The sequence below is a fragment of the Heteronotia binoei genome, chromosome 2 (genome assembly GCF_032191835.1).
Source record: "Heteronotia binoei isolate CCM8104 ecotype False Entrance Well chromosome 2, APGP_CSIRO_Hbin_v1, whole genome shotgun sequence".
Lineage (NCBI taxonomy): Eukaryota > Metazoa > Chordata > Lepidosauria > Squamata > Gekkonidae > Heteronotia > Heteronotia binoei.
This window is the reverse complement of record NC_083224.1, coordinates 73,134,754-73,278,932: the sequence shown is the minus strand read 5'-3', so window position 1 is coordinate 73,278,932 and position 144,179 is coordinate 73,134,754. Positions and strand designations below refer to the sequence as shown.

Sequence of the window (144,179 nt, the reverse complement as noted above, 5' to 3'; positions counted from 1 at the left end):
TGGGGCAGTTTGGAGAAAATTTTAGGGATGCAGTTTATCTCATTTCTGAAGAGGTGAAAGGGATGGATGTTTCACATTCCTTTAAAGTCCAGTATGTACTTCAAACGCTGGATGGACCATAGCTCTATTCTATTTTCCTTCAGTTGGCAAGATGAAGCTTAGTTGACATGCAGGTGGGTAAAGGTACAATACCTCTCAGTAAAGGAATGGCATAAATAAATGCACATGGGATTGAAATGTGCGCAGGACTGAAAGTATAGTATATGCTGGTGACAAGTTTCTTCCATTGTGATGGCATGAAGGATGAGATCTGTGCCTATAGAAGATGGAATGACTGAACATGGTAACTGAAAGATGTAATCCTAAACAAATAAACTTTTGAATTATGCATATGTAAGATCTAAGTAAATAAGTTCTGCTATGAACAAGATGGAATCTACATGATAGAGGGATGGTATCTATGCAGTGTCAGCTTATAACAAAAATGCTATGCAACTAAATAATTAGTTGCACGCAATGAAAAATCAATGAGACTTACTGCTTAATATAAGAGCCACACCCAGAGTTCCATTCTGACTTGCATTTTTACTTCCTTTAGTGCCAGAAATAAATTGGAATTGAAAAATCATTTTCACTTTCTCGAAGTATAAATACAAAAAAGCAATCTAGTCTGTTTCTGAGCTGACATTATAAGGATGACTATTTCATGCTAATAGTTTTGAAACTAATTGGGCCATCAATCTTTTTTCCATCCTCCTGCCCACAATAACATACAAAAAAACTGCCTATAATCCCCATGAGCCAGTTTTAAAAACATTTTATAAACATGTTTTAATGTCACTGTCACATGTGAAATTTAATGTGTAGGGTTGCCAATCCCCAGGTTGGGGCAGGAAACCCCTGGTTTGGAGGCCCTTCCACTGCTTCAGGACTATCAGAAAGTTGGGGGGGGGGGGGTTGAATGTCTACTGGGCACTCCATTATACCCTATGGAGACTGGTTCCATTAGGGTATAATGGAGACTTGATCCACAGGTATCTGGGAGGGGACTGTTTTTTGAGGTAGAGGTATCAAATTTTCAGCATAGTATCTGATGCCTCTCCTCAACACTCTCCCTCCAAGTTTCAAAAAGATTGGACCAGGGGTCCAATTCTATGAGCCCCAAAAGGTGCCCCCATCCTCCATTATTTCCAATGAAGGGAAGAGATTTTAAAGGAGATCTGTCCCTTTAAATGTGATGGCCAGAACTCCCTTTGGAATTCAATCATGCTTGTCACAATCTTCCCTGGGGAGGGGAAGATACGACGGTGGGACGAGGCAGAATTACAAGGGAAGGAGATCGAGACATAATAGTGCTCGACCCCCTTCCAGCCTCCGTCCCATCCCGACGGTGACAAGTAGTAAGGCCAGGCTGAACTACTCGCCTCCGTCACTGGTGTTATGCAACGCCAGGTCCATTAATAATAAGACCGCTGTCCTGCGAGAGTTTCTGGCCGAGCAGGACATGGACCTGGCTTGCGTGACCGAGACCTGGGTGCATGAGGGGGAGACGGTAGCTCTCTCCCAGACCGTTCCCCCGGGATACTCGGTCTTCCACCAGTCACGGACTAGCGGGCGGGGGGGAGGGGTGGCGCTTCTCATACGAGAGGCTTACTCCTTTAGGGCTCTTCCGGCCCCAGAGATTCCAGGCATAGAATGTGTTGGCCTGATGTGGGATGTTGGGGAGGGGTTGGCGATCTGGCTGGTGTACCGACCGCCTAACGCACCAGCCAGCGCCTTACCGTCCCTGGTGGAGGCCGCAGCGGGCTGGGCGTTGGAGCACCCAAGGCTTTTGGTCTTGGGTGACTTCAATGTCCATGCTGACGACGCGGCCTCCAGCCAGGCGACGGACCTGATGTCAGCCATGGTGACACTAGGACTCTCCCAGGTTATTACAACGCCCACTCATCAGGCGGGACACATGTTGGACCTGGTCTTTGCGGCTGATATTGCAATGGAAGCAGTGCCATGGTCAGATCACTTTGCCCTTAAGGCTCGTATGGGGGTGTCACCCAAAACCTGTTTAGGCGGAGAGCGAATTTTAGCTCACCCGCGGAGCCTGATGGACCCGGAACGGTTCCTAACGGCTCTTTGGGACACCTGGCCTACTGGCGACTCCCTGGATGATCTGGTAGAGTCCTGGAATGATGGGCTCTCCAGGGCCATTGAGGAGGTCACACCCAAGTGCCCTCTGCGTCCCCGCTCAAAGCCGTCGCCCTGGTTCAACCAGGAGCTGCGGCAACAAAAGCGGGGACTCAGACGACTGGAGAGGCAATGGCGGCGTACTCGAGACGAAGTGACCCGAGCATCTTATAGAGAGAATTTGAAGGCCTATGAGATGGCAATCAAAGCCGCAAAGAAAGCATTCTTTGCGGCTAAGATTGCGTCCGCAACTTCGCGCCCGGCACAATTGTTCGATATAATTAGAGGACTTACAACGCTGCCGCAAGGCAGACTAAATTCTATTGAATTGGAAATAGGCTGTGAGGCTTTTGTGAAATTTTTTGTGGACAAAATCGCGTCACTCCGCCCCGACCCCCCTGCCAATTTTGAGACAGTTAGCGAAATCGAGGCCCCGAGCCTGTCTTCGGATTATACGCTGGATGGCTTCAACCCCCTCAGCCTGGAGGAAGTTGACAGGATTCTCTCACCTGCTCGCCCAACTACTTGTAAATTGGACCCATGCCCTACCTGGCTTATTAAATCCTGCCAGGGTGACCTTAGATATCCTATACGGGATATCATAAACAGATCCCTGATGGAAGGGCATTTTCCAACGCCGCTCAAAGAGGCAGTGGTCCGTCCCCTCTTAAAGAAACCATCTTTAGATCCGGCCCAATTGGCACACTATCGGCCGGTCTCAAATTTGCCCTTTTTGGGCAAACTTATTGAGAGGGCAGTGGCGATGCAGCTACAGACTTTCCTGGAGGATGCTTCCGTCCTTGACCCATTTCAGTCCGGCTTTCGCCTGGGACATGGGACGGAGACGGTGCTGGTCGCCCTAGTAGATGACCTTCAACGGCATCTGGACCGGGGCGGCTTGGCGGTGCTGATGCTGTTAGACCTGTCGGCAGCGTTCGACACGGTTGACCATCGGCTACTGAAGGGCCGCCTCGCCGACGCAGGGATTCAGGGGTTGGCCTTACAGTGGCTCTCCTCTTTCCTGGAAGGTCGGGGACAAAGGGTCGCAGTTGGGGGGGAGCTGTCCCAGAGGTGCACACTCGACTGTGGTGTACCCCAAGGGGCGGTCCTCTCCCCGATGTAGCGGCGGACAGGGTCAGGAGCTTGGGGGTGCTATTGGAGCCGTCCTTAAAGATGGAGGCTCAGATAGCAGCCGCTGCCAAGTCCGCGTTTTTTCACCTTAGGCGGGCAAGGCAGTTGGCCCCCTTCCTGGAGTGCGACGACCTAGCAACAGAGATCCATGCTACGGTCACCTCGAGGTTGGACTACTGTAATGCCCTCTACATGGGGCTGCCCCTGTCACGAACTCGGAAATTGCAGCTGGTGCAGAATGCCACGGCCCGGCTGTTACTGGGTCTCCCAAAGTGGGGACACATTCAGCCGGGTCTTCGGACCCTGCACTGGCTTCCAGTGATATACCGAGTCCGGTACAAGGTGCTGGTTATCACCTTTAAAGCCCTATATTGCTTGGGACCTGTCTACCTGAAGGACCGTCTTTCCCCGCATGTTCCCCAGAGAGTACTGAGGTCGGGAACACAAAATCTCCTTACTGTCCCTGGGCCGAAAGAAGCCCGCTTGAAATCCACCAGAGAAAGGGCTTTCTTTGTTATGGCCCCTACATGGTGGAATCAGTTGCCGGAAGAGGTGAGGGCCCTGCAGGACCTTGTTCAGTTCCAGAGGGCCTGTAAGACGACCCTCTTCCGGCTAGCCTATACCTAGCTTGAGAACTTAATGCAACTTGCCAGATTTCTTTTATATATATTTCGAATATTTATTAATATTTATGGTTTTATCTGTTTTAAATGTTTATTCCCTTATATGTTTAAATATTGCTTAATTTTATGTTGGATCTATTGTTGGAAGCCACCCTGAGCCACCCGTGGGAAGGGCGGGATATAAATTCTAAATAAATAAATAAAATAAAACAATCTTGCTCCTGGCTCCACCCCCAAAGTCCCCAGATATTTCCTTAGTTGGACCTGGAACCCTATGTGTAGGAAATTAAATGACTAGTTCATCATATGGCAGGATGCAAGTCACTATGTTCTCATCCAAAATTAAAGCAAGCAGAGGTGAGTTGAATGAGTTTAAAAAATGTGATCCATTGCTGCAAAGTGAAGCAAAATGGCATGTGAGCTGACTCTTAGTCTATAACTAGCACTCAGTTTTGTACCAAACATCTGTCAAATATTCTTACTTATGTTCCTACAGTTCAGAATGATTTAGAAACCAGCAAAATTCTAAACATCCAGTAAGGGAGTGCACACTGCTAGAAATTGGGACCTAATACAAAGAAGCCAGACAAGGTAATTGAGTTTGGCAGGAGATCCATATTTCTGTCATTCTGCACTCATTCAAATGATCGACATTCTGCACCATTCAGATGGTAATGGGAGTCTCCTATCTAAAAACCAAATCCTAAATCTGTTAGTCATATGAGAAGATTAAAGTGTGCCTTCATTCTTACATCCATGCCTCCTGTGCAAAACATGTAAGTAAATGCAGAAACTGGGTGTTTTGCATATATTAAAGTGTGCCTTCATTATTACATCTGTGCTTCCTGTGCAAGACATGTAAGTAAATGCAGAAACTGGGTGTTTTGCATACATTTTCTATGGATTTCAGCAGTTTAACTTAGTTTTTAATGATAAAAAATATTGCAATAGAATCCTAATTTTCTAACAATTTTGAACTAGGATTTAGGAACAAGGAATTCGTAAGGACTTCAACCTTTGCATTATGCAAGTGTTCATATAGCTTTTACAACAGAATCATTTTGAGTACTAATAGTTTGCAAATTAGGTCCCCAGATCCTTTGGGATGTGTATTCCATAATGTAGTTGTCTAACTAGTTGTGCCTGAAGTGACACAATGCAGGGAGAGAGGGATGACACAGACTATTTTGCTGGGAAGAATCAGCCACTACTTTGTTGATTACAGGTTCCTCTGATCTCAGTGCAGCACAGGCTGGGGACTATGGATGCGACTGACAGTACAACTGCTGCCAGCACCTTCCCCAACCTGCCTATTGGGGTAACTGAGGGAAGAGGGCTTGTATTAGAAATTGCTATTCCTATCTGTTCCTATTGCAACATCTATTAGTAGGGTGATAAAGTGGGCTGAATCCAAAAGATTACTTTTTGCCATCATAACTCATTTCTGCCATCAGAAAGGGGAGATTATTTTTGCCAACTGTCCTCATGAGCCGGAGTCAGAGCTCCTCAAAATTGTGCTCCCAGGATATGGAACCTGCAGAAACAAGTTGGGGTCAAAGTGGGAATCTGGAGTAGGAGAAACTGACAAACATCTTCCATTGCCCCCCAAGTCGGAATGAAGAATCGGACACAAGATCTTGGTATAACTAAGGGCCACTTTATTAAGTATTATAATAAAAATGGCAAAGGCAACTAGAACTGCAGCCTGGTCAGGGCCAGGGGTCTCAGCAGACCGCTCCCCTGCCATTAGCGGGCAAGAGACTCAGCCCCCAGCCGGAGCTGTGTGGCACAGTTCCCACCAGGCCGGCCCAACAAGGAGGCATGCCCCAGAGAGCCCAACCACCAGATGCACATCTCAATGGAAGGCACCCTCTAGTCAAGTCTCCAGGACGATCTGTATTCACCCACCCTGAGTCATGAAAACCGAAAGGTTGATCTTGCCAGACCCCTAACTCCCCAAAAGGGGGATGCTTTCCGGTCCTCCCCTAGCCGCATAGTGCCATAAGCCCAGTAAAAACCTGCCAAACTAAAGTGACCTCCCCATAGCCAAATCCACAATCCTCTGATCTGCTATGTAGGGTAGGCAAAAAAACACCCCAGCAAATAGCCAATCAGCTGGGGAGTAAAAAATTCCTACCCGGCCCCCCAACTATGAGGCGACCAGTACTTGCCTACATAACAAACAGGGTGGGCGGGAGGGCCGAGCTCCAAAGGGGGACTGAAATTAGGGGGTGGAGGGTCCAACTGTTACTATGGCCAAGCCCCGTCCCCTCCAAAGTATGCCCAAATGGGCCGTAAAAGTCCTCCCTTACTCTCCAGGGAGGCAAATTGAGTTCCTGCAGCCTAGCAGTGATGCTGCCAGCTGTGAGGAACTGATTCCACCAGCATAACAAATGCCAGCAGTCAGTCTTCTAAGTACATTACGTTTTTACATCAGATGTTATGGTCAATATTAGCACTTCCTATGAGCCAGTCTTCCCCCACTTAATAAACATGTTCTTGTAAAAAATAAATTAATAAACTAAAAGCCATAATATGTGAACATATTACAAAATTTATTGCTCATTTTTTTTTAAAAAAAACATATACTTTTCATTTTTAAAAGCTGTATGAATTTAGCATACAACTGTCATTTGTTCAAACAAGCAGATACAACAAATCAACACCAGTTTCAATGTTTAGTTTATCATTTGGAACCTACATTCTAGGTGAATTGTCAAGCACTTTGGGCTTTCAGAAAAAAAATACATTTTCCAATTCATGGTTCACCTAGTCAGATGCTGGTGGTGGTTTCAGTGTACTCTCCAAAATGAATTAGCAGCCTCAATTATTTAACTCCAGAATCAAAATTCACATGCTGATCTAATTAACATACTAGGCATACAACTACTGTCATGATTAAATGCCCTATACCCAGAGCTCATGTCTTGCTTTAGTAATATTAACCTATATCTTTACATTTTCCTCTTCAAGTTTAACATCTACTTCTTACATACAAATAGTCATAACTTAATATACTATATACAACACATATACAGAGAGATTTTGATCAATTGTCTATGTGAGATAAAGGTTAATCTAAATAGAGTTGCTCACTTCCAACAAAACAAACAAAGCACTTTTTATTAATTTTAAAATTTAACCAGAATTTTAATTAAACCGTTAAATGTAATTTTATTCAATTTTGTATAATCAATGTATGAATCATGTTGTTAGCCACCCTGAGCCTGCTCCAGCGGGGATGGCGGGATACAAATAAAAGTTGTTGTTGTTGAATGAGATGTTTGTTCTCATGCTGTCAGCTGAAACTAGCACAGGTTAACCCACTGTGCATACTTACTTGCTAGTCCAAATCTTGCTACAGATTGTCCAATTTTAATTAAGTTCTGGAAAGCAACAAGCATACTGTCTGAAAACACAATTTTTGCATTATATTAGTCCTTTGTCTTAATCTTTCAACAGGCCTAGTTTTTTCAGAGCCTCCTTTCGGTCCTCATCTGTGGCCCCCTTAGGTGTGATTTTTACACTGACACATGGGGGCCTGGGAAGCTTGGCAGGAATTTGAAGTGGGTAAGATCTTCGCTTATCACTTTTTTCTATCTCATAATTCTGCATTCTGTTCTCCTTCAGATCAGTAAAGTCATTCCCCATGCCAAGGGAAGCTGTACGTGGCCGACTATTCCTGAGAAAACTTGGAGATATTTTGTCCAAAAACGATGTTTTGCCAACTGAGCTGCTGTTCTTAATATTTTTATCCTCACTGCCAGAAGAGACATAGCTGCTCAAGCCCACTCCTGATCGTTCCAGTGTGTTGGATTTAAAGCTTGCCTGTTTGATACCTGGAATGTTGATCTCCATAGGGCAGAAGCCTTTCCCTCCAACTTGGCTATGCTGCTGCTCAGGTTTCTTATTCACAGCAATATTATCAACATTTACATTCTCCCTGCTGCTAGCCCTTGAAGTTTCTCTGGATTTTGGGAGAGCAGAATTTTTGGCCCCGTGATCATCTGGATCTTTATCTTGCGGGAGACCTAGTTTCTCAAGAGCCTCTCGCCTGGCTCTATCCTGCTCTTTCTGAAGAGAATGCATCTTTTCTGTGGAAAAGTCACCTGTTGCTGCTCTGGGTCTGCCATTTGATGGAGAAAGCACTTTTAATTTGGAACTGGACTCCACAGTGAGTGACAAACCATTGTTTTTGCTGGTTTTGAGGATAATGTTTGGGGGCAGCTTCCTGGGCTTTGGGGCAGTGGGAGGACCCTGCTTGAGGCTAGAATCCAGGGGAGATTCCTCCACCATCGGTTTTTTATAATTGTCTTGGGCACTTTCAGTTATCTTCTTGTTAGGCGGAGGAGACAGAGGTTTTAGAACAGTATGTTTTCCAAGTGCCAGACCCACCTTCTGTGATGAAAACTGCTGTTGGGTAGCTCTAGCCTCATAACCCTCAATTATGTCAATATTTCTCTTAACCTCAGAGTGACAAGGTGTCCCTTTTTCAAGATCCTTGCAGGAATCCTTATTAAGAAGTGCTGGCTCCTGCCCTGTTGTGAAATGGCTTCTCCACTGATCTTGAAATGGCTCAGGAGGTGGAATGACTACGGACTCCAAATCAGGGGTCTTTATATAGGTACTAATACTGGGTTGGTCATTTGGCATGTCCACAGTCCCAAGTTTATGTGACCTCCATGAATTCATGTGCAACTGAGGAAGCGTTTTTGGATCATTAGTATTAGAGCCTGCCATCTCTGTGAGGGAATGTTTGTTTGTTTGGGGGTCCTTTCTTACACCAACATTCCTTGGAAGGCTGTGGTAGCCTGGACATGTAACAGAAACAAAACCAGAAACACCTTTTTTGCTCCTCTGTTCATTTTTTTGATGTTTTCCAAGATTTTCATGGTCCAGTTCTGTAACATTGAAAAGGAAAGGGGAAATAATAATGAGTAACATTCCTTTTCAGGGTGCCTTTTCAAAAACTCTAAACACTGTAGGGGAAAGAAGGTGGTTCTACCTAAGAGGGAAAAATTCAGCAAATGGAATGGGGCTGTAGCATTTTTCTGTGGTGAAAGCACCACAAATAAACAGCACTGCGTGGAAAAATTTGGGAGGCAATCACAAAGCAGAAGAGATGACTTCCAACAGGGTGACAGCAAGAAAATGATAATATTCTTTCATCCTGCCATTCCACTTCAGATGACAGATGAAAACAGTACTATACCTGAAGCTATTTTACTTAATGGCAACTATTTTACCTGAAAGCATCCCCATGTGGCAAACTCAAGTGTTTGTAACTTTTTACAAATTGTAAAATGTTTGTAGCAACTTTTTCCATGTTCAAACAAAATACTCAGTGCACCAAAGTGACATTACAAGATTCCTGGTTGGTAAATTAACTTGAAAAAAACATTAAGAGAATTCAACTTGTGGAAGTAATCTGGAAACCCCACCCTAGCTTTATTATAAGGATATATTTTTGTAAGGAAGGATATCATTTTTTAAAATTGGCTTTTGAAGCTCAAGCATGTTAAAGAAACCTTACAGTCAGTAACATTATATTTGTTATAATAATAATAAAAAATCTTTGAGCTACTGGAAAAGTGGCCTACAAATATGATCAATAAATACAAAATGAAGTTAGGAAAAGTTTAGAATTTGCTGCTACCTTAATTTACTTTTCAGCTGAAATGTTCTGTTACAGAAAAGTTTACCTTTGGGATTGTCTCTCTGAGGCCATGTCCGTGGATGCTTGGAAGGCACAGCAATCTCAGCCTCATCAGTAGAAAGCCCACTGTCTGCTTCAGCATCTAGTGAATCTAGTGTTTCTTCAAGGAACATAAGACATTCTTTCTCTTCCACAGATAGATAGTCATAACCACTGTCACTCTATATGAAAAATAAAAATCTGTTCAGTGTTACTCAAAGAAACATAAAAGATTGATATTAATTGGATTCAATTAATGGATTCAATCTCCACCCCCCCCTCAAGTTTTCCTATGGAAACAAAATAGAAAGTATAGTACAGCGATAAATTAATTATAAGTGCTTCCCTGTGGCATTAACATAGAAATGAGAGTTAATCTTTATTACCAAAATCAAGAAAACTTCTACTAACTTCCTCTTGTCAAACAGACCATGAATTTGCAGGGTAGCTACTGTTGTTAGAGACATGCATTTTAAACAGTATCACAAGATTTTTGGTTTAAAGCACTTGTAAGTTCATTTGCAATGTGCTTTTGTAAAGGCACTTCCAGTTGGCAGCTGGAGATCTCCTGGAATTACCATTGATTAACCTAGAGAAAATGGTCACTTTGGAAGGTGGACTCTATGCCACTGAACCCCCTCCTCCCAAATTCCTGCCCTACTCAGGCTCCACCCCTAAAAACTTCAGGTATTTCACAACCCAGAACTGGCAACCCTAGACATACATCAGGTCTTTGTTATTTTCCAAGGTGAAGATTTGCTGCAGAGAGCAGAATGCAAGGTTAAGATCATGTCAGACATATAGGGACTACTCAGTATTTCCATATTAATTATATGACCAGGTTTCCTTTCATGTGCAACAGAAAGAATTCAGAACTGTAATTTGTAGGAAATGTATGCGTAGTAATTGCAACTAAAACAAGAAATAGTTCACCTTTCTTGTGTGTGTGTGTGTGTCTATAAACATATATATGTGTATGTATACACACACACATATACATCTGTGTGTGTATCAAAAAGCCATTGTGGGCAGATGAGAAAGATACTCTTCCACATACTTAAGGGACAGAAATCCATCCCATTCGAAAAGTTACAAATTGAGAAAATGAAACCTTGCAGGAATGCATTGTGCATAAGGCATTCTTGAGAAACAAAGTCATTAAATCTTCTCAAATACACAGTCTGAAGATCTGTTTTATATACAGTTTGAAAAATCACATGTCTAGTTTCACCGGTGGTGGTCAAGACATGTGGAAGAACAGGCTATGTCTGTGAAAAGCTGAAGGATAAAACAGATTCTTTGAAAGTATCAGTGTTGGGGCCATAAAGGTTGAAAAGTATATATATCAACTTTATTCTGGATATAGGATCTTGAGAGACAGTTGCTGTATGGTACATGGCTTTCTCTGCAATGACCTTGACCTTGTGGAACTAAATGCTTATCAGCCTTCACACCTCAGACAAGTACATTCAGAAATACCGCTCCTCCCCAAAGTTATTCCTTTGCTTTTGACCAAGTTTTTGCTGATGTTTAAATTGTTATTTTTTAGGTTTTCAGTAGTTTGTCTTGCTGGTTTATGTTGCAAACCATCTTGATTCTTCACAGAAAGTAGAACAAAAGTAACTTTACCATTTCAGATTGACTGGAGTCGTTGCTGATCATACTGTCACAGCTGTCTGCACTGCCAACAACTGCTGCAGGATCTGGGTCAGTTGTCCCTACCCACAAGTCCTTCTTAGGCATATCACAAGTCAAACAAGATATCTGCAAATATGACCCAAGAGTTCTGGAGAAGAAAGAAAAACAAGACACAACAACTTATTTATACACCTGCCTTTCTTCTGTCTGCTCAAAATTTCAAAACATGATCCGAAAAAAGAACAAGTTATCCTATAAAAATACTACAAATTGCTATATTTAAGTACCATCCAATAATTTTAGCAAATATTTATTTAAAACATTTATTCTATATGTCATAGGTAACAGTACAGCATTGTATTTATATTCTACAATAGCATATTAATATTAAGCAGTCCTGAAATTCACAAGCTTATTGTGTCTACCAGAACAAATACATTATCAATTTTGTATAGAATTTAATAGTTAGCTTCTTTCAGTGTGTGAAATTTGTTTTACCAGTTAGTACTTGCCAAACACCTGTTCCTTCAATATGTAAAGAATATCCTTCATCAATGTACTGACTTTATTTATATTATGACAAACTTAAAGAATTTCAAAAACACTGGGCTGTTAAGAGCCACCATGGAGCTCCAAAATTATCTCAGGGCCCACCCTCCTAAACAACATATCAAGACCCAACCTAAACAACATATCAAAATAAATCACATTACTTACTGATATCATGAATAGATTGTTTATCTCTATGTGTACCATACATTTTTTGCCCATCACATCCCTATATTTATGCCTCTTCTTTCCTCCAAGGAACTCAAGGTAGCATACATGGTGTATTTCTCTACCACCCCTCTGTTATCCTCAAAATAATGCTGCAAAGTAGGTTATGGAGAGAGATAGTTACTATCCTAGGGGCACATTTCCTCTTCCCTCCTCCCCAGTAAAGGAGTCATTGACTTTATAGCTACACATTAGTAGCACCTTGCCCAGCTCCTTGAATTTCATATCCTGCCCTCCCTACTCTTGAGCCTTGCACAGTCATGTCAGAACTACACTTTACAATTGTCCCACATTGGCTGTATGAGGTGGATAGTATTTACAATGTATGTGTGAAACAAGGACGGTGAAAGACTATTTACAAACTTCCTGTTTGCTCACCAGCATCACAGATCCTTCCATCATTTTCAAGCACCAGTGTGACAAAATTAGCTTCTTTTTTTGGTATTCTGCCAATTATAACTTCTTCTTGCCGTTTTTGTTCCTAACTAGACCAGCTGTAGGGAACCATACTTTGGTGTGTCAAAAGAGACCCAATGAGGCCATACCAGCAGCCTCTGATCTAAATTTTCCTTTACACCACTTCTTGTCATGTTCAATATCTAGTATTTGTATCAGCAACAAATACAAATGGGGGGAAAGGTGGCTTTGAGTGATCACAGATAAGTATAAGTTTAGTATATGAAGGAACAATAGTCCCATCACTGCCAACTGCAAAAGTTACTAAGCAACATACCAGTGCTCCATCACAATGTAGACCATGAACCAAGGCTTAACGCAGACATAAACATAAAAACAAACCACCTTGGATCAAACCCAGTACTCATCTCTGCCAATATCTAATTTCTTAAACTATCCAGACAAAAGTTTCTGTGAATCCACAAGCTGAGGCTGAAGGCAAGAGTCCTTTCCCACTGTTGTGCCCCCACCACCAGTTTATTCAGTGGCATATTGCCTGTGAACATAGGGGAAAGTTCTGTTTATATGTCATAGGTAATGCCTGTTGATAGACCTATTCCCCAGGAATCTGTCTAATCCCTTTTAGAAAACCACTTAAGCCAGTGGTAATCACCACATCCGGTGGCACTCAGCTCTAGAAAACTTACTGTGTTGAGTGAAGGTATTTCCTTATATTTATCCTGAATTATTGCCCATCACTTCCATTGACTGATAATGCATAGGTTTCCTGTATTTCTCCAAGTTTATGATGTCATCTTACAATAGGTATACATAATCATCAAAGATCACTAAAAAGAATAAACTCTCAAGACCATCTTGCAATCATTACCTCTTATGAGCCACTAACATAGGAAAAGCACAGATAGTTAAAGAATTCAAGGCTGTCCTCTATAGCAGGGGTGGCCAACAGTAGCTCTCCAGATGACATGATGCGGGGTGACATGATAGAGGTTTACAAGATAATGCATGGGATGAAAGTAGAGAAAGAAGTACTTTTCTCCCTTTCTCACAATACAAGAACTCGTGGGCATACGGTGAAATTGCTGAGCAGACAGGTTAAAATGGATAAAAGGAAGTACTTCTTCACCCAAAGGTTGATTAACATGTGGAATTCACTGCCACAGGAGGTGGTGGCGGCCACAAGCATAGACAGCTTCAAGAGGGGGTTAGATAAAAATATGGAGCAGAGGTCCATCAGTGGCTATTAGCCACAGTGTGTGTGTATGTGTGTGTGTGTGTGTGTATATATATATATATACACACACATACACACACACACACACACATACAGTGTGTATAAATATATATAAATTTTTTTTGGCCACTGTGTGACACAGAGTGTTGGACTGGATGGGCCATTGGCCTGATCTAACATGGCTTCACTTATGTTCTTATGTTCAGATATTTTTTGCCTACAACTTTCATCAGCCTCAGCCAGCATGGCCAATGGCTGGAGCTGATGGGAATTGTAGTCAAAAACATCTGGAGAGCTACCATTGGCCACCCCAGATCTATAGGAAACATGTGCATACTTGCTTAGCAAAGAGGCCAGGGTGTGGATTTGTGTGTATACCTGACACATGCCTCACATTCTTTTTTTTTAAACTGAGGACAGATATCACAGTATTGGTAGGAATAGATGGCTTCTTTTTATGGAGAGCCCAACCAGACAGCTTCTTTGTGTTGGGTTCATGTTATGGTACAGACAAGTGATTGTGAGACATGTCCTGGGGAGAAGTAGGCAAATACTTTCCCTCCCTACCCCCCTTTGCTTCGCACTTTTCTTCCACATGGGGACTCAAAGTGGCTTATGTAGGATTCCCAGGAGGTCTCCCATCCAGGCACTGACTAGATCCGGACATGCTCAGCTTCATCAGGGCTCCTGCTTCATGTACCTTCCAAGCATACTGTGAGATAAGCAGAAGTCAAGCACACTAGAAAGTTCTGAAATACACTGAGAGACTGTGAGCTGCTATTTTTCCTGCTGGGAAAAACAGATTTGTTGCCCTTAAAGAGCAAACAGCAGTGGAAGTGGAGACAGGGATCAGAAACAGTGCAGGAGAAGAGAACGAATGGCTCTCTCACACAAGTGATTTGTTCACAGTTCTACCATAGGGGTTCATCCAGACTTTTTAATTTTAGACATGTGCAGAGAATACTAGACAAACTACAGGAAGCTGAGATTCAGCCTACAGTCTCTACTCAGCTTTGAAAACTAGAAATAGGTGTGGGAGAAAGACATTTTCAAGGGATAATCAGCAGGCGCATGAAGGTTTAACTATCCTTCTCATTCACCAGTCCTCTGCAGTAAGTGACCCAATTTACTCTCACTACCTCTGCAAACAAAAGTTTGGCAATACATTTGCTAAAACAATTTCAGCTCCATTCTGACTTGAGCTAACTTGCACAGCAAGGATACAGACAACCACAGAAAAACAACAGGCACTTTCAAATAGTCTAGTGTTACCATTTTGTATGTCACATTCTCCATAATTTGAGAATCAGAAAATGCTGCAATCTTGTGTGCAGATCTCATTGTTACATTTGGGAGAGAAAAAACCCCTGGCATGTGGGAGGAGGAGGATGAAACCCATAGCAGAGAAGGAGGGGGAACAGACTCTGATGGTGCAGCAGACACCTCTTGGGAAACAGAGCTAAATTACATAATGTAAGTGCAATAAATCATTGACATATTAAAAGTCAGGCACCTGTCTTCTGTTCTCTTTTTGCATATGCAATTTTCCCCCTTCCACTGCTTTGCTGTAAGTATCACTTTAGTATTACATCTACATTAGACCCAACTATGGTTAAAAGAACTATGACCTGCAAATCCACTTTAAGCCCCTCCCAGAAGATAGGCATAAGCTTCAGTCCTGAAGCATTCTTCATTCAAAAAAGAAAAAAAAAAGCCCCCCCTTGAGTTTTGCAAATTTTTAGGCAGTCTTTCCAGGGTCAGCCATCTTCAGATCCAAGACATCGCATGGTTTTGGGGGCATCATATAGTTTGTAGTGAAGCAACTAAGCCCAGGATTATGCTGCAAAACTAACAGCAGAGGCAAGGAGAACATATCCTTTGGTCTCTTCCTACCACTCCCTCTCAAAGCTGTGCTTCCTACATTAGACCAAGATTCCTTGTAAGGATGCAGCCACAAGCTCTGTAACCAGTAAGACATGTTTCCAGTTCCTCTCCTTTGCTCTGCCTCTGTACAGTCATGCGGCACAAGATGGGAGCCTACTCCCTCTTTATAAACTCAGCAGTCCTGAATAGCTGCTTTGCAAATGAAGTCATTTTATTTGTAGCTAGGTGCTACAGTAACTATTTTAAAAAATAGATGTACAAGTATGTCATCACTCCAGTAAGCAATACTGCTCAATGAGGAAACAGCTTTTGTTACAAACTGTAATGCATTTCACAAGCCCTCTTACTGGCCATCTCACCTCCTCTCACCAGGGCCTGAGAAGTACCTAAAAGGATAGGTCCTATGCAGGCTTTAAAGTGAGAGGTTAATCTGCATTGTGTAAGAAACTGGCTGCATTCAGTTGTTAAGATCCACTAGAATTGTTCACCACAAGCTATTGCTGAAAGCAACTAATCCCAGTTCCTCAGGTGAGAGTCAAGAAGGTGACCAGGCTGAGATGCATGGCTTTTATTACAGAACTCAGCACATGTGGTAGAAAATTAGGATAAGATGGTGGCTAACAAGTAGCTATCAAGGTAGCCAGCATGGACAAAGGCAAGTTGAGAAGATTCAGATGCTTTAGAGCCATGTGCTTTGTGGCCAAAGTAGCCTGGAGTATCTGCATGTGACAAGAAGAGTTGGTTCAATAATCAGTACAAGAAGACCTTGTGTGCCATGGTACCAAAGGTATTTAGTGAGTTAAACAAAAAGTATCTCCCCACCAAGACTCTGAAATAGTCCATTTTCATGTCAGCAGAAGATCCAGTGCATATAGAAGGCATAGACTCAGGATTAGGGATGGGCACTGAATGTGAAAATGGTGGTTCATCTCATTTTGTTTGATTTCTGACCAAGTTTGTGGTTCATTGGTTTGGGAGGTGTTAAACTCACCGGGAGCCTTCAGCAGGCTCTCCTCCACCCACCCTCCAAGTTTGGCAAAGATTGGATTTGGAATGTCTGGGTTATAGCCCCCTCCCAAGCAGGTGCCCCCAGGAAAGCTCAACTTCAGCTCTCACCGACAACTCTTCATGCTGCAGAATGGGAGCTCTGTGATTGGTTCCCAGAGCTGCCAGTCAAGCAATGGGTATTTCTAGGGCTCTCAGAAGTCCACCCCAGCACTGTCTAACAGTTGTCAGGCTGTCTGGGAAAATGAACTGCAAAGACAAAACAAATGAAACACCTTGGTCAGAAGCAGTTCAAAATGATCCATGAATCAGCCTGATTAGTGGTTCAGTTCATATAGGGCTGCCAATCCCCTGGTCTGGGAGGTTCCCAACCCACCGGCCCACATTGGGTCAGCAGGGGGAACCTCCCCTGACGTTGCTGGCGCAATGATGTCACCCGGAAGTGATGTCATCTTGCTGGCAATGTTGCATGGTAGTCACTCTAGGCGTTTCTGGGAAAACTCTATGGTTTTCCCGGACACTTCTAGCCATTTGGGAAGAAAATTCTATGGTACAATAGGTTTTCCAAGAAACACCTAGAGTGGCTGCCATGCAACATTGCCAGCAAGATGACATCACTTCCGGGTGACATCACTTCCAGCTGATGTCATCACACCATACGCGCAAAGAGAGTTCCAACCAGAGGCCGCGAGGGACTTGGCAACCCTAGGTTCATGCCTACTCAGAATTGTTCATTATCTAAGCAACCATGCACTAAAGTTAAACAATTGTGCTCTAATGTCTCCTGCCTGCATCCCCTTCCTTGCACTGCACTGTCTTCTAAACCTTTGTAATCCACTTTTGTGCATTGTTAATGGATGGTCATGCCTTAAACAGCTTTCTGTTTGCATTGTTTTCTAATTCTATTGCCTGTTTATTGGATGTCTGATCAGATTTTTTTAAAGGAGTTTGTAATCTGCCTTGAATCTCAACAAGAATGGTGAACTACAAATGAAGTCTATAAATAGATATCAACATGGCCCAGAATAGCTGCATATTTAAGGCTGCTGGTTTCTAGGGGGAGAGGGTACCCAATTCTATATGAGATATCCTTAAAAATACAAACTCCTCCACACATAATTTCCTAGTCTTTTCTTTCCAGTGAAAGACCTCACTAAAGGCTTAAGACTAGAAGACATAAGGCTTTGCATGTGGTGGCCATGAACCTAGTCTTAATAAAATCAGACTTCTAGGTTCAGTTTCAGTCAGTTTATATGCATCCTGTACCCATTACAACAAGATTATGAATAGGATTTAGAATAGTTAAAACAAGTAAGCTACTAATAATTACACAGTTATTTGTTGCACGTGCTTCAAGGCCCTTCCCTCAAACAGCCGTTCTATTGCAGAGATATTTTCCCCTAGGCATTCATTAGTTTGTTATTGGGAAATATTTCTCCCACCAACCATCATGTTTGTCACAAAACTGAGTTATGTACAGAATGCATTTGTGAGATTCATTGGCTCTCAAATCCTTAGCTGAATGATGAGCAACATTAGTTCCAGTATATCACACCATGTTGTGATGCCCTGTTTTAAATGTTCCCTGAAGGTTTTTGTAAGTTTCAGCAGCTGGTGTCTTGAAAAAAGGAAACTCGATCACTTTCGCTTCTATGCTACTCTTTTCTGACGTATTCCTTGTTGGTTGGATCCAAAATGGATTAGAAGAATCAGTATTTAGTAATTTAATGATTTTTATAAACATGTACTTCAGATCCCACCATGACATTACTCAGGCCCCCCTATCTCCCAGGAACAGCATTTCAGGGATATTAGCAAACTGCAGCAGAAGGGAGATGCAGAAATAGAAAATTTAGGCTACAGCAAACCCACTTCATCCTGTGCTGGAGCATACATCTGATGCGTATATTTTTTATTTAGTAGGTGGTGGTCAGTATAAGTACCTGGCAAACGAAATTTTATGTTAGCTTTTAAAGTTAACGTTTGCTTGTACCAAAGAATCAATTAAATATAAGCAATATCAGGAGGGAAGCCCGCCCACATGGTTTTTACTATTTCACTGAAATTATTTATCACAATGTATTTATCTTATCTGTATTTTCACTTGGACTTTTTTTGTGATGGTATTCATCAGTACATCTTTTGGGTGGGGGCCCTCCAGGGCCAGGGCCAGGATTTTTGGCACCCTAGGCATGGCGAGGGAGGGCAGGCTCTGAGCACCTCTGTCTGGAACCAGTCAGGGTCAGTTTGTGTGGGTGATCACTATACATTTTTTCTGTTACCTCCATCCAGTACTTCAGGCACACACACTGAAATCCTGTCAGAAATAAACTAGGCACCAAACAATTTCAAATTTAAACCCAAAAGATGTGTTTATTGGAATACAAAAGGTAAGGACGGGAGTAAAATAATATTAATTGGTTTTATATAGACAAATCAGTTGGCAGGCAGATGTTTAACAAAACCAGACAATCTCTGAACACCAGAGATTGGACAGGCTGAATTAATATAAAAATATTGGGAGAAGATTTGTAAAGCTAACTAGAATCTTAACAGGCAGGCAGAGTTTTAAAATATATAAAAACTATAAACAGGCAGGCAGTGCTTACTTAGGACTAGGAACACTCTTGTGCAGAGATGAATTATACTCCTAAACTTGGGTTTCCCAACCTCCAAAATAAAAAAGGGTCACACACTCTTTGCCATTCATACTGAGGACTTCTGACTTGTGCCAGATAAATCCCCTCACAGACACTCCTTCACTAGCAGACAGGACTCACACCTACTACCAAGCCCCTAAATCCTGTGTCTCAATCCCACCCAGCTAGTTTCCTTGTCTGTATCCTGGGATTTCTTCTCAGCCACAAGAATCTAGTCCCAGTTTCTGTGTGTTGGTGTTCTTAATTAAACAGGAGTCTGCCTTGATGTGCTGAGAGGACTCCTCAGCAGAGTTTTCTGTTCTGCTTCCAGGCAGAGTTTCCCCACAATACCTCTCTCACTCTCTCAGACAAAACTCCAAAACCCAGCTCTGCCTTACAAGGAACTCAGCCTACAGGTTTTCTCATTTCCTTCCCAGTTGATTTTCAGAACTGTTTTCCTCAGTCCCCAGACTGAACTAACACCAGAGCTATCACCCAGCTCTGAACTGCTACAGTACTCCAGCAGAACTAACACTGAGAGGCATATTTTTGCTCACTCTGCAAGCATTCTTGAAATTGATACATTTGGTAACCTTAGCCAATCAATGCAAGCTGTGCAGACCCAGGAAGGCTGAGGGGGTGAGGGTGTGCAGTGTGTGTGCTCAGAGGAACTTGAAGCCTTCTTTTCCTTGCCATGGAAACTGAATGCATGCACTGCCCTCACTCAGCCTTCCCAGGCAGCAGCAAGGGCAAGCATGGCAGGGCAGTACAGCAAGGGAGAACAGTTTTCGAGTGCCTCCAAGTGCACATGCTGTCCCACCACCCCACTTAGCTTTCATGGGTCTGCACAGCCTTGCTTCCCAGGAAGGCTGAGCGGGGGTAGCGGGGTAGCAAATGCGCTCAAAGGTGCTCAGAGGCACTTGGAGCCTGTCCTCCCTTGCCACAGAAGCCTCCAAGTGCACCTGCTACTGTGCCACCCCCACTCAGCTCCCGTTGCCCACAGTGCTCCTAGCAGGCCACCAGGCTGAATGGCGAGGTGGAGGAGGGCAGTGGCAAGGGCAAGCACAGTGTTGGCAGGGAAGGGGCATCAGAAGTGGTGGGGCATGTGCTGGGAGGGGGTGCCTGCCACCCACCTCTGTGGCCAGGTGGCACCTTAGGTGTCTGCTTACCTGGCCTACTGGGTCACGCCAGCCCTGGGGCTCTCCCAAGTCCTGATGCAGGAATTCTTGGACACAACCTTATATATGAATACTAGAACCTTTTTATTTTTACAAACGAAGCAAAAATGGTATTAACTCCTGGATTAGCCCATACTTCCTGGGAAGATATTTTGCTGCTATGCTGTATTTTGAAGCATATAGAGGAAATAGTTACAACTAACAAGGCAATGAATGAAAAAAGGAAGGAATGGAGAACAATTTTTTTTTTCTTGTAACTAGTGGTTATAATGCAATAAAACTGCCCTTCTTTCTAGCACGCATATATCCTAATATATTTTAAAGACATTGCATGTGTGATACGAACTTGTACAGACAGAAAGCACCCCCCCACACACACACACACACAGCTGTACTCGTGTATTATATCACACTTTGTTCCAGAGTGGCCTTTGATCTTCCAGAGAAGATTTTTTGGGGTACATGGGACTTTAGTGAGAAGAAGGCAGGAATGTGCTATTGCAGAGTCCTAGGTGAGGTTATCTGGATCAAAATAATAATTTGTTAATCCTAAATGTAAACTATAAGTCTCTCTTCTAGAATTTAGAAGAACAAACATGCATCCAGAAAGACGTGAAGGTTTAGGACACTATACCTGGATTCAATAGCCCATGTAAGGTAGCAACACAACTTGCCAGAGACTATCCATTATTGATCAAGCACACATTACAATTACAAATACCTAAACAACAAGAAGAAGACTGCAGATTTATACCCCACCCTTCTCTCTGAATCAACTCCTGTAAGTGGAGGAGTGGGGAATCAAACCCAGTTCTCCCAGATAAGAGTTTGCACACTTAACCACTATGCCAAACTGGCATAGGACATTACAGAACTCAGAGCCCAAATGTTCTAAGGGATAGAGCTTAGGATGTAACAAAGATGTAGTTATTTATAACTCAAAAAATCTGAAACATTAAATATTAACTAACATTTTAAAACCAACAATTCAGCGATACTGGATGTGTACATATGACACAGCAGTAAAATATGTTCTTTTCTTAAGGAAGTAAAATTAGGGGTGTACCCAACACTCACAGTGGAATCTTATGCAGAGTTACTCTAGTCTAAACCATCTGTTTCATTTGGCTTAAACTGGAATAACTCTACACGATTGTATAGTTAAGTGATCAACCATGCATACATGAGCCAGTGGAAGGAGACGGTATTGACAATCCTCACTCTGTGACCTTCAGTTACATGGGAGTCTTTTAATCCTCTATGAAATGTCAAATCTGTCTAAGCCAATTTATTTTAAAATCCTAATGGGTAGGGAAGGGTCATTAGACACAGGACGATAAGAACTATTTAAGTGAACCAGTGCCAGAGTAGAGCCAGGAATTAAAGATTAACATACACACAGAGAGCCTACAGAGCACAAGTTGTACTGCTGTTTTTTGTTTATTTGTTTTTGGTCTTTTAAATTTTTTTTCAGAGACAAGAGATGAGATTGCTTGCTTTACAACTGCCTTCATAATGGTGCTGCATTCTGTAGGATATTGGCTTGTCAGTAAAGGGACATTATAAAGGGCTTGTTCACTATACTGACCAATGGAATTCAGTGCCCATTTCCAAGGGGAGACATGTTACTTTACTAACAAATTTAAAGGTGCATTTTTCACTCCACAAAGAATAGAGCCATCCTTACAACAATCATTAATCACACCCATAACCAATTCCTAAAGAATCAGACTAAGTATGCCACGGGAAGGAGAAAGTCTCTCCCCCTCCCCCCCCATTTTCATTTCTGCACTATCCATATCACTGAAAGTAAACATACACATTAACGGCTAGATTTACAAGTACCAGTACCTCCCTTCAGTGAAAAATAAAACTTAAAACGAGGAATAAAGCCTTGCCTCTCTTAGAATATAACACTTTCCCAAAATTTCTAACAGACTGGTATGAATTCTGACCCACCAAGCTGAACATCATGGACCAACACTTTGATAATCTTTCTGGGACAGGAGGACTGTCAAACATCCAGCAGGCTGCAATAATAATAATAATAATAATAAAATGATGATATTGGATTTATATCCTGCCCTATACGCTGAATCTCAGTCTCAGAGAGGTCACAATCTCCTTTACCTTCCCCCCCACCCCCCCCACACACATACACAACAGACACCCTGTGAGGTAAGTGGGGTTTAGAGAGCTCTTACAGCAGCTGCCCTTTCAAGTACAACTTCTACGAAAGCTATGGCTGACCCAAGGCCATTCCAGCAGGTGCAAGTGGAGGAGTGGGGAATCAAACCCAGTTCTCCCAGATAAAAGGCAGTGCACTTAACCACTACACCAAACAGATGGTGAACTATATTTAACTTTGTGTATCATAAACCATACAGGCCTTTTATCACAACATCCCTGCTCATGGGTATAGGATCAGTAAGATACTTTGGCTGCCAAATTTGGATCATATACAACCAGTTACAACCAGACCAACTATATTGTCATTTTTCGCACTGCTAGACCCTTGCCCAGAAGAAATTTCAGATTTCAGCATTAATTCAGACAGTCATCCTATGCTCATGTCCTTGCTAGATGGTGAGGGGTCTGGAGACCAAGTCCTGTGAAGAAAGGTTGAAGGAGCTGGGGATGTTTAGTCTGGAGAGGAGGCGGCTGAGAGGTGATATGATCATCTTCAAGTATTTGAAGGGCTGTCATATCAAGGATGGTATGGAATTGTTTTCTGTTGCCCCAGAAGGTAGGACCAGAACCAGTGGGTTGAAATTAAATCAGAAGAGTTTCCAGCTTAACATTAGGAAGAACTTCTTGACAGTTAGAATGGTTCTTCAGTGGAACAGGCTTCCTCAGGAGGTGGTGGGCTCTCCTTCCTTGGAGGTTTTTAAACAGAGGCTAGATGGCCATCTGACAGCAATCTGGTGAATTTAGGGGGAGGTGTTTGTGAATTTCCTGCATTGTGCAGGGGGCTGGACTAGATGACCCTGGAGGTTCCTTCCAACTCTATGATTCCATGATTCTAGTATGCTTACCAGTTTGGATTATTATTACTACAAATAAAGTTGTCAGACCTTTGGGAACACTGATTAAATCAATCTGCTTGTACTGGAAACCAAATGAGCAAATCGCACTGACAGAAGTGTCTGTCATCTGTACTGGAAGAAAAGCTGCACACATATACACATGCATGTACACATGAATTTGCCTTATACTGAATCAGTTCTTTGGTCCCTCAGATTCAGTGTCATGTATCCAGGCTGGCAGTGGCTCCCCCAGATCTCAGGCAGAAGCCTTTCACATCACGTAACCATCTAGATCTGATCCTTAACTGAAGATGTCAGGGATTGAACCTGGGACCTTCTGCATGACATGGAGATGCTCTACCACTGAGCCACAGCCCCTGATATGCTACTGAAATAGTGCATGTGATACCACTGGAATTTAGCCGGTCATAGTTAGAAGATAACTACTAGAAGTATGCTACTTGTCTGTGCAAATTCAATTTTTTACAGTAATCATTTCATATCCTTTTATTGTCAGGAAATGACTAGTAATTTATTTTGTATGGGTTCTCCCCACCAATACATACACTCAAATGTATTCTAATGCAGTTTAGTGGACCAATATCTGATCAAGGACCTCCATGCAATTTAAATCAGTGTCCCTGCGTAAGAACTGTAATTTTAAAAATAATAAAGCTCTGCGGCATGCCTTCCTATATTTTTATAATAAGCAATTCTAATAAATGGAAAGAGTGCTAGCAATTGTATAACAAGAAAACAACTCCTTTAATGCACCTCTATGAGGAAAGTCATCACTTCGACCCATTCGCCAACTCCTACATATTGTTTTGCTCAAAACACAGAAGGTGCTGAATGTACACAGCATACCCCCAAACCTCTAGCCACTTCTACTTGAACAAAACAGCCACATCTAATTATTGTCAATTACAGCTAAGGATCTCCACAATCTGAGCTGCACAGGATCAGATTACAGCACATACACACTTAGCTTGTTTAGCTGCACTTAACTTACAACACAGACCTCCTGTCCACACTAACACAAAGTAAAATATTTCCTTTCAAAGCCTGTATAGAAAATGGATCAGAATGCCACGTGCTTCTGCATCCTTCAACTGCCTTTTGTACCCATAACTGAAAACAAAAAGATATTGTCACCTTTTCAGGCTATCCTTCCTTCCTACTAAAGAGAAAATACAGTTACTCAATATTTTCTGAATAGTGAATATGAAAAGAGCAAACATTTCCACTTACCACTAAAGAATCAATTTAAGAGGCTTTGGTAAAGAAACATCTACAACCCATATGGCTTATTTTCACCAGGAAGCACAAACCTTTCTGTAATCCTCTAACAGCCCAAAGATTTCAACAGGAATAGCACCAAGCAACATATTGACTACCCACAAAAGTATACAAGCTGCTTCTTCCAAAACCAACTACCTATCACCTATTTGCACCACTGTGCAAGACCACTCCTTATCGTAAGCAAACATAGTTTGGTTAGAATTTAACTCACCTTACAGAGGAAATAAAAACCAGCTCCAAATACTCTGCTATACACTAGCACCCACCAGACAAGTTGCACCTCTTGCTTTGCTCTCTTCATGACCTCCCACTGACTTACCTAGACAGGTAAATTCCTCCTCTACCTGTCATCACTCCACCCTACTGCTGACTCCCAACCAATCACACATCCTCTTCCAAACTCCCCATTCCAGCTGTTCTGAAAAGAAGGGGGAGGAGAGATTTAAAAGGCTCTTGGCGAATTACATTTTTCAGTTCTAAACCTTGGCAGCCAGAAGTAAAGCGAAAGAAGTGATTTTTTTTAAAAAAAATCTGTATTTTGTTAGATAAACTCTTTAGTCATTAGAACAAGATAGTTGTATACCCATTGAATTTTGTGAGGAATAGAGAAGGAGTTTCTGTCTTCCGTTTGTCTTTAGAAATTAGCATAAAAGTCATTAAATAGCAAGGAAACACAGTAATCAGTTGGGGGAGGGGGGATCCTATAAGAACATAACCTCCCAAGAAGCAGAGTGAGTGCATCATGTTTTGAAGAACTTTGAAGAACTGATCATTGGACCTTTGCAGTTGCTGTCATGGACCCATTATGCACAGACATCTTACTACAGATTTTCAGAGCAGTAAGCCTTTAATCTTGACTTTGAATTCTGAGCCCGCCTTATACATCATTCTTCTTCTTCTGGTGTACTTATTCTGCAGATATAATTTTTAAAATGCACTTTTCTAAATTGGGGTGGAATGTCACTTGTGATGTGTGGGGGATGACATCCAAAGGTTTTTTTTTTTAATTTACACAATTGCCCTATTGCAGCTACACAGTAGCATCCAGCAAGCACCTTCCATTTGAATCCTCATGGTTCAGATTTTGTGCATGCATTTTAGCATTAGTTCATTGAAAGACAGGGAACATAAAGAAAACTGGCAAAGGTGCGGGGAAACCAATGTTAAAACTGACCAGACTTTTTTTTTTAAACTGACAAGAGGTGTGAGGCTCTGTTTTCCATATTGCCAAGCATTAGGGGATTCTCTGCTGTGTTATTAGCCACTGTAAAAAATGAGAGTCACACTATCTCATAATATGGGGAAACATGCTGAGGTAACAGAATGCATGGTAGAAACCATTAACACTGGCATTGCAAGTTGTGATAGGCATTGCAAGCTGTGTGTCTGCACTCCACACACACCTGTACAAAGTCAGATTCAACTCCACCATGCTTTGCGCAGGGCTACAATTTGTATGATTGAAAAAAATGGGGGAGGGTATTTTTGCCAGTGCCCTAGTGCAGCTGCACAGTAAAGCTAATTTCCTCCCCTTCCTTTCAAATTTGTGTGATTTTCTCTTTGTGATTCTCTAATTTGATCCTGCACACTGGTTGTGATTTTGGCAGTTTTTTCGAGCCTGTCCTGTGTAGATTGCAAATAGAAGGGGAAGACATGGAAGTAGTGACAGACTTCACATTTCTGGGATCCAAAATCACTGCAGATGGTGACTGTAACCATAAAATTAAAAGACGTTTGCTCCTTGGGAAGACAGTTATGGCAAACCTGGGCAGTATAATAAAAAGTAGAGATATCACCCTGCCATCAAAAGTCCGTATAGTCAAAGTGATGGTATTCCCAGTAGTAATGTATGGCTGTGAGACCTGAACCATAAGGAAGGCCAAGCGCAGAAGAAGAGATGCTTTTGAGATGTGGTGCTGGAGAAGAATCTTGTGAGTCCCTTGGACTGCAAGATCAAATCAGTCAGCCCTAAGGGAAATCAACCCAGACTGTTCCCTGGAAGGTCAGTTGCTGAAGCCGAAGCTCAAATACATTGGCTACCAAATGAGAAGGGAGCATTCACTGGAGAAGATCCTGATGCTGGGAAAGACAGAAGGCAAAAGAAGAAGGAGGCAGCCAAAGATGAGATGGCAGGTCAGCGTTACAGATGTAACAAATATGAATTTGAGCAGACTTCGGAGGATGGTAGAAGACAGGAGGGCCTGGCGTGACTTTGTCCATGGGGTCACAAAGAGTCGGACTCAACTGTGTAACTGAACAACAAAAAAAGAAGGCCCATGTGGCTCAGCCACCATTTTAATGTTAGGCTTCTGGAGACTGACAAAATGCCCCCCACCAGGCCTCAGATTCAGCAGGAGCTCACAGGAGCACAGCTCCTAAACCTTTCTGACAGTTCCCCCTCTTCCTCCCCACCTACCATGTCCACTGAATAGTAGATGCAGCTGCATAACAATCCCTGGATTAGGAGAGTGGGAAGCCAGCCAACCACCAGAGGCTTTGCCACACCCCCAGCAACCCTTATTAAACCGTGGAGAAACCCATGCCACCCTTTCTCCATTTCTTATGTGATTTTGGGCAGTGAGTTGCTTTCTGGCCTTTTGACTGGGGGCGGGGGCAGGAGAGCAGGTAAGCAAGGCCTGCTTGGGCTGGCTGGATCTCTAGCCAGCCCAAGCAGGTCTCACACCCCTGGGGCTCTTCTTTCTTGCATTGGGTTGCTTTTGGCTGGGGGGGGGGGCTGTATATCCTAATGAGTTATGCTAATGAGCTCCACCACCTATTTTTCTACAATATGACCCCTGCCCCCCACACACACTTTGTTCACTAAAGCATAAAAGGGGGGAATGTTTTCAAAGCTTTAGGCTTCCCATCCCAGTATCTCTCTTTACATCTCATGTCAATTTTATTCTGCACTGATGTTCTCCCCTTTATTTTATTTGCATGCAGTACTGAAACCCTTTCCCTGCACACACACTGGAAATGCTGCCATTTGCCTCCTCTCCAGTTCCCCTTTCAAGTCAATGCTAGCAGGGAACTAACCTTGCACAGCTCCTTTTAAACTTTCACCCATCATTTAAAAAAAAATTATTCAGTAATTCAAGACTGGCTATCACTAGATACATATAGCTAGCATCATGCCACTTACTTAAAAAATTAAAAATCTGTTCACCAATGAAAGGGGGCGGATGGCAGAAGGTGCAGAGTGGGTGGAATGACCTCAATGTGGGCAGGGGTGAGACCGAAGGGTGGCAAAAGGGTGAAGGAAATCCAAGGGAATCTGTACACTTTTGAATTACTTTTGGCTTAGAAGTGAAACAAGGGGGAAAATTGGTACAAAAGCATTCTCAGAAAATCCAGGGAAACAGCAACCAAAGAGTGAACTGAGCTCTGAAGGGAGGAAAATCAATGCAGAATGACAAAGAAAATGCAATTGACATACACGATGAAAGCAAAGGGAAACACCCATGCATTAGAGTGTGGTTAGAACTGCTCCCTTTCTGCCATCCCAGCTGCTTGGATAAAGATACCTCTCCAGTAAGAGCCAAGCTCTCTGATACTAAGAAGATTTGATCCCCTCCACCCCCCTCCCCCGTTATTGTGCATGCAGCTTTCTGTCTTTCATGAGACCTGAAAAGATCACAGGAGGCTATTGTTTTAAATCTCATAGCAGCCATAAATGCTATAGAAGAAGACAAGTTACTCTCTTGGCCTTGATCCCCCATCTGAATATGGAGATGCTCAGGGCTTTTTTTTTGTAGAAAAAGCCCAGCAGAAAATCATTTGCAAATTAGGTCACACCCCCTGATGGATAAAAGGAAGTACTTCTTCACCCAAAGGGTGATTAACACATGGAATTCACTGCCACAGGAGGTGGTGGCAGCTATAAGCATAGACAGCTTCATGAGGGGATTGGATAAGGATATGGAGCAGAGGTCCATCAGTGGCTATTAGCCACAGCTTATTGTTGGAACTCTGTCTGGGGCAGTGATGCTCTGTATTCTTGTGCTTGGGGGGGGCACAGTGGAAGGGCTTCTGGCCCCACTGATGGACCTCTAGATGGCACTTGGCGGGGGGGGGGGTGTTGGCCACTGTGTGACACAGAGTGTTGAACTGGATGGGTCATTGGCCTGATCCAACATGGCTTCTCTTATGTTCTTACTGTTACATTATGAATGAACTATTTCAAACAATGAAAGGTAAAATGCAAAGTTTTATCTCTTTTATATATTTATACCCCACTTTTCTCCTCTATGGGGACTCAAGGGATTTTGCAACCTCATTTTTCCTACCTCCATATTATCCTCACCCCAGCAACCTTGTGAGCTAGATTAGGCTGATGGACAGTGTGCTAAAGTTACCCAGGAAACTTCCATGGCAGTGGGGATTCAAATCTGGGTCTTTCACATCCTGCTCCAACACTCAACCCCCTACCTATGCCAGCTGTCTTGTAAGTAGTTCTTAACATACTTATGAATGGTCATTCTTCCCCTTTACAATCAGGAAAATAATTAAGGGATAGAGTAGTAGCTGTCCTTTGTGAGCAGCCTGCAGAACTGGAAACATAGCTGAAGTGTGGCTGCCAGCTTTGAAGCAGGGAGCAGACAAAAGACAGTACAGAATTTTGTCTGACTTCTGCACTGTTGGGTAATGTGAAGACTTACTAAATTCAATGGCATGCCCATACAAGTAAGCATAAAACCAATGCCTTATTTTTATTTCTCTGGTGTGACCTAGTGAAATGATAGAACATGTACATGTAAATGAGTTGCTGTCATCAAGGATATTACTAGGATACCATAGAGCCTGATAGGTTGACATTACAGGCATGCTAAATAATGGTAAATAAATTCCTTTCCTTCAGGAGACAAACCATCTTCAGCAGAATCCCCATGCAGAACAAAGGACTCTATGGCATGTACTAACACACATTCTTACAGATTCTAAGAATCATCAGCAAGTCTTGATCCCAAGTAAATGTACATTGGATTCTACATTGTAAGACTTACCTGTCACCACACACAAACCAACAACACACCTTTAAATGCCTTCACTGGTGCATTGCAAGGGCAGATCAGCAGTGTTCAGCCAGGGAACCCCATGTGTTCCTCTCTGTCAGGAATACTAACAGATGATGGGACAGATTCTTATGATTCAATTTAATTCCTGAGTGCAAGCAATTAGGGGTGTGCATTTGGTTCAGCTGAACCAAATGCAACCCCAAAAACAGCTGATTTAGCTGTATGCTGGCAGTACAGAGCTGGATCAGATTCTCTGATCTGATTCAGCTGCCAAATACAGCAGCCATGAATAGCCACTGAAATTTGGCAGCTATTCAGCTCCATTATACCCTACAGGCCATTAGTCAACGGCAAAGTAGGGTATAATTAATTGTGGCTGCAGGGAGGGAGTTTGGGGTAGATGCTCCAAATTTGCAGGGCAGCTGCAGGAGCCTCTTCTCCACAGATTGATCAAGTTTCAAAAAGATTGGACCAGGGAGTCCAATTCTAGGAGCACCCAAAGAGGGTGCCTTATTCCACCATTGTTCCTTATGGGCCACTGACATCAATGGCAAAAACATAGGGTATGTAATGGGTGCTGGGGAGGAGGGGGTTTGAGGGAGAGGCACCAAATTTGCATTGTAGCTGCAGGAGCCTCTCCCCCAAGGAACCCCCAATTTCTTAACAAATTGACCAAGGGTTCCCATCCTATGGGACCCCAAAGTGGTGCCCTCCTTCCCCATTGTCTCCTATAATGGGAAAAACTTGCAAACACAGGCAGACAGTCATATTCTCCTAGAGAATCTCAGAAGTGGAAAGTCAACTGTGATGAGGATGCTTGTTTACAAGGAGCATAACAGTGCTATGTATCCAGCAGAACAAGTGCCACTGTGGCAGTGCCAATGTGACACACAAGTCCTTAGTTCAAATCTGAAAATCTCTCTGAATAACAAAGATAGGGGGGTGCTTTCTGCAAGGACTGCAGCACAGAAATAGTGCATTGAATGCACTGGTACTAAGCAGCAGAACCCTGTGCCAACCTAAGAGTGACCAGCCCAGTGGCACAACTCTACCAACTACTGCCCAGCTGCTGGACCCAGTGCCCTTGTGGCCTGGATATACCAAAAGATGGACACTAGTCTGAAATCAAAATTCACAAAGCTTAGCAACCTGTTTTATAGCAGGATCATTTCAAAACAGACTGGAACAAGTGATTGCTGAAGCACAATAATTACAAAACTCAGAGCAATGAAATCCCCAGGGCCCAACAGAGATATTGGATTCTCATCTTATACAAGCTAAGTCACTAGTTCTTGCTTATACATGGAACTTTAACTTTGTTGATCTTAAAGGGGTCACTGGCTCTCACACCTGTTTTTAACTCCTTTATTATCTGAATGACGTTGCCTCCACTTTTGCTGCCAGTTTTGTGATGAGTGCAATGATTGTAATTCAGCAATCTCCTGTTCCAGTTTCTTTCTGAAATCATGTTGCAGTAAAACAGGTTGCTCAGCTTTGTGAATCTTGATTTCAGATTTTTGTCCATTCATCTTTTGGTATACCCAGGCCACAAAAGTATATACATCCCTATTAATAACATGCCTGAGAACTAAGTTTGAGACCAGTGGCACTTTTAAAACCAACAGAGCCTGAATTCTGAGAAAAATTAAGAGCTGAGCAAGTTATTATATCCACTGAGATAGGAAGCCAGTATCTCTATTAAGTCCTGGGGGTTCCTGTGTCTTGAGTATTTCTGCAGTGACTGCGGTCTCTCAACTTCGTTATGATAGATAGGAATGCTTTTTTCTTTGGGTGTGTGCCATGTCAGAACCAAGAACTAGAATAAGTATGGTACAGTGACACATTCCTAAGCTACTTGCTTTTAAAAGAAGACTAGAGGTGATATTTATGCAACTAATTGCCCCACAAATTAAGATTTCCCTTGAGCAGCCCTGACTTCTCAGAATCTTCTTTTTGAAATCCAAGTGTCTTGTCCTGGTTTCCAAAATTTTCTTTCTTACAGTGCAGTGTTACAGGATTCCTCACAGGTATTTCTTCTGTAGGGCTGTGGTTCAACATGAGGAAAGTCCATGCCCCATCTGTGCTGCTTGGCACTAGTGTGTTCAATGTGCTGGTTCTGTGCTGCAGTCCCTACAGAAAGCCCCATCCCAATTTTTTAATCTGAGAGATTCTCTATTTGAACTAAGGTCCTATTGAACTAAGGCACTACAATTGCCACAGTAGCACTTGTTTTTCTGGGCAACTATGTTCCTTGCAAGCTAGCACCTTTTGAAACTTGGGAGATAATAATAATAATAATAATAATAATAATAATAATAATAATAATAATAATAATAATAATAATAATAATAATAATTATTATTATTATTATTATTATTTTATTTATATCCCGCCCTCCCCGCCGAGGCAGGCTCAGGGCAGCTAACAAGACATGGTGTGTACCATGATTATAATACAATTCATATGATAAAATACAGTTAATAAATACAGTTAAAACAGTTACATAAAATTTAAAAACCACAATAAATTAGAGGTGCTACATTTCAGTGAGATATATATCCAGATGGCTAGATGTCACTTTCAAGGTTCCTTATAGGCTTGTTGAAAGAGGGTAGTTTTGCAAGCCCTGCGGAACTGGTTAAAGTCCCGCAGGGCTCGCACTTCCTCTGGTAGCTGATTCCACCAGTGGGGAGCCATTATTGAGAAGGCCTGCTCCCTCGTTACTTTCAGTTTGGCCTCCTTTGGTCCATGGATTTTTAGGAGACTTTGGGAGCTGGATCTCAGTGCTCTCTGGGGAACATATGGAGAGAGGCGGTCCCTAAGGTAGGCAGGTCCTCGGCCATATAGGGCTTTAAAGGTAATAACCAGCACCTTGTAGCGAACTCGGAATACAATTGGAAGCCAGTGCAGCTCTCTCAGCCCAGGCCGCACGTGTTCCCACCGAGGTAGTCCCACTAGCAGCCTGGCCGCCGCATTCTGCACTAGCTGCAATTTCCGAGTTAGGCACAAGGGCAGCCCCATATAGAGGGCATTACAGTAGTCTAATCTCGAGGTGACCGTTGCATGGATCACTGTTGCCAGATCGCTACATTCTAGGAAGGGGGCCAGCTGCCTCGCCCTTCTAAGATGGAAGAAGGCGGATTTAGCAGTGGCTGCTATCTGTGCCTCCATTGTCAGGGAGGGCTCCAGTAGCACTCCCAGGCTCTTGACCCTGCGCACTGGTATCAGTGACGCACCATCAAAGACAGGTAGGGAGATCTCCCCCCCTAGCTCGCCGCGACCCACACAAAGGACCTCTGTCTTCACTGGGTTCAGCTTCAGCCCACTCAGCTTAATCCAGTCTGCCACGGCTTGCAGCGCCCGGTCCAAATTTATAGGGGTGTCGGCGGTCCGGCCGCCCATCAATAGATAGAGCTGAGTGTCATCAGCGTACTGATGGCAACCCAGCCCATGTCTCTGGGCAATCTGGGCAAGGGGGCGCATAAAGATATTAAACAGCATCAGGGAGAGAACTGCCCCTTGAGGCACCCCACAGTTAGGTAGGTGTCTCTGGGACATCTCTCCTCCAACCGCCACCCTTTGTCCCCGGCCTTCAAGGAAGGAGGAAAGCCACTGTAAGGCTAGCCCCCGAATTCTTGCGTCGGCGAGTTCTGTGGGAGAGAGGCTCCTGCAGCTGCCCTGCAAATTTGGAGCTTTTACATCAACCCCCCTCCCCCCAGCTGCAATTAATTATACCCTATTTTGCCATTGATTTCAATGCCCCATAGGGAATAATGGTGGGATGGGGGCAACCGCTTTGGTTCCCCTAGAAACTTGGAGGAGTTGTGGAGAAGAGGCTCCTGCAGCTGCCCTGCAAATCTGGAACTTCTACCTCAAACTCATCCCACCCCCCCGTCACAATTCACTATACCCTGTTTTGCCATAGACTTCAATGCCCTGGTATAATGAGGCTGTATATTCAGGAATAGTCAAATATCTCCCAAATCTACCAAATCTGCTATTGGGAGATATCCTCCCCCAAAATTTTAAAGCCTCAAATACCCCCAAATCTGAATTTTGCATGCCCCTAAAGTAATATCAGTGCCACAATGTCATTAACATAAGGGCAGAAGAAATGCCCTGTGGATCAAACCCATCCATCTGTTCTTCTATCTCACACTTCCAGTGGGTTCCAGGGGGACTCTGGAAACCATGAGGGCTAAGAAGCTGAAGGTTAATCCTGGCGGGGGGGGGGGGGAGAGACTTGTGGTGCTACTGGCTGGTGGAAGGACTGATCAAGGAACTATGGTGTCTCCTGTTCTGGATGGGGCTGCACTCCCCCTAAAGGAGCAGGTCTGTAGCTTAGAGGTGCTGCTGGACCCAAACTTTTTGCTGGATAAGCGATGGTGGAAGCAGTCAGTGGCACTTTTTACCAGTTTTGGCTGGTCAGCCAGCTGAAGCTTTTCTAGTCACTATGTGCATGCCCTGAAAACATCTAGATTAGACTACTATGATATTATTTACCCTTGAAGAATATTTGGAAACCACAACAGGTACATACATTCTTTTGAGCTATAAATTGAAGGCTGTCCCAAGGGCAAAAGGGCAACATGAATCTACATGGTTCTATAAAAAGGAATTACCAAATCATTTGTTGTTTGATCTAGAAACAAAATCTATAATTTTGAGACTCTCTCAAAAGTAAAATTGTCCAAACATTTTCCTGACAACTAGTATTAAGTATACCAAACCCTCATGAAGCAGGGTTTCAGAACCTTCAGTTAGAACCAGGTGTTTTGTAGGGAATAAGCCCCTCCAAGGCAATCCATCTAATGTGAAAATGAATTGCCCAAGCAGGGATTATTTGATATGCAGTGGTAATATGTCCAGTGGGAAAAGTAGTACTTACTCTGCTATTAATCTTTGCCCAAGCCCTGAACTGATTCATAGCAATAAGAAATCAGCTTATATGTATTCTTGAATCAGCTCTCAAACTCCTGACAAATTTTCAGTATCTACAACTTTTCAGAATTTTGTCCCAGCTGGTTTCTCAAACTATATCCCATGTGTCTAACCTGAAAAAGGAATCACATACAATGTTATTATGACCTTACAAGAGGATATATATAATAGGCTGGATTCAGATCAACATTTGTAACTACATAAGGATTTTTGCCTGCAAAATATGGTCTTCCCTTCTCCATCCCTGGCAGCTTGAAATGCCCCTTGAATCCCTATTCCTAGGCAAGCCATTTCAGGCTGCCATGAATGAATAGAGGCAAGAAATTTCACTTGGGGAGAAATCCTTGCACTCACAGACATACTGGTCTGGATCCAAGCTATTGTATTCTGACTGTAGTCAACCCATATAAATGTATCCACTTTTGTTTACAGAAGCAGAATAGATAGCAGCAAACCAATTTAATTGCAGTAACAATGCCAGAATACTTGTGGCTTAAAGTGGAAGTGATGGCACGAACCAACAGATCTTAGAAATGTCAGCAAATTAACTAAATCAAGGAGTTTCACTTTCAGGGAAAGCTAATATTTCAGTTCAAAATCCGTGCATTTTGATCAAGCCTAATGTAGCATTCTGTGGCTACATAGCTATTAGCCATGATTTTTCATGGAAGCCCCATTCTCTGAGATAACATACTTTCAAAGTCCCAGATGCCAGGAAGGAACCAGCATATTGCTTTCATGCCTTGTCTTGATCTTCTAGAGACATGCAGTTAGTTGCTGCTGCAGACCGAATGCTGGACTAAATAGGTTGTTGGCCTCAAATTCCAGGGTATAGGTTTAGTTTGAGAGCACCAAGCTACTTCATATATAGGACAATATGCTGCCAGGATTTTCAGATGAAATAGTTCTTTTCTCCTGCCCTCACAGATACTTCACAAGCATTAGCAAACACCACCTTAATCTGGCATTTTGTTATTCTGCATAGTTTGTTGGTGACATGTTCAAAAGAGAAACCTATGGCTTTGACATAAACATCTTCCTAGCTACTAATTAGCTTCTTGTAGAATGTGGCTTGAAATATATTTGTCAGATTTACTGCCATAGGCAAAGAACAGAATTTGTTTCACTGCTCACTGCTTTGGAGATCTGAAGCAGCTGGTTCTTTCCCTTTCAATAAGCAAATAATGTTTATGAACAAGCTTGCCCCTGGGCAATACTAACATGATCCCAAAACTGAGCACACACAGAACCTCTAGTCAAACAGATCTTTCAATAAACTCTAGAGTTAAGAACAAAAAAAACCCTTCCATTTTTTATTTAGTAGTTTTATTAAACATATACTTTGAGCAATTTTGGATGAATTTGACAAATGTGGCAAATGAAACTTGCAAGCACCCATGAAAGAACTTTAAGACACAGCAGTTGCCCAGATCTTGTTACTCATCAGCATCTTTGGGAGTGGCTGTGGTCAGTAGAAAGGCCTCTGCTTTGGATGTAGAAGATCCCAGATTCAAATCCCAGCATCTCCAGTTCATAGGCATAAACTATGCGGGGGCTGGGGGGCTGGAGCCAACACAGTACTTGGGGCTTCAAAGGCATGAATGGGGTGATAAAGGCTATGTCAGTTGACTCAATGCACAGCAGCCAAGAAGGTCAGAGCGCCTGCTCCGGCTGCAACGCCACTGAGGATGTTCTCCGCAGCTGAGAACGAAACGACTGGAAGAAAAACTTTCTCCAGTAGAACACGGCACTTGAGCCCGAAAGATTCTACAAACCCTAATTACCAGATACTTAGAAAGTTATACAAGCAAACTGATCTAGATGGAAAAAATTAAATATTTCATGGCTAAGAATAATCTCTGCAATCAAGGTGAATGTACTGCCAAAACTATTTTTATTTCAAATGCTGCCTATACATATAGAAGAAAGAATACTCAAAGAGTGGTAGAGACAGATAAACAAATGTATTTGAAATGCTAAGAAACCAAGAGTAAGCACTAAAATATTGCAAGATAAGAAAAAAGAGGAGGATTAGCAATTCCAAATATAAAATTATATTACCAAGTGGCAAGTCTGGATTATGGATTGGATAAAAACCCAAGACAAAGAACACTAATACTTGAATCAGTGAATTTGGAAGAAGGCTAAACAGATCTGGAAAAAGGCTAAATGTATGGATTAAGAAATCAATCAAAACAATTATAACACAAGAAAGAAGACATATAATTAGAGATGGAATTTTGAGAATATGGTTTACATGCCCAAATTTGCTTTCAAACCCTGTGGCGCAGAGTGGTAAAGCTACATATAATTAGAGATGGAGTTTTGAGAATATGGTTTACATGCCCAAATTTGCTTTCAAACCCCGTGGCGCAGAGTGGTAAAGCTGCAGTACTGCAGTCGGAGCTCCCTGCTCACGACCTGAGTTCGATCCTGGCAGAAGCTAGGTTCAGGTAGCCAGCTCGAGGTTGACTCAGCCTTCCATCCTTCCAAGGTTGGTAAAATGAGTACCCAGCTTGCTGGGGGGGAAAGTGTAGATGACTGGAGAAGGCAATGGCAAATCACCCCATAAAAAGTCTGCCGTGAAAACGTTGTGAAAGTAACATCACTCCAGAGTCGGAAATGACTGGTGCTTGGACAGGGGACTACCTTTACCTTTTTTTCAAACTCTCCATTTATGTCCCCAATAGAAGCCTATCATGATAAATACTCAAGAAATAAAAATTATTTCTTGGGCCTTCTCGGTGGCCAGAATTGTGGAATACTCTCCCAGAGGCCATAAGGGCCCTGCGGGATCTTTCCACTTTCCGCAGGGCCTGTAAGACCGAACTGTTTTGATAGGCCTTTGAGATCTAACCTAATTTGGGAGAGAGCTGCCACTCTACACCATTACAGGGTACCATGATCACCATTTACATTTATATTTATGTTAAATTATATCATAGTGATACAGCACCAAAAATGCAATGGAATGTTTAATGTTTAAGTGTTTTAAATAATTTTAAATTGTAGTTTTATTGGTTAAATTGTAAAAATGTATGTTAGCCGCCCTGAGTCCGCTTGCGGAGAGGGTGGGATAGAAAATTTAAAGTACTAAATAAATAATAATAAATATGGTAACATGATAAATAAATATTCAATGGTTGCTATATTATCAATCAGTTTCAGGATTAAAGAAGATCATTAACATAGAAGACAGAGCTTTAAGAGATGCGACTTTGTTAGAACAGTTGATTACAAAACAGAAAATGATTTACTACAATGGATATACAAGATGTCACTCCAGCTAGAAACAGAAGAACAAGTGAAAAAAATGTATGAACAAATGGATGCAGATTTTTAGACAGCAGATGTTCATGGATCAATGAGCACACTTATGGGGAAAAGAAATCAATTTTACAGCCAGACAGGTATTAAGAGAAAATTGGTACAAAATGCTTTTTAGATAGTATATAACCTCAAAGGACATTGAGACAGCAGACAAAAACTACAAAGGAAAATGCTGGAAATGCCAACACATATGGAACCTTGTTTCATATGTGGTGGACTTGTAAAAAGGAGAGAGAGAGAGAGAGAGAGATCCTTTATAAAATAAAAGCCCTTTTGCATCCAAAGGGTACTCTACTTTTCTAAGTTCTCATGGTGCCAGTACTTTCTGCACCACTATTGTTGAGGATTCAGTATTTTGATATACATAATAGAACAGAAAGTGATAATTTGCCCCTTGTTCTATCCATTTCTGCTTTTTAAAAACCTTCTCTTATGTTATTGCATTGCTTGACCAAGGTCAGGCAAATGCCACCTGACATGGTGTGTTAACCTAGAAAACAAAATTAACATCTTTCTTAACTCTCCTCAACTTATGGATTTGAAAAATTCTATGAATTCCCCAGGGTCAGATACCTATTTTTGATAATATTATTTCTTTACTTAATCCCTATTTGACTACAGACAGCTAAACAAAACCAGGGCACTCTAGAAAATCTTGGTTTGATCAAGAATGTAGAGTTATGAGGCGCTTCTTATGCACTTTACAAAGCAGAGTCAGAGTTTCTAAGTCTGAAACCTCAATCCAGTTCCTATCCCAGTTTCGTTCTGCATATAAGCAATAAGTGGGGGAAAATTGTCTGCTATAAATCCCAATGGGAAAAGCGAAATCTTTCCATCTTACAAAAAAAATGATAAGGGGTTTTGGAAACTAATATCTACGGGTATGCAATCTCGTGACCCAAACTCTTGACGCTTCCATTTCTTCAAATGAGTGGGTTCACCATTTTCCCACTCTTTATAATTACACTCGAATCATCCTATGAACATCTTGCTATACCTCTGGAGACTCTTCCCACTTGGGCTCCAGTCTCTGCTTCAGAATGCCAACAGTTGATTGATTTCTTACCCATGGGTAAAACTCCAGGGGAAGACATGGTACCCCCAGAAGTATTTAAGTCAAATCCACAGTGGTGGTTCCGTTATTTCCAGACTTCTCTCAGAAATTGACCTCACCTGTACTCTTCCCTTTAATTGGAAACGAAGTATTACAATCCCCATTTATAAACAAGGTAACAGGCAAGATCCTGCAAACCACTGTCCGATCAGTCTTCTAGATATCTCTTCTACACTATATACACAGCATCTATTACTTAATTTGAAAGATTGGGCTGAATCAATAAATCTTTTCCATCCGGAACAAGCAGGCTTCCTAAGGGTCATAATACTATTGATCATTGCCTGACCTGAAGGCCTTGGTCCATAAATATTCCAATAATGGCAAAAGTCACCTTTATGTTGTCTTTGTTGACCTCACCTCAGCCTTTGATTCCATAGAGTGATCAAGACTCTGGTCTAAACTTGCCAAAACAAATATCAACAGAAGACTTCTTAGAACCTTGAGGGAACTACACACTAATCTTTCAGTCTGGGTAAGAGTTGATCCATTCAGCTGTCTCATGGACCCCATTCCTTTGAGAAAGGGGGTCAAACAAGGATGTTTGTTAGCTCCATCTTTGTTTAATTTCTATATTAATTACCTTGTTCAGGTTATGAATTCTAAGGACTTTTTTTCTCCCTCACTAGCTGGCTGGAAAATCCCTGCTCTGCTGTATGTAGATGACATGGCAATTATGTCATTCACCCAGGTAGGATTTAGAAGGATGTTAGTTAGGCTGGCGGATTACTGTGACAGAGAGGAACTGAAAATTAATTACAGCAAAACAAAAATTGTAGTTTTTGGTAATAACAGCCCAAAACACAGTTGGAACATTAACAGCCATGAGATACATCAATGCTCCTTTTAAAAATATCTAGGCATAGTTTTTCAGAGGTCCCAGTCCTGGCAAGCCCATCTTAATGCCACTCTTCTAACTGTACATCATACTATGGAAGTCATTTTAAATTTTTTCTTCTCAAAGGGTGGTCAATTAATACCCCCAGCCCTAAAGGTGGTACCACAGCTTCTGTATGCAGTAGAAATCTGGGGGTGGATTAGCTGGAGAAAATATTTATCCAGCTAGAAGCTATTCAGAATACCTTTTAAAGGAAAATTTTGGGACTTTCCCAAGGTACCCCTGCTCCGCACTTGAGACTAGAAGTCAGTTTACCCTCAATCACCTCTAGAGTCCATTTGAGGCTATTAAAATACAATAAGAAGCTTAGCAGTTTACCAGATCACCACCTGGTAAAACATTGTTTTCAGCGTTTCAGCAATATGACTGTGTGGTCCAAACTTCTTTCTTCCATTTTAGAAATATACTCTTTGCCCTCTCTAAAGTTGGTAATGGGCTGGGACTCGGATAAACTGTGGGACTGGATTTTCAGAAAGGATGCCTTTCGTGACATCAATCTGACCCATCAATCTAAATTCTCAGTCTGGTATCCCAACTTCAACAAAATATATTTTACAAGAAACACGATAAATCCCAGTTGTTATTTAGTCCTATAGGTTCTAATGTTTTCAAATAAAAGATCCATTGCATTTCTTTTTGTAGAAGTAATTTAACCGCGTCTACCTGCTGAATATCCGAAATTATCAATTTCTCTAAAATAAAAAATCTTAATGATTCTGGTGGATGTTTTAGCCTGTTGTAGTGGTTGACAAGAGGAGCATCAGGGAGAGAATTCTTCAATCTCGATTTGCGTTCTATCACATGTGTTTTCACCTTTCTCATGGTACTCCCGACATACATGAGGGGTGGTGAACATGGACCGTGTAAATGGCCCTTTTGATAGAACATGTCATATGTTGTTTTAGTACATAGAAGAATGGAAAATAAACTCACTGAATATGCAGTAATGGCAAAATTAACAATTTATCTAAAAATAGATCAATCACAAAGTTTGAGGAGAGATGGAGTGTATATTATGAAAACAGGAGACAAATTTAGAATGAGATGTAGTTCAAAAAATTGTATACAAATGTATTGAAATGTAGAAGCAGCAGGGACCAAAGCAGGAGCTCTCCAGATGACAGACATAGGCTCCCTTGGAGGTGAGGGAGAGTGAATGCCTTCACTTGGGTGGGTGGGAAGACAGCAGGGAAGTGACCTCAGCAGGGCATAATGACACAGAGTCCACCCTGCAAAGCAGCCATTTTCTTCAGGGAAGCTGATCTCTGCCATCTGGAGAGCAGTTATAATTCTGATTGATCTCCAGACCTCACCTGAAGATTGGCAACAGTGGTTCCCCAGGAGGAAATGGCTGTCTGAGAGGTCCCATCACTCCTCAAACTCACCCTCTCCAGCTCCACCCTCAAATCTCCAGGAATTTCCCATCCTGGAGTTGGCAACTGCTAAGTCACACTGGCTGTTGTAGGGAGGCAGCCATTCCTAGTTAAGTCATGTGGCATCAAGTCACCCAGAGGGTGCTGCCAGGTCTAGGGTAGCCAACCCCCAGCTGGAGCCTGAAGATTTCCTGGAATCACAACTGAAGTCCAGACAACAGATCTCGCTCCCCATCTTGGAGAAAAGAACTGCTTTGGATGGGTGGACTGTCTCCCATTCTATTGACCTGAGGCTTCCCCCTTAACTGACAGAATCTGATTGTCTAGCAACAACCTATGGCTAGGGACAAGGCTGAGGGTAGGAGAGAGAGAGGGAGTGACAGAAAAGATGGCAGTCATGCCTCTGAAGAAATGCTCCAAGCAGGGCTAGGCCTTGCTGCCTAGTTGCAGGGCTTTTTTTGAGGAGCAATGCACAGGGACACAGTTCCGTCTGGCTTGGTGTCAGGGGTGTGTGGCCTAATATGCAAATGAGCTCCTGCTGGGCTTTTTCTACAACAAAAAAGCCCTGTATGAAACAGTGGTGATATCAGGGGATGTGGGGTAATATGCAAATGAATTCCTACTGAGATTTTTCTAAAAAAAAAACCTCTGCCTGGTTGCATTATGCCAGCAGCGGCTCCCTGGCTATTTCTGCAGCTTTTGGAAGCTGCATGTGCTGGGAAGCTGTCTGTGTGGGCCGTTGATGGGGGGCAGAGGTCTTTTGCAGACAATGCCTTTCTTGAGGCCAGTTGACTGAGAGGACACAGAGATGAGTTAGAGATGTGGCTGTCTCTGAGGTAACACTGTTTGGGTAGTTTGTTCAACATTCCCAGGGCTACAGTAGGCAAGGCAGGGCAGGGGAGTCAGTCAATGGGAGGCCAGAGATGCTGACTGAGCCGTGATGAGCCATTGGTTTGTGGAGTGCACCCCTAAGCCAATGGGAGAGCTCTATTTGGCCAAAACCATTACACGTGTGTGTGTGTGTGTGTGTGTTTGTGTGTGTGTGAAGTGGATCTGCTTTCAAGCCTGAGGGAAATAGCTCCTAGAAAAGAGGAATGCGATCAATATCCAGTCAGAGGGAAATAGCTCCTAGAAGAGAGTTTATTTAGTTTAAACCCCTATTAAGTGGTTTAGAAACAAAACTGGAATTCGTTTGAATGCTTCTGCCTTCATCAGCTTTAATGTCTTAGATACCAAGAAGTTTATGCTTGTTTATGTAAGTAGAGATTGCCAAGAAATCTCTCCCCTCAAGTTTTAAAGACCTGATTGAATAACCAAAAGAGTAACTTGTTTGTGACAAATTATTTGGCATTTATTTTTATACAAAAGTACCTCAGTCATATTGCCTGTTCACCTCACAAGTGCTATTCCTGACCATTTCCCCTCAAGTCAGCTTTTACCAATATACATTCAAATGACTGAGTAGGACAGCCAGAGGGAAACAAAGAAAAGGATAAAGGAGCTGTGCAGCCAAAAAGATTAGGGGAACCTCTGTGAAGGAGTGTGAAATCATCATAGTAGGCAACCTGGACCACCTTCAAGCAGACTCAGAGTTAGATCTATTTAATAATTAAACCAAGGAAAATTATAACCTGAAAAGCGACATACACATACATACAATGTCCATCCATCAATGTCCATCCATCATTGTTTGCCAAATGGTCCATGCAATGAGCTTATTTAATAGCAACGTTTATACTCAGTTGTAAATAATGATCTTCAATATTTCTTCATTATTATTTCAATACTCTCTTCTATTAGTTTTGATGAATTTGGTTTACTAATTCCAACTCATCCCTAAAACTGCATTTATGAGTTTTAAATCCCCAAACAGGAACAGGACTGCAGCTGATATTGAGGTTTCTGATGCAGCACAGCTTGCAAAAGCCATTTAAGGGGATCTCTTTAAATGGTTTTTGGTAGCTGTGCTACTACCACAGCATGACTTGCAAGTGAACTCAGAAGGTGTTTAAATGCCTTCGTTTGGAGTTCATTTGCTGAGTTGTGCTGCTGAAATTTTGGTTCATACCCATCCCTAGAGTTAGATAGATAACATCTAAAGATAGTTTCCCACTCTTATTTTTCCCTCCTCTTTGCATTTGGTGCTTAACAGAGTAGTATTACAACAAACTGGTTTGGGGTAATAACTAATTACTATGTATTGCATTAATAAATCCCATATCCCCTCTCACACCTGTATTAACAAAGGCACAATGAGACAACTGTGAATAGTAAGGGAATGTTCATACTTTTGGCTAGTTGGATCCATCTTACCCAATTCTCCTTATTAATTACTATGTATTGCTTTAATAAATCCCATATCCCCACCCCCCAAATAGGCTTTTTTGTAAGCCAAATCGACCCCAACTTCCCATTTTTGCTAGCAGAAAAATTTGTTTGATTCAATCCAGTTTTTATTTTTTACATTTCCCAACACTTTCTCCCCTTTCCACTTCACTGAAGTAAGGCTGCAATTTGGCAAACAAATGTCACAGGCTTAGCATTCCATTCTTTTTAAATAATTAACTAAAAAGTACCTTGACTGCGGGAGGAGAACCCAAACATTAAATCTAACCTAACCATTACTTTTGTGTTTGAAGTAGGTTACTTCCAAGTAAAGCAAATTAAATAATATTGAACACTTGAAACAGCTTATCTTGGGCAAGATACCTTTTGAACTGATGCAAGGGTAGGCTACTAAAAATGGGTAGATTCCAGAGGGGTGGCCATGTAAACTATTGCATCCAGGGCCGAATCGACATATTTTTGAGGGAGCACAAAACCAAAAAATGGCGCCCCCCACTCAAAAAATGAAGGGACCCGTGGGCTATCTGACACATACACTCCATTTAAACACCCCATCGGGTGTTTGCATGGGGAGGGGAAGCCTCAGCAGGGCTGGCCTAGAGCGTTTTGAGCCCTAGCCATAACTTTGTCTGCCCCTCTGCAGCGCCATATCAGAGAAGGGGTTTAAAGTTTAAATTCCCTTCTCTAGAGTTGTGCAGCAGTGGTGAAAGGATAGAATCATAGAATCTTAGAGTTGGAACGGACCTCCAGGGTCATCTAGTCCAACTCCCTGCACAATGCAGGAAATTCACAAATATCTTCCCCTAAATTCACAGGATCTTCACCTGAACAGTAAGAGAAAAACCCAGGTTGGTTTTCCCTTCTCAATATGGCATGCATTTCTTTCCAGGGATCTGACACTGTTTGCATTTCTTTAAGTGCATAAACTGTTTGGGACCTGCAGCAAAGAAGGCCACAGTCCCAAGCATATATACTTGATACTAAATGCTGAGCTATGTGGAAGTTACTTCTGAGTAAAGGTTCAGGACTCTCAGCTGCAATTTTAGGTCCCCTCTCCTCTAGTCTCATTAAATTCAGTGGGACCTTCTTACAAGCCAGTATAAAATTTAGAGAGCTTCTCACCTTGAAAAAGGAGAACTGGTAATAATATTCATAGCCTTGTTCCTGTATAGGGTGCTGTACAGACTAACATAAGGCAAGTCTCTGCCCCAACCGAGGAGGTTACAGCTTGCATTTTGGCAAAGAGGGAGAAAGGGGGAAGAACTAAGGATTGCAAGGGTCAAGTAAGCAAAAATGCAAAGTGTTTGCAACTGGATACTCTAAAAACTGGGTCTGGGTAAAAGTCGGATCTACACGGATCTTCATGAATTCATATGATTTTTACACTGAAATGAAATCAAACCACTATTTTGTAGATCCTGTCTTAGATATAGGCAGGACCACAGAAATCACGTCTCCACGGATTCATGGTGCCTCACCAGTGCAAAAACAGGGTTCCAAAGCACGGATCCTCATGAATCCATATGATTTTTATGGTGAAATGAAATCAAACAACCATCAAGGTGTAGATCCTGTCTTAGACTATAGGCAGCACCAGAAAAATCATTCCTCCACGAATCTGTGGTGCCACAACAGTGGAAAAACATGTTTCCAAACCACGGATCCTCATGATTTTTGCTCTGGATCCCTCCAAGCTCACCATCAGTTCTTATATCATGTTTGTGTGCAGAGTTTGCACCACAGAAATCATGGATCCATGGCTTCTTACTCTAAACCTAACCCTAGAGCAAAAACTTGGTTTTGAACCACAGATTCTCATGGATCCCCATGATTTTTGCTTTGGACCCCCCGAAGCTCACCATCAATTCTTATATCATATGTCCATGGGCATTGTTTGCACCACAGAAATTGGGATCCACGGTTTCTGGGGTGAAAACTCTGCCCATGGAGATATGTGATTAGATAGTGAACTTGGGGGGATCCAAAGCAAAAATCATGAGTATCCATGAGGATCCGTGGTTCAAAACCAAGTTTTTGGTCCATGGTGCTGCCACGAAGCCGTGGATCCATGATTTCTGTGGTGCAAACTCTGCTCATGGACATATGTGATTGGATGGTGAGCTTGGGGGGATCAAAAGCAAAGGTCATGAGGATCTGTGGTTCAAAACCAAGTTTTTGGTCCATGGTTCTGCCACGAAGCCGTGGATCTACAATTTCTGGGGTGCAAACTCTGCCCATGGACAAGATATAAGAATTGATGGTGAGCTTGGGGGGATTCTAAGCAAAAATCATGAGGATTCATGAGGATCCGTGGTTTGGAAACATGTTTTTCCACTGTTGTGGCACCACAGATTCATGGTGGTATGATTTTTCTGGTGCTGCCTATAGTCTAAGACAGGATCTACAGCATGATGGTTGTTTGATTTCATTTCACCATAAAAATCATATGAATTCATGAAGATCCGTGTAGATCCAATTTTTACCTTTTCCCCTAAAAACTTACTCCAATGCAAGTCAATCACTGACTTCTTTGAGACTCTCCTACCAGCATGTCCATGATCTTCCCTTTGGGCTTGTTGGCTCTAAGTCTGGAAAGGGTGGAGGTACAGGGGGTGGGGGTCTTGGAGAGAGCAAGCGGGTCTTGTTTATGGAAGAATCCCAGAGGTGGAATAGAGAAAGCGACTCTTCTTTTTATTCTCTGTTTCGGTAGCAGCAAATGGTCAGCCTGGATTTTTTCCTCACCTGCTTTACTTTGATGAGCCGCAGGAATGAACTGCAATTGTCAAACTGCTGGCAAAGGGCTTTTTCATGCAGAGCAGAGGCTGTTTTTTTTGGGGGGGGGGCAAAATGAAAGCACTTCTGAAGGGCGGAGGAGATAGCCCATGAGATTCTTCCCTCCATCCCTCCCATCTCAACACACACAACTGGTTACGCTGTCGGGGAGGTGTGTACAACCAGGCACCAGTGGGAGGGGCTGGGGTGGCGAGGAGGGGGAGAGAAGAAAAGCAGCCGGGAGGGAGTGATTATTGCATTCCTGTATCGCTGCGGGTGAGGCAAGGGAAGGGATTCCAGCAGGCCGGGTGGCGGTGCAAAAGAAGCCGATCTTTCTCCCCCCCTTCCTGGGAGGGAAAAGTGCCCAATTTGGCACCCTCCCTCTGGCAGTGCCGGGAGCAAAACACTCCCTCTGCCCCCCCCCCCCCAATCCAGCCCTGGTTGCAGCAAATATAAATAGGATTGAAAGGACAGGAAGATTGTATTCCAGAAATTAGGAAGGAACAATCCTAAACAGTTCTGTTCAGAATGCATTCCATTTTAGGCAAAGGAAGTTACTCCTAGGTGTTTGTAGGTTTACATTCATATTTATCCACTAGAATAGCAAACAGCATTTGGAAGAGGCTTATCTGGGTAATAATTACTCTATTTTAACCAAGCTTTTAGGTATTGGCAGATATGACCATTTTCCTTCTGGCAAAATGCCAGCACTTATTAGAGAGAGGTATTGTGTACTATGACCAGTATTCCCTCTAAGCTGAGTTAGTGTGAGCTAGCTCACAGTTTTTTAGCCTCCAGCTCACACATTTTTGACTTAGCTCAGGAAAAATGGCCCCACAACAAAATTACTATGCACTAGCTCACAACTTTAATGCCAGTAGCTCACAAAGTTGAATTTTTGCTCACAAGACTCCATAGCTTAGAGGGAACATTGACTACAACTGCACTTTTCTATCTTAAATCCTTTCCAAAGCAGTGTGATGTTTAAAGCATAGAGGATATACTAGGAGCTGAAAGACTGTTTTAAAGTATAGCTAAGCCAGGAGTTCACCAAGCAGTCTCAGCCAGGACATTATCTTATCATCATGGTGATTACATTGTCCTGCCTTACATGTTGGCTATTTAATATGTATTCCATATGCACATACTATAGAACACTAAGTACTATTAGAAATATAAAAAACATTTCCATGCATAATTTAACCCAATTTTCTTCCTTCTGTAAAACAAGATAAAGTGAGCTGCTCAAGTAAGCTTCCCATTCCCCAGGTCCCAGCAGGGGACCCCATGGTTTTACAGGTTTCCCCCCACCCCCAGCCAGCGGGGGAAGCCCCACCCCCACAGCCACCATGTAGCTCTAGATCTTGGGCAGGTTTAGAAACCTACAAACAGGTCTGTTTCAAAATGTGCATGTGTCTGTGTGTCTTTAAAGTCGAGCAGGAAGTGCTTCATGGGAAGGGTCAGCAACACAGTCCCTTGGTTTGTTTTGCTTTCATTTAGAGCGTGTGTGTGTGTGTGTCATCATCCATGGCAACACTAGGCCTCTCCCAATATGTTACAACTACTACCCATTGGGCCGGGCACATGCTGGATTTGATCTTCACGGTGGGAGTTACAGTGGATCGAATTACTGCCTCAGCAGTGCCATGGTTGGACCACTATGCCTGTATGGTCATGTCACCACAACCCTGTTTAGGCGGCAAGCATATTTTGGCTCGCCCACAGAGTCAGATGGACCCATGCAGTTTCAGATGGCACTGCAGGATCCTTGACCCCCTGGTGACTCATTAGATGGCTTAGCAGATGTGTGGCACCAACAACCCTCCACAGCCGTCAATGAGATCGCCCCCGGGTGCCCTCTTCATCACCGTGCTCAGCTGGCACCGTGGTACACCCCAGAATTGCGGCTGATGAGACAGCGACTAAGATGGCTAGAGAGGAGTTGGCGGGGTACTTGTGACAAAGTCACAAGAACATCTTATAGGCTGTTAATGAAGATCTATGAGATGGCAATCAAAGCTGCAAAGAAGGCTTATTTCACAGTCCAGATTGCGTCTGCGAATTCTCGCCCGGCTCAGTTATTTAGTACTATTCGGTCACTTACTAACCTGCCACAGAGCAAGCCAAATAATAGGGAATTGGAAATAGGCTGCGAGGCTTTTGCTGAGTATTTCACAGATAAGGTCTTGACACACTGCCGGGACCTCCTCGCCAATTTAGATACAGTATGTGAACTCGAGGCCATGAGCCCATCATCTGTTCTGACGCTGGACCATTTTGCTCCACTCAGTCTGAGGGAAGTCCTCTGTTCTGTGCATCCGACTACTTGTGATCTTGACCCATGTCCTGGTTGATAAGTGCGTGCTGGATGGAACTATTGGTGCCACTTCAACAGATCATTAACAGGTCCTTGACGGAAAGGACCTTTCCTATGCCCCTCAAGGAAGCAGTGGTTTGCCCACTTAAAAAACCATCATTATACCCGGTCGAACTGGCCAACTATCGACCGGTCTCGAACTTGCCCTTTTTGGGCAACGTTATTGAGAGAGCAGTGGCAGCACAACTACAATTTTTGAATGACACTTCTGCGTTAGACTCATTTCAGTCCGGCTTTTGCCCGGGCCATGGGACGGAGACAGTATTGGTCGCCCTCTTGGATGATCTCCTAAGACATCTGGATCAAGGTGGATCAGCAATGCTGTTATTAGATCTGTCAGCTGCCTTCGATACAGTCAACCACCAGCTGCTGTTGCACTGCCTTGCCGATATGGGGATCCAGGGGTCTGCCCTCCAATGGCTTACCTCTTTTCTCCAAGGTCGGGGACAGAGGGTGGAAGTAGGGGAGAAATCATCTCAGAGACACCTACTAGTGTGTGGAGTGCCTCAGAGGGCGGTTCTCTCCTCGACATTATTTAACATCTACATGCGCCCCCTTGCCCAGATTGTCCGGAGTTAGGGGCTGGGATGTCACCAATATGCGAATGACACCCAGCTGTATCTCCTGATGGGCGGCTGGGCGTGTCCCAGAAAATCTGGACCGGGCATTACAAGCTGTTGTGAAATGGCTCAGAGTCAATTGAAGATCATTGTCCTTTGTGAAAATCCAAAATGGATTGGAAAACATTTTTATACACTCAAAGGAGTTTGTCACTATTGCCTGGAATTGGTTGCCTGGGAGAGGCAAACCTCCCCCCCCCCAAAAAAAAAAAAAAAATCCAGGGAGGCTGAGCCCCCGAGCTGCCCCCAATGCAATTTATGCCTATGTTAGCAGGCCCAAGTCAAACTGCTTTAAAGCCCTATACACAACTTGGGACCTGTGGAAACATCTTCTCCTATATGAATACCTCAGCAATCAGGTAATCTTCTAAAACCTTTCTCCAGGTGCCCTGTGATCTGAGATTAGGTGGGTTGCAATCTTCAACGGCCTTCTCAGTCATGGCACCAAAGCTATGTGACCTTTTCCCAAAGCTATTTGTCTTTTCCCTTCTGTTTCTGCCTTCACCCATCAGGTGCTGTTTCCTTCCTTCCTCCAAATAAACCCCAGTAGATGATAACCAGAACCAAGCTTGTTAATCTTTTAATTTGTTAAAAACATTTTCACTATTTTGCATGCCAACTCACTGACCCTCCCTATATGTAGTACTGTTCATTGCATTCCATTTCATTATCTGACAAAGTGTGTTTGACACACAAAAGCTCATACCCTGAATAAAACATTGTTGGTCTTAAAGGAGCTACTGGACTCGAATTTGTTCTTTTGCTTCAGACCAACATGACTACCCTCCTTTTTGTTTTGCATGGAGTTCCCTTAATAATCCCCTCCTTCCTGCCCTATGTTTTAACTATTGTTTTATGTGTTTTTACATATGTATTTTAGTTATGTTTTTATGTTAAGATATGTTAACTGAAACCCATACACCTTTGCCTAACAGCAGGGAAATTAGCAAAAAAAAGAATTTGTCTCAGCAAGGATATACCTTTCTTTAGATGAAGCCCTTCTTAGATGCTAAGACTTTGCCTAAAGTTCAACTGGAACACATAAGAAGGACATTTTCTGAGGTGGTATCCTCACTACAGAATATCAGGCCGTTTATGATCTAAGTTGCAGGGAAATGCTAATTCTTTTTTTTCTTGGATGAAACATCCGCCCTGGACCCATTCCAATCCGGTTTCTGCCCGGGCCATGGGACGAAGACAGTACTAGTCACCCTCACAGATGACCTAAGAAGACATCTGGACCAAGGTGGGTCGGCGCTGCAGATTCTCCTCAACCTGTCAGCAGCGTTTGACATGGTCAACTATGATCTATTGACTTACCACCTCGCCACCACTGGAATACGGGAGGTAGCCTTGCAATGGTTTTCCGACGGGGACAAAAGGGGATGCTGGGTGAGCAGACCTCCCTGCGACACCACTTATATGTGGAGTGCCACAGAGAGCTATTCTCTCCCTATTATTTAACATCTATATGTGCCCCCTTGCCCACATTGCCCGAGGTTTTGGGCTGGGTTGTCACCAGTATGCTGATGACACCCAGCTCTATCTGTTGATGGATGGCAGACCGGCTTCTGCCCTTGAACATCTGATGGAGGTGTTAGAGGCCATAGTGGGATGGTTACAGCAGAGCCAACTGAAGTTAAATCCAACTAATTCAGAGGTCCTGTGCCTGAGTCGATGGGGGGTGGGTTTGTGCTCCCAGCCTTGGACAGCACTTTTTCAGCGCCAACCCAACAGGTGAAGAGTTTGGGAGTAATCCTGGATGCCTCACTTTCTATGGAGGCCCAGGTCACGGCAGCTGCTGGGTCTGCCTTCTTCTATCTATGGCAGATCAGGCAGCTAGCACCATATCTTTCCCCCCAAGACCTGGCCACATTGACCCATGCAATGGTCACTTCCAGACTAGATTACTGTAACTCGCCCTATGCTGGCTTGCCCTTGAAACTGATCCAGAAACTGCAGCAAATGCAGCAGCTCGCCTGACTGCATCACCTGCACAGGTGAGCATATAGCCGGTGCTCCGCAGCCTGCACTGGCTACCTATAGAGTACCGGATTTGCTTCAAAGTGTTAGTTTTGACTTCTGTCAGCAGCAGGAGCAGCAGCAAGCCTTTAATGACATAAAACAGATTTAGTTTTGACTTTCAAAACTATGCAGCCTGGGACCAACATACCTGCAGGACTGTAACTTCCCGTATATGCCACGGAGGTCACTTTGTTCGGCCTCTCAAGATAGGCTGACTGTCCCCGCCCCAAGAGATGCCCATCTTGCCTCTACCAGAGCCAGGTCTTTTTTGGTCCTGGCCCCAACCTGGTGGAATCAGGTCTCTATGGAGATCCGGGCCCTACCTGGCTGGTTAGCCTTTTGTAGAGCCTGTAAAACGGAGCTGTTCTGCCAGGTTTTCGGGTGAGGTGGTGGGCATCTATCCATTAGATTGGCCTCTCCTACTGTACTATCCTAGTGTGCTGATTCGCTGAATTGTCTTGCTACACCATCTTATTATATGGTCCTGCTGAATCATTCTGTTGGACTGAACATTGCAATCATCTTTTATTGTCATATTGTTGTGATTTTATTATTTATGGTGTACGCTGCTCTGAGCCCCTATGGGGAATGGGAGGAATATAAATAAATAATAATTCCAACAATCATTTGCAGTCAGTGGCAGAATTATCAGTTGTAATTCTGAATGGCATTGCTGGTATTGGTTTGAAGTGTATCAGCACACCCTGATTTTCCCTACTTTCTCCCTCATCCCAGCATTCTCTTGAGATCTCTGAAAAGCTGATGATAGAGGCTGAAGCATGGACAAATAGGCACATGGCTCAAGGGGCTGCAGATAGATGCTTTTATTGACACTGAAACAAGGTGAGGTCAACTGCACCTCCTCCCTGCAGTTGCATCCCTGCCCCCCCCCCCCCGAAGGTGGGCCTCAAAACTATTTGTTCATGTACATTTCACAATTTTCAGAAATAACTTTGGGGGGGAAATCAGGAATATACTCATCAGCAAGTGACTTTTCATAAGCATTTTATATGTTTACTAATTTAAATTAACTTTTATTTTACACTTTTATTTATAAGTTCCCCAAGGGCTCTGTTGAGCCATGCAGTGACATAGTATTTTAAAAATAAGATTATCCCCAAAATAAGAAACCTATTTTTTGAGAAACAGGGATTTAATTGCCTCTTTTCTGTTTCTCAAAAACTTCAATGCAATGTGAATGCTGAGACGCCCTCTGGTGGTAGCTAGAAAAAATATTCTGCATACTAAGAAAGATTGCTAACAGAAGAATGCATTTGAACATGAACCCACATACAGACTAGAAAGCAAAAGTTAATGACTTAATTTTGATAAAGCAGAGAAGCACAAACTTGATTAGTATGGTGTTATGCTGGAAATGTAAATCTGATTCAAGTAAGGAAAAGGAAGGAAAGGTCCCCTGTGCAAGCACCAGTTGTTTCTGACTCTGGGGTGATGTTGCTTTCACAACGTTTTCACAGCAGACTTTTTATGGGGTGGTTTACCATTGCCTTCCCCAGTCATATACACTTTCCCCCCTGCAAGCTGGGTACTCATTTTACCGTTTTTGGAAGGATGGAAGGCTGAGTCAACCTCGAGCCGGCTACCTGAAAACCCAGCTTCCACTGGGGATCAAACTCAGGTCATGAGCAGAGCTTAGGACTGCAGCTTTAACACTCTGCACCACAGGGCTCTCTAGTTTCAAGTAAAGTAAGTATCAAAACTTCTTACAACATAAAAGGAAAGAGGTTAAAAATATTTTGATGTACAAACAAATCAGTATTCAGTTTGGCTCCAAACTCTGTGCTTGTTTTCAAACTTTAGGTGTTAACTATTTGAAGTTTGAAAGCTAGCACGGAATGCCTACTACAGCTTTTATCAGACAACACTGCACATGAGGCACCCAACTTCAGGTGCCCTTGCCATCTGAGGTTAGATGGGAGGCAGCCCCCAAAAACTCCTTCTCAATTGTGGCAGCAAAACTACGGAACTCCTTCCTCAGGCATAGGTCTGTCCCTTTCTATCTCTGTCTTCTGCAAGTGAGTAATGAATTTTATTTGGTTTTCCCTCAATGGCCTCTCCTTCCTGCCTTATGTCTTTATTGCTGTGTCTGTTTTTATACATGTATGTTATTTTTGCTTTTAAATTGGTTTGATGATGATTCTTTTATAATGTTCAGCTTTTACTTGTTAGCTACCTTGGTTTGATGATTTTTTGAAATAATGTTCAGCTTTTAATTGCTAGCTACCTTGGTGACCTTAATCCAGCAGCAAGGCAGAATATAAGAACTGTAAATAAACTAATAAACGCAATATTTACCTTCAAATATAGTTTTGCATAAGTGCAGAGTATTATTTAGAATAAGTGGGAAGCTGCAAAGACTTACAGGGGGTATCTCATTTACCCCTCCTCCACTATTCCCTCTTTCCCTTCCCATAGCCTCTCCTCTTTCCCTGCTTCCTTCTTTCTTTCCCACTGTGATGGGCAATACATGGTTAATGCTGTAATGGGATTTGGGTCTGAGAACCTTGAGTGACAGGGAATTAAATGGAATTCTTCAGTTGAGAGTGTCAGTTTGGAGTTGGGGGCTGAGAATTTACAAGGAGAAAGCGAAGCCAACTGAGAGGATCAAGAAGGATTCTGAATCAGGGAAGTGTGATGAGTAGCCCACTTCTCTAAAGACTGAGATAAATAGCTCCTAGAAGATGGAGGTGATTCTTAGCAGGTGTATAAGGAAGGAAGCTGGAAGTTGTGTGAATGTTGCTGCCTTCACCAACTTTAATGTCTGTGAGACCAAGAAGCTTAGGTTTGTTTATAGGAGCAGAGACTGCCAAGAAAGAGCTCTCCTCAAGTTTTAAAAACCTGTCTGAATAACAGAAAGAGCTCCTTGTTTGCAACAAATAATCTGGTGTTTATTTCTATACAAAGTTACCTCATTCCTGTTGCCTGATTATCTCTTAAGTTCTAAACCTGCTTCCTACCTGACCATTTCCCCCACAAAGTGAAATAAAACTTACCGTATTTTTCGGAACATAAGACGCACTTCCCCCCCAAAAAAAGTGGGGGGGAAGTGCGTGTGTCTTATGGTCCGAATACTAAAAGATGAGGGGGGGAGGGGCCTGCAGCCCCCGGGAGACAAGCTGCGAGATCGCTCCCTCCGCTCCCATCGCCAACCCAGCACTTCGCAGGGAGCGATCTCGCCGCTTCTCTCCCAGCCAGGCATGCTTTCCCCGTGCTTGCGTGCCTGGCTGGGAGAGAAGCGGCAGGATCGCTCCCTTCAGAGTGCTGGGTTGGGGGTGGGGGTGAAGGGAGCGATCTCGCCGCTTCTCTCCCAGCCAGGCAGGCAAACGCGGGGAAAGCATGCCTGGCTGGGAGAGAAGGGGCAGGATCGCTCCCTTCAGCATGCTGGGGTGGGGGTGAAGGGAGTGATCCTGCCCCTTCTCTCCCAGCCAGGCATTCTTTCCCCGTGCTTGGGTGCTTGGCTGGGAGAGAAGCAGCGAGATCGCTCCCTCCACCCCCACCCCAGCACGCTGAAGGGAGTGATCCTGCCCCTTCTGTCCCAGCCAGGCATTCTTTCCCCGTGCTTGGGTGCTTGGCTGGGAGAGAAGCGGCGAGATCGCTCCCTCCACCCCCACCCCCACCCCAGCACGCTGAAAGGAGTGATCCTGCCCCTTCTCTCCCAGCCAGGCATGTTTTCCCCATGCTTGCCTGCCTGGCTGGGAGACAAGCAGCGAGATCGCTCCCTCCGAGGAAGGGAGGGGGAAGCCCCACTACAAGCTGTAGCCAGGCAGAGAGGAATCACCCCCCCCTCTGCAAAGGCAGCACTTCGCCAAGCGCTGCGTTTGGGGGGGGGGCTTCCTCTGTCCCTGTCTGTGTGGCTTCAGCTTGTGCTGATAGCAAGGGCTGGGTTTGGAGGCAGCCAAGCCTCGGATCCCAGCCCTTGCTATCAGCAGAAGCTGAAGCCAGGTAAAGAGGAAGCCCCCCCCCCTCTGCAAACGCAGCGCCTGGCAAAGCACTGGGTTTACAGAGGGGGGGCTTTCTCTGTGCCTGTCTGCCAGGCTTCAGCTGCTGCTTCTAGCAAGGGCTGGGATCGGAGGCAGGATTGAGAGGGGGAAGGTGCCCAGATCTGGGTGCACAGCTTCAAAAAAATTTTCCGTTTTCCTCCTCTAAAAACTAGATGCGTCTTATCGTCCGGTGCGTCTAATCGTCCGAAAAATATGGTAGTTTTGATTTACCATCAGCCTCTAGTGTGCCATTATAAAACAAGGACAAAAGAAGGATTTTAGTCTCTCCATTCAGTTCCCTAGGCTGGGTCAGCATTTACCTATATACATTCAAACAACTGGGTGGAGAGCCAGAGAAAAACTAAGAGAAAGGGCTGCTCAGCTAAGAACAGGTTGGGCAGGTTCATGCAACCACATCTGTGCCAGATCCTTGTCGCTACTGGCTTATAAAAGCTAGGGACAGATAACCAACTAGGCCAGGGAAGTCATCAATGCCTCTTTGTGAGGGGTAGTGGTCCCATCCTGCCTTAAAGAGGCAGTGGCTAGACCACTTCTGAAGAAAGCCTCCCCTGATGGAAAAAAATTGTATAGGCTAGTAGCAAATATTCCTTTCCTAGGCAAGATTTTAGAGGTGGTGGTTGCCAATCAACTCCAGGCAATCTTGAATGAAACTGATTATCTGAATCCATTTCAATCGGGGTCCAAGCCTGATTTTGGCATGGAAACAATCTTGGTTGGCTGTATGATGACCTATGCCAGGAGCGGAACAAGGGGAGTGTGACCCTGTTGATACTGCTGGACCTCTCATTGTCTTTGATACCATCGATCATGGTATCCTTTGGGAGTGACTGGCTGAGATGGGAATGGGACTGGAGATACTACATTGCAATGGTTCTGCCTGGGGAAAATTGTTCAGCGCTGTGGATTCACCAGCATGGAGTTCCTCGGGTCAGTTCTGTCCCCCATACTATTCAACAACTACATAAAACTGCTGAGAGAGGTCATCCAGTTTTGAAGTGTGCTGCCATCAGTATACTGATGACATGCAGCTCTATTTCTCCTTTTCATCTGAGGTGAGGCTGTGAATGTGCTAAATTGGTGTCTGGCTACAATAATGGATTGCATGAAGGCTAACAAACAAACTCAATCCAGGCAAGACTGAGGTACTATTGGTGGGTAATTCCTTTTACTGAATAGAGAGGTTGCACTCCTTCTGAAGGAGCAGGTTCACAGCTTGGGAGTGTTCCTTGTTCCATCTCTGTCACTTGAAGCTCAGGTGGCATCAGTGGCTCAGAGTGCTTTCTACCAGCTTTGGCTGGTGGCCCATTTGCATCCTATCTGGACAGGTTTCAGTAGTCTTTTTCAGTAATTTATGCTCTAGTAATCTCTAAATTAGATTACTGCACTGCACTCTACATGGAGCTACCCTTGAAGATGGTTCAGAAACTGTAGCTGGTGCAGAATGTGGCAGCTAGATTAATAACTGAGACTGGAGAGCTGAATACATAAGACCCGTTCTGGCCCACCTGCATTAAGTGTCTATATGTCTCTGGTCCCAATTCAATGTGCTGGTCTTAACCAATAAAAACCTCTGGGGCCCTCTCCAGGTGCCAATTTAAGAGACTTAAAAGGGTGGCAACTAGTTTTTTGTGCTGGCCCCCTATCTTTGGAACAACCTTGCTGCTGTGGCCCACCTGTCACCATATTTGAATCTTTTCAGCTCCAGGTTAAGACAGCCTTCTTTGCAGAGATCTTTAGAGAGCTTCCTGGTTATGCAGGGGCCCAATATTAGTCAGGTACTGGTTTTTCCATTTTGGGTTACGCCTTTTTTGGGTCTGGTCTGTTTAAAATTAATTTTTAACTCTTAATGTTTTATCTATTGTATTTTATTGTTTCCACACTTCTATAAAACCCAGAAAACTTTGGGTATGGGTGGTATAGAAATGAAATAACATAAAGGGAAATCCTGTGAGGGAGGACAAAATCATCATACCCACCAACATCCAATCTACCATTATCTGCCTCTATCTTCAGCTTTTCCTCCCCACTGGCAGCCTCTACCTAAGAAAACTATGGCACATCTGTGTGGTGCCAGCCACTGGGCCAGGCCCACTTACATGGTAGGAAACACTCAAGGACTTGTGGGAGGTACCTGTCTCCTGTAATCCTTCCCCCTTACCTGCCTCCATTCACTTTACCTTCTCGTAATCCCACAATAATGTCCCCTTTCCCTGCCTCAGTATTTCCTTTTCCGCTATCCACCACCCTTCCTTTTATATTCCTCCCATCTTCAGCTATATTTTTATTTATTTCATTTATTCCCCATGGAGACCAAAACAGTTTATATTATTCTCCTTTTTATACACACAATAACCTTGGGAGGAAGGTTTGACTGAAAGTAGGTGATTGGTATAAAATCATCGAGTGAGCTTCCACAGCAAAATGGGGATTCAAGCCTGGGTCTTCCAGACCCTACTCTGCAACCCTAACTGCTACAGCACACTGACTTTCATAGAGTGGTTTCTGTTGAGCAGTAGCCAGGTCTAGTTGAGTCATGCAAGTCACCTAGAGGTTGTTTCCAGGTCTAGGGTTGCCTATATCCAGATGGGGTCAAGACAGTGTGCGATTGCAATAAAAAAGGCCAATGCCAAATTATTAGGAAGGGAATTGAAAACAAATCAGCCAGTATCATAATGCCCCTGTATAAATCAATGGTGCGGTCTCATTTGGAATATTGTGTGCAATTCTGGTCACCGCACCTCAAAAAGGATATTATGGCATTGGAAAAAGTGGAGAAAAGGGCATCTAGAATGATTAAAGGTTTGGAACACTTTCCTATGAAGAAAGGTTAAAACGCTTGGGGCTCTTTAGCTTGGAGAAATGTTGACTGCAGGGTGACATGATAAGAGGTTTACAAGATTATGCATGGGATGGAGAAAGTAGTACTTTTCTCCCTTTCTCACAATACAAGAACTCATGGGCATTCAATGAAATTGCTGAGCAGTTGGGTTAGAACGGATAAAAGGAAGTTCTTCACCCAAAGGGTGATCAACATGTGGAATTCACTGCCACAGGAGGTGGCGGCAGCTACAAGCATAGACAGCTTCAAGAAGGGATTGGATAAAAATATGGAGCAGAGGTGCATCAGTGGCTATTAGCCACAGTATATTATTGGAACTGTCTGGGGCAGTGATGCTCTGTATTCTTGGGGCTTGGGGGAAGGGGCAAAGTGGAAGGGCTTCTAGCCCCACTTGTGAACCTCCTGATGGCACTTGGGTTTGGGGTTTTTGGGGCCAGTGTGACACAAAGTGCTAGACTGGATGGGCCATTGGCCTGATCCAACATGGCTTCTCTTATGTTCTTATGGGGCCTGGACATCTTCCAGAATTACAACTGAACTCAATGCCTCCCAGAAAATTCCTGCTTTGGTGATTGGACAATATCACATTACATCTGGCTAAGGCCTATCTCCTCCCCAAATCCTGCCTTTTTCACTCCAAAAAATTTTCAGGAATTTCCTAACATGGAGCTTGCAACCCTAACCAGCCCTGGCCCCAATGAGTCCTTCCCTCAAAGGCCAAATCAATGCTGGAAAAGACTCTGCCCCTGCCCCTCCCCCTACCTGTTACTGACAGAACCAAGCCTGGAATTCTATGGTAGCCTAACAACAGCCACTGAGGGAATTCACTGTTTAAAGCTACATGTTTGTTTAGATTTCTGCTGAAAGTTTCATGTTTGACTTAAAGATTTCTAGTTTCCTGCAAACATGGGACATTTTCAGGTTTGTAGATAGATGTTTTGGAGATTTGCTGACTTTACAATTAGAATATACAAACAAGAATCTGCAAGGATTTCTGGGAGACATTTCATTTCCCCCCTCCCCTATTTTCTTTTCCTTCCTTGAGAGTCCTAATTGCCTCCTTTCCTCCCTACCCAACCTACATCTACCTGCCCCTTTGTCTTCAGGTTTTTCTCTCACCCCCAGCAGTCTTTACCTTGGAAAACTATGGCCAGTTGTATGGTGCTGGCCACTGGGCCAGGCCCCTTTGCATGGTATGGAACCCTCCAGGACTTATGGGGGGACAGCTCACTATTTCTTCACTCCTCCTGGCAGCCCCAAGTCTCTCCTTTCCTTGCCTTATTCTCACCCACTCACCACTCTACCTGTTATCTTTCATCTTCCACCATATTTATTTACTCTTTATTTATAATCCACCTACCTCCACACTGGAGACCAAAGCAGTTTATTCTCCTCTCCTTTTTATCCTTATAACCCTGTGAAGTAGATCAGGCTGAAAGTATGTGAATGGTCCCAAATCACCCAGTGAGCTTCCACAACCAGACGAGTATTCAAAGTTGTGTCTCCCAGATCCTACTGTAAAGTTATGAACACTACACCACACTGGCCTTTATGGGGTGCTTGTTACTGAACAGTAATAAGTACCTAGGCCTAACTGAATCATGCAAGTTGGGCAGTATCAAGTCAACCAGTGGCTGCTGCCAGCCAAGCCTGGCCCTGATGAGCTGTCTCTTGAAGGCCAAAACAGCCCTGGAAAGGACTCTGGACCCTCCCCCTACCTTTTACTCATAGAAACCAAGTCTTGGAATCCATTTATCAAAGCTACAGGCGAGGAGGAGAAGACTGCAGATTTATACCCTGCCCTTCTCTCTGCATCATATATTCAGAGCAGCTTACAACCTCCTATATCTTCTCCCCCCCCCCCAACAGACACCCTGTGAGGTGGGTGGGGCTGAGAGGGCTCACAGCAGCTGCCCTTTCAAGGACAACTCCTGAGATAGCTATTCAGCAGCTGTACGTGGAGTGGGGAATCAAACCCGGTTCTCCCAGATAAGAGTCCGCATACTTAACCACTACACCAAACTAAACCATATTGCATGTTTGCAATATTTTAACAGTCTGATAAATGACATCTCTTGTTCTGAATGATTGCATCAAAATCCAAGGTCAATGTCAGTGTTGCAGCAATCTTTAGTACGCTGTTGAATGTATCTGTAAATTGCAAACCTACTTCTGATTTACTGACATTCATTACAGAAATCTCATGGTCAATGCACAGTTCAAAGTGTTTGCCTTTGCCCTTTATATAGTTTATATCTCCACTACCTGGCATTACATTTTATGACACACATGGCCCAGCCCAACAAGGTCTCATTTATGTCTGATCTGGCCCTCACAACAAATTAGTTTTAACACCACTGGTCTAGGAAATGTTTGATTCACAAGCTCTTAAAGTGTTATTTGAGATATTCATTTCATACAGGACTGTGCAAAAGGCCACATACTTAAGATGTTTCATTCTTTTGAAGACAGTGTCAGTGAAAACTGCCAGATCCACAAGTTTCTACTTTTAACCTTAACATTATAGATTTGCACTGTGATCATTCATTCTTTATTGAGGTAGGTTCTCAAAATCTACTCAAATGTTCATAGTGAACACTGCAGTTTTACATACATCAGATGAAAGTAACATTACTCAAAACTGGATTTGTAAAAATGAGAGTGAAAAATAGTTGTCATTCCTACACTGATCTAGGGGGGAGAGGAGAATCAACTTTTCTATTTAAAGAAATCACTGGATGTATGTATACCAGAACCAATTACAGCCAAATTATTTGACTTGCATTGTAGTACTACTCCAAACAACCAGCCCCACCTTTTAAAAATGAAAGCTAATCAACTGTAAGGATGTTTACCTTCAGAGAAGTTATTTTATGTAATATATGAAAACCAGATATTGGCATATCTGTGCCTATTCTTAGGTCACTTTCAAACATGTTTATCTTCTGTGTATTTTTCCAAACCACAAACATTTCCAATGTTTCTTTTGATATCTTTTGGCTGATTCCCCAAATTGTCCCCTTGAATGGCATTACCTTTACAAACATGCTCTTGGCAGATCTTCCAGCAACAAATTAGCATCAAGGTGATGCTTCCTCTTCACAGGCTAAGCTGGGACCTCCAAAGTGAATTCCTTCAGGGCTCTCTCTCCCCTTTCTCCTTGTAAGTGCTATCTGAATCCCTGACCCTACTTAACTTTAGATGAATCAGAAGCAGCAACAAGAAACAAGTGTTTGGTAGTAGAGTTGGTGTTAGGTACAAAGCATACGGATCTAGCTACCTTTTAACAACATTGCAGAAAAAAGATTTTGTACTATGAGAAAATGATACAAGGCACATAAACTGTGCCTCTCCCACGATTTTTAAAAAAATCCTAAGCTAGTTGAGACTGACATAGGCCCAGCTGTGCCGGATACTCTTCTGAATTGTGCATAAACTATTTAGTCACAACAGTTAAATGTGCACTTGTAATTCTTATTTAAATAGAGATGGAGGGAAGGCATGCGTGTTCCTTACAAGCAATTTAAACATTTAGAGCTAATCTGATGAAAACCATCCAAATTCTGAGTAGTGTGAAATCAATGTAGCTCTAGTATATTTATAACAGACCAAACAAAATTCATATAGTACACAACTAAGTAAGGGAAGTCAACTATCCTAATGGTAATTAGTGCTGAGGATGGATGATCTGGACTATCAGTAGCTATTAGCTAAGAAAGCTAAAATAGTGCCAGGCATCACTTTCATGTCTCAAACACAAACTTCCAGATACTTAGAGAGGCTGCTGCTAGAAACAGAATATTTGAATATATGCAACACAACAGTTCTTAGACTGTTTTTTTCTCCTTAATTGTACAGAGCCGTTATGGATAGTCAGGGTGGGGGGGGGGCAGTGCATCACCACAGAAAATGTCAATGCTTTCTGCAAAATCAACTTGTTGTACTGGAAAAATGAAGGTGTTTTGTCTGAAAGCTCTATTCTTATAATTAAAACATGTAATGAACAATGTACTTAATATCCCACTTCTTATAATTAGTACATTGCTAACTGTTGTTCAATTAAAATCTACTAGAAAAGCAACAGTACACAGACTTTGAGATATATTTCAAAAAATAAAATGTTTTACAGAACACATGTCAACCTATAGCACCTTTGCTGAAATAGCATACAAACAGCTAGTTAGCACATCACTTTTCAAGAAAGGCTGTTTTACCTGTTTCTCAAGCAGGCAAATTATGAAATAGTCCAAGTCAACCAGTGAAAACATAGGAAGAAGAAATCCAAAGAAAATAGGTCTTTCTACATCATGTCAATACTGAACACACAAAAGAAATCATTAAGTTGCCTTGTATTAAGTTACACCACTGGTCCATTAAGATCTGTACAGTCTACTCAGACTGAGCAGATTGACAGGGCCCCAGACAGAGGTCTTTAATATCACTTCCTACTTGAAGATTTTAATGGGAATTGCCAGGGTTTGAACTGGCAACCTTCTGCATGCAAAGCTATTGCTCTGCTACTGAGACACGGCCACCCCAGTCAGTATCACAGGCTTACAATTCATCTTCAGCATATTAATTTGCTGGTCTTACCAATTTTAATGGAACCTATTTTCAAGCAAGTGGTCTTAGATTGACTATTTAATATATTCACCTTTAGTAGACAGTGCAAGCACATGTGTACACTTATGAACTGCACCACAGCTGTCTTTGAGTAATAAACTAGGCCAGTGATACTCAGAGGATTGGGAACCACCTGTGGTTCTTTTCAGTATTGTTCCCCACTGGGGAGCCACCCGTGACTCTTTTCAGTATTGCTCGCCACTGCTCCATGTTCCAGGAAAATGGGCAAGGTGGGACTTGTGGTTGCCAGGTGGCTTGCACTTTGGAACAACCACTACTGGAAGAACTGATGACAAGTAGACTGCAAGCCTGCCTGAGTTTGGGACTCAATGGAAGGGCCTATCCTGCCCACCAATCCCCACCCTTCTGCACAACCTCTGTACTCTCAATCTAAGTAACCAGGCAATTGCTGGAAGGAGAGCAAGCTGGCTGCAGATAAGGGTATGTAAAATCACCACCATCGTAATGACTAACATTCAGAAAAAGAGCAAAATGGCCACAGTTTTTCCATGCCTAGTTTCCTCTCTTCTGCACACCCTGGCAATCTTAACTCTCACACCTGAACTGCTGTGACTTATGCTGAGGAGAGAGCAAGAAGACAGAGAGGGAAGCCTCACTACAGATACACAAGGGCTGGCCTGGTTAATGTTCATCAATGGCAAACAAAGAGACAACCCAACACGCATAAAGAAACTCTGGTCATTAAAGAGGCTACAGTTATATTAATGCATGTGCGTTTGGTGAGGAGGCATACAAGGCATGTAGTAGTTGTAGCTCTTTTGATTGATGGTAATTGCAAATATGGCTCTCTGCAAGTTGCAGAGTACCAGTGTAATATGCTATTAAAAGCTTGCAGAAAACCACAAATAAAGTAAGTTGAAAAAATCAGGTGTAACGCTTGAGTTGGCTTGAATTTAAACTGGTTGGCGATATTACTTGGTCTGTTTTATTTGGTTTACTATCCATTTCTATTTATTTAAGTCACAATCCAGTAAAATAGATATACCTGGCTTTTTTCCTACTAGCCAGGAAAATGTGCACCTAGGCAGCATAGTGCTATCACCAAGCACCTTCCTGAAACATAGCCCAGTTGTTGTACTGGATTAAGGCTATGGGCAAAATACCTTAGGTCTTAGCCTAAAGGGAGCTTCAGCTAAGAACCTAAACTCTACTATGAAAAAATAATCAAGTACACTTTTTGCTACTGAAACATCTTATATAATTTAAAATGCATATTATAGCAATTCATCTACTATATTTCTCTTACACCACTGCCATTACAGGTAGCATGAAATACCCTTCCCCTGCAATAAGACACTGATAAAATCATATAATACCCCTCTCTTGCCTGCCATGTTCCTGTCTTGCAGCATCTCAAAATATTCTAGATGATTTCAGGTAATTTCCCAGCCTTTTATTTTTAAGCAATCTGAGTAAAGATACATCACTGGTGCACCCCTGTGGGAACTTTGTGTATAATTTAATAGCAAATAATTTAGTAGCACATTCTCCCTCCCCCTTAATGAGTCACTTCCTGACTTGTACAATCCTAACATTTGCTCTATCTTTAAGTGACCTATCAGTAGCACCATTTTACAGCTGCCTACCCAGAGAACTGAAACATAAGCAAGAACCAACAGCTTTCTGCTTTGCCATACCAGGTATATTTGTAAACATGTACAAATGTATGGAAAAAATGTTGGGTGAAGAACAGTGTTCCCTCTGAGTTAGCATGAGCTAGCTCACAGATTTTTAACCTCCAGCTCACACCTTTTTGTCTTAGCTCAGGAAAAATGACCCTGGAGTATAATAATTTATGCAGTCCCTCATAAATTTAATGCCAGTAGCTCACAACGTAGAATTTTTGCTCACAAGATTCTGCATCTTAGAGGGAACATTGGTGAAGAATTAAAATGCATTTCAGATAGTACATGTGTACCTACACAGGCAACTCCCAAAATCACAGGGTGGTTAAAAAACAACTGTAAAGCCAACTCCTTGATTGCTCAGCTATCAACAGATCTAGCAATGTGATATAAGCTCATTAAAATTGTCTTTTATACATGCACAGCAACACGAGAGGCTCAAAAGCTCTCCAAGAGTCACATGTGAGCTTAGTCCTGGCTGTAATTAAGTACTATCAACCGCTATGGAACTTGTTATGACTAAGTTGCACCATTGCTTGCAGTAGAACATCAAACTAACTATAACCAAAACAAAGACAATTATACCACAAAGAGGCACAACAGCTATAGCTCATCAATGGAGAAGTTAACTTAGAAATCATTCCAAGGAATGAATTAAAATGTGGTTTTGTACAGCAGCATGCACCATTATTTTTTAGCTCAGCTGTTGTGCTTACTGTAATAGTTTTGGGACTGGTTACAGAGACCACGGTGACCAGAAATTCTTATGTGATATTATTTTTACCTTTTTAAGATATTGGTTCTACTTATTTAATGTGCATAAAAGCATTTTAAAACTCAATGTGGCAACAATACCATTTTCTACACTTTTCCAAGGTTTCTCTATTCTCAACTCGCATCACATTTTTAAAAGATAATTTAAGTTAACTTGTGTCCAAGATACAATGCCATTTTTCTGAATAAAAATCTCTGCTATATTACTTAATACTGAGATTATTTTGTTCATTCAGTCATTCAATTTATAACCCTCCCTGCCCTGTATAACAGGGCTCAGAGAGGGTAACAACATTCATAAAACAATCCACATGGTGCTCCTCATCCTGCAAAGGGAAAATAAGTATCTTTGAATCAATCTGTTAAGGAGGAGGAGAAAGGGGAAAAGAAAGGAAAAGTGGGGGGGCAATCTAGAATGGAAACCATTGCTGCTCTCAACCACAGGCCTGACAGAACAGCTCTATTTTGTAGGCCCTGCAGAACTGTATCAAATCTCACAGGGCCCATCTCTCATCTGATAGTGTTCTACTAGGTCAGCAAAAGCCCTGGTTCTGATTGAGGACAGCCGGATATTTTTCAGGCCAAGGATCATTGGAGCATTTGGGGGATGGACCAGGAGAGGTGGTCCCAAAGTTATGCTGGTCCAAGACCATTTAGGGATTTAAAGATTAGTACTAAAACCTTTAACCTGATTCAGTATTCAACCTGGAGCCAGGGTAACTGATGGGAGTGCCGGCCCTGACTGTGGTTAAGTCAGGGCAAGACAGAAAGGGGACCAATTGCTTAACTTGACGCAGATGAAAGAACGCCAGTCAAGCTATATTTGTGGCCTGGGCCTCCACTGAAAGGGAGACACCCAGAATCACACCTGGACTTCTGATGGTCAACACTGGTGTTAAAGGCACACTGTTAAGAGCTAGGGAACTTATTTTGGAGCACCCCAATCCTGACTCTCCCTGGTCCAGCCACAGAACCTCCATCTTAGATGGATTTAATTTCAGATGACTGTTTTAACCAACCAACCACAGCCTCCAAACCTTCAGACAGGATGTCTGGGGTGGTATTCAACTGGCCTCCCCTCAGCAGATACAGCTGGGTGTCATCCGCATACTAGTGACACCCTAGCCCAAAGCTCCATACAGCTGAGTGAAGGGATACATATACATGCTAAATGCCACTGGGGAGAAGACTGACCCTTGGAGAACACCACATACCAGAGGGTATCATGGTAAAGCCCTCTCCCCTAGCGCCACCCTCTGTTCCCGACATTGAAGAAATGAGATAAACTGTTTCAAGGCTGTCCCTTGGATCCCCACATTGGCAAGACTGTGGATCAACAGACTGGTGACAAACACTGCTGTTAGAAAAACAAACTATTTAACTCTTCAGTAGAATGGAACTTACTGATATAGGCAGCATTCAAGTGATTAAAGGCTACAGTCTGGCATAACACAGATACTTAAACTTAAAAATTTTAAAAATAGTATTTTATAATAAACATTGATAAATTAACTAGTTAAATGCCTCAGCAGTTAAAATGCTATGCCAGTCAAGTACACAATGAAAGAACAGTGTAACACTAGCCATTGACAGGTTACTAATACAGTTTTGAAATGTAATACAGACTACCATCATGACTTTTGTCTGCAACTTCCAGACAGCTGAAATTAACCTTACTGACAGTAAAATATAAAATCAGAACTCTCTCTACCACCACCCAACCCCCCCCCCCCCAAAAAAAAGCACATGCACATCTGAGAACCATCTTTTTGGAACTGCACTTATTCCATGCACAATCAGCTAGTAGTAGCCAGGATCTGGTATGCCTACACTTACTCCTAAGACAGAGTATATGAATGTTAACTAGAATTTTCCCCTCTGTTCAGCACCAACTGGCAAGAAAAATCTCCAACACTTTATACATTGAATTACATATATAGGCTATCTAAAAGTATTTAAATTTATATTGCTGGAATATGTTACCATTTCAGTAACTTTTTAAAACATGTCATTAATGCTCAAAAGTTTCATTGTAGCTGCTGCAGATGCATTAAATACTTGTGAAACTATTCACATTTCACTCCCTAAGAATGACAAGGCCTCCCTGTTAAGTCTTTTTATCAACAAAACCATTATTTTCTATAGTGTACTCTTATTCAGTGAATAAAACAGACAAATTCTGGGATAACATTAAGAGGCAGTAACTGTGGGGCTAATCTGTTTTTAGATATATAACCACATAAAACTCTGCATAAATAACAGCAGACAAATAATCTTGCCAGATTATGAATAGAGACTACCGTAACTATGCAGTAGATCAAAACCTCAGTAGATGAGCTGAGAACTTTATTCCATCAGTGATTCTTAAATTCTATACACAAGTCTAGCCACAGTTGTGTGTATTAACCAAGATATGTCACAAAAGAATTCTTGTACCTGCTAGTTATCAAGAACTGATGCAGCAGTTGATAAACAGCTGTCTAGTTCTTAGTCATAAACACTCTGCTCAACTGGAAGGATGTGACACCATTCTATACGCACTTGTAAACTCACTAATCACAGCAAACCTGTGAGCATCATTCATAATTAAGTTAATAGTGCCTTCAAGCTTTAAATGAATTCTTGATTAAATACAGCTTATGTAAAACCTGGATGCTTGTTCTTGTTCAGTGAGGTAGTAGGTAAAACCACCCTCACAAAAAAATTCACACCTCTCCAAAGTTGGTATGTCCCGTTTCCTTGGCATGTTCTCTGGCTTCCACTTGCCCAGTCAATCCTTTCTGACATACCATACATCTCAGTGTAAACCGGTTTACATCAGTGAACTGCCTCTTTCTTCTGGCTTCATCTGCTAGCTCCAAAGCCTGAGCAAGGACAATATCATCCGATGCAGAAAAAATTGTCTGGGGAGGAATGTCTGAGTTGGGGATTCTGCGCTCAAGTGGATCATAGTGAATACCATCATAAATTAGAAGAACCCGTTTAGCATAGCCAGCATCTTCCCCAAAGCGATCAATTCTGACTGTCTGAGTGTCCACTACACAAATTTCACATTGATAGAACTTTGACAAAATAGAAACCTCAATTGCACCTCCCCATGTATCGTCTCTTCTGATCCAATCACAGTATTCTTGGTTAGTCTTTCCTAGTATTGCCTCACTATAGGATTCTGGATCACTTGCTACGATTTGGGCTATAAGATTTCTCATTTCTGGGGCACATGCTGGGTCATAAACACCACCTTCTACCACATAGTATATGCCGGTGAAGAGGCATGAATTATCTGCAGGAACAACTCTCCGGGCAAGCACGGGTAGAGTGTCCCTGACTGAATTAGGAGCAGTCCGTTTTGTAACTATGGATGACTCAGTCCTGAGGTTGCTTGCATCTTCTTCAACTATTAGAGTATCACCTGTCAAGAAAAATATAACAAGAGTTGATTAAACAGTTTATTGATTAAACACAACTCTAGTAGAAATCTCAGCCAAGATTAGACCCCCCGCAACAATACTACATTGCATGATTTCCTGAGATTACCAAATTAATTATGAAACACTCTGAGTGTGCAGGTAAGCTATGATTAAAATGCTAATATACACATAGAATAGTTGAAATTTAGAGCTGACTGATCAGTATGAAATACTGGTTGGTAAAAAAAACAAGATATGTGCACAGTTCTAGAAATAACCACATTATAATTAACATATCCAGATTTTTCTCTTGGGAAGCCATAAGCAAATTTATATGTAAACTTTAAAATCTATTATGGGCATTTATTCAATCTGTTCTATACTAGCATAGGCAAAAGAAAACAGCCAAAACTCAAGAGTCTGTTTTCACTTTAAGAACATCACATTCACTATTATAGAAGGGACATACAAACTTCTCAAAAATGTGCCGACAATGACTCCCCTATCCACCCCACCCCCCAGTTGTACCATTAAATTAAAGGGTGGTAACAAAACCTCCGCCAAGACTCAATTTTAGCCAATTACAGAGTGTCAAAATATTACATCATTGCTTTAAGGCTTCCTGTCCTAACCCAGAACAGATGTTAATATCTGTATTGCTACCGTCTTAAAAAAAGCTTGCAAAAATCATTCAGTTACAGTAATGTGCGTACATAACTTTCATGGGCTGGATGGGCTACTTCTCCAGCAGCATTGGGAAGTGAGGGCTATTACCTTCCCCACTTGTACTTGGTACATATTTTTATTTTATTTACAGCCCACATTTCTTGAGATTCAAGGCATCAATGCACTCACACAACGTAAGACATCCAATGAACAATGCAACAGGACTAGGAATAGAAGATGAGGCAGACAGCAAACTACCATCAGACCAAGTTTTTGTGTACTGGTCTGCTTGGCCATGAAGACCCTCAATTACATGAACTTTTGAGGATTACTTGAAACAGTTAAGAATTAAGGATAGCTCTTAACAGAAATGTAAGACATAAGATTTTAAAATAAACACTGATCTCCTACTGCTCCTCACAGCAGTCAAGTCACAGTGCTATCATCAAACAGGGTTACCTTTCCAAACCCACTAACTTCAATGCATTCAGATAGGCAGCTCAGGATAGCACTAGCAGACCCCACAACAGAAAGTGTTTCAGTCGCCTCCCCTTTCTATATAGAGCGATCATCTACTTTAGCCCCAAGTGTTAACTAAGATGTAAACTCTTTTCAGTGTTTCACCCAAGAGCACGAAATAACTAAGAGCGAAACGTCGCTCAAAACGTTTTCAGATTATTCCCAACGCCGTATCTACCTCAGATGATAGCACGCGAAAGACACGTATAACATGAGGGGATAATCCTCAATTACAGACGCACAGCAACAGAGCCACAGGTTTCACACTGATAGGCCTAGACTCGGCCCTCTTCTCCTCAGGGAGAAGCTGAGATTATCCCAAACCTAGGCCTAAAATGTGCGGACCAGACCCGCTTCGTACCCGAATGAATGCCAAGCTCTCCGAGGCGCCGCTCTCCGTCGCTGAGGTCGAGCCCACGCGGGGGGAATCCAAGCAGCAGCCGCTGGGCCTGAACCGGCACCCCGGTGAGAGCGGCGAGCGCTGCCTGGAGTTCGCGCAAGCAGGAATGCGCCGTGAGCCCGGGCAGCGGGTACGAACCGCTCCTGGCCTTGCAGCGCAGCCTTAACATCCTGCCGCCCTCCCGCCGATTTACAGAGTTCTCCCGGCGGCGGCTGCCGGGTTTCAGACCCCCACAGCAAAATGGCTGCGATTATATGCAACCCAGCAACCCTCTCGTCCCTGTCTTTAGGGCTTCCTATTGGTCACTTCGACCGGAGCAGCAAAGCATGCTCTTCCAGACCATCCAATCACCTTAGTGGGCGGTCCCAAACATCCGCCGCAACAGCATTGGACTGAATTCTATTGTACCTTCTTGGTTACTTTTGACGCCATTTTTCTATCCCCTGCGTAGAAAGGGTGGCAGCTGCCCGGATTAGAAAAAGACAGAACGTCAAGACTGTGATTACACAACAGCATCTTCTTACCCTCCCCCCCCCCCCCAAAGACGGCAGAAGTTCGTGTCCTACTTCATAACATTTTGTTTGAAAAGCTAACCTTCAACGTTAACAAACTCCCCTTCCAATATAAATACAGAATTTATTTACGGGAGGAAGAAATGGCTCAGGATGGTTTACGATAGTCCTACGGGTCATGCCATTATTTCACCCTGCAGGTTGGAAAGAAAAGCCCATTTTATGATTTCTTGGGATCGAATGGAAGCTCAGATTAAAACAAGACTCTGAAACTATCGTCTTCTCGGCCGTTTTGAATTCCAATACTTACCGTATGTTCATAGACATTGTTACATCCTTGTAAACCTCACTGACCAGTGGATTTACAGAAGCGTAAAGATTTCAGAATATCTCCACAAGTATACCACACTCTCTTTAAAAGGCAGCACACAAAAAATCCAAAACAATAGGTCAAGCAGTGGCTACTGGTTCAAGAACATTATCTTGTCAAGCGGAAGAGTCTATGTGAGCATTTCTAAAATATAGCTCCTGCCACAGAGACCACAACATTTCGCATTCTTTCTTTTTGCATCCCGTAATTATGAATTTGAACGATGGACTCTGTAGGAATTTGGCGGCCAAGAACTTGGGAGGGGGGGGGGCTATGAATTTCCAGCAGAAGAGAGCCCATTGCACACACCCGAACGAGACAGCGAGCTCTAAATCATGTCGGTGGAGGGCGCCGACGTTCTAGGGGACGGTCGGGACCTATTAATTATAGACTGAAATTAAAATGTAACTATACGTAAGCAGGTACACAAGATGAATCACATTGACTGCCAATATTTTGCAATACAAAATCATCACAGCCCTGAAGAGGAAGCACGACAACACAGACAGCTAACATCATCCAAGAATAAAAACAGTAATCTGATTAAACATGTTAAATTATACCACTTTTTACTTTACAAATGCTGATTTTTGTTTTGAAGGAGACAAAAACTTTCACTGATGGGGCCCCGTAGGGATGGATATAGGTGCCGGCATAGACTCCAATTTTAAACGCATTTGGTGACATCTAGGTTAACTCGCCTATTCAAAGCTCTCATCCCCTCTTCCTCTCCCAAAAAATAAAAGAGAAAGCCCAGTTGCAAACATGCGAATGGCGCCCTGTTCACTTACATTCAAACGCGTTGCGTTGTTACCCACCTCACAACGAAAACCTCAAGCAACCTAGAAGCCGCACAAGAAGAACTGTTATCTTTATCCCGCCTCCCTTCCGCTCCTTACGCTTGCGCGGGAAATGAACAGTTGAGTTGGCGCGCTGTGACGTCTCCCCCCCTTTTCTCTTTCGTCACTATTTTGTAATTGGAGCTGCAGATGGGTGGGGCGTGTTACAGCTGACTTGCATGTTAGACCGGTAATCAGTTGGATGTTGGGGTAATTGCGACACAAATGCATTGCATTTTTCTTCTCCACCAGCCCTGTAAACAAATTTTGGCCCGCGTTTGTATTTCTGCTATTTTCCAATCCACACTGTATTGCCTGGACTCCACAAATATTCCCACGCGTCGGGTGCTAATACATACCCAGGAAGAGGCTTGCATGTATGATATATTTGAAGGGCGTGCGTGATAACGCCGCCCCCCCCCCCGCCTCCTGGTGGATGTGGGGTCCTGTCTCCTGCCGATTGCGTCCTTGGGAAAGTCAGTGGCAAAAGGGCTTTTGATGTTCCTGCTTTTCAGCTCCGCTTCCGATACCTGCAGTTCCTCCTTTCTGCGTCTCTGCGCGTCACTTAAGTTCGCGTTGCCTGTGTGCATCCGCTGCCCCATTTGCCCTTTGCACCGCCTCTACATAGCGACATCTTGCGAGAACAATCCTTCTCTTCCCACTCAGCACCGGGAGGTGTTACCTGGATACCTGCTCTAGGGGTCTGGCTGCACTGCAGCGCTGCCGCTCCTGCGGGCTGGAGGGGCTCCTGCGCGAGAGATATTTACATCTGGGAGCTGCTGGATCGGCCCCGGTCCAAAGCAAGTTGTTTGCTGCCCGGGTCGCGGGCTGCCTGAACTTTGGAGGTGAGTGTGTTGAAAAAGGAAAGAGAAGGGTCGTTTTGTGATCTGGGGCGCTCGGATGCTGGACCGTAAAATGACTCCTAACGAAAATGTCTTCTTTTTCCGCTCGGATCACTGGTATGTGTGAGCCATTCGGGGTTGGCCACCGGCGTCCCCCCTAGAAGCTCCTTAGCAATTAAGATGGTGTGTAAATAGTAGAGAAGAATACTACTGATAAATGCAGTGTCTCCTATCCCTTTCCTGGTGGAGAGAGGTTACCACTTTCCCTTCTTCCTGCCGTTTGTTCATCTTTTGCAAATAATATTACCAGTTTCTCTCATGACCTTGACTAGCAACTTCTGTGTCACTTCCATTTCTCAAACCCCCCCCCCTCCCACACACGCACACACACACACACACACACACACCAGTTTCTGCTGGAAGGAACATCACAGACGGATTGCTTTGGCTAGTATTTCTTTCTGTCTTAGCATTTCAGAATGCTCCTTGTTGTTCCACATTTTTCTAGAAGAGGCCTGGAGATCCTGAGTGGAGGAGGTGTGTGTGTGCCTTGCAGCAATGTCAGGGGATGCAGGTCAAATCCCAGAACAGGTAAAGGGTAACAGTTGCAGTCAGGAAAACAAGTCATCAAGTCTTCGAGTCTCAGAAAAAAAGTGCTGTAAGTATTTGCAGTTATTTAATAAGCAAATGTTTCATGGTGAGCAAAGCTTCTCTTCGGTATGTACATAAATGTGAAAGCTAGACAGTCCAGTGTATGTTCAGATCATTCTCTGAAACACAGGGGTAATAATGATCCCAGGGTATAGCTATTGATTCTTTAAGGTTACAATAAGGGATATATCTCATGGAACTTCCCTCCAGTACTTTCTCTCCCATTCTGCATAGAACCATCACCCACCTAGCTCAAGTGGTGGTAATAGCCCCTACTCCTAATTCCTCCTCTTAGCTTTCTACCCTCACTAATGCCACTGCAGCTCCTGTCCTCTGCCACTGGGCCCACTGCAACTTCTCTCCCTCAAATCATCTTTGTTGGGGCTGTCACAACCCCAGCCCCCCCCCCCCGGACCCAGTTCAGCTTCCAGCCTCTGGTGCCATTCTGCTGCAGCTTCTCTCCCCTGCCCTTTTCTGAGGTTCTGACAACCTACTCACCATCTCTGCAACCTGTACTAGGCTTGGCACACCTCCCAGACTCCACCACCATGCCTGCTGATGTTCCTTCCATCCTCCCCCCCCCCCTCCACACACACTGTTGTTGCCAACAATGATGCTTGGATGAGGAGGGGGTAAATGCATTGTCTGCAGATGTGCAGACAATGCTTTTGTTTGGGTGGGATATAAACTCCCCAATGTATTTTTTAACATTTTCAGATTTTTTTTACAAACCTAGGGGGTCCCCCAAGGTTGTAGAGAAATCTGTTTTAGAAACATAGGGCTGGAAGATACCTCAAGGATCATCTAGTCCAACCCTCTGAACAATGCAATAAATTCACAGCTACCTTGCTCTATGCTCCTATAAGTGTAGCTTTGTTCTGCAGATTTAGATATCTACAAATTGGGCACACACATGGGAAATAGTAAATAAATATTTGAGGGGGGTTGGAGATGTTTTATAAGGGTGCATAGTAACCCCAAAATGGCAGCCAAGATTTCACAACATAATCTTATGAGATTTCAGCTGCCATTTTAGATAGTCCAAGAAACTGGGAAGGAAAGGGCCAAGGGGGGAAGGCCACATATACAAGGAGTCAAGTTGCACCTTTAAGACCAACCAAGTTTTATTCAGAATGTAAGCTTTCGTGTGTTCTCTAAGCACACTTCATCAGATGAGGGGATCAAGTATTGTGGGCTGAAGTACAAGCAGTTTGTTGATTAAGTATACAGACTGATCACATGGTAAACCAGTGTGGCTTAGCCATTTGGTATGGATAGCCATAAAAGGTAATAAAGTCCTCTGCCAATTGGTGTTTCTGTAAATCTAGGTAAATCACAAAAGGACGTGTATTTCCTAGTTGTAGTCCACCTAATATCAACAATAATCTATACATTATACACTATACATTATAAACATCATTCTAGTCTGCCATTAGAAAACATACAAGAATACATAAAATGAAAATGGGTTAAGTATATGTAATGAGATAAATAGCCAATATCCCTTATTTGAGTATGTCAGTATAAAACATTATTCTGATACACTATTATAAAAGATAAATACATTGGAATACTGTGGATGTATAACTGTACTCACTGAGAGTGGGTTTAGCATATGTAATGAATACACACAGCAATACAAAAAACAACTGAACAAGATTACAAAAGAATTACCACTGAGCATTCAGGAACAGATCCTGTCAGACACATCACAGGAACCTCGACCAGGTACTTTTTATCTTCTACCCAAAATACATAAACCAGGCAACCTGGGACGTCCCATTGTGTCGGGGATAGGCATTATCACTGAGGGGGTATCTGGATATATGGACTCTATTCTAAGACTCTATGCCACCAGTTCCCCTAGTTATGTTCATGACACTACAGATTTTCTGAGGAAAATACAATCTTTGAACAACCTTCCAGAGAACACTATCTTAGCCACCATGGATGTGGAATCTTTGTATACTAGCATCCCACACCGAGATGGATTACAAGCTGTAAGTAATATAATCTCTGATAAAAATATAGCTGACTTTGCCACCAAACTGTGCCATTTTGTTCTCACCCATAACTACCTCAGATTTGGCAGTGAACTTTTCCTACAGATCAATGGTACAGCCATGGGCACCCGCATGGCCCCACAATATGCTAGCATCTTTATGGCTGACTTGGAACAGCACTTCCTAGACTCCCATCCACTCATACCTACCTTTTACGTTCGTTACATTGATGACATTTTATGGTCTGGACACATGGTAAAGAAGCCCTGGACGCATTCCACCAGACTTTCAGTGACTTTCATCCTACCACCACCTGACAATGAACCATGCAAGTCCATGCAAGAAATACATTTTCTGGTCACCACTGTAAAAATAAACAAAAAATAAACAATAAACATTGACACCACTTTATACCAGAAACCTACTGACTGACAAAGATACAGTATGTCACAGAAGTGAGTACACCCCCTCACATTTTGTAAATATTTAAGTATATCTTTTCATGTGACAACACTGAAGAAATGACACTTGGCTACAATGTAAAGTAGCAAGTCTACAGCTTGTATAACAGTGCAAATGTGCTGTCCCCTCAGAATTATGCAACACACAGTCATTAATGTCTAAACTGCTGACAACAAAAGTGAGTACACCCCTAAGTGATAATGTCCAAATGGGGCCCAAAGTGTCAATATTTTGTGTGGCCACCATAATTTGCCTTAACCCTCTTGGGCATAGAGTTCACCAGAGCTTCACAGGTTGCCACTGGAGTCCTCTTCCATTCCCCCATGACGACGTCACGTGGCTGGTGGATGTTAGAGACCTTGTGCACCTCCACCTTCTGTTTCAGGATGCCCCACAGATGCTCAATAGGGTTTAGGTCTGGAGACATGCTTGATCAGTCCATCACCTTTACCCTCAGCTTCTTTAGCAAGGCAGTGGCCGTTTTGGAGGTGTGTTTGTGATCATTATCATGTTGGAATACTGCCCTGCGGCCCAGTCTTCGAAGGGAGGGGATCATGCTCTGCTTCAGTATGTCACAGTAAATGTTGGCATTCATGGTTAAATAATTATACAACTCATGGCCCAGTTGCTAACAGGCCATGGGCTGGTACTGGTCCACAGCCAGGGGGCTGGAGACCTTTGGCCTATTCTATTAATGAACAGGTCACTGATTATGGGAAATGCACACCATGTCCTTATAAGCAGATATCTCACAACGAAGATAGTGGAAGACAGAGAGAATTTTGGCCCACATTTTATTCTTTTTCTGCCTAGTTACAGAAACTACTAATTTTGTCTTTGCTTTTCTTACACAGCATGGGCTTCTTATATGACCAACTCTCCTACTCTAATTGTAATGATTGGCCTTCCTGCAAGAGGCAAAACCTATGTTTCTAAGAAATTAACTCGCTACCTCAACTGGATTGGAGTGCCCACAAAAGGTTTTGGCATGGCTTTTTAAAATCTGTTGGTTGGGACAGTAACAATGATTGTGTGTGGTTGGGGGATGGGAGAGGGTACATATTTGTGAGTGGTGAAGGAACTTTCTGTACAGAAGCTCAGGTTAATCCACTGCTGACTAGAAGCTATTCTTTTGACTTTCTTCCAAAGTGTAATTTGGAATCATGAAGCATAGTGTCATAGCATTCCTTACTGTTATCAGCATCAGTATCAGCCAAGGAAAAAGTTTTTAAAGTGAAATTTAGGAAACAAAATTTCATCTTTCTGCTTTGTGTCAAATTGAAGCAAGTCTCAGACAATGTGAATCCCAAAGCATTTATGTTGTTAGAATCAGTGGGCTGCTATATTTTTCAAGAGTGCATAGTTTATCATTATACCTCATTTCCCTTTGGAAACTAACAATAACAACCAATAACGTACCTCATTTTTAAGCTTATAAAAGTCATAGTATTTAGAGGAATTTTGTGTGATGATACTATTGGTGCTAAAATGCTTTATAAATGAGCTGAACCCCATCATTTTATTTGCCTTAGTATCCTCTCCTTAAAGAAGCTTCGAAAAGAGGATGACAGATGAACTGAATATGTACTTTCCTCTCCCTGAACTGCACTATTTTGTTTGTTTTACCTACTTCAGTATCTCATGAACTATTGTGAGTCCTACTGATTGTAATAGAGCTGTATTGGTTATAAATGCAACCTTGATTTCTAGACCGAGCCGCAATGTGTGGATGCAGTCCTGGTAAAGTGTGTTTAAGCACAAATGAATTCCAAAGACAGTTTAAGTATGTTCTTAACTTGCATCCACTGACACAAAGAAGACTTACAATGCTTACCTGTTCCTGGGTCATTCACTTTTGGGTAGGTCATGAATACATCTGAAGCTGAGAGAGGTAGCATATCCAAGGACACAGAATGAATTTGAGGTTTGAACCCAGGATTCTAATTCTAAATTCAAGTCAACAAAATTGGCATGTCTAGTAAATTAATAAGCAAGGATTAGCTTGAGATTTTGTGACAGATATAAAGGAGTCAATAGTTATATAGCAATAGTTATATATTATAGTCATAAAAAATATACTGGCAAAATTTATGTTACAGCTCCAAGGGTTGCTGTATGTCTTAGTGAAATGAGATTTCAGTGTTGGTGAACAACCAAAATTTCCCATGACATTATTGATGTGTAAATTAATTGTCATCATCTAAATGAAACAAAGCAGGTGTGAAAAATCTCCTCTTAGTTCTTTTTTGGTTTAAGTTTGCTTATGGGATGTTGCCAGATTAATTTTTCTTATTTGCATTTTGAAGTGTTTAATTTAGGAGTTTATCGTCGTGAAGCAGTTAAATCATACCAGTCCTATGATTTCTTCAGACATGATAATCAAGAAGCCATGAGGATTCGAAAGTGAGTAAATGTCAATGTACCACAAAATGCAGTCATTGCTAAGTAGTCTGATACCTGTGTTGCTAGTTTTCAGAATGCACTAGAATCAACGCAAAACAAGATGCAACTTAATTTCTATGCCTTTGAAAATAGACAAAGGGGGTCTTAGACAAATAGACAAAGGGGGTCATTATCAAAATGCATTGAGGGAGAAACAATTAAATGAAAAGGAAGCAGCATCAGAAATGACCAGAAAGTGCAAATAGAGACTGTAGTAAACTTCATATAAGAAGGGCTTTTTTGTAGAAAAAGCCCAGCAGGAACTTATTTGCATATTAGGCCACACCCCTGACGCCAAGCCTGCCAGAACTGTGTTCCTGCTCAAAAAAAAGCACTGCATATAAGAAATGTTACGAAATAGGCTGAGGCAGACTGCTGAGAGATTCAAGTTGCTAGGGAGTTGAAAGAATGCTGGAAAGTGAGTGAAGTGAAGGAGAGTGGCAGTTGGAAAATGGCCTCTTGTGTAGTTGGTGGAGACAGATGCCACAGGTGAAAGCAAGCCCATTAAAGAAGCTGTGGATGGACTAAGCAAAAACCAGGCACAGCAGTACAGCTTGAATGGTGGACTGCAGAGCTGGAAACTGCCACTTTGTGAGCTGAGAGGCTAATAATTTGATTGATTGATTGAATTTTTGACTGCCCTTCCCAGTAGCTGGGAGTGCAAGGCAAGGAAGATGTCAGACTGCATCAGAAGATGGCCATTTGGAGAAGTTGAGTAGGAGTGTAAGCAGCTAATTAACTGAAATCAGACTGAAAAATTTAGCAGTGTCAGAACCACCAGTGTGAAGTGAGGGCACATTAAGAGTGATTTACTCCATTTTGTGTATTGGCATGAGTGAGGATTCAGATTTCCAGAGGAACCTATTATTTTAGTGTATTGTTTTGTTAGTGAATACATTGTTACAAATACTGAATTGTTAGTTAGGATTTGTCTATCCAGTCATCTTTATTTAGGGATACTAAAGTTGGTTTTTGTTGTTTAAAAGACACTGTATGTCCACAAGGCTTCTAAGATTCTACAAGCCAACACTGACCAGACTTGAATATCCATATACAAGGACTTCTAAAAATAAGAGAAATCTTAAACTAATGCTGCATAATTTGACAAATATTATCTTCAAGGACAATGTTTTCATATTCTCCTAATTTTTAAAAAACTGTTTCCTCACAGTTATAGTTCATGCCAGAGGTCTAATGCATTTTGCTTTAGTATTCTTCCTTTAGGCCAATTAATTGGTCAAAGAGTGTCAACTGATCTCTGATTATTTGAATCTGGTCAAATATTCCACAAAGCCAAAAATGTCACTACATATGTGGCAGGTTACTTTTAAAATTTCTTCATTTTTTTTAAACATTATTTTAATAACATGTTTTAGTTTACAGCAAAGAACACTGTAATGCATCACATCACAGAATGGAGCCGTAGTGAGAACATAATTAACAACTTAAAAACGCAAGGAAAAAGCAAAAGCGAATCATAATATATGTTTCCAAGGAGCAGTCATACAATTATACTGAAGATCATCCAGTGCCAATGCATTCTATTGACAGATTCCGCTGTAGGAATGTACAAAGAGCTGTCCCAAGGTTGTGTCAAGAGATGAGCTCCAGTTAATCAAACTCATTTATTGAGAGCTCACACTTTTTTGTATTCAGACCAGAGGAAAGAAAGAAGCCCAGAACATATTCGAAATATAGCAAATCATGATAAAAATGATTTTTTTGGAGAACATGTTTGGTAAGATATTCCACTATTTGGAACCAAAACACAGTAAATTTTTCTTGAGTATGTTCTGTCAGAGCATCAGCACACTATAAGTAGAGATTTTATTTAGTAGGAAGTAATCCTACAGTCGGGTTCAAACATTTACTGAAGTCAGAGCCTTGTCTTTCCAGTATGCAACAACCTCTAACAATCATAGTTCTGCCAGCAGGAGTTGTCCTGTCTTTTAAATTTCTTGATAATGCCTCATGTTACCTGTAAAAAAAATTTCTTAATAGGTTTTTTTCCTTTGCATTATTTTTTTCTTAAATTGTGTAACTACAGGATAAACCTGATGCTCCAGGATAAAAACTGAAGAGTTTTCCTGTGGAATCATTGCAGCATATAGAAACATCATGCAATAAGTTAGAACTCTTTTTATAAAGTAGTATTTTCCTGTTTTACAGTAGCAGCTAACTCATTTGTTTTTGTAATTAACACAAGTATCAAACCTACTGATAATTACTTTTGCTGTTACACTAAAGAGAGAGATTTGGATAGACAGGAATATAGTTTTGAAACATCCCACTGATTGACTGGTTTAGATCGTTTGGCTTATCATTATTTTTATGACTCTTCAACAAATTTTTCTCTTGCAGACAATGTGCTTTGGTGGCCCTTGAAGATGTGAAAGCTTATTTTACAGAGGACTGTGGCCAGATAGCTGTAAGTGCACTCTTTCATTCAACTTTAAGGCAAAAGTACTAAGTGCATTAATGTGGATATGAGTGAATGTGGAGGTTTTTTCCCTCTCCACAAGTATCTTTCCTTATAATTTGTGTAGGGAAGACAGGAAACTTAATGGGGGAAAAACAGCTTCATTAACTGTTTTCTCATAACAATATATACAATTTGATCATTTTTATTGCTTTCAACATACCTACTGCTTTCTAATATTAACCAGTACAAATCTTTAACAGTGCAGTCCTAAACAGAGTTATCTATGGACTGTTCCCAAGTGTGCTCTTCAGGGCTTTTTTTGAGCAGGAATGCACAGAAACGCAGTTCCGGCAGGCTTGGCACTAGGGGGTGTGGCCTAACATGGAAATGAGTTTCTGCTGGGCTTTTTCCTAAAAAAATCCTGCATGGAAAATTGGTGATGTCAGGGGTATGGCCTAATATGCAAATGAGTTCCTGCTGGGCTTTTTCTACAAAAAAAGCCCTGGTGCTCTTCATCTGTGGATATCGAAATCTGCAGATCAGGGCCACACAGAAAGAAAACTTTCTCAAGTGGGGAGGTTTCTAATTGCTTCTCCTCCACCACCAGCTTGAGAAAGACTGACTGGCTGAGAGTGAGAGGGGAGGCAGCAAAAGCAGAATTGGATGTGGAATTGTGGAGGATTCCTTGCTGCCACTCGTCCATTTCCAATGCTCGTTTCCCTGTAGTATGAATTGCTAATTATCTGGAGGAAGTTTTAAAAGAACATCTGAGCCTGCAATTGCAAAGCCTTTCAAGCAAGAGAGAAGGATCATTCTCATTCTAATCTCTGTAGCTGGAAGCCTAGCCTGGGTGACTTGGTACCACCTGACTTGCATAACTCAACTGCCCAGGCTGCCTTCTACTGTTCTACAGCAGCCACCCTATGAAAGCCAGTTTGGTTTAGCAACATCAGAGTAAGGTCTAGTAGACCCAGGTTTGAATCCCCATGTAGAAGCTCACTGGGTGATTTAGAGCCAGTTACATTCTTTTAGCTAACCTTCCTCACAGGATAAAAGAGAATAATGTAAGCTGTTGTGGTCCCCACTATGGTGAAAAGTGGGGCATAGAGGAAGTAAATAAAAAAATAAATATAGCTACATATGGGAGGCAGATAACAAGAAGGCTGGTGAATGGCTGAGAAAACAAAAATGAGATGGGGTAAGGTGAGAGGATATGGGGTTGTCAGGAAGAGGGAAAGGAAAAGTGTGGGGAGGAGGATAAAAGGAAAGTGAGGTTCCACCCCACAGGTCCCTGAGGATTCTCTACCATGGAATGGGGCTAGCAGTGGCTCTTGGACCGCATGTTTGACACCCCCAACTTAAAGTGCCTTTCTTTTAAAACCTGAGAATTAGTTGTTTAGATTTAACATAGAAATTATGGCAAACAAAGGAATATCAGAAACCTAGAGTTAACTCTGGAAATTTCAATGTATACTATTTGGTACTATACAATTCTGTTTTCTTCTTTTTATTTAGGTCTTTGATGCAACCAACACAACACGAGAGAGGCGAGATATGATATTAACTTTTGCAAAAGAAAATTCCTTCAAGGTGACTACTTCCTTTCAAATGTGGATTCAGGCTTGTGGCATGAACCTAGTTGCCCAGTTACCTAAACAGGCTAGTCTTTATCCACCTAGTAATGGAGAGAATTTAAAAGCAAAATAATTCTTATACAGAAAATAAAAGTGGACTCAGAGTACTGCATCCTTTGTCTAAGTTTTATTTAAAAGGATAGCAGGCAAGGAACAAGGATGGCTAAAACAAAGCATTTTCCATGGCATCTTTTTCAGGCTCTCTGCTTGTCACATTGTAGGCCATCCTTATTATAAGCAAAAGTCAGTGAACATCCTCATTGCATCCTGTCAGTGTTTAGACTATGAGTCTGGCAGGATTTGCCATCAGCTGTTCCAACAGAGTAAGGTTAATTCTTGAGTGGGCATTCTGACTTCAGGCACTACACAGATATCTGCTCTTGAAAAATGTGTGCAGAGTTCACCAACCTAAGTTAAACAATAAAGCAGTGAATGTTCTGCATAAGACGCTTCCATAGAACAAGTACCTTAGGTATGCTGTGCTGGTTTATATTTAGTTAGGAAGGTTTATTATTATTCAGGTAGGAAGATTTTAAAGGTCTAGCTGAATCTGCAAATACAAAGCCCAACTGGTTTATTTGAGATACAGAGATGATGAATGTAAGCACCATTTATGCTGCCTCAAAGGTTCTGTTTTACTAGGTATTTTTCTTTGATTTTTTTCCAGGTATTTTTTGTGGAATCTGTTTGTGATGATCCAGAAGTCATTGCTGCAAATATATTGGTAGGTATTGTACATCTTTCAAAGGTTGGCCTCCTATTTTCTCCAGTAGCACAATCACAACTGTTTTGAGATGGCACTGTGGCTCTGTATTAGAGCATCTGGGTTGCACACAGATAGTCCCGGGGTTAATCCCTGGCCTGCCCATTTACAAAGTTTGGTAGCAGATGATGTGAAAGACCTCTGACTGAGACTCATGAGACCTGTTACCAGTATTACCAGAGTAAGCAATACTGACCTTGATAGAACAGTGGTCTGATTCTATATAAGAGCTTCATGTTATCATGTGAAATGACTTTATCAATATTACTGAATGTTAATGGTGTTTAAAAGCAGCTCGCATACTTATTCAGAAGTTGTGTTCAATGTTACCTGGGTATTACTTCAGGAAAAAAATAAAGTATAGAAGATGCCCAAATAAGTCATGGCAAACAGGATTTGCAAAGTGTAGACCTCCTCTTAGCATTCAGTCAATAATTTATTATGGTCATAGACCAGCAGAATAAAACATACATTAACAGAGTGGTTATAAAAATACATATGTAATTTTCCATTGAAATATATCTGGAAAATATGTATCAAGGAAACAGCACTGTGCCTTGCTAGACTCTGGCAGCTGCACAGAATCTGACCACTCTATCTGAGGTTTCAAATTCTTAGCATTAAATCAGAGCTTTCCAGATAAAAACTTATTTGAGGTTTTGTATTATTTTGGATTATTATTATTTTGTATCTTTGCATTATTAAGCTGCATCTTTTGCCAGAGGCTGAGCACATTTCAGAGAGCTCAGAGAGAGTGGATAAGAAGTGCTATAAGGGTGAGGTTTGGCTTTCTAAACAGCTGGGGAAGTTGCTGAGAATTTCTGAGTTTGGGTGACTGTGTGATTGCTAGGGAACTGCTGTTTGGTTTGAGTGGGCTGAAGGTGATTGCTGCTAATTGATTAGGAGTGGCTGTGTTCCTGGGGCAGGCTGAGGCCCCACCCTCTTTGCATTATTAAGCTGCACCTTTTGCCAGAGGCATGAGCCTTTGCCGTGAGCTGAAGGGTGTGAGCTAAAGGGATCTTGGCATGTGGCTCTTAACCTGGGGGCTGTGTAGGGACCAGGAACCCAGATCCCTATTTTCCTTGTGTTCCCAATAAGGTAAGTAGACCCTTCGGAAGGAGAGCCACATAAAAAAACAGGATTTAAAAGGGGACTGTATATTTTTTTAAAAAGCTATCATGATGGTAGAATGCCAGCAGGGGGGTTGGGGCTTTCCAGTGTTTTGCACTGAGTGTCACATGTATGACTATCTGCCCACAGGACAGAAGTCTTGAGTGTGTACTCGATGCAAGGAGCTCCTGGTCCTCAGGGAACGAGTTCGTACCCTTGAGGCCAAGGTGACTGACCTGGAGAAGAAGAGACAGGCACTCAGAGAAGACTCTCAGGGATGGACTTCCAGGGTTGGAAAATGGTGAGCTGAGTTGCTTTCCCTAATGGGGGCAGGCTGGCACTTCTGTTCAGGGTAGTAAAAGGCAAATTAATGCCTTCTGCCTACATTTCTCAGCTAGAGAATTGTCCAAGATATGCACAGATACTTTGAGGAGATTTACCTTGGCTGAAAGGGAGTCCCGGTTGGGGGGGGCTCCTTTGAGGCTTTGAGGGATCTCCAAAGAGAAGTTGCATATTCAGCGTCTGCAGAAGTTTCCATAGTCATCAATTTGGCATAAGCTCAACAGGATCCAAACCTTCTTTTACAATTTTAAACATCTAATCTACAAAGGACTGGTGTTGATTTGGTTAAACTACGGAAAAAAGGTACTGATTCCTATCTCTTCATTCTGGGACTAATTAAAGTTAAACAAAACAAAAGTGAAAGGTGGGAGTTGGAAATACTGAAAGCCTGAAAGGAGAAGAAGATAAGGGGCTAAATTTGAACTTTGTAAACTTAAAAGACAGTATTAAAAGAAAGGAATTTATTGTTCAGTCTATCTGTGGTTGAGGAGGCAGCCCCATTGTTACAGATCTGCAGCGTTCAGCCCCATTGTTACAGATCTGCAGCCTCATTGTTACAGATCTGCAACACAGGAAATACGTCAGATATCATGAGATTTCTCTACCAGTGAAACGAGATTTGAAGGCAAAAAAAGCAGGAAGTATTGGAGGAAGAAGAAAAAAGTCAACGAAGTAAACAGCCTACTCTAGGATTATAATACCAGAGAGAAACATCGGTGGCCATTGTTGTTGGGAGGACTAAGTTTTAACATCGTTTTTAAAGTGACTGGGACATTAAAAATTTGTGGAGTTAACAGATTTGGTAATTAAAAAAATTACTACTATTGGATAGTAGATAAGAAGACTTGAACTGGTAAAAGGGAAAAAAGAAATTTTTTTTAAAGCGAAGCAAAAGTTGTGACCGCCATTTTGGGAGAAATAAAAGCTTTAAACATTAATATCTGAGCCTCCCAGGCTCAGAGGAGAGCGAAATTGGGTGTATTGGAAAGGGCAAGCTTCACTTTATCAAACCTAATGGTTCAAATTTAATTTGGTGAGATCAAAATTTTTGATCTTTTTTTACATGTCAGACCCGAAACAAACTCTTGCTAGGTCTGCTTCAATAGAGAAAATGCAAGCCCAATTAGATGCAATGGAAGCTAAGAAAATGAAGGGGGTGAAAGAAATGATAACTGCCTCTAAAAAAGAAATAAGAAAGGATATCGAGGACTCAAAAAAAGAATTAAAAGAAATAGAATCTCAGAAATGACACTGTGGTAATAACAAAAAAAGTACAAGAAGTGGAAGAGAGAGTGAAAACACATGACTCCACCTTGTTAAAATTACAAGAAAAAGTGACAATTCATGACTTCAAACTGATGGAAACTCAGATCCATCTGAGAGGTGTACCTGAAGATGAAGAATCAGACCTGAAAGAATCCATAATAAAAATAATTGCAGAATTTTTGGAGGAAGATCCTGAAGGGAATAGAAATATGTGTGACTATATGTATAGAGTAAATTCACTCTATGCAAAAAAGAACAATCTGCCAAGAGATGTGGTCATAAGATTTATGACAAAAGAAATGGTGGGAAAGATCATGAATAAAAACTTTGAAAAGTCATTGATAGTGGGAGTCAGTAGAGTAAGAATTATGAAAGAACTGCCAAGACAAGTGCTAACTGATAGAAAGGCATATAAAAAAATGACAGAAAAATTACGTGACAATGGAATGAGGTATAGATGGATAATACCTGAAGGTTTGAGCTTTGAACTTCAAGGGAAAAGGATTATAATCACAAATACACAGGAACTGCGTAGATTTTATGAAGAAAATAAACAATTTGCACCATAATGGATTACAAATTGATATCTTGGAATGTAAATGGACTAAATTCACCACAAAAAAGAAAGGCAATGTTTCATTGGATTAAAAAAACAAAATTGTAATATAGTATGTTTACAAGAAGTGCATATTAGACAAAAGGATTATAAATTTCTGTGGAATAAACAATTGGGACTAGAATTTTTTACATTGGCTGAACAGAAGAAGAGAGGAGTAGTCTTTTTTATTAAACAAGAATTAGACCCGAAATTGGTATTTAAAGATAAAGATGGAAAGTATGTAGTGGTAGAAATTACTTTGAATGCCAAAAAAAGTTGTTGTTGGGACTTTATGCTCCAAATGGTGCTAAAGACATTTTCTTTAAAAATATTACATATCTTGATGAAGTGACCTATGAGCAAATTTTATTGATGGGGGACTTTAATGGAACAATTCAGAACACGGTAGATAGATCTGGGAAGAAAAAAAATGATAAAGGGAAATTGCCAGTCTTTTTTTGAATTGGTTAAACAGGAGAGTTTGGAAGATATATGGAGAAAGTTTAATCCTGAAGTACGGGACTATACCTTCTTTTCAGCTGGACATAGCTCTTTCTCTAGAATTGACATGTTGTGGGGGTATTAAAGATTTGGGACTTATAACAAAGAAAATAGAGATATTACCTAAAATAAGAGCTGATCATAACCCAATAACGTGGATTACAAAACTGTCAAAAAAGTCAAGAATGAGATTAAATGAAGATTTACTACAAAATAAAGAAAATAGTGACATCTCTAGAAAATGAAACCAAAGCGTACTTCCAGGTAAATGATAGAGAAGATATAGAATTTCAGATGCTATGGGATGCCTACAAGGCAGTAATGAGAGGATTACTAATAACATTGAATAATAAAGACAAGAGAGCAAAAGATAAACAGATGTTGGACATTCAAAATGAAATTAAGAAAAAAGGTGAATTAAGGAAAAGGCCAGGGAAAAAGAAAATTATAAGGGAGATTACAATATTGCAAGCACAAATGAGACATCTGTTAAAGAATTGGAATGGAATTTGAAGAAATTAGAGCAGAAATCGTTCGAGGGAGTGAATAAACGTGGAAAATATTTGGCCTGGCAATTGAAGAAAAAGAGAGAAAGGAAAATTATTAATAAAATTGTGGCTGATGGAAGAGAGATGGTAGATCAAGAAGGAATAAAGAGAGAATTTTTTAAATATTATGCTAAACTATTTAAAGATGTTAAAGTAAAGAAGGAAAAGATGGAAGCGTATTTGCAGAAGATTAAAATAGCACCCTTAACTGATTATATGGAAAAAGTTTTGAATGATCCAATTGAAAAAACAGAAATTGAAGTAGCGATTAATGCAATGAAAATTGGAAAGGCTCCTAGACCAGATGGATTTACAGCAAAAAATTTTAAAACGTTTAAAGAAGAATTAATTCCGAAACTTCAAAAATTAATGAATGTGATAAGAATAAATGGGAAATACCAAATACATGGAAGGAAGCAGTAATTTCGTTGATTCCAAAGGAAGATAGAGATGTCATTAATGTAAAGAATTATAGACCAATCTCATTATTAAACAATGATTATAAGATATACACAAGAATCTTAGCAGAACGGCTTAAACAATATCTAAAAAACTTTATAAAGGAAGACCAAGCGGGTATTCTCCCTAAAAGGCAAATAAGAGACAATATTAGAACTGTTGTAAATATTGTAGAATACTATGAAAGACATCCAGAGAAGGAAGTTGCATTATTCTTTGCAGACTCAGAGAAAACTTTTGATAATTTGATTTGGGACTTTATGTTTGCAGTAATGGAGAAGATAAAGTTGGGAAACTTTATAAGAATGATAAAAGCAATTTATACTGAACAACGTGCAAGGTTATATATAAATGCAGATCTTACAGAAGAAATGACAATCAGCAAAGGTACAAGGCAAGGTTGTTCATTTTCACCATTGTTGTTTATAATGACTCTTGAAATCTTATTGCTGCAAATACAAGATGATGGAGAAATGGAAGGAACGAGAATTAAAGGATTTTCCTATACGTATAGAGCATTTGCAGATGATATAATGTTTATAAATGAAAATCCTATGCAAGTAACACCTTTGTTGTTAGCCAAAATACAAGATTTTGGAGAATTGGCAGGACTTTATGTTAATAAAGAAAAGTCAAAAATTTTGTGTAAAAATTGTCGAAGGCTGTCCGGGGGCGCCATGCTACTCACTGCCACACATCATGGTAGTTCCATCCCCCGTCATCCCACGTCATGGTAGTTCCATCCCCCCATTGCTCGCCTCCATCCCTGAAAGGGCACCAGGGGGCGGGCCGCTGCTCCGCTGTCCGTGGGCAGACACGTCAGTGCCCGTCCCTTTAAGACAGTCCTCAACGGCAATGCTGGCCTGTGCAGCTGTGGGTGATGGACAGCAAGCCGTGCAGGGGTGCTGCAGCCCATTTCTGATGGGGGTGTTGGCTGCTTCCCCCCGTGCTGAGGGGGGGCTGTGTGGTGGTTCCCCCCTTCTGGCAACACTTCCCACCGCTGACTTGGCACACCTTCCCAGGTTCTTGGAATCATTGTCGATGTTTTCCAAGTGGTGATCCAACAGAGAGGCCTCCGTTTCTTCTGAGTCTGCCTCCCCCCCCCCCCCGCAGACAGGTGTTGCCGCCTTCCTCTGGGAGTGGAGTCCTTTGCCCCACCGTACTTTGCAGTCACCAGCTGCGATGTTCCCCTTGGCTGCAGCACAATAAAAACCACACATGTTGCTCAACCTCTTCTCTGTTGCCTGGCTTCTTCAGCACATTCCCGTCTGCCCCGCTGGCCCCCCACCCCTCCCTTGGTGGGCTCCCTAGGGGATGTGAATGAGGGCGAGCTCAGTTACCTTTGGGGGGGGGGAACAGGGAGGGGGAACCAAAGTGGCTCCCCTAGGGAATGTTGCTCAAGGGACCCCAAGGGTCCGCTTTCCATCCTGACTTCAGGTGGGGGTGTTAGTCTTGGGCCGCACAGCACACCTCTTCTTGCCCCAGCTTCCAGGAGGCCAACCCTATAGGGCTGTTGTGTGTCTTTCAGGGGGGGAGCCTAAGGCGGAGGGTGTCCTCATGGAGGGAGGCCAACCCCCAGAGGCCAGTTGGCTGCAAAATGGGATGCCGCTTGTTGGGGTAAAATGTGAGGGTAGGGTCCTGAGGCCCAAAAACCAATTCTGCCGCACCCTGGACTCAAGCAACTGGGCCCGGATAATGAGGCGGTGAGGCAATTTGGTGCGCCATGCCGCCTTCTGTGAGTGCCGAGGCAGCTCACAGAGGATACATGCAAGGGGCTTGGTGGGAAAGGGAGAAGATCGGAATCAATCGACTCCACTTGGTTGCACTCAGAGTGGCTTCGGTGGGGTCAAGCAGGGGCCAACACCCTGTGGCTCAGGGGTAGCCACAAGGGCCTGTGGGTATACAAATTAGCAAAACCTTATGACTTCAAGGTGCAGGTACTCTGCCCCAGAGGCATGTCAGAAGGAGCGGTCAGCGGGCATCATTCCCATTGGCTGCTGCCTTCCACGGGGCAGTCTGCCTGGAGAGTGGGGTCTGTGCTCACTCACACTTTACAGCTGGTCTGCCGAGGTAACCTGCTTGGGTTTCCGGCGGCCAGGACATGCAGAAACCCTGCTGAGGGCGCCCCTTGCATTGCACTGGGGTTCCTGTCTCCCCCTCTTTCCCCCCCTCTCCTTTGTTTATCTCCTACTTCCCAGGCTTCAGCTCTGCCTGCCATTTTGTCATCTTCTGCCATGCCTTTTCTGACAAGTGCATGAATTTTTGGAGGGGCCCTTTTAAGGGTCCCAACAATTCTGGCAGAAAAAATAGTGGTGGAAAAGAACCACCAGCATACATTGGCACACGCAGTCTCCCGGGGTCCTGGTCTGGGGGAGTATGTGGAAGGCATCTGGCATAGCTCCCTGGCTCGCCCTGGACAGCGCCCTCCCTGGGAGGAAGATGGGATGGGAGGTCAGGGAGGCAGGCCACAGTGTCCGGCAGTAGGACAAGCCACAAGTGGATGTATGCACGGGAGGGTTCTGGTTCCAGCATGGGATGGCGGCAGCCGGTGGCCACTGGACCAGGCAAGAGGGGAAATGGGATGTACACCCAGCCCAGATGTGCCCCAAAACCCACTTCCTGTGTATGTGCCTGCCAAGGTCCTGCTGCAAGGCTGCCTATGGCCTCACGTCCTCCCCCTGCCTGACACCAAGCCTGGGTCCACCAGGGGAAAGTCCTCGGAGAGCGGCAGACATTGCCGGGTGGCGATGTTGTACAGCATGATGCATTCAGTGACCAGCTTGGCCACAGGCAGGAGCTACATAGAGTGTCGGCCACCTGTGTGGTGTAGGCACTGGAATATCATCTTCAGCTGTCCAAAGGCATGCTGGGTGACCCTGCAAGTGGCCCAGTGCGTCTGGTTGTATGCTGCCTGATCCTTGGGTGCATCCTCTGGGTATGGCGTCAGCAGGTATGGCAGCCACGGTCACCTGAGGAAGATGTGCAGAAGCCCCCCAGCGGCACCCCGTGCTCTTACCTAGCAACTACCCCTTGCCAGGCAGCCAAGAGCTGGTTGAGCCCTGAGGATGTGAAGATCTGGGCATCGTGCACACTCCCCGGGAACTTTGCCACAAGATCCGTGAATAGACCCTGGTGGTCGCAGGATGCCTGCACATTGATGCTGTAGAAGTAATGCTTGTTTTAGTACACCATGGGTTCATCCCGCAGGGTCACCAGGGCAACGTGGGTATAGGCTACGGCCCCCATGACATTGGGGAACCCAGCAAACGGCGACGCCAGCTCTGACAGCCTGCAACTCCTTGCCTTTTGGGAGCCACACATGCAGCTGGAGGCACTGCAGCTTGGTGTCCAGGAATGAGTAGAGACATTGGCTTGCTGATGACTGGGACACCTCCAGGACCTCAGCGACTATACCCTGGAAGGAGCCCATTGACAGGAACCGCAGGGAGATGAGGACCTTCAGAACAGGGATGGCACCTTGGCCCATCACCTGGCTGCAGAGACTTGGACCGAGCTGCTCACACAGGTCCTGGATGGTGGCACGGCCCAGGCAGAAGTGGTCTAGACAGGTAGCGTCCTTGAAATTCAAAGTGCTCAGCTGTTTCCAGTACCCCTGCACTCTATGACGTTGCCGCTGCACAACCCAGAATTACAGCATGGGAAGGAGATGCATAAGACGCACTCTTAGGGGGTTTGGCGGCGGAAGGAAGGGACACCACGACCCATGATCCCACATTGCTCCTGTGGTGGGGGGGAGGCCTGGTCAGAGCACACGTTTCCCGGGGTGCCCACCCAAATATTCTGGGGACCAAGGACCACCTACCCTTGTCCAGGCAGGAGCGGGAGATGGTGGCTTGGAAAGCACCCCGTTGCCCTGCTCCCATCCTGTGGGAATGTGGGCTGGGGCTGTGTGAAAACAGGCACTGTCTGCCAGCCCCGCATTCCACTGCCTGCTGGAGGGATGGCGGTGGCCAGGTCAGCCTTTGCAGATGGTCGGTGCCAACCAAACTGGTCTGAGGCAGAGAAGGTGCTTCTGTTTGGATTGGTGGCCAAGAACACAGTGGTGGCGCTCGCTGCCACGAGAGCCGGAGGGGGGGGGCGCCTCGTAATGCTTGAGTTTCTGGCACATGGCAGCCAAGTATTAGCTGTGGGCCATGCGACCCACACTGAGCTGTTCACCCTGAAGTGCTGGAATGACTCCTTTGGACCCACCAAGAAACAGGTTCACCGGTTCATTGCTGAAGGGTCGACCTATGAGGAGGTACTGACACGGGCCCTGACTGGTTCTGAGGCCCTCATGGGACCACCCATCTGACCAGTGGTTGTGGCTGGCCACGGCATTGAGGTGTTCTGTGGTAGGTCAGTTCTCACCCCCTCCCCCCCCAGTGTTGAACTAGCTACCCTGTCAGCCGCTGCACCATGGGGACTGCAAGTGCTGACAGCCCTGCCATTTCCCTCCCCCAGGTGACTCCCAGGAATCCTCGAGGACTGCCACAATCTCCATGGAGGACTTTGAGCTGGGAGGCTGTCTTGGCGAGCAGATGGTGGCCAAGGAGGGGACGTGCCTACCCAGCACATCCGGAACAGCATCTGGCCAGGTCCTGAGCCTCCAGCCGCCACCGTCCCATCAGGACCTGCACCAGCTCACCAGGAGGACACATTGAATGATGAGGGGATGGATGTTGCCATTGCAGGCCCCCATCTGACGATGGATGATGAGCGCCACGAGGCCCCTCCAAGTGTGTGGGTGCCCAGAGGGGCCACGCACAGGACTGCGCAGTTGGGGCAGCAGCTGACCCCTGTCCCATTCTGCAGGTAGCTGCACTGTGACACTGGCGACGACCTTCAGAGAGCATCCCTGAACAGATGGTCAGCTATGGCAGTCTTGCTTATACTGTGCATCCTGGATCTGCCCACATCCCCTCCCCATGTCCAGGGCACAGGGATGTGAGAGGGGCGCCTATGGTAACCACAGGTGATGAGTTGCCACTGCCTTCCCCCTGCTGAACTGCTGAGCCCTGGCTGTGAGGAGCACCTGAGGGAGCCACCTGCTGGCAGTGAATCTGATGGCTGTGTGGAGGGGTGGGAGCCGAGTCCCCAAGCCCAGGGGCCATGACTGGCTCAAAGAATCCCTGCCACCTCGTCCTCCATGTGGGCAGCCATCAAGAGGGAGCACCTGGAGGGCCACTGGGAGTGATGAGAGGTGACAGTAGTGGTCCAACGATGGATGGCGGGGATGGAAGGGACAATTTCCGTGGCCACGGCCCACCTTTCTGGTCTCCTGGCCACAGGAGTGGGAGGGGAGGATTGAGCAGCCAACATCGACCAATCCCTGGCGGCCAGCCAACACGCCTCTCCTCCTGATGGCAAGCCAGCCCATCCCGGGGGGGGGGGGGGTCGGCCACCGTCAGGGATACTATCTGGAATGACGGGACCACCCTTGATTGGCCGGGGGTGGGGGGGAGCCCTGCTCAACATGGCTATCCCTAGGAGCACTGCTGCACCCTCTCAGGGTCGCGACTCATGTATGCGGGGGCAGTGGGCAGCAGCCCCTCCAGGTAATATCGCCTTAATAAATCTGGCTGCAAGGTGCTTGGAGTCATTGTCCTCTATGGCTGCCTGTGGTGGAGGGGGCGTTTTTCTGGGGGCTGCTGTGTTGTGGGGGAGGGCAGGCAGGGAATGAATGCCTTCCGCTGGCCTCACAGCCCTCATCCTGTTGCTGTGCACTGCAGGTGGGAACGGGTGACTGCTACTCCTGCAAGATGAAGTGGCATTTGCAATGGGAATGCGCCTAGGGCAGGCGGCTTCCCGGCAGGGGACTCCCATGACATTGGGGGGATGGCATCCAGACATACAGCTTGCGATTAGGAAACTGCCAGGGGTCGGCCTTGAATCTGCGTCTGGGGGAGGGGGCATCACACAGGGCTAACTGTAAGTGTTCCCCGGGTGGTTCCCCATGGACCGCAGGGGCATGCCGTTGGCCTGGGTGTGTCTTAGATAGGCTGCTCAACTGCTCCACCCTTATCTGTGGGGGCTGCTCTCTCTGCCCCCGGGTATCACGTGTGCCCTCCTACTGCCCCCGCCTTGGCGCTATGCTTAGAGTCCACGCTGCAGCGTGGTTGCTGGAGCAACGTCCGGACGGAAGGCCTTCCCCCTCCTTCTCCGTGGCTGTGCTTGGGCGTGCCAAAGCTGTTAGGGAATGGATGAGCGGTGCCAAAGTTACACCCACACCCAAGCGGCCAGCCGCCATGTAAGTTGGATTGGGCTGTAAATTTTGTTAACCAGTATATCACAGTGAAGCCACCACATAAGAACCTTCAGTGCTATATAATGCACCTGTTAATGGCTGAAACTTCCTTGAGTAATACACACAAAAGAACTTCTCCAGCCTTTCTGATATTCAGATTTCTGTTCTGCTTGATTCTTTGTCATTCTGTCTTGGTTACAATCCTGTCCTTGCAATTTGTATAAGCTCTTGTGTAATCACTTTTATAAGACCCTGAACAGAAAAAAATGTACTTTTTTCTTCACATCTGTTTCCATTAAATCCTTCTATGCCTTTCAGTGTTTTAAAAAGAGCCAATCATAGTGGAATTATCATTAGCAATCATCATAACTTATTGAAACATCTTCCTTCCTTCTTTCTTCATTTGTCATTTCTACAACTTCCTTCAATACAGGATCTCAGCAGTCCTGACAAGAAGCAGCTGTCCTCTCCAACAGTATTCTCCATGTTTTCATTCTTTAAAAAAAATTCAGTAAAAAGAAAACTGAGAATGAAGATTCACAAATTTATTGTTAATTCTATAAACAAATCAGTTCACCATCCTAGTCAGAATAACATTCCATTTATCAAGTTTATCTACATTTTTAGCATGCAACATACAGGTTAGTTTGTTCAAATGTACACATTCAAATGTACACTTTTTTACCATCTTCCCTGTCCCCTGTACACTTTCTACCACCTTTTCTGCCCCCGCAATTCCAAAGCAATCTAGCTGTCCCCATGTGCTGGTACCTACTCTGCTCCTGTTGACAAAGCATTTTTTTTCTGTCTAGGATGGCTTCTTCGAAGTTTTCCTTCTCCTGCAGAGTATTCTCCTGTACTTAGCAAAAAGATCTGCTCATCTGCATTTTCTTCTTTCCAATCAAATTAATGTCTTCTACTGCTGCTGTTTTGCTCCCTGCCAAGTGACAGTTTAGCTATGTACCCATCTGTGTGCTGAGTAGTCCAGCCAGAAATTAATGCAGTAAACTGCTTAGGGAAGTACTGTTATAGCTTGCTGTGGCTCTCAAAGGTGGGCCAGCCCTCAGAGAAAATCCCTGTCTTTTTTATATGCTTACGTCATGCTTCTGTTGCTTTCACTTCCAAATGATTCCTACAAATATAAGCATCTGGTTATGCCAATAAAGGTTTCTGGAATCTGGAATATAAGCATCTGAAATTTGTGACAAACCCCTGTCTCTGACTCGGAGCAGCCATCACAGCACCAGATTCTCTCCATATGGAAGAGCAAACATGTACCAAGACTGAAACTACAGATTCAGTAGCAGTAGAAAAGAGCAAGAGTTCAATAGCACCTTAAAGACTAAAAAAAATTGTGACAGGGCATGAGCTTTTGTGAATCACTTCCAATCTGACCTGGAGGAAAATTCCTTCCTGACCCCAAAAGTGCCAATCACTATTACCCTAGGCATATAAGAAAGGACCCTGTAAAGAAAATGCCAATCACTATACCCTAGGCATATAAGAAAGGGTCGAGTACCAATTAATCCCTTCCTGCCCTCCCTCTCATGATCTGCCTAAATTTCCAGAATCAGTGTTGCTGTCAGATAGTCATCTAGCCTCTGCTTAAAAACTTCCAAAGGATAGCCCAGCACCTCCCAAGGAAGTCTGGTCCACTGATGAACTACTCTAACTTTCAGGAAGTTCTTCTTAATGTTTAGTCAAGAACTCTTAATTTAATTTCAATCCATTTGTTCTGGTCTGACAAAACAACCCCGCTCCATCCATGATAGCCCTTTACATACTTGAAGATAGCTATCATATCACTTCTCAGTCATTTCCTCTCCAGGCTAAACAGCTTCTTCAACCTTTTCTCATAGGACGGTCTCCAGACCTGTCATCATCTTTGTTGTCCTTCATTGAGGGAAGCAGTTACTGTTTCTCTTGACATTTATGCAACTTGTGTAAGAGTTCAGATATGAAAATGGAAACAAGAATATATTTACTCTGGAACATATCTTCATGGGACAATTGCACTGTAAACAGCTTGTACAAAACTAGAAGAAAGGACAGCTTTGTCTGTTCACAGGGCAAATGCTTAGAATTGCTCTTTGTTTCCATGCCAAGGAAAAGCTAAACAATGTGTATTTGTTTGGAAACTTAAGGACAGTACTAGTGATGTTTTTTCTGTATGTATGATGTTTGATTAAATTTTAATGACATCTCATTTGGTTACTCAGGAAGTGAAGGTCTCCAGCCCCGACTACCCAGAGAGAAACCGAGAGAATGTGATGGATGATTTCCTGAAGCGGATTGAGTGCTATAAGGTCACCTATCAGCCCCTTGATCCAGTTAATTATGACAAGTAAGATGCACAGCAAAAGATTGACAGGCATTCCAGGTCAATAATGTACATTAGGAATGGAAGGGGAGTGGAGTGGAGCATTTGTGGGGCCACAGTACTACAGCCAAAAGGGAAAGCATTGGTTTCTGGTCAAGCAAATGGAGAGGAAGTGCAGTGGAGTTGAGCTTCATCTTCCCATACTTGTATACATTGTCTGAAAAATAAGGATGGTCCTCCAGATTCATGCCAAAAGGATCTGTTTTTTGTCTGGAAGTCCACAGGGCATAACAGCAACAGCCCTCACCTGGGTTTTGTCCCTGCATATGGTAAAGGAAATTCACCTCTGGGAAAGTGGGGCCTGAGTATCTGAACTGACATGATGATATCAATATATCTAATTATGAGACTCCATCTGCTCACCGTGGGATGGCCTGTGATCTGCCATGGAGTCCTAAGCCTGGTGGGACATTCCCACAGGCCTCAGAATGGGAGAAGAGGGGATTGTATCTCCTGGTTCTTCATCCTTCTAGCTGGACTTAACCCCTTCACAATTTGGGGTCACTAACCATTTCTCTCCCCACCGCCAACCTGTTCTAGGAAATTTCCTTTTATCCTCTCTTGGACTCCTCCCCCTCCCCAGCCCCACCTATCTCCACCCTTTCTTTTCCCCATTGAGAGGTAGCTGTTAGACAACCAGTGTCTGTCACATGTTGCCTGGGAAGCTGGCACTTGCCTGGGCAGCTGGGCCTCCAGGGGCCTTTGGAGGTTGACTCCCCTGGTTGTACCTGGATGCCTGAAGGTCAGCACTTCCTGCCCCTCAGCCGTAGATGTCATCACTATCTCACTTTTGACATCTAGAAGTGAGTCAGGGATGCCCTTAGGGCTTGTTGAGGGGAATGCATCCTGGCTCCCTCCTAAGTAGCTTACCATGGGGTTCCTGCTGGGCATGAGCAAACTATTGACCCCAGACTGTGATTCTCAACATAGACCAAGTTTTTGATACTTAAATACAGAGATTAGAACTGTTAACAAACAGATCTTTCTGCAAACCTGAGAAAAGCCCCAGTGTTTGCACAAAAATCTGAAATCTAAACACACCCACCCAAACCACATGGGGGGGTTAACCCCCCCACACAAATATTTATTTATTTATTTAGATTTATATTCCACCCTTTCCCAAGTGGGCTCAGGATGGATAAAAGCAGCAGAATACAATAAAATCAATAAAATACCATTAAAACAACAACACAACACAGTACAGTATAGTGTAACAGAGGCAGATGGGCTCATCGTGCAAGTTGAGGTATAATTAGTGGCCCAGATATAATGGTTCAGAAATACAAGCAGCACCTTTACCTTTAAGAAAGTATTGTTTTCTGCAGTGGTCGTTTTGGGGGACAGTAGGCAATCACAACAGTACTGTCAGCCTTTGATTTGTGCCAGTGAATAGAGGGAGAGGGGGAAAGAGAGACCCAGGTTCAAATCCCTATTCTGCTGTGGAAGCTCACCAGATTAATTTTGGGCCAGTCACACACCCCCAGCTTAACCTACCTCACTAGTTTGGGGATAAAATCAAGGACCAGAAGAATTGTGTACAATACTTTGGGTCCCCATTGGGGTGAAATGAAGCTGATAAATATAACTGAATATGGAAGACAGATAAAAGGAAGGTTGGTTGGCTGGCTGCTGGAAAGGAGAGAAGGAAGCAGGAAAAGGGGAAAGGATATTAGAGCTGCCAGGAGGAGGGGAAAAGAAAATAGTAGAGGAGGGAATACAAGGGGAAATAGGATGCCTCTCACAAGTCTTTGCAGGCCCCCCATGTGTCAGTATATTTAATTTTCAGCATGGCCCCCTCTATGGATATCTAAATGCAAGGGCTGAATCCTTGAACAGACAATACAGATCTTTCTACAGATCTGAGAAATTCTGCATGTTTGGAGAAAAATCTGAAATCTTTTTTAAAAATACATTGGAGGGTTTAAAAAACCTGAACAATAGATGCATTGCCTGTACCTTTGGGAAATGAATGCCTTCTGAGATCTCAGTGGCCATTGTGGAGGCTGTTAGGCAACCACAACAATATTGCCAGCCTTCAAACCTTAGTTTCTGCCAGTAAAAGTCAGGGGAGGGCCCTTTCCAGTACTATTTTGGCCTCCCAGTCCACCCATATTTTCCTCCTCCTTGCCAGACTCAGCAGCAACCACAGGGTGGAGTGGTGACTACTGGACAACCTAATTCCACATAACATGGTTGGGTCCGGCAGCAGCCTTTGCATAACTTGTACAATTCAGCCATGCCTAGTGGTAACCACTATACAGCTCACCTGATGAGCAACTTCATGCCACATGATTTTTGCAATTTGGCCAGACTATTAACAGGGAGTGGCTGCCTGGAGGAAGGGAGGAGGGAAAATTGAGAGCCTGTGTGGTGTAGTGATTACAGTGTCAGACTGGGATCTTGGAAACCCAATGAGATCCTCATTCTGACATGGAAGTTTGCTATGTGACCTTAGGCCAGTTCCTTTTTCTTAGACTAAGATTGGTAGCAAGTTATAATGTATATCATTGGGTTGAAATTTGTTTTTAACTGATTTTACTGATGATTATTTGTATTTTACTGTTGTACATCACCTAGAGGCCAGCATCAGCATGGATGAGGCGATTCATAGATTTTAATAATAATGACAATAATAATCTACCTCACAAGGTTGTTTTGAGAATAAAATGGAAGGAAGGAAAATGTTGTAAGCTGCTTTGGCTTTTCTTTGGGGAGAAATAAAGTAAGTTAAAGCTGCAGCCTATTAGGTGGAGGAGGCAGATAAATGAAAGGTTGAGAGCGAGGATTGAAAGAAACAAGGCAAGGGAAGAGGGTATGTGGCTGCCAGGAGAAAAGAAAGAGATAAAGGTTTTTGAAAAGGGGATATAGGGGGAAATTATGTTCTCCCTTCTCTCCTCGCTGGCAAGTCCTTGTGAGTTCCCAGCTTGTCAAGCTGCTATTCGTAGTGAGTAATCTGTGATAGTGTAAGGTTTTGCCCAGGAACTATCATGACTGCTTATATGCAGAGTATATTGATAGATCAGATAGCAGCCATTATCAGCATGCTATTGACAAGACTATGTCTTGCCAGACTAATGTGGACAGTTGGTTCCTCAGTAAATATACCACTTGAAATAACAGCTCCCCTTTTCCCGTGCCCATCAAAGTAATGTGAATTAGATATTATGAAGTCTTTTCTCAGATCTCAGTGTTGCTTTCTTCAAGGTTACATTCCACAGACTCATCTCAGTTCAGTTGGTCCATATCAGTGTTGCCCAGAAAGACATGATTAGAGCTGTCTCCTCATGCTCCCTTTTTGCCTGCAAACAAGGAACATACTCACTTCATTCAAAGCACAGAATGCTTGGGGAATACAATGGATTTTAGTAATTGTGAATGCGTATATAATGTGGGGTTAGTACATCTGCCAAATAATCAATTGTTAATGAACAAAGCTAATCATACCAGGAAACCAACAATAGTGTCATTCCTAGCTATACTTGTCAGGGACATGTTCCTGACAGATAGCTTAATCTCTGTAAACATATCACTTGATGCTACAATCAATACATGATTAAGAAATTGTGTGCATCATCTTTTAGGTGTCCACCTCCACTTATGCTGTTTTAATATTTAAAAGTAGAAGTATGCACTTCTTCAAGTATTGTAAACTGTTCACCTCCAACTACCAGTGGTGCCTCATAATTTCCCACATTTCCAGTGTGTCAGGGATGGTAAAATCAAATCTAGAGCCACATCAGAGCCCTTAAGGAATCATATTTATTGTATATGCAAAAGAAAATCTGGATTGAAATACTGTGACTTACTCTGATTCCTGATGCTTCTTAATTGCAGAGATCTGTCTTTTATTAAAGTGATAAATGTGGGGCAGCGCTTCCTCGTCAACCGTGTCCAGGATTACATTCAAAGCAAAATTGTCTATTACCTCATGAATATTCATGTTCAGCCACGCACCATCTACCTTTGTAGGCATGGTGAGAGCGAATGCAACCTTGTTGGCAAGATTGGTGGGGATTCAGGCCTGTCAACACGAGGGAAGCAGGTATGACACAGAGAGGATGTTGCTGTGGGTGCTTGCTGTTCTGGGCTTATCAAAATCATGCTTCTGAGTGTCAGTGATCTCTCGAACAGTGTAGGGGAGTTGTAAGGGGCCTGCAGTGGGAAGGGAGAAATCAGTGAAAATCTCATGCAAGCAGAACAAAGCATAGGATCCAACCTCATTGAATCTAAACAGGGGTTCAAATTTTCTGCTGCTGATCAGTTTCAGAGGAGCTAAATAGTTAAAACATGCAGTAATCACACCAAAAAGAATAGTCGTAATATTCCCATTCCTATTATTGGGTTCAGATTTGGAACTCTATTCAGACGGCTGTGGAGTTCTGGGAAATGAAGCTTCTTCAGTTATCTTCAGATACCTTGATTCTGATGAAATGTGGATACACACAAAAGCTTATACCCAGAATTAAACGTTATTGGTCTTAAAGGTGTCATTGGACTCAAATTTTGTTCTGTAAACAAAAAAAGTCTTCACATGCTGCAGAAAACACTGATAGAAGGAGACGGACAAATCTCCATGGAGAGGGAGTTCCAAAGTTTTGGCGCCGTGATAGAGGAAGCCCTTTCTCAGGTCACCACCTGTAGTCTCAGTTGGTGAGAGCACCCAAAGCAGAACCTCCAAGGATGACTGGACTGAGTGGGTAGGTTCATATGGGAGAAGGCAGTCCTTAAGGTATGTTGGTCCCAGGCTATGCATGGCTCTAAAGGTCAATACCAGGACCTTGAATTGAGTCCAGAAGCAAACTGGAAGACAGTGTAGATGGAACAAGACTGAAGTGATATGGTCCCTATGACCCATCCAGTCAACACGCTGGCCACAGCATTCTGTACCAACTGCAACTTCTGGACAGTCTTCAAGGAAAGCCCCAAATACAGCACATTGCAGTAATGTAATCTAGATGTTACCAGGGCATGCACTGCAATGGCCAGAGCTGGCACAACAGCCAAAGCTGGTGAAAGGCACCCTTGGCCACTACTGCTACCTGTTTATCCAACAGGAGATTCAGGTCCAGAAGCACCTCCAAACTGTTGACTCCTGCTTTGGAGGGAAAGAACAAACCATGGTTTGTGGTATAATTGTGACAGTAAGCAGTGATTTGCTATAAATGTGGGTATGTTTAATTAACTAGTTGTATGTAAGGAGAGGAAAATGAAGGAGAGAATGCATGCATGCACCTGAGGATCCCCCCAGGTATTTCAACCACATTTTGTCATCACATAAGAGTGGTGTCAATGTCAAAAGTATCAGATATCTTTCTAGTGAAGGAGCAACCTCTTCTCAATATAAAAATGTCACAAACTTCTTGATATGCTTTATTGCTTTTTAGTTTGCTCAAGCATTGAAAAAATTCATCAAAGAGCAGGAAATTGTGGATCTGAAGGTGTGGACTAGCCAGCTGAAGAGAACCATCCAGACAGCAGAGGCCTTAGGTGTACCATATGAGCAGTGGAAAATTCTTAATGAGATTGATGCTGTGAGTAGTTTGTTGGAAAGGCCACACACTGAAGGGTGGGGGGGGGGGTGTAAATTACAAATAATTTATTTTGCTATACTTTAAATGAAAGATCCTTTCCTTCAAGAAATGAAACCACTACTCAAAGCAAGGGAGCTCTGAGCATTTCACAGTGAAATACATGAACAGGCTTGATCTCAGAAGTCCCTACCCAATCATGTACATGTTTACTTAGAATAAATCCCACCAAGTTAAGTGGGGCTTACTTCGACGTTTATACACATGACATTGAGCCTCTTGTATCATGGGGAAATTTCACTGCTAGCAGAACAAATCTGTGGGCTCCAACCTAGTGATAAAACACATGATCTCTGAATTGGATATAATTTCTCTTTTTCCAGGGAGTATGTGAAGAAATGACCTATGAAGAAATTCAGAGAAAGTACCCAGAGGAGTTTGCGCTTCGGGATCAAGAGAAATATCTTTATCGCTACCCTGGAGGAGAAGTGAGGGGGATTTGTTATCAGTTAATAAAATATCACCACTTTGACCTTACACATTTGGGGTTGCAGGTGAAGATATGAGGCAGCAGCTGCAAAACACAGTACAACAGAAAATAACATGGTAGAGAATTCTCACTGTCAAACCTGAGTTATATAAAGTGATAATCTAAATTTGTTTTAAGTTTCCCGGGTAGTCTCATATAAACGCACAATTGTTGTACATTTATGGCCAGTTAGATTTGATCCATGAATTGATCCCCCAGCTGTTTGTAGAACTTTATATTGCAGCTATGCAGAGCCCCAAATTAGAAAGTGACCGCAGTCAGATGAGGGGATAGCTCCTTGATTCTATACTGTTTTTTAGATCTAAACATCCTCTCTCAAAGGCCATTATACCACATAGGTACTATGTGGATACCTGAATGTTTTCCCCTTTATGGCAGATGGCTCCAGGGGATGATTCAGATCATGGAAATGGCAGAGGAGCAAAGAGTTAGAAGTCTCTCACTACTTCCCAATCCAAATCAAGCGTCTGTGCATTTGCAGTAAAGTTTTGAAAAATAAGGGGAGGGGAGACTCTAAACACAGACTTCCAATCATGATAGAAGAAGAAGATATTGGATTTATTTCCTGCCCTCCACTCCAAAAAGTCTCAGAGTGGCTCACAATCTCCTTTACCTTCCTCCCCCACAACAGACACCCTGTGAGGTGGGTGGGGCTGGAGAGGGCTCTCACAGCAGCTGCCCTTTCAAGGACAACCTCTGCCAGAGCTATGGCTGACCCAAGGCCATTCCAGCAGGTGCAAGTGGAGGAGTGGGGAATCAAACCCAGTTCTCCCAAATAAGAGTCCGCGCACTTAACCACCACACCAAACTGGCTCTCCAGTTTTACCCTTAGATTTGTTTAAAGATCAAAATACTGGAATAATGTCAACCTTTGAATCAATGGGCAGATTTTCAAGAATCATTACTATAATGTGGAAGGAAATTTCTGATCTTTAAAATCCAAGGCCCTTATAACCTTGTCTAATTCTCTTGGTCCCTGCCTCTCTTAAGCATTTAATTAAGCATCTGATGTCGGATTGGCAAACTAGGCAAGCATAAGCCTCTCTGAGCATTCTAAAGGAAGAGCAGGAGAGAAATATAATATGTAACAATAATGCGGTATCTAACAAAGTCTGAGTCTATTGGCACCTTTAAGATCATCAAAGTTTATTCAAGGTTTAAGCTTTTGTGTACCTGATGGAAGTGTGTATGTACATAAAAGTTTATACCTTGCATAAAACTGTGTTGGATTTAATGGTGCCACTGGCTCAAACTTGGTTCTGTTGCTTCAGACCAACACAGCTACTCACCTGAATAATATCTAACAGTCCACATAGTTTATTATTATGGGGGGGGGGGGCGGTGGTAAAAGGAAATGTTTTGTGCTGTGCTCAGTCTTCTGCCATTTCTCATATCCTGGGCTGTTTTGCCATATGGAGGAAAATATAGACATAGCTACATGGCACCTGTACAGTTTTCCCTGTGGGGCAAATAATAACAACAATAACACTTTGAATTCTCATGACTAGGTAAAATCAGATGAATATATCTTATTTGAATTAACCTATTTCTTATAGTCATACCAAGATTTGGTCCAGCGCTTGGAACCTGTGATTATGGAACTGGAACGTCAGGGCAACGTCCTAGTTATTTCTCACCAGGCAGTTATGAGATGCTTACTGGCTTATTTCCTTGATAAGAGTGCAGGTATGAAACCAAATAGTTCTCTGTTACTCCTCTTCTAAAGTAAAAGAGGTCATTAAGTGGAATGTATTTTTTCCCTCAGGAACTACTATTCAGGTTTGCTTATGATAGTGTAAATGAAGACACTCCCTTGCAAGCAGAATCCTTTTCTGATCCTGGAAAGTGTGATATTTATGTGTGGCAGGAGGAAGGTTGTGGGTGTCTTTGGCAGTGGGTGTACATGAGACAGCATTAAAAAGAAATAAGCACTTACTGTGTTTGTCTGGTTTTCTTATGCTAGCTTCCTGATTTTTAATGCTGCTCTGCATAACAATGTCAGTGAAGATGCTGCACTTTAAAAGATCTATATATTATGTCATATCAAAGAATCTGCTATACAGAAAAAGCAAGACTGCTGTATTCTAGCTAGAGCTGCATTGACTAGATTCTCTGACAGGTTCTCTGGGTGGGATCCAGGCAGCTTTTTCACTTAATCTCACCCAGTTCCGCTCCTCAGTACAACCTTTATACCACATGCCTTTTGGTCATGCAGGTTCCATCACCCCCATTTTTGGTTCTTAAAGGCGGCTTCCCCCCACCCCCCTAGAAAAGTTGGCTGGATCCAACCCTGTGTGTTACTATTTGCTTTCTGTAGCTTATTTGATCATGTCTAGTGCTGGGAAATACATTTCACATTAGCTCTGTGCCAACAGAGCAGTTGCAAAAATACCTATTGCATTGCAGATCCTGCCTACAATGTTCTTTAATTTTTCTTTGTGGTTTTATAGATGAGCTGCCATATCTGAGGTGCCCTCTTCATACCATTTTTGCACTCACTCCAGTTGCTTATGGTAAATACTTGCTTACTCATTTGTGTGTGCATATGTCAGGTGACAGAGAGATCAGGCAGAAGAATCAATGATGTGTAATGGCCAGCTTAAGATTTTGTTTCAGATTTCTGTTCTCTCTCTGAGTTCAAAAAACATTGTTTACAGGGAAATCCATAGCAGACTTACACCCTTCTAAGCCTGTTGAAATCAATGGTCTTAGAAGGGTACAACTTCCCATAGGATAACTCTGTTAGCCTCCCTGAAACTTGGTTTCCTATTTTAAATCTGGATGCATACACCTACTATCTTTTGCTGAAGAGATAAGGAACCAGATCAGTCAAATGTTTTGCAGAAAGTGAAACGTATTAAATTACAGTAGAACTCTGTCTCTTCATCTTCCTCTTCATGCTCATGTCTACAGTTATGCTGACATTCCTCCCCTTTTAGTTCTGAAACTAGTTAAACCCAATATTTCTTTGTGTACTGCTTTTACAATACAATCCAATGGCACCATAAGAACTAACAAAATTTAATCTAGCACAAAATTTCATGACTCAGATCTCCATCAGATGCAGTGTTTAGGGTGCCAGGGTTTCCTCTTTTATATTGCTGCTAGAGACTAAGTGCAATACTATAAAGATTTCCACCATTCTTTTTATTTCAGTGAGCTTAGACTGAAGTATCTCTGGACAGAATTGCACTGCAGTTTTTGCAATAATTTTATAGTACTACTAGGAGTAAGACCCATTGTAAAAAAAAATATAACGGGCTCTTGAAGGAGAGTCTGGGCATGTGCCCGCCAGCCTTGCTGTCTTCCCACCCACCCAAGTGAAGGCATTAACTGCCCCCCACTTCAAGCGGAGCTTATTTCTGCTTAGAGAGCAGTTGTAAATCTGAGTGATCTCCTAGGAGGAAATTGCATTTTACCTGTCTGAGGTCCCACCCGTCCACAGGCCCCACCCATTAAATATCCTGAAATTTCCTAACCTGGAGTTGGCAACCCTATCTCCTTCTCTTTATCTGCCCCTCAGACTTAAGCTTTCCATCTCCTTCCCCCCTCCCTGCAGCCTCTACATAAGCTGTCTTTCTCCACAGTGTGTGTGTGGGGAGAGGACCAAAGCAGGTTGCATCATTCTCCTCTCACAATCGTGTGAGGTGGGCTAGGTTAGAAGTCTGTGACTGGTCCAAAATCACTTGGTCAGGTTCCACAGCAAAGACCTGGGTCTGGCAGTGAGTGGCCCCAATGAGTTCTGCCTGACAGGCCTGTAGTGAGACCTTTCAGATCAACAGTCTATCTCTGACAGGCTGTTTAATAGAGAGGAGTCCTCAGCCATTACATCAGCTTACATCATTCTCTCCTCCTCTCCCCCCTTTGATCTGAACAACAGCAACTTTGTGAGGCAGGTTAGACTGGTTTAAAATCACCCAGTCAGCTTCTTCAGCCCTCACCTGGAGACTGGTAACAGTGGATCCCTAGGAGGTCTGTAGTGATACCTTAGGTATTTCCGACCAACCTGGAAAGATATAACTAAAGACCTCTGAGTGAGTGCCCCATAGCCTTGCTGTCATCCCACTCACCCAAGTGAAGGCATTCACTCCCCCCCCCCCCTAGACTTCCTACAACAGGCCCTGAGGAGAAGCAGTACTGATCGGTAAGCTCCGTCATCAGAGAACTGTCTCCCTTGAAGATCAGTGGCCTTCTGCTGCGGTTCTTGCTTGATGGGGCCAGCAGTGAGTGAGGGAGAGCAGAATCAGACAATGGCACAGCAGAGACAGTGTGAGCCAATCCTGTGCAGGCTACATCCAACGAATGAAAATCCAATGCCACCTCGGTTGGGCTTTTATTTATAATTGATGATTTGTTTTTAAAACAATGTGTGGTATTAATGTTGCACTTTGAAATTTATGAAGGTTGTAAGCTGGAAATGATCTCCTTGAATGTGGAAGCTGTGGACACACACCGAGACAAGCCATCCACTGCAACAGTATGTACACTGTACAAAATCTGATCCATTACCCTGAATTGCTTGGATTTAGGTTGTCTAGTCCAGTTAACATCAGCAGTTATACTCCTTGGGACTTTGGCTTCATTGAATTGTGGAGGGGTTGGTGTAAAACCCTTAGAAATCAGTGGGATTTTCTTAGTTTAATTCAGATGACAACTTCACTTAATATTTTTCTGGTATATTTAGCCCTCCCAAAACCATGTGTGTGAAAAATTAATCCAGTTTGTCAAAACAAATCATGGGATGTCACCAGATAAGAATTAGCAAACAAATCAATGATGGGGAAATTCTCAGTTTAAAAAAATAGAGAGAGAGCTATAACATTCTTTAAACACTGTTTAGCAATGACAGGCAGTTTTTTAAAACTTTATTTTAAAAAAAATACAAGTGAATAATTGCATAAGATTAATATTTCTTCTTTTAAAATTGTCATGAAGGTTGTAATTCGTTCTTTGCATTTTCACAGCATTAAATTATGAATGACATTAAACAAAAAAGGGCGTTATTGTATTCCAGATTTGTTTTGTTGGGTCTGGCATTGAGCTCTGGAATGTGAAAGTCACAGCTAGAGTAACCTTCAAACTTTGAGCTTCAGTACCTCACAGTGCAAACCTAAACAGAGTTTAAACCTTAAAAACACATAGACTTCAACCATTTAGGATTGCACTGTCAGTCACCTACTTTTTGATGCCCTTGCTAATTAACTAGATGGCCATCTGACAGCAATGAAGATCCTGTGAATTAAGGGGAAGGTATTTGTGAGTTTCCTGCATTGTGCAGGGGGTTGACCTAGATGACCCTGGAGGTCCCTTCCATTTCTGTGATTCTATGATTCTAACTGAGCTGTAGTCTTTAGATATGTACAAATATACAATTAATATAGGCAGCCATTTACAGAGTACTGATGCATTGCCTGTGTTTATATCCACTGGGGAAACTTGTAATTTTCCTGACTGTAGAACACTGTCAGAGGTTGAGGAGAATTTTACCACACAGCCAGGCCCAGTCAGAAATCTGGGGTAGCAGGAAAGCAGTGAAATCTCATTCCATTCATAACTATAAACCACTGTATTACAGGTAATCTATTTATAGGCTGCTAAAGCAGACAGCAACAACAAATACAAAAGTACCAATAAGTTTTTGTACTCTCCTGATTTTTAACAAAGGATCCTTTATAATCATACAGTAGATATCAATGTCTGTGGTGCAAATCCATGTAGGAGAAAAGAGAAACAAGGTTCAAGATTGAATAATTTTATTAGATCTTCTAGATCTTCTTTGTGGTCTCTGTGCAGGTCACACACTGGGTTTTGGCACCTGTGCCAGGCCTTGCTGGAAGCTTATAGATCACTTTAGATATACCTCCATGGACAACATTCTGCCTCAATTCTGAGGAACAGGCAGTGACTGTCCATGCTTGGCGTTAAGACAGCCCCTGGCCTCCCTCAGTTCCCTTTTTATTGCACTTGCAGTCAGACGTTAGTATCAGCTCTTCTTTACTCCAATGTTATCTCACACAAATTACAACAAAAAGATTGTCAGTTACTCAAACTCATTCCTCTAGACTCTTTCTCCTTCATTTGCAGTGAGAGATCCACCAGCATATGGAAGGGGCGCCTTATTTTAAAAGCAGTGTGGATTGTAATGCGAAGCTATGTGCTTCATCAGGGGATCTAATATAAAGTAAAATACACAATCATAAATTCAATTAAAATATGTATACAGAATAATAATTTAAACATTCTTTTAAAATTAAAATAACTTGTAAACTGAATTAAAACACAAACTGAGTATGATATAGGGTTAATTTACATATTCTCTAGTGTGAAACAAAAATTACATCATTTATAACCACAACTTCCTTAATACTGAGAAACATAAAAGAGCTCAAAAACATTAGTGCAAGGTCTATATCAGAAAGCAGTCAAATAGACAATGTGGCATCCCTTTCACAGAAACTTCAGTGTCTCCCATGTTGAATAACTGGATGAGTTGGGTAGAGCTCACTGTATGTTATAGCCTGGTATGATGCCATATATTCAGGGACCCATTTACCCTTTAAAAGACTACAGATCTCAGAATGCGTTGTCACCATTACTAGATAGTTATAGAAGGTCCAGGTTCAAGGTTATAAACTATGTAATTTTTGTTCTACACTAGAGAATATGTAAAATAACCCTATATCATGCTCATAGTGTGTTTTAATTCAGTTTACAGTTTCATTTTAAAAGAATTTTTAAATTATTATTCTGTATGTCCATTTTAATTTAATTTATGTTTGTATATTTTTCTTTGTATTAGATCTCCTGAGGCAGCATATGGAATGCTAGGGATTAAAAGATCTAATAAAACTCCTCAACCTGGCATATTGTTTCACTTTTCTCCTATCTATATCTTCTTCCTGTCTGCAAATCAGCAATGAGAGTGGGAAACAGTTTGCATGTTATTTCATTAAAGTTGTCAAAATAATAATCATTGTGAAATATACAGTTCTGGTATTTGAGGAAGCAGAATAATTTTTTACAGAGCTGGGCCCAGGGTTCAGTTTACTATCATTTTTAGTCACTTGCTTTGCAAGCAGGATGAAGTTCCTGTGGGGCTCAATGTCACTGTACAGCCAATTGTGTTTAGTTAATCTTAATCCAAAAAAAAGTCCACTTGTAATTCAAGCTATTAATTTAAAATTTAGGCACTTGTTCCTCTTAGCTTCAGTTCTGGGTAGCTGAGCTGCAGCTTACAATGCTTCACAGCAAGAACCAAGAATTTCCAAAGCAATCAGTGCTTTGAATATGCTGCCTTACCTGCGGGTATATAGATTTGCTAGTTTGGCAATTGTAATTTCAGTAAATAAACTTCAGAGCACTGATAACAACTGATGTATTTTATGAGGTCATATTAATGGGACCTGATCTTGATTGCCCAGGCGGGCCTAACCTCATCAGATCTTGGAAGCTAAGCAGGATTGGCCCTAGGATGGGAGACCACCAAGGAAGGTCGCGGCTGCTATACAGAGGCAGACAACAGTAAATCAACTCTCTCTCTTGCCTTGAAAACCCACTGGGGCTGGCATAAATTGGCTGTGACTTGACAACACTTTGTGCCACTAATGAGAACTTTTCCAGTCTTTCAGCATTTTTGCACGAGTTCTTTTAATCAGTTTGTAATGTGAATGCAAATTTTAACTTGGCCAGAATGTTCATTTGCATTACAAAAGTTTTTTTCTTCTTCTACCTAATAAAGCAAGACTCTCCCCTCTGCAGTAATACCTCTCTACATCTCCCCTGTCTCATTAACTGCCAGAGTGGTGCACTGATTGGACTAGATTCTGGGACATCCATGTTCAACTCTCCATGCTGCCATGGAAACTTGTTTGGTAGCCTTGGCCCAGCCACTCTCTCCTACTCTCACCTACCTGCCAGGGATGTTGAGCTCCATGACAGGCTGGTGGGATACATTGGGACACATGGATACACTGGGATTGGGTATAACATTGTTATTTTTGCTAGGATTTGCGTAAAGCAAAAATAAAAACACTAATGAACATGCTATAAGGGAAAATAGCTTTGTTGTCTGTGCAAGTAGCATGACAGGGAAAAGCATGCATGGACTAAGATTTATAACTGCTCCATTTTTAGGAGTTTGGAAAAAATAAAATGTATTTAAAATTAATAAATTAGGCTGCTTCTGCATAGTAACTATTCTCCAGTGTGGACTTATTGACATTGTAAATGTAAAAGCATTTTCAATGGCAACATGGTGTCCACATGGTGTGGATGATTCTCTGGTTTTCCTACCCATCCCTTTGTGCCCTTTGTGCATGTCATCCCCTTCCCCTCACACACACTTTGCTGGAAGGATTTTTGCCAGCTTTTTGAAGAATTGTTAGTTGTTATATCACTAAAGCATATCGCAACAGATATGCCTAGTATGTATATATATATTAAAAAATACCAGCAACAAGCCCTTCTGGGAGGTAAAATGGTGCTGGATATGGTGGAGAGATTCAGAAATCCACACCTTCCTGTCCACATGCGGGCTAACCTGCTTTGACACCAGTGATTTTAGAAACATCAGATGAAAGCAGCTTCTAGAAAGACCAGAGCAAAGGAGGAGAATGAGAGGAGGAAAAATATGTGGGTGATCCAACAAACCCTGCTGCAGTTTGAGAGCCAGGGTGGAGCAAATCTTAGGCTTCAAAAATCATGCAAATGGTATACAATATCATGGACTTGGCACTCTCCTATTCCCAGTTATGTCATTAATTATATTGGACATACACTGTTGTATCAATTTGAGTTTGCTCTAGATTTCAAGTCCAATCCAGAAAGCTAAAAACTAGCTTCTTAAAAACTCAGAACTCCCAAAACAACTCTCACTGTGCTCCCTAAGCAGCCAGAGGAAGTAATGCTGCATCATCACATCCTACCAGTTCCTCTAAGACACAATAGTTGGGTGTGTCAGAAGTCTGCTTAGATACTGAAGGGGTGTTAGCATCCCATCATTATGGCTGCTGGGTTGGCACCACCCTACACCCAAGTATTTGGAACATATGAAGCTCCAGTCCCCTTCCCTTACCATAGGATGCTGCTTTACCTGCAACAGAATTTCTGTTTGCATAGCTACAGCAAAAACCATCCCTTAAGATAAGAATGCCTGTTTCACAATGTGAACAACTGGAATTTATCAAGAAAAATAGTTGAAATCCTCTGATCTGTAAGGGAGCACTATGTTTCTGCATGCCAAAAACTTGAGTACAAAATTGTCCTAGTGGGTCTGTGCTGACCTGGATAGGCTGGGCTAGCCTGATCTCATCAGAGCTTGGAAGCTAAGCAGGGTTGGCCCTGGTCAATATTTGGATGGGCAACCATCAAGGATTATCAGGATTGTGACATGGTGGTAGGTGATGGCAAGCCACTTCTGAATGTCTCTTGCCTTGAAAATCCTCCTGGTCACCATAAGTCAGCTGCATTTTTATGGCACTTTCCACCACCAGTGGAACTGAGGAATTTTTCCCCTGAAGTAACCTGCAGTCATTTCTCAGAAATATTATCCCCTTAGCCTCTCCCCCATAAGAAAAAGTCACTGTTGATATTTATTGAGGGCTTCTGATAAACTATAACATGAGAATTTTCAACAGCTATGAAAATCTAAATTCTGATCAAGACCAGGAAAAAAGAGGTCGCTTTCTGATATTCTCTTTGTATTTGACAGCTGTAAAAATCTTTTAGTTAAAAACTGTTGTTTCAGCTGTTGTACATGCCATTGAGAAGAAAGGAAAGTGAGGATTCTTAGTCCATGACAGTTTCCAAAAGAGTTAAAGGGAAGACTTATTCAGGTTGAAATCCTTGTGGAGAGGAGGACTTAGATATTGTTTTAAGCTACAAGGCCACCAAGTCCCCTTCCCATGGTGGAGAAGCCTGCATATACCCGCATCCTCCTTGATGCATCTCCTGCAAAGTGTGACATAAGGCTTTAAGTAAATAGCTGAACACAAAGTGGTCTGGCATATGTAATCTACCCCTATATTTTCTGAAGGTGAAGTATTGCATAATCTGCAACTGTCATGCATATAGCCACGCACAAAATAAAACCTTATGCTACATCTTAAGGAAGGGAGTTCACGCCTACTACTCCATCACAGGAAGGGAATTGATAGCCCAGTAATGTGTAAAGTATCCCTAAGCCCCAAAAGGATTTCTCCTGGAATTCCTATGCACCGGTTCCACTACAGGAAAGAACACAGTGGCCGAGAAATAAGATCAGGGTACATGTATTGCTGATTGGATGCTTGAGACTACAAATCAGTTATTTTGTCAGAGGGCTCCATGTCAGTCCTGAAAATCAATGTCATATATAGACATGCACGTACATATACAGTGTCTATGCTATTAACTTTGATTTAAAATTTTGTAGTTTGACTTTTCATTCTTTACGGTATCCTCCATTTTCAATCAGAACAACCTTCCAAAGAACCAAACCCCTGTAAGGATGAGAAGGAACAGTTTTACACCATTAGCCAGCTCGGACACAGTAAGGCGTCCTCGCAATTACAGTGTTGGGAGCAAGCCTCTCAACCCAGTGGGGTCTCTGCTGTTCCCAGAGTCTCGGGATGTGGCCGATGAACAGAAGCTGCAAGACGGTGTTCAGGTGGTAAATCCTCTCTCCTAAATTATCAGAAAGCCACATTTGCAATTGATTCAAAGCAGTGCAAAAATTGGGCAAAATTATGAATTTCTCACTGTAGTTCTTCATAATGTAGAATCATTTACCTTTGTCATTCCATTGAAAGTAATTAAAGGTGGGAAGGGTATGCAGTTCTATCCTCTCTGCCTACCAATTATCATTTTAATTAAATTCAGAATGTTAACACTGCCATTTTGAATGCTAGCGGTGTTTTTTATGTTCTTGTTCCACTGGCAAGTCCAAATTATATTTGCTATGTGTAATGCAATGCTATCTTTGAATGTATGAATGTTAACTGAAGGCTACCTTTCAGAAATTCTATCTCTGACATATATTGATCTTTGGATAGAACTACTATAAAAAGTCAGGATTCCAAGAGCCCTTTTGTGTGGGACTAAATGCTTCTGAACGTGCATATCAATTTCTGCTTTTGGAAGCAATCTTTTGCACTACATCTAATGCATTGCTGGAGGTTTCATAGATCTCTTGGTGTATGTGACACACACAGAATACTGAGCAAGTGTTCTTTAATGGCTGTAGAATGTAATGAATGTAGAATTCAAAAATCGTGCACTTTGATTCTTTCATCTTTTAGAATTCCATTATGAACAATTGACTGAAAAGGAATGACATCTTCAACTGCTGCAAAGTTTTTCTTTTACAAAAAACTGCATTTCAGAAACAGAAAAAGTCCCTCCATTTAAGCAATATGTACCATTTTAAAACAAATTGGACAGATACATAAAGCTTTTCACTGGATCCTGTGGAACCTTTTCCTGCAGATACAATGTACTCATAACTTCCTTAGGTGGATAGCCATTATTACTATTCAAAAACTGGTTGTTACCAAGATCCAGGTGGGCAGCCATGTTGATCTGAAGCAGTAGAACAAAGCAGGTTGCACTTTTAATACCAACAAAAACCAAGGCTGCTATACGTGTCCTTTAGACAGGATAAACGTCTTTGCCTAACAAAAATTGAGTGTGCTGTAAAATAAGCTCTTTTTGCAAAATGTGTAATTTTTCTTGCCTTTTTTCTTTTTAATCCAGTGCTTCTAAGGCTACACTGTGCATTCAGATGCTTTGTAGTAGAACAAGGGTATAGATCTGGGCCCCATGTTTACTACATACTGTAGTTGGAGATGCTCCACTAGAACAGTCCCTGGAGTGGTGCTGCAAATTAGCAAATTACATAGAGGCCCCTATTCATTGGCTATGATATCCCACTATGAAGACTCATTTTGTTATGCTACTGTGAGACATGAGATGTCAGGCTTTGCATAGTAATGACAATGACATTAGATTTATATTCTGCCCTCCACCCTGAATCAGAGTCTCAGAGTGGCTTACAATCTCCTTATCTTCCTCCCCCACAACAGACAACCTTTGAGTTGGGTGGGGCTGAGAGAGCTCTCACAGAAGCTGCCCTTTCAAGGACAGCTCTGAGATAGCTATGGCTGACCCAAGGCCATTCCAGCAGCCGCAGGTGGAGGAGTGGGGAATCAAACCTAATATAAGAACAAGAGCAGTGTTAGGGGCAGATTTGTCAAAGGGGGAGGGATATGGCACAAATGAAGCAGGTTCTGAAATCTTGCTTTATTTTATAGAGCTCTTCTGAGCAGGATCAGTACCAGCCTAGTAAATAAGAGTGGGATAACTGACTTGATCTCCAGCAAAGGCGTCATTCTAAAATTGGAGTATGTTGATTGGGGGTGGTAATGTTGAGAAAATAGAGGTACACACTTATTTTTGCACCTTCTGCTACTTTGTTGAAAACTGAAAACTGCCATATATTTAATCATGATAGCTCTTACTTCACTAATTAACGTTAATGGACTTGGGCTTGTGCTATGATTTTGGATATGGCCATCCTAGTCTCCTTGTTCGTGGGGATTGCATCCATTCTCTTTCTGTATGCTGCTCTGCTTTTTGCTTTTTATACCTGCACTGGATTACAGCTTAAGCTTTCGTATGCTATTTTTTTCTTTGCAGCTTCAAGTGGGAAGTGCTTGCCTGTGAGTACCATTGAGAACAGCTTGTACATGTAGTGTGTGTATATACATATGTGTGTGTGTGTATGAATATGAGAGATTATCAGAAGTCCACTTAGAAAGGAGGAATGTATGAAGATAAGGTATCAAATAATGCTCCTGCAAACTAGAAAGCAAAGATTCAGGTAGGGTAAAATATATTATCAGTTACAGAATAATAGCCATTTATATACATTTAAGGTAGAACAAGAATGCTTCAAATCACCAACCTATCTTTAAGTAACACAGTTATAACACAGTTGTTAGGGCCACTTTGCACCTTACGTGTATAGGAATAAGCTGTTTTAACTTTAACAGTGGTTGTGCAACGGATTATGGTTTGTCTACAAGAAATAAGTAAGCAGTTCTTGTCTGCACATAAACCCCAGTTTGTTTGCCTCTTTCCCATCTTGGAGCAAGAAAGACAATCTCATTTGTCGAATTTGCAGCAAACATTGTTTGTAAATGCAGTTATCACAACAAATCATGATTTGAACTAATTGTGGCTACAAACCCTGGCTTGAAATCATAGACTGATACAAACTAATTAACCCTGTTTTGTTTGGACTTCTGCATTCAGACGACGTGACTAACTGAGATTTGATCAAAACACCGGTTGTTGTGATGTTTGAATGCAGCCAAAATGTAAAATGTGAATAATGTTTGCAAAGAACATGTTATCATGTGGATAAATGAATCCACCTTATATTAAATCTGGCTGTTGACCTGTCTACTCCAGTACTTTGTATTCTGACTGTCAGCCAAGGTCTTTCCTCAGGATGCAATTTAGCTCCCTGTTGAGTGTAACAGGCCTGAATTGGCCTATGTGCAATGTTCCCAAACCGCCACATGTTTATTAATTCATTTCCCATTTGTAGGCTTCTGTATTTGGATGAATGATGAATTATGTCAGAAACGGATAGATCACAGTTGTTTTTTCTTCATCAGTCTTACTTTACCAGAGCAAACCAAGACTTCAGTCTTGGACATGAGCATCTTCAAAATGCTAGTGCTAGCTTTGGTATTTGTTCTTCAAACATAAGTTATTTTTATTTACTTGATCTTTCTTAATAAGACTCAAGGAGAATTACAAAATATAAAAACAATTCAATCAGTATAAACCATGCTATAGGGACTAGTATTACAGAATTTGAAAACAATACAAATAGAAAGTGTTACTTTCCATGAACATTGCAGAAAGTGGATTGCAAAGGCAGAAAACACTGCAGTAAAAGCAAGATGAGACATACAACAGACATTGTAATAGACCAGGAGTGGCCAATGGTGGCTCTCCAGATGTTTTTGCCTACAACTCCCATCAGCCCCAGCCAGTATGGCCAATGGCTGGGGCTGATGGGAGTTGTAGGCAAAAAACATTTGGAGAGCTACTGTTTGCCACCCCTGCAATAGACTACAATTCTGTTCTCTTATAAAATAACAGTTCTGGACTGTTCCGTTATACTGCAATTCTAATTCCTTTATAAAAATGCTCCTGAACATTTCTGATTGGCATAAGAAGAGTTGTCATCATAAATATTCCGCTGACACGTATCTGTGAAATGATACAGAAAGATAGTAGAAGTACTTCAAAGAGGCCTGCACCCATTCCAGGGCATTGAGCAACAGTGAAAGGATAGTTCTTTGCTGAAATTGCTCCATGTGCCTTGATATTAAGGAATTTGTTGTGCCTGTACACTATTTTGAAACTCATGTGTGAAGTCCATCCATATGAAGTATAATCCTATCAGCATGCATGAGGGTGGAGTAATATAATGTTTTGTGACCTACTGAAAGATTGTGCATTTGTACAGTGTTGCTTTTAACATGTGCATTTGCCAGTTTGCTGAAGGATCTGTTCTTTCTTTTAAGGAATAAACTTCCTCAAAAGGAAGAAAAGATCCTTCAGCAAATTGGCTAAGGTACAAGTGATCAGTTCCGATGCTGGTCATACAACCTGCTTTCTTTTGGACATGTAGCTGAACCATACAGCACAGGCTTGTGCTAAAGCTAAAGAATATTAAGTGAGAGGGTATGTAAATAGCTTGTTATTTCTCTCTTTTCAAGTAGAAATCAGATGAAATCATTATCTGTGAGCCCCTCTCTTTGTTACCAAGTCTGATAGTCAAAGGAAAGAGGCCTTTGCTGCAGACCTGTACAGAACCACCCATCTGTTATTTTCTTCTTCTTACATAGTTGGCTATGATGACACTATGCTCACCTGTATTCCCTTTGGCTGCACTGCGGGAAAACTCTCTTAGGGCGTTTTCACACTGACCTTACTCGGGAGCGACGTCCCTCTTCACCGCGCAGCGTCTGCGCGGATTTCGTACTAATTGCTCCGCAGAACCCGGAAGAGCCGCAAAGTCCCATGGCTTTTGCGTCACAAATGTAAACTGGCTTTTGGCAAAAGCCGCAGGACTTTGCGGCTCTTCCGGGTTCTGCAGAGCAATTAGTGCGAAATCTGCGCAGACGCTGCGCGGTGAAGAGGGACGTCGCTCCTGAGTAAGGTCAGTGCAAAAACGCTCTTAATATACCACCTTTTTCCATTTTACATTTGAACTCATGGTCAGCTCTTAATATTTTTGAATGTGTGTGTGTTTCAGTTCTTTGACACTGTTGGTGTTGTGTGAAATTGTGTGTGAATGATTTTTGGTTGCATTTTGTTCCATGATAGTGTGGAATTTCAGCTTTGCTTGCCCCTAGGGATGATTGTGAATGGTTCATTGTAATGTTCATAACAGTAGTTTTATCAACCGTTTATGGAATGCAGCTTTCCTGGTAACTTGCCATTTTGTAGTTACTTGCTGCTCTATGGCTGTGAGTGGTTGACCCTGGAATAGAGAAATACTTTTTGTTAATGTGTTCAGGCATAATCAATTATTTACTGTCTATGATGCACTTTAGAAATTTGCACCATTTCTGTGATATGCCTTAATGAGAACATTCTCAAAAGAAATGGAAGATTATTTGCCTATACAACATCCTTTATTTTTTGCCCTGATTTACCTAAAGTGTTTTGACTTTGTCTATTGCTGTCCTGGGAAAATGTTTGTGTTTCTTGTACATAAATATTTAACTCCTTCCATCATTGCAAACTTAGGTTTAAACAAAAATCTTGATAAACTCTAGATTTGTGAACTTGAATTTAGCCAACTTCTATAAATTTGGTCCTGTGCTGGCAGAAACTGAACGGGGACAGTATATTCAGGCAGGATAGTGAAGCATCTGGGATTCTGGGTTGTATACAGCATTGATACCATGATACCAATTAATAGTTTAGAAACATGTTTAAAGGTGTCTAATAATAAAGGAGCAGAAAGGTGAGATAGTGGCCAGGAAGAGGAACAGCATGAGACTTCCACCTTGATCCATCATATAAATCCTATACCTCTTCAATGGGTGCAAAATATTTTGCATGTAAAAACAAGACATGAAGTACTATGACAGATCCTGGAATTATACTTTTCTGTTTGCATCACTAGCAGGAGATGGTGCAAATAGCTACTAATCCAGACATACCCTCAGCTACAGGGTATGTAGTCTACCATCTTCGGTGGATAAGGCAGTTGATTCCATTCCTCGAGCGCAGTGACTTGGCAACAGTGATCCATGTGATGGTCACCTCAAGAACAGATTACTGTAATGCCCTCTACATAGGGCTGCCCTTGACTCAATTCTGGAAGCTGCAACTAGTGCAGAATACAGCGGCCAGGTTGTTATTGGAGCTGCCTGTATGGGTGCACATTCAACCTTTGCTGCAAACATTGCACTGGTTGCCTGTGGTGTTCTGGATTCACTTCAAGCTGCTGGTTTTAACCTTTAAAGCCCTATATGGCCTGAGGCCTGCTTACTTTTGAGACCACCTTTCCCCATACGTATCCCAGCAGGCACTATGCTCAGGCTCTCAAAATCTTTTAACAATTTCTAGGCCAAAAGAAGTGTGGTGGGCCACCATCAGGGCCAAGGCTTTTTCTGTGGCAGCCCCAATTTGGTAGAATGCACTTCCAGAAGAAATTAGAGCTCTGCGGGACCTGGTACTGTTCCACAGGGCCTGCAAGACTGAACTCTTTTGGCTTGCATTTAACACCTGAGGCAGGCAACCGCTATAATTATAAAATTTACATCATAGCTCTAAGAGCCTGACCGGCACTATAACAACATCTGAGCGCCAACGTAACAGTAGTAATAATGTCAGCAATATGTAAGCGCCAAAGCAATAATAGCAGCGATGGTAAACAAATCTTGGATGACCAGCTTATAGTTTTGTAAATTGTTATATTGTTGTTTTATTTTATTGTCTTGTTTTTAAGCTGAATTGTTGTTTTAAAATGTTGTTAGCAGCCCTGAGCCCGTAAGGGGAGGGCGGGATACAAATCTAATTAAATAAATAAACAAACAAATGTAGGGAAACTGAAAGCAGAACATTTTAAATTCACAGTTCCACTAGTAACATGTTGAGTGAGAAATTATTTTATGGACTATCAAGTGGGAGTCAGATGTTTCAATTATTTTGAAAGAAAATTCACAATATAATGTTCTCTTTGACTAGCCTGAAATATATAGACATCACCATTAATATATTTTTACCACTCATCAGCCATATATGATTGTGTGACTGTAAGGTGGTTCAAGGCAACCAGGTAGATAGTCATTGTTAAGTGATCTTGTGATAACATATATGTATTTAATTTCTTTTATATCATTTCTGTTTAATTATTTTACTTCATCAAAAGGGGATATTGCCTTTTTATCCCTTTAAGTGAGGAGGAGTGTTACACAAGCACTATCTACCTAGCCCTGGTATATCTTACACTTCATACTTCTTGCTTAACCAGTAACAGCTGTGTGCTTCCATGCTGCAAAACCCAGATGCATGTATGTGGTGTTGGCAGCTGTAAATTCTTTGCTCAGGAACAATTTCAGCAGTGGGAGAACAGTCAGTAATGCAACAGCTAGTGGAAGGAAGGATGGGTGGACTGGGTGCTATATCAAGAGAACCAGATCACTTTGAGAATGCTGAAAAACTGTAAGATAAGCCCTGAGGAAAAAAACAACTATCTAATTGTACAAACATATGATTGCAAAGTTTATGTCTCAAATATTAATCTGCCACTATTATGAATCTAGAAAGATTTCCATACCAATTACTCTTGGACAGAGCACATTTAGTCTTAGTCTAAAGACAGAGGTGGGGAAGAGACTGAGATATATTGCACTCTTTTTGATTTACCCAACTTTTCAGGATTATCCAGTGAGAGTACTATTCTGTATCCTGAATGCAGGACCTTTTTTGTAGAAAAGGCCCAGCAGGAACTCATTTTCATATTAGACCACACCCCCTGACATCACTATTTTTAGCATGGGTCTTTTTTGTAGAAAAAGCCCAGCAGAAACTTATTTGCATATTAGGCCACACCCTCTGATGTCAAGCTAGCCGGAACTGCGTTCCTGTGCGTTCCTGTTCAAAAAAAGCCCTGCCTGAATGTATTAAGAACATAAGAGAAGCCATGTTGGATCAGGCCAATGGGCCATCCAGTCCAACACTCTGTGTCACACAGTGGCCAGAAACAAACAAACAAAACCAGGCGCCAACAGGAGGTCCATCAGTGAGGCCAAAACACTAGAAGCCCTCCCACTGTGCCCCCCCAGCACCAAAAATACAGAGCATCACTGCCCCAGACAGAGTTCCAACAGTGCACATTGTGGGCAGTCTGTCCAAACAACCATCTTAGAACTCATCCTGTAATATCCATGCTCAAGAAGTCCAAAGCATATCCATGCTCAAGAAGTCCAAAGCAATAGATGCCATAACAAACCAATATTTTTTTTATTGAAATACTGTCCAAGACATGTTTTTTTCCCTGTCAGAGTCAAAACCCCAATAACCTTTCCCATTTTGTGGGTAAATCAAAAATTGAAGTAAGTGTAGAATAGTTTACTATTTGTTGAATGAAGTAAAATAATCTAGACCAGCACTCTACTTTATGTTAAATAATAGTTGTAAATTGCTGAATAGCTCCTGGTATAATTATTTTCCAGTATTCTAAGTACCATATCAAGAATGGAATGCTAGGATCTCTGTCTATTTTAAACTGTTAAAAGCCAGTCTAATTGCACTGCAAGTTGCCACTCATATGATCCATGATATTGTTAGTCTGCTGTTCTCCAGTGGCCCTAGAAGTGATCCATTCCTTGACTCCTGGGATCACAGCTCCTCCTCTCTGTGGGCAGGGCCAGCAGACTTGAATCTGGAGGGGAGGTGCTTGACCCTCTGCTTCCAGTCTGTTTGGCCCTGCCTTAGAGCAGGACGTGCCAGCAGAGCTCTAGGCTCTTTGCCCAGAGGACCAAAAAAAAGACTAGGCGCTCGAGCGCTGCGCACAGAAGAAGAGAGCGGGGATCCCCCCCCCACCCGCCGACGTTGGAATCCGCATGGCTTTGATTGCTGCTTCCTACGGTCCGCGGCCCCGCAGCATGCAGGGAGACTGCAGACCAACCCCCCCCCCCCCCGGTTCCCACGCCCAGTGTGAGGGCACCGCGGCAATCCCGGGGACCTGCTGGCTGGCGGCTGAGCTGGGAGAGAACCCTCGGCACCGCGCAGCCCTTCCAGTCCGTCGGACTCAGAAAGGGAGAGAGGCATGCCTCAGACCAACAGCAGCGGTAACCGGCAGCAACTCAAAGCACTTCAGAGGAGCCTGGTAAGAACTTCCCAGTAGGGAAGTCGGGGAGCACAGCCTCCATGTGGGGTGAGGAGGTCGACCAGGGTCTGTCCCCACCATCTTTCTACCCCCCCTTCTTACCCTTCCCCCCTCCCCTCTTTCGTCCCTTCATCTTATGCAAAGAAAAGGAGGTTTTTTGCTGCTAAAGGGACAGGAAAGAAGTACAGGGTGGAAAGGAACCACATTGCATAGAGGGATCTGAAGCCAAAGGGGCTATAGCCACTATTGGTTTCCCAGTGTGGTGGGGAAGGTGGAAACAGGGCTGTGTTTAGGTGGGAAAGCAGCCATCTTCTATCTTCTTTCACTTTCAGTTATAGAACCTCAAGATAGCCACCCTCTCTAATTTTCCCAAGGGAACATTCATGGAGGATGCCACATACGATTTGGAGCTTGCTGACTCCCCTATCCAGGAAGATGGAACAGATGCCCAAGCTATGGATCTTGCAGGGGAGGATGCTAAAGCCAATTTGTTTTCTTGGATTCAACAACTGGTCAGAAGGAAGGTTCAGAACGCTTCTCTAGCAAGCCCTCAGCCAGAAACCCCACCCGAGAAAGCTTCCAAACAGAAGCATAAAGAGGAATTCTGTCCCCCTGGCCCTTCCAAACGAAGAATGACGGGGTCAAACAGCATCTCAGTCCCAAAGCCCTGCTTATTCAGATCAGGAGGAGGATTCTGACATCTCTGAGGACTGCCTGCCTAACGATGATGGGGAACTTTCAGAGGAAGATAAGAGACCATTGCTGCCAATCATTCTAAACTTTTTCCCCAGAACATTTACACGCGCCTGTTACCTAAGGTCATCAGGACTCAGTACACACCCAAGGACAAGGAGGAGGAAGATATAGACTTCCCAGTGGGAGATGAAGTCACTATTCCCAAATCCAATTACAAACCCCTTCAAGTCCCATTGCCAGCAGATCTTTTCTCTTATCATCAAAGCTGAATGGGAACATCCTGCGAAGCCCAAAGCTGCTACTTCTACCTTTTCTAAATTCTACTAATTTATTCCTGAAGCAACCAGACGGCTGAAACTGCCTATTGTGGACGACTCAGTCAACAGCCTGGCTTCTAATTCTATTCTCCCAATGGATGCTGATGGGATGCCAAAAGACTGACAAGAGAATAGAACAGGCACTCAGAAGGGATTTTGAAACATCCTCCAACTCCCTCAGCTACAGCCTCCCTCTTCTGCAGAGCCTCCTGTATCTGCAGCTCTCCAAAAGGGACGACCTTCCCAAAGATGTGAAATATGTCTTGAAGAAAGCCACCTTGGCTAATGCTTTTGTAGCAGATTCCACCTTAGAGCCAGTACAGCTATTGGCCAGAGCAATGGCATCCGGCGTCACTGCTCGCAGGAACACATGGCTGCGGAATTGGGATGCCGACCCCTCCGCTAGAGCAAAGGTGGCCGCAGTTTCTTTTAAAGGAGGTTTCCTCTTCGGAGAAGCACTGGACAGATACCTGATAGAAGACAGGGATAAAAAAAAGGTCCTTCCCTCCAAGAGACAAGAAAATAGGAACAAGCGTAGATTTCAGTCCTTTCGGGATAACAGGAGGGACTCCAGACAAAACACCCACAAAACCTACAGACAAAAATGGTAACCCTAGACGAGAGATAACAGAACCTTTCTCGGGAAAGCAGAGTCCCTCCTCCAAGGGACCAAAAAAGAACACCTCAGCATGACTACGCCAAGTCTGCACCCCACACAGGAATCAGGGGACGTCTCCAAAGCTTTGCACACAGATGGCACCAGTCAGTCTCAGACAAGTGGGTTCTGGATACAGTGACCAATGGCTACTCACTGGAATTTCACTCCATCCCCAGAGGCCATTATCTGGAAGTCCTCAGGTCTCAATCCCCCGAAAAACTTTGTTTGCTTCTGCTCACCATTGACCATCTTGTCAGCATAGGAGCGATAGAAGAGGTTCCTCAAGAAGAAAAATTTCAGGGAGTTTACTTGGTCTTCTTCATTGTTCTGAAGAAGAATGGGGATGTCTGTGGTATCCTGGACCTGAAGTGGGTGAACAAGCGCATCGTGACAAGGAAATTTCGAATGGAAACCCTGAGGTCCATTCTAGCCTCCATACAGCAAGGAGACTTCATGACATCAATCGACCTATCGGAAGGTTACCTCCATATTCTGATATTGCCTTCTCATTGCAGGTTTCTGAGGTTTGCCTATGCTGGGCATCAGTTTGCAGTACCATGCACTCCCGTTTGGTCTCATGTCATCTCCCAAAGTGTTTACCAAGGTCCTGGTGACACTAGTGGCAGTCCTTCGGCTTCAGGGCATGTCTCTGTTTCTGTACCTGGATGACATTCTGGTAAAGGACCATCTTGGGAGCAGACCAGAGTATTTCTGGAACAGACCATTTCAACCCTGTCCTACCATGGGTTTGTCATCAATACTCAAAAGAGTTCGCTGGTACCAACTCAGACCCTGATCCACTTGGAGGTACAGATCAATACCCTGAGGGACAGAGTTTTCCTCACTCAGGAACAGAGGTGCAAGCTGTCAGATCTTCTGACCCGCGTATCCAGGGGGAAGACAGAGGACCTCATAGTCCTAGCACAACTCCTGGGAATGCTAGTGTCCTGCCAGGATGTGGTGCAGTGGGCTTGTTCCCACACTCAGCCTCTACAGATTTTTCTTTGACCCTTCCAGAAGGAAATCAGCCTAAAGAAGTCTCTGAAATTGAAAATTCTGACACACTTAAAACAAGTCCTACGCTGGTGGATGGCCCTCAACTGCTTCACACAGGGACAAGTGATGAGGGACCCGAAGAGATTGGTAGTGACGACCGATGCGAGTCTCTTTGGTTGGGGAGCCCATCTAGCGGGAACAGTAACCCAGGGCAAGTGGTCGGTACAGGAATCCACAGAAAGTATCAACTTGCTGGAACAAAGGGCTGTAAGGTTAGCCTACTAAAATGCGGCAAGATACGTAGAGGGGAAACACGTGCTAATACAGATGGACGATATGATAGCCAAGGCCTATGTTAACAAGCAAGGGGAAATGAGATTCAAGACACTACATGCCGAAGCAAAACTTCTTTTCCAGTGGGCAGAAAACCACTTCTTGTCCATCACGCAACACATGTGGCCAGTCAGGACAACACATTAGCGGATTGGCTGAGTCGCCAATCCTTAGACCAATCAGAATGGTCCCTCCATCATCAGTCTTCCTTCAAATTTGCAGGTGATTCGGAATGCCAGAAGTCGACCTGTTTGCATCAGCACAGAATCACTAGGTGGACAAGTACTTTTCCAGAACACGAAGCAAGTGATGAGGAAGTAGAGGGTCAAGGACATAGATGCCCTAAATGGGGACTGGCCCATGGCTCTACTCTATGCCTTTCCACCCTTTCAGATTCTGCCCTGGTTTCTACAAAGCGTTCAAGAACAGAGGGCAGAAGTAATTGTGGTGTCTCCCAGAAGGCTGTGGTTTCAGGACCTACAGAGGCTCTCAGTGGATCCAGTGTGAAGATTGCCACTATGCCCGGATCTCCTCACTCAAGGGAGCCTAACTCACCCACAACCAGAATTACTCAATCTCACTGTTTGGAGCTTGAGAGGCAACAGATAGCCTAGGGTACCCCAAGGAGGTAATTGATACCATGCTCTCCTCCAGGAGAACTTGCACTAATAGAGTATATAACCTGACTTAGCAGGTGTTTGGGTCATGGTGTACAGAGAGGATTGACCCCATGTCAGCAAAGATTGCTACGATCCTTGCATTCCTTCAGTCTGGATTGGACAAAGGCCTTAGTACCAGTACCCTTCGTAGGCAGGTGGCAGCCATCTCTGCAATTACGGGGGCGAAGAAGGGAAGATGTATTTCTTTCCATCCCCACATTAGGTGTTTCCTTAAAGGGGTTTCCCAAATTGATCCGCCTTAGGTTCACCAGTTTCCTTCATGGAACCTGAACACGGTTCTAGACGCCTTGTGCCACAAACCTTTTGAACCTATGGCATCGTGCAGTCTCAAATTCCTTACCTTTAAGATGGGTGTTTTTAGCTAGTATTACCTCAGTATGCAGGGTATCAGAAATTCAGGCCCTTTCTAGTCATAAGGAACTCTGTGTGTCCCATCAAGATAAAGTAGTACTTCGCCCAGATCCAGCCTTCACTCCCAAAGCTAATTCAAGCTTTAATCAGAGTGAGGATATAATCTTGCCTCATTCTGTCCGAACCCAGTGCATGATAAGGAAAAGCTGTGGCATTGCCTAGACGTCCGCAGAGCATTGAGTTTTTACCTAGACAGGACTAAGGAAATCTGCAAGACCAAGTCCCTTTTTGTTTCCTTTAGGCAGGCTGCTATAGGTAGTAGAATTTCTTCTGCCATGATTAGGAGATGGATTAGGGGTTGTATAATTGAGGCTTACAAAGCAAAGGGCATAGAACCCCCGCAGGGAGTTACAGGTCATTCCCTCAGGAGGGCAGCTACTTCAGCAGTATACCGATCGTTTCCCTCTATGGAGGTAGTTTGTAAAGCTGCCACATGGAAATCAAACCATTCTTTTACAAGGCACTATAGGATTGACAAATTTACTTCTGTTGAGGCTGCCTTTGGTAGAAGGGTACTTCAGCACGCTGTCTAACTGAGAAGCTGAGGAGACCCACCCAGGGACAATGCTTTTTTACATCCCAGGAGTCAAGGAATGGACCACTCCTGGGACCACTGAAGAACGGAAGATTCTGTTCACTTACCATGAAGTCTTCCTTCTCTGTGGTCCCAGAGTGGACAATCCTACCCACCTGTTCTGTACTGTGGTCCCAGAGTGGTCCATTCCTACCCACCTCAGTTTCTGTACTGATCTGGGTTCTGAATGTTTCACAGTTTGCCCCACCCTGTGTTGGTAGGGTGAATCCCAGGGGTGGGGCTTGGCCCTAGATAGTCTAGGTGCTAGTTAGGGAGAGAGTGTTGTTTTGTTTTTCTCTCCTTGTTATGTAGTGTCAGTTATGTACAGGGAGGTGTGATGGCTTGAAGACTGACTGGAAGCAGAGGGTCAAGCACCTCCCCTCCGGGTTCAAGTCTGCTGGCCCTGCCCACAGAGAGGAGGAGCTATGATCCCAGGAGTCAAGGAATGGACCACTCTGGGACCACAGAGAAGGAAGACTTCACGGTAAGTGAACAGAATCTTCCATTATGCTACTTATAGAAGTTGACCATTTGTGTGTGCAGTTCATGCTTGTGATATGCCAGGTGTATGGTTCGACCTGACTTTCATATTTGAGAGGAGAGGATCTCATAAGATGCTAGGCTAGAGTACAGTAGTCCAGGAGACAATGCAAGAGGCATTATATTATCACAGGATTGAATATTTCTGTTTGTTCATCCAAAACATATTGGGCTTGGCTTTCAGGCAGTTCATTTCAATAAACTCTTAGCACTCTTTGAGGTCCTTTTTTCTCATTTTATCCAGAGTGTTGTTACGTTGTGGTCATTCCCAGAGATTTGTGGGATCTGAGCCTGAACAGTTATAGGAAAGATTACATTAATAGCGTGATGGTTCCAGAAAGAATCAGCTGAACTTTTTAACAGTGTGTTGTTTGTTTTGTAGTAAGGTTTTTATCTGACATATCATCTATGCTTGGGATAGCCAATCAAGTTTCAGACTGGAGGGCAACATGCATTGCTTTCCTTTACTTTCTAATGATAGAAGTGAAATAGTAATGAGACCATAGCACGTATATTTGAACACTTATTTGTATGATAGAAGCAAAGTGGCTGTTTTACCAAAGCTTCAATATCACACAAACCTAAGCAGTTATGACGCTGTATTGTACTATAAATAACAGCAATAATGTTTGGATATGATCAAAAAGGGACTTCCTTAAGTTGGCATTTTTGCTCCTTAAGAGAAGCTGTCCCTTCTTCTAAGTTATTCATTTTGTCCACACATTTTCTGTATAAGCCACATTTTGGGAGTGCCAGAACAAGAATTAGATTCAATTTGTAAGTTACCAAGTGCCTTTTGCTATAGCAAGAAACACACTGATGTTTGCAATATTTATTTATTTAGAACATTTCTATGGCAGCTCTTCAGACAACCTGTTTGAGGTGGATTTTGTCTTGAGTACAGTGGAATTACATAAAATGGTACTAGCAATAGACAGTGATAAAGAGATGGCAGTATGCTTACATCCTATGTCGTTCTGTTCTCAAGATAACCAAATTAATTGTGCATGAAGCCTAAGATCACTGTTAAGTCTCTTGTATCATTTGGTGTTGTCAGGAAAAATATCTGAAACCCTACCATGCCATTATGTCGTTATGTATCTGTGACTGTGACCATCTTTATGTTCACATATAAAAACTGTTACATTGAGAATGTAAGCACATAGGAAAAGAATCAGTTCTTTCCAACCGATATTACTGTGATTAAATATTCTGCTGTGTATCAGTTCTATATAAAATAGTGTGCTCAAGCCACTAATATATTCCCCATTTACTAGAAACCGTATTAGATTGGGGGTGTGATCACACACACTAAATAATGCACTTTCAGTTCACTTTCCAACTGGATTTTGCCGGTTCACACAGCAAAATCCAGTTGGGAAGTGGATTGAAAGTGCATTATTTAGTTTGTGTGATCATAGCCCCAGTATATAAATAATGTCTATTGACTGTCTGGTGTTTGATTAACATGTTTGTATTTTATAGTACTGAATATTAATGATGGTCATCAGTGATGCAATGGTTCTGCACATTTTTTGCCATGTATTAATGACAAAAGTAAAATTGATTAGTGATTTTAAATATTGATTTTAAAGCGTCCATGGAGGGTAGGAGAGGAGAAAAGAGGAATTAAGGATCCAGGCTTTAAAAAGAGCGGACTAGCAAGGTTCGTTTAGCAAACCATTTATAAATGTACATAAGCAACATCTGAATTGCAAGTTGATTCCAAGTCCCCTACCCTCCATGGTCTTTTCTTCATGTGTTATTTTTTGTGTAAGTGCCAGTGTTGTGTCATCTTTTTCCTTTCTGTACATATTTTGCTGCTTCTAGTAGTTGCTCTGGTATTTCATTGCTGTATCCACTGGCTTATTCCTGAGTGCTTTAAAAGTGAAGACGACGACATTGGATTTATATTCCGCCCTCCACTCAGAGCAGCTCACAATCTCCTTTATCTTCCTCCCCCACAACAAACACCCTGTGAGGTGGGTGGGGCTGAGAAGCTCTCTCAGAAGCTGTCCTTTCAAGGACAACCTCTGCCAGAGCTATGACTGACCCAAGGCCATTCCAGCAGGTGCAAGTGGAGGAGTGGGTAATCAAACCCAGTTCTCCCAGATAAGAGTCCACACAGTTAACCACTAAACCAAACTGACTCTCTTTTGTGCAGGGAAATAAACTGGATTATAGAGTGATGAAATATCAAAGCAACCACTAGAGGAAGCAAAGGTGGTCTCTTTGATTATATTGTGGATTCCTAAGGTAGTCTCTCTGATTATATTGTGGATCCAAAGTTCTGTTGCATTGATATTCTTAAGAATCAACGAGCGTCTTTCAAGCTGGAAGGATAGCTACAATTTTTTGTGCCTTATCAATGTTAGGCTTATAAACAGTCAAGATTTAGGGCTATGTGACTTATAACCAGTAATGAAAGGGGAAAGATATGTGTTACAGGTCCTAGGCATTTTAGGACTAAATTTCCTTAGGGTAGAAATGGTGGCATGAGGAAGAGTATGCGTATATAAGGAAAGGGGAAATGGCATGGAGAGTTTGGAATCTGGGTGGATAAATTGAAAAGGTCTCTAGATTGGCAATACAATGAGCCAGTAACTTTAGAACAAGTGCCAATTTCACATGGCCTTAAAAACACTGTTTTGTCAAATGATGCAGTATGCTGTGAGGATTATAGAAGAAAATCAGATTGTGATCCAGAATGTCAGCTGGATAGTCTCAAGATCTAATTTCTCTTTTCTTTTTTTGTGTTTGGTTTCTCCTTTCTAGAGAACAGCTGGTTTAGCAATGTAGAAGTATTCCATTTGTGTATTGAAAATCGACATGAAGGTCTCAGGAAATACATCAACTTGGACTGGTACTCTGTACATTTGATGGAAGTCCTTCCATTTGATGGAAGCTACTGTCTTGCGGGCTATAAAACATGGTGGACATGTTAGTTTTTTTGATCAATGAAATGTGATCTCCCATATTTCTTTTTTTTAAAAATCAGTGGTAATAGTGAAATTTTTCAGTGTGATAAATGCTCCTGCAAGCTGTCTTTGCACGCCTCAAGTCCTTGTGATGCACTTATAGTATGATGAAGTTACAGTGCAAATTTATACCAGGTTCAAACTTGTTTAAGCATCATGGCCACAGCCAAGGGATACTATGTGAGGTATTTGTGGCCCCAGTACCAAGGAGAGAGCATGGTGGAGGCCGCTGAAGGGTAAAGGGGAGTTCCCTCAATCCCCATTTTAGGACCCAAATTAAGCAAGGTAACACTGTCAGAAAACAATCAGCATTCCTGCAATGCTATAGTTCTGGGAAGGAATGCCATAAAAGTTAAACTGGTTTCAGCCCAGCTTAAATTTGTATCATGGGATGCCTTCACTGTGCTGTGCTGCCTAGAAAAATTCTTTTTCTGATTCTGGAAATTAGTATATAGGGGCTACATGCATGTGTAGGTAATCTCCTGGCATGTCTCCCTTCACTTTACTATATACTTTACAATTCCAGTGTCATTCATATTGGACCCTTATATCCTGGAAGCTCATAGATTGAGTGCCAGCTGTGATTGTCACCCTTATTGCTTTAACCTGTAGTATTATTTACTCGGCCTACTAGCAACACTGCAGAAAATCACAACAAAATCTATTGTCCAGTCTTCACATATTTACTCAAAAGCCCTAAGGCTAATAAGTCTTATTCCTAGTTAAATGTGCATAAGATTGCAACCTCAGTCTGTCTCATGTGCTTATATGGCAACTGTACAATTTTTTTGCAGCTTTCTTTCAAGGGTATTCAGTTATGAACACTATGTTTTCAACATCTAGTTAGAGACAATTCCTTGGATAAGGATCTTCAGGGTGGAATGTAGTGCTATTTAGTTTTTTAGTGACCAATAAAAGATTGACAAGCTAAAAGGTGAGGTTCCAAGATCACTAACATAGGTGCTCTACTAAGGCAATATGAATTTGGTTCTGCTACATTCTTTTCCTCTCTTCAGTAAACAGAAAAGAGATCACAGACTCTAGAAGTAATCAACACTCTCATTTGCTAACTTTCTCAAGACATCTGTCTGGATATTGTTGGAATATAAAAATTTGATATGAGTCATTAGTCTGAGGCTGTAAGGACAGTTCTTAAGAATCTAATTTCTTCTAATGCACTTTAGTGGGAATTATAAGCAATTTGTTAAATATACCTTTGGGAAATTACAATCTATTTCTACATGTGTCACCCATGTTGCTAAATCTGAATCGTGCAATTTAAAAACATTGGGATTGGGGTGTTTTAACTAAGCGGGTGCTTTTGAAAAATTATGTGAAAATAAGACACGGGTTGCGGACTTCAGGATAGTTGCTAAGTGTCACTGCTACATTTGTTTTGTTGCTTGCAAAGTTGGCAGCAACAGCAGAACATTCTGTGTACATACAAAGAAAAGCAGATGTACAATTTCAGTACTGTAGTCTTCAGGGGTTTTCTTCTCATTTATTTACCCAAGTTGTCTTATCATTATAATCACTATTAAATGCATTATTTTCCTCATGATTTTCAGTTTCATAGGGTGCCCTATGTCCACAATTTTGACCTGTATTCAGGGCACAATTGTCAGTTCTGTGATGGTGAGCCAGAAACTTTCATTTGTTCCTACTTTGAACTCTGATCTCTAGAGTTTGCCTGTGTTCTGGTGTATGTAATATGATGGAGGAGACTCAGCTCAGTTTTCTTTTTGTTTTTTTTTGGGGGGGGGGGGAGAGAGAATTTTTACTCTAAACTTCCCATAGGCTTTTCATTCCTAAATCCTGCACAGAAATGGCACAAATCTCCTGTGGATTTGAACTGTTACACTGCTAGGGGTTTTTTTCCCCATTGCTTTGGCTTGGATTCCTCAGAACATTTCCACTGACAAAAGGGATTTCTGTCAGTGGAGTAGAACTTCCTTGTGCTGCAGCCCCAAATACCACCCCCCCCATGCTGCTCCTAGAGCTAGCGACCTGTGGGGAGGGTGGACTGCTGATCTGCACAAAGCGGAAGGAATCAGCAAAAATTGTCCTCCTTTTCATTCATAAAAATGCTCTTGATTTCTGCCAACTGAAGCCATTGAAGGAATATTCTGGTGTTGTTACTTAAACATTTGTAAATTGAAAATTTAGAAGAAGCACCTTCCCCTGTGAGAAAACACATTTGGAGTGCCTTTAGCATCAAATGCCTCTTAGCATCTCATCGCAACATTCCAGTATGATGGTACCGTAAGCAAAGAATCCTTTATAAAAATGAAGAATTGTTTCCATTAATTAGAATTAAAATAGTACCTTGAAGTTGAAAGTAATTAGCAATATAATATATTGCATTTACGCACAATATGCTGCTGTATGATTGCACAGTTTTATGAATTAATGTTTCTCCTGATGAGCCCTTGCTTACATCAAGAGATAAATAATATTGTTTGTAGGTCAAGACATGTGAATGTGACTGTCCATCTGTGAACAATTTTATCATCTTAACAGACCGCAATTGCTTCTTAGTTGATAGAAAACAAATTCTAAATGCTGGGGGGGGGGGGTGTGTGTGTGTAAGATTCTGATATACTTATTTAGCCTCATTTGTCACCAAGAGCTGTTGAGATGATGCTTTTTGTTCAGGGATGTCTGAATGCACCAAATGTACATCTAAACCTAGTATTACTGTTAGTAATGTGTTGTTGCCTTAAATTCACAATGCAAAAGATATGTTTTTATAAGCACAGCTATTAGTAGTTAATGTTAAGTGCAATATTTGGTTCTTTGCAATGGTATTCATGCTCAGTGCCTGAATAATAAAATAAATTACGAAATATATGTCTGATCATTATTTGTTAGAATACATATTGTAACTGTTTCATCACATGATTCATAGTTTACCAAACTTCTTGAAGCCACTGCAGCCAGACTCTAGTACATACATAAATTGTAGTCTCATTTGGTCTGAGAGGAATTGTAGATTTCCGCATGTGTGACAATGACACACACCATCCTGGAGTTTTTGAATGGCTGCTCTTGACAAAGCAGCATCAAGGCTGGATATAAAAAGGTGAGTGGATGAGAAGTGAAGGGTGGATTGAGTGGGCTGAACCCTTAACTCATCTGCTTGATTCTTCTTTCAGGCAAGGACCTAGGTACATCACCAGATAGCTGATTTTATTCTCATCAATGCACCTTGTTTGGAAGGTTGTCCAGTCACTGGCTCACTATATGCAGATGATCTACTACTGCTTTCTAAGTCTCAGATTGGCCTGAAGAGAGCTATGAAAGTTGTTATGATATATTGCAGTAATGAACTTTTAGAGATCAGTTATGACAAATCTAAAATTATTTTTGCAAAATTTGAAGTCAAAAGGCACACATTCAGGAGACTTCCAGGGGAGGAAAATGTCGAACTGAGCTGCTTCTCATAACGGGAGCAGGCTGGAACTTCTGTTTGGGATAGTGGAAGGCAATTTAATGCCTACAGCCTACTTTTCTCAGAGATTAGTCCAAGATATGCACAGGAAACTTTGAGGAGATTTACCTTGGCTAAAAGGGAGTCCCGGGGGGGGGGGGGGGCTCCTTTGAGGGTTCTCCGGGAAGAGTTGCATTTTCATCAACTGCAGAAGTTTTCAGAGTCATTTATTTGACATAAGCTCGACAGGATCCTAACCTTCTTGGACATTGCTAAACATCTAAAGCTTTGCAAGACCGGTGGGAACTTGGATAATTGGAAGAGAAGGTACAAATTACTATCTTTCATTTACAGCTTAATGGAATAAATTTAAAAGGTGGGAAAGGAAAATCTAGAAAGTCTGGAAGAAGAGGGAAGAGGTGAAATTTGGACTTTATAAATATAAAAGACAGTGTTAAAAAGTGCTAAAAAGTGGAAAGGAATTTATTGTTTAGTCTACTTGCGGTTTTGAAAAAAGAGCACCATCGTCGCAGACCTGCAACACATTCAAGCAAGACAGAAAGTACGTCAAGTATTGTGAGATCTCCTTACCAGTGTGAATGAGACTTCGTGGCAACAAAAGCAGGAAGTAGTGAAAGGAAAACCTACTCTAGGAATTTACTACCATTGAGAAACATCGGCGGCCATTGCTGGGAGATCAAAATAAAAACAATGTTTTTAAAGAATTCGGGACATTTAAAATTATTGGCGTTAACTGAGAAGAGGATAAGACGTTAAATACTATTGGTCATATTATTTATGTGGACCTCGAATGTTTTTAAAAGGGGAAAAAATGTAAGGAGCAGTAAAAAGTTGTGACTGCCATTTTGGAAGTTTTAAAAACTTTAAAAAATAAATATCTTGACTTTAGGTACTCCGAGGACTGCGAAATTGGGCTTGTTATAAAGGGCAGGTCCTACTCTTTTGAATCTGATAGTTGAATTGAAAATTGGTGAGGTCCAAATTTTCATTGTTTTTTAAATGTCTGAACACAAGCAGCCCCGTACAAGGGCTACTTCATTGGAAAAAATGCAAGACCAATTGGAGGCAATGGAGGCCAGAATGATGAAAGGGGTGAGAGAGATGATAAATGAATTGGAAAAAAAAATATTGCAGAGATTAAAAAAGATATGGAAGATCTCAGAAAGGAAACTGAGGAAACATCTAAGAAAGTGCAGGAGGTAGAAGGCAGAATGAAAGTATATGATTCCACCTTGTTGAAAATGCAAGAAAAAGTGACAATCCATGACTGCAAATTGATACTCAGATACATCTGAGAGGAGTACCTGAGAAGGAGGATGGTGATTTAAAAGATTATATAGTAAAAATAATTGCAGAATTTTTAGAGGAAAACCCTGAAGAGTCTAAAAACATGTATGACTATATGTATAGACTGAACTCACTTTATACCAAGAAAAATAACTTACCAAGAGATGTTGTCATAAGATATATGACAAAGGAAATGGTGGGAAGGATCATGAGTAAAAACTTTGAAAAGACATTAATAGTGGGAGGCAGTAGAGTGAGAATCGTGAAGGAGCTGCCAAGGCAAGTGATAAATGATAGAAGAACATATAAAAAGAAAAATTGAGAGACAATGGAATGAGGTTCAGATGAATAATACCTGAAGGCTTGAGCTTTGAACTCCAGGGGAAAAGAATTACAATTACAAATGCATAGGATATGCGTAGATTTTTTGAAGAAAATAAAGAATTTGCACCATGATGGATTACAAATTATTGTCTTGGAATGTAAATGGACTAAATTTACCACAAAAAAGGGCAACATTTCATTGGATTAAGAAACAAAACTGTAATATAATTTGTTTGCAAGAAGTGCATATTAAAAGGATTATAAATTTTTATGGCACAAACAATTGGGAGTGGATTTTTTTTTTCAATGGCTGAACAGAAGAAAAGGGGAGTGGTTTTTTATATTAAACAAGAATTGGAGCCAAAGTTAGTATTTAAAGATAAAGATGGAAGATTTGTAGCAGTAGAGACAATATTAGATGGGAAAAAACATTGTTATTGGGACTCCATGCACCTAATGGTGCAAAGGATGTTTTTTTTTTAAAAGACATTATACAACAGCTTGATGAATTGACTTATGACCAAGTTTTGATAATGGGAGATTTTAATGGAACAGTTAAGAACTCATTGGACAGGTCGGAAGGGGAAAAAAAACAATAGTAAAGAAGGAAAATTGCCAAAGTCTTTTTTTGAACTGGTTAAACAAGAAAATCTGGAAGATATATGGAGGAAATTTAACCCTGAAGTTCGGGACTATACTTTCTTTTCTGCAAGACACAAAACTTTTTCTAGAATAGACATGTTGTGGGGAACTAAAGATGTAGGTCTTATAACAAGGAAAATAGAGATTTTACCTAACATTGGTGCTGATCATAACCCAATAATGTGGATTACAAAATTGTCCAAGAAGGTGAGAAGATGGGGATTGAATGAAGATTTGCTACAGAATAAAGAAATAGTGACATACTTAGAAAATGAAACTAAAGCTTTTTTCCAAGTGAATGACAAAGAGGATATTGACTTTCAGACGGTCTGGGATGCCTATAAAGCAGTAATGAGAGGAATGTTGATTACTTTGCATAATAAAGATAAGAGAGTAAAAGAAAAACAGTTGTTGGACATTCAAAATGAAATAAAAAAAAAGGAAAGGGAGTTGAGAAAAAGGTCAGGGGAAAAGAAAATTTTAAGGGAAATTACAATATTACAAACTCAATTGAGACATTTGTTAAATAAAGAAGTGGAATAGAAAAGACTTCAGCAGAAATCCTTTGAGGGAGCAAATAAACCGGGGAAAGTATTTGGCTTGGCAATTGAAGAAAAAGAGAGAAAACAGAATTATTAACAGAATTGTGGTAGATGGAAGAGAAGTGGTTACTCAAGGGGGAATAAAAAGAGAATTTTTTAAGTACTATGCCAAATTGTTTAAAGGTGTTAAAATAAAGAAAGAGAAGATGGAGGAGTATTTACAAAAGATAAAAATAGAGCCCTTAACTGAAAATATCTGAAAACTTTTGAATGATCCAATTGAAAAAATAGAAAATGAAGCAGCAATTAACGCAATGAAGAATGGAAAAGCATCTGGGCCTGATGGATATACAGCTAAATATTTTAAAACTTTTAAAGATAATACCAAAATTGCAGAAGTTGATGAATACGATAAGAATAAAAGGGAAAGTACCAAACACATGGAAAGAAGCTGTTATTTTGTTGATACCTAAGGAAGATAGAGCTGTCATGAACATAAAAAATTATAGACCAGTTTTGCTATTAAATTATGACTATAAAATATTTACAAGAATCTTGGCAGAACGGTTTAAACAACATTTGATAAACTTTATAAAGGAAGATCAAGCAGGGTTTCTTCCCAAAAGACAAATAAGAGACAATATTAGAACTGTTGTAAATATTGTAGCATATTATGAAAAACATCCAGAAAAAAGTAGCATTATTTTTTGCAGACGCAGAGAAAGCATTTGATAATTTAAATTGGGATTTTATGTTTGCAGTAATGGAAAAAATGGAGCTGGGTGAAAACTGTTGTTTTTAATTCTTAAATATTTTCTTGTGTATGGCTTTTTGTTCTTGTTGTTGTTCAGTCGCACAGTCGAGTCCGACTCTTTGCGACCCCATGGACAAAGTCACACCAGGCCCTCCTTTCTTCCACCATCCTCCGAAGTCTGCTCAAATTCGTGTTTGTTACATCAGTAACACTGTTCAGCCATCTCATCTTTCGCCGTCCCCTTCTTCTTTTGCCTTCTGTCTTTCCTAGCATCAGGGTCTTCTCCAGTGAGTGCTCCCTTCTCATTTGGTGGCTAAAGTATTTGAACTTCAGCTTCAGCATCTGACCTTCCAGGGAACTGTCTGGGTTGATTTCCCTTAGGACTGACTGATTTGATCTTCTTGCAGTCCAAGGGACTCTCAAGAGTCTTCTCCAGCACCACAGCTCAAAAGAATCTATTCTTCTGCACTCAGCCTTCCTTATGGTCCAGCTCTCAGAGCCATACCTTACTACTGGGAATACCATCGTTTTGACTATACGGACTTTTGTTGGCAGGGTGATGTCTCTACTTTTTATTTTATTACCCAGGTTCGCCATAGCTGTCCTCTCAAGGAGCAAATGTCTTTTAATTTAAAGGCTACAATCACCATCTGCAGTGATCTTGGATCCCAAAAATGTGAAGTCTGTCGCTACTTCCATGTCTTCCCCTTCTATCTGCCAAGGTGTGATGGGGCCAGATGCCATGATCTTAGTTTTTTTGATGTTGAGTTTCAAGCCTACTTTTGTGCTCTCCTCTTTCACCCTCAACAAGAGGTTCTTTAGGTCCTCCTCACTTTCTGCCATTAGAGTAGTGTCATCTGCATATCTGAGGTTGTTGATGTTTTTCCCGGCAATCTTAATTCCAGTTTGTGCTTCATCCAGGCCAGAATTCTGCATGATGTACTCTGCATATAAATTAAATAAGCAGGGTGTTAAACCTTTGCCCAACCACTAACATCAATCTGGACCCTACTCACATGTGCTAACGCTCTATGAAGAGGGTGTTTCCAAACCCTTTCCAAGTAATCCTAATAGCATGTCTCTCAGTATTTATCACTAATTATACACATGAACTGAGTACAGCTTGAACTATTATTAATGGACCAGCACTTTGGTTTATTAAGACAAAATGAAGTTGAAACAAAATTACATACAATAGGAAACAGTCAAAAACTTGGTGCAATAAACAAACCTGACAGAAAACCCTTTAACAAACTATGCGATCTTTAGACAAAATATATAAATCTCAAAATCCATAAATTTAGTCCAGATATTATGTTTCATGTTTGCTTCCTCTCTATTAAAAGCAACTCATCAACCATAATATCTAACATTGTTTAAGGTCATATTTCAATGTGTGGTATGAACTGTTGCCTTTTATTTCTAAGGAGTTCTTTGTTTAACTATTGCCAAGGACCATAGGATCAATTTGTCTTCATGAGGTTCCAGGAAGAATGAATGTATCTAGGAAGGTTATGTATGTGCCCATTAAGGGAGGTTGAGTTCACAGGGCACATGTTTTTAGTTGCCCATATTATAAGGAGGCTCATTTGGAGATTATTATCCTGTTGCTGGGTAATATTCCTGGTTATACAAATAAAGCCAGACTGGGTTGCCTTTTTTCCTGATAATTCTTATATCACTTATCAAGTAGCTAGATTTTGTGTGGTGATATTTAGGTTATGGAAATTGTATTTTAACTAGGTTCTAATTTTATCTTTTTACTGTCCTGTATTTTGTTTACAATTTTTAAATGATAAGTGTATGTATATGGCTGGTCTAGTGACTGTAATAATAAATATCTGCCTACTCTTTATGAGGTAAGTAGATTAAGTTCCAGTGATCATTCTAAGTGTAAAATTAATGTGTATTAATTTCTAAACAAAATGGCATCATAATTGGACATATTCTAATCAAATTAGCTCTTGGCTGCCTACTTCTCCATCCCTTATCTGAGCTTAATAATGCCAATTTAAGGATTCTGTTAGGAACCCAATAACTTTAAAACACTGTTTTGTATTAATTGTAATATAAATTCTTTAAAAGTTTAACATTATACAGTATCTCGTGCCATATTGTTTTCTGAATTTGCATATGCCATTCCATATTCCAGCTTCATGATCAGGCATTTTGTCCACTATACTGTCCCTTCTCCCACCATAACATTATGGAGAGTATTAAGGGACTGCTGATGGAAAATAAGATGAGAAAAGAACTATTTATGCAAGCAGAAGAGAAATTATTGCTCTATTTTGAACTTTACTGAGTCAAAACCTGCATGTTGTCTTCTGATGTTGTGTTTTAATTGGTGAAAAACATAAAGATTTTAAAATTATTTTCAGAACTGTAAAGGACTTATTTGTGTATGTGTGAAATATTCTCAAATCATGGTATCAGATAATTTGCAAATTGTATGTTCCCTTTGAAAGAAAGCCTGCATTTCAAGCATTTGTAGTTGCTGGAAGTTCTCTCCTGTTGGTTTTCAGGTAGAAAATCAATTGGTGGAAGAAACATTAACAATTTGAGATGTGCAGATAACATCACATTACTGGCAGAAAATAGTGAAGACTTGAAACAACTTTCCATAGGTCATAAGTAACTTCATGGCACTTAACACACTGATGGTTTGCATAAATGAACCTTATATACATAGTAGTGTATTGCACCACAAGTATTTATGGAAGAGGCTAACATCATACTGTAGGTTTGGAGAGGTTTTGGAGACTTCAATTAAAGTAATCTGATATCTCATTCCTGACCTAAGAAGGTGCCCATAGAGTGAGATTCTTGTGGGAGAACTCCCTAAGCAGTGGTGTGGGAAGTCTGTAGTTTTTATTTAAAAGTTCCACTGGACATCAGGTGCAGCACGCTGGACAGCTCCAGATTTGCCTTCTTGCTCCAATGAGCATCAAAGCTAGGCTGAGTTCCTATACAAAAGCGGGTCCTGAAGAGCCGGTCATTCCCACCCCTTCTAACATTTGTCATACTAAGCAGCACTGTGAAAATTGCTGATTCCCAAGTGGATGCCTCTGTAATCCTCATGGTAGGACTAATTGCTAATTCACATACATGCTATATATCAGACCTAGACTTCATTAATTTATTACATTTTACCCAAAACAAAATTGGCTCCCAAATAGTTGTGCAATCGAAACACAATACAAATAACTGAATGCAACAAAAACAAGGGTGTTAACAGCACAACCCTGGGATCCTTTCCCCTCAGCTTCCTTCTTTCTCAGAGTTAAGCTTCATTAATGACATTTCCAGGTGGGGTCACCCTGCAACACAGGCAGCCACCCTTGGGAATCTTTCAGTAACTGCTGCAGTTCATTTGCCACCTGATACCAAAGGTCCCTTGCATAAAAATTGTATCTTGCTCTCTTAAAGCCAACCATTTCTCCTTGCCTAGCTATGACTGGTAATACTCTACCTAGAAAAAGAGCAGAGCCTGTTGGGGAAAGATAGTAAATCACAGAGATGTCTCTAGTAACTCACACTTCTTGCTCTGAATTGTTGCATCAAAATCTGGAGACATCTGTGCTGTAGGAATCTGGAGTATGCTGTTCTGGTGTTGGGTGTATATCTGTACATTGCAAACCTACTTTTGATTTATGGACATTCATCACAGAAATCTCAAGGTCAATGCTTTGGGCCTAAGATGCAGGGGAAAATATTAAATGGCTGGGCACTGAGAGGTTGTGTACATAAGTTGCTTCATGTGCTGGTCAGCCATTGGAGAAAATAGAGGCTTTGCTCTGTAGCTCCTGTGCGATTGAGCAAGCCTTGGAAATCAAGCTGTGATGCAGAAGGAAGCAAGAGAGGGAGAAGGAAGTAGATGACAGTGAGTTGCTTGCAGGCCTGATAGGAGCCCTCCAGGGGCCTGATTCAGCCCCCAGGCCACATGTTTGACATCCCTCTCCTAGAGAAATGATGTCCTTTTCCAAATATACAGGATGGCAGAATAGCAACTGGAAGTGACCAGTTTGGTAATGAAGTAATCTTTGTCTGCAATAAAGGGTGAGTTGGAGGTTGCCTGCTGTTTATCTGCTTTGTATTCATCTGCTCTGTATGTGTATGTATACACACATGCATGCACATGTATGTATGACAGGCACAGCCCCCAAACATGAATTATAAAAATCTTCTAGGAATAAGTACTTTAAAAACCCTGATCTTTGACTTTGGTACTTTTTTTTACATGTGTTGAATTTTGCCAGTAGTTCTATGCTATAGAGAAACATTATCTGAAAAAACAACAGAGGATGTGGCTATTGACCAATTCTCTAACAGCAGTCTCCTGAAGCAAGATGGCATCTACCAACACCTTTCAACAATTGCACTGGTAGCTTGTTTCAGGATTAGTGTTGTCTGTAGTTTGTAGTCAGCTTCAATGTGGGCTCGGCAAAGAAAGACACAACATACTTTTCCAGACATCTCTGCTTACTCTGGTTTATAATGGTCTCTTACTGCTTTAGCCAGTGCTCTTCCATTATGTGTCGATTGGACTAGATATCTGAAGGCTAAGTGTATTTCAGTCTAGGCAACCAAAAGTCTGTGATGCATTTTTATCTTGATTTTCACTGCTGAAGATACATGAACTAACTATAATAGATATTTCCTATGACATCTCTTCTCATGAGCACCTCATCCCTAAACAACTTAAAGCATCCTTGCTTTCACTGTCCCAGAACGTAGGAGAAAGGTGAGTGTCATCTGTCAGATTGAGGAATGGCATCGTTATGACTTCAACAATCCAGACTCCTGAAATATGTAAGCTTTTGACCAAAACTAACACAACAGAATTAATTTTGTGCTGGTGTTTTCTTAGAAACTTTGACAGCAGTATTGTTTGACAAATGGGATTAGTTGACATCTTGTCTTGAGCTACGAAGGACAGGGAATCCCGCATTTGCACGCTCTTCACCACACATACTAAATATAAAAATTCTCTTTCCTTTTAGACATAGATTAATCCAGCAAAACAGTGCCCATTGTGTGTTTGAAGACAGCAATGTTATTTGGAATAGGGATCCTCCCTACCGTGAACATAAGATGATTTGTTAATTTAAACTATTAAAGTTTGAATCTTCATCTATTTCTTCCTCTGCCCAAACCTACAAAGGCATACTGATTGAGTCTCAGAGTTGTTACCGTTATCCAAGACATACTGGTCTTCTCAGATGTGACCAAACTAGCATTAAAGATTCAGTGGTCAGGGAGGAGGAAAGGATGAAAGGGGGAGGGAGAGGGCACAGACATTCTTCCCTTCTCCATTGTGGCCAGCCAGCATTGTCAGCCTTCTGCCACAGGTATATTGAGTTGGGAGCTGTATTATTTATTATTTATTTATTACGTTCAACTTATATCCCGCCCTCCCCGCAAGCGGACGCAGGGCGGCTCACAACATCATGTCAATACAGTTAAACCAATAAAACATATAAAACCATAATTTACATATTTCAATTTTTAAAAACATGTTACAATTATTAAAACCATTCTATAGTGCTGCATCCGTACGATATGGGCGGCGTTAAATTTTTGAACAGTGATCACCAGCATTCTATGTGATGTCTGGTGTCAGCTCTCTTTCCGTCAAGCATCGAAGGCCTGCTTGGACAATTCGGTCTTACAGGCCCTGCGGAACGCAGACAGATTCCGCAGGGCCCTTATGGCTTCCAGAAGGGTATTCCAGAGTTCTGGTGCTGCCACTGAAAAAGCCCTAGATCTTGTCACACATAACCTGGCTTCTTTTGGTCCAGGGGCGGACAGTAAGTTTTTTGCCCCTGAACGCAGTGCTCTCTGGGGAATATATGGAGAAAGGCGGTCCCGTAGATAGGCAGGTCCCTGACCATAAAGGGCTTTAAAAGTCAATATCAACACCTTGAAGTGAACTCGGAACACAACAGGTAGCCAGTGCAGCTCTTTCAGCACTGGCTGAATGTGCTCCCATCTTGGCAGCCTCATTAACAGCCGTGCCGCAGCATTCTGCACCAGCTGTAGTCTCCAGGTTAGCGTCAAGGGGAGCCCCATGTAGAGAGCATTACAGTGATCTATTGAGGTGACAGTAGCATGGATTACCGTCGCTAAATCGTTGTGCTCCAGGAAAGGAGCCAGCTGCCGCACCCGCCGAAGATGAAAAAAGGCAGATCTAACAGTGGCTGCTACCTGGGCCTCCATTGTAAGGGAGGACTCAAGGAGCACGCCTAAGCTTTTGACCTTAGGGACCGGTATTAGTGGCACCCCGTCAAGAGTCGGCAGATGGATCTCTCCCCCTGGACCACCCCGACTCAGGTAGAGAACCTCCGTCTTCGTCGGATTCAGTTTCAGCCGACTCAGTCTGAGCCAAGATGCCACGGCTTGTAGAGCCAGGTCTAGATTTTCCGGGGTACAGTCGGACTGGCCACCCATCAGTAGATAGAGCTGGGTGTCATCTGCATATTGATGACAACCCAGTCCATACCTCCTGACAATCTGGGCAAGGGGGCACATATAGATATTAAATAGCATCGGGGATAGGACCGCTCCCTGTGGCACCCCACAACTAAGAGAGTGCCTCTGGGATGCTTCCTCCCCGATCACCACCCTTTCTCCCCGATCTTGAAGAAAAGAGGTCACGCTTTGCTCAGCCAGCTTCCGAGGC

General features: G+C 42.4%; 3 protein-coding genes across 5 annotated transcripts; 1 reads left to right on the top strand and 2 right to left on the bottom strand.

The window, feature by feature from the left end:
* Positions 1-6,469: 6,469 nt before the first annotated feature.
* Positions 6,470-25,145, bottom strand: C2H1orf116 (chromosome 2 C1orf116 homolog). Of its 2 annotated transcripts, none has more exons than XM_060231278.1 (4): positions 24,942-25,145; positions 11,260-11,416; positions 9,638-9,812; positions 6,470-8,836 (listed from the first exon to the last, which is right to left on the bottom strand). In XM_060231278.1, exons 2-4 carry the CDS (start codon positions 11,371-11,373, stop codon positions 7,383-7,385), a joined length of 1,743 nt encoding a protein of 580 aa, XP_060087261.1. In that variant the 5' UTR covers positions 11,374-11,416; positions 24,942-25,145; the 3' UTR covers positions 6,470-7,382. The 2 variants fall into 2 exon arrangements, with proteins under 2 accessions (XP_060087261.1, XP_060087262.1); XM_060231279.1 differs by lacking the exon at positions 24,942-25,145 and adding an exon at positions 24,680-24,847.
* Positions 25,146-67,758: 42,613 nt separating this feature from the next.
* On the bottom strand, positions 67,759-70,741 carry YOD1 (YOD1 deubiquitinase). The gene is made up of 2 exons (XM_060231277.1): positions 70,402-70,741; positions 67,759-68,857 (listed from the first exon to the last, which is right to left on the bottom strand). Exons 1-2 carry the CDS (start codon positions 70,607-70,609, stop codon positions 68,151-68,153), a joined length of 915 nt encoding a protein of 304 aa, XP_060087260.1. The 5' UTR covers positions 70,610-70,741; the 3' UTR covers positions 67,759-68,150.
* A 1,850-nt stretch (positions 70,742-72,591) lies between these two features.
* PFKFB2 (6-phosphofructo-2-kinase/fructose-2,6-biphosphatase 2) lies at positions 72,592-130,987 on the top strand. Of its 2 annotated transcripts, XM_060231275.1 has the most exons (17): positions 72,592-73,006; positions 73,512-73,661; positions 76,974-77,099; positions 78,426-78,522; positions 80,923-80,989; positions 82,499-82,573; positions 83,285-83,341; positions 96,671-96,795; positions 100,666-100,873; positions 102,216-102,362; positions 102,743-102,847; positions 104,466-104,595; positions 105,360-105,422; positions 107,313-107,386; positions 113,363-113,554; positions 115,582-115,604; positions 130,295-130,376. In XM_060231275.1, the coding sequence occupies exons 2-17, from the start codon at positions 73,562-73,564 to the stop codon at positions 130,308-130,310; spliced, it is 1,605 nt and encodes a 534-aa protein (XP_060087258.1). In that variant the 5' UTR covers positions 72,592-73,006; positions 73,512-73,561; the 3' UTR covers positions 130,311-130,376. The 2 variants fall into 2 exon arrangements, with proteins under 2 accessions (XP_060087258.1, XP_060087259.1); XM_060231276.1 differs by lacking the exon at positions 115,582-115,604 and having other exon boundaries at positions 72,599-73,006; positions 130,295-130,987.
* Positions 130,988-144,179: the final 13,192 nt, after the last annotated feature.

Coding starts and splice junctions, on each gene's coding strand:
- C2H1orf116 (XM_060231278.1), bottom strand. CDS start 11,373: ATGCCTAAGAAGGACTTGTGGGTAGGGACAACTGACCCAGATCCTGCA. Junction 9,813..11,259: donor ACTCCAGTCAATCTGAAATG/GTAAAGTTACTT, acceptor TTTTTCATATAG/AGTGACAGTGGTTATGACTA. Junction 8,837..9,637: donor TCAGAGAGACAATCCCAAAG/GTAAACTTTTCT, acceptor TCAATGTTACAG/AACTGGACCATGAAAATCTT.
- YOD1 (XM_060231277.1), bottom strand. CDS start 70,609: ATGTTAAGGCTGCGCTGCAAGGCCAGGAGCGGTTCGTACCCGCTGCCC. Junction 68,858..70,401: donor AGAGCTTGGCATTCATTCGG/GTACGAAGCGGG, acceptor TTTTCTTGACAG/GTGATACTCTAATAGTTGAA.
- PFKFB2 (XM_060231275.1), top strand. CDS start 73,562: ATGTCAGGGGATGCAGGTCAAATCCCAGAACAGGTAAAGGGTAACAGT. Junction 77,100..78,425: donor GATTGGAGTGCCCACAAAAG/GTTTTGGCATGG, acceptor TGCATTTTGAAG/TGTTTAATTTAGGAGTTTAT. Junction 102,848..104,465: donor ATCGCTACCCTGGAGGAGAA/GTGAGGGGGATT, acceptor TATTTCTTATAG/TCATACCAAGATTTGGTCCA.